The sequence below is a fragment of the Diceros bicornis genome, chromosome 2, assembly GCF_020826845.1.
Source record: "Diceros bicornis minor isolate mBicDic1 chromosome 2, mDicBic1.mat.cur, whole genome shotgun sequence".
Lineage (NCBI taxonomy): Eukaryota > Metazoa > Chordata > Mammalia > Perissodactyla > Rhinocerotidae > Diceros > Diceros bicornis.
Window position 1 is genome coordinate 36,634,367 of NC_080741.1, and position 117,239 is coordinate 36,751,605.

Consider the following 117,239-nt stretch of genomic DNA (forward strand, 5'->3'; position numbering starts at 1 on the left):
ATGGTCACAGGATATTCTAGTGTTACATCTGCACTGAAGGCAAGAAGAAGAGGGCAGAGGCAGTCGATCTAGATAGGAGACTCCCAGGAACAAAGCTTTCCCGGAAAACCCCAGCAGACCTCAGCTTGCATCTCCTTCTCAGATCAAGTCACCTAGCCGTCCTTAGCTGCGGAGAAGGCTAGAAAAGAAGTTACGTCACTAACAGTGTCTGCTGCAGTTGCAGGGATAGCCCTGCACATCTTAACGAGAGGCCAGTGAATTGTTTTCCCAACCTGAGACCTATATCTGATGCCTTGTTGTCAAATTAACATTCCAGCAGCTCGGCTTTGCCTTCCGCAGCCCACCCTTGGCAGACCCCAGCGTATTAACTGTAAGCTCTCCGCGACTCTATTCATACTGGTTGTATCAGCCAGGAAGGCTTCTTCCCACCTGTTTTTCCTACCCCAATTTGTTAACACCACCTCAACTAACTGAAATAATCCTAACTATGTGAAAAGATTTTAAATGCTACTTCTCTGAAGTTTTTCCTAGCTATCCCCAATTTCTTCCTCCTCTCTGTCTCTCCTGATATATACCTTTTCTTCTACGGTATGTGGTTTTCTGTAGTTTAACAGGTATGGGTGCTGTAGGCGTCAGCCTCAAAGGACGGCATCTTACTTGCTGGAGTTGTGAATTCTAAGAGCCCCATTAGCTCCTCTTGAAGCTCCGCCACCCATTCAGCTGCAACATCTGCAAAATGGAGCAAAATTGACCTCAGGGATTCCTTCATAGACCCAGTGAGAATGTGATTGCAAGTGTCCCCAAAACTGCAAGGCAGGAACCCTCAGAAGAGCTGGAGTAGTCTTCCATTTTGCCCTCTGGCCCTTACCCCATAGAATGGCCCCCTGCAGAGCTCTACTCCAGCCCTGTCCTGACAAGCATCTAGGCCCAGCAACCTTCAGTGACCTTTCCTGATCCACTTCCAGCCGCCTACTTGTGGATACTGCTCACCCTCCGCCACCTCTTTCATAACAGAGTGCCACCCTTTCATAACAACGTGCCCTGGCATTTCCGCCACTCATCGTGCCTTATCTGATGGTTAGCCAGGAGCTCTGCCCCTTACTCAACCCAAGTGACTGAGCAAATGACTTGCTCTCTCTTGAGGTCTTCTGACCCGTTTGCAAAATGAAGGTACCTTTCCTCAGGGCCCAGCGTGAGGATTAAAGTGAGATGGTGGATGCAAAGTGCACCTGGTAGACATTTAATACAAGTGAGTTCCCTTAGCCTTCCTGTTGCCAAAAGGACCCGCTCAGCCCGGTCACCCTCTACATTCGCTTCATCTCAGTGTTACCTCCCTCAGTCTCTCACATCCATTCCCCTTTTTGGAAGCCACCTGGAGAAAAGTGATGACATTGTGGACCCTGTCGCCAGACTTTGACATCAAATCTTGGTTCTCTCACAGGGACAAGCGTGATCTGCTTGTTTGCTTCTTTGTGCCTCACTTTCTTCATCTGTAAAAGGAGGATACTGAGAGTACCTACCTCATAGGGTGGGAATGAGGTGTAAGGGCCTGGTCATTGTTGCTATTGCTGGATGTGCCTTGAACTTCACATGTTCAAAAGGGAGCCCCATCATTTTCACTTGTAGTATAAAGGATATCAAAGCAGAGACTGTTTCCTGAACCACTGACATGTGGAGGGTAGCGCTGTGGGTGTGTGGTAGGAAGCAGGGGGACTTCTTGGGGGACTCCTTGAGGTAAACTGCTACCTCCACCACTTTGGATACGTCCTGTGTCTGGTGCATAGTAGTTGTTCAGTAAATACTGGGAGTTTTTTTGTTTGTTTGTTTTGTTTTTTTGTGAGGAGGACTAGCCCTGAGCTAACATCTGATGCAAATACTCCCCTTTTTTTTTTCTTGAGGAAGATTGGCCCTGGGCTAACATCCATGCCCATCTTTCTCTACTTTATATGGGACGCCGCCACAGCATGGCTTGACAAGTAGTGCGTCGGTGTGCACCCGGGATCCGACCCTGCGAACCCTGGACCGCTGCAGCGGAGCGCACGCACTTAACTGCTGCGCCACCGGGGCGGCCCCCAATACTGACATCTTATGTTGTCATCCCGTTCTTACCTGCCTTGCCCAGGCCCTTGTCCTGTGATGACAAGAGGTCCCAAGTCTCCCTGCCTCGGGTCCCTTCTCCCACCCTTTCCTCCTCCCTACCGCCTGTGACTGCCTGCAGCTCAGCTCAGACTCCTGCTTCCTTCAGGAAGACCGCCAAGGTCTCTTCACGGTAACTGCTGCCCTCTCCCTCCTCAGCTTCTATTGGTCCTTCCCTTAGGTCCCATGTGTTACCCAAACTGGATTCTCTGCCATCTCCCAAAAGGAGTCACCATTTCCCACCCCAGGGCTTTGCTTCAGTCTCCTCCACTCCCTAGAGTTTCCGCTCTCCCAGTTTCAGCGTGTCCACGTCCCGGCCATCTCACACTGCCTGTCTGTGCCCCTCACCTCCCGGGAGATTCCTCTCATGCCCCACTGCTCCTCCGTCCTGCGCGTGCTGCTGGAGGGCATGTGCTGGGCTGCTGAGCTTTCCTGTTGAGCCCAAGGGTAACTTGACAAATCTGCAGGCACAGTCTGTCTTCCGTGTCAACTGTTTTCCTCTCCTTCCTGGATTATGAGTATGCACTTTGAAGACAGGACTGTGCATTATACAGTGTGTGGATTGTTCTAGATGAATAATAAAGTGCTGAACAGAACTTTCGGTGATGTTTTCTTTCTAGGCTTGGCAATGTCAAAGGACCTTCTTTCAAGGTGGGGATGCCCTATTAACATAATCCCAAGGTTCACAGGGCCTCAGCGTCCTTGACCCTCTGAGCCTTATGGAGTGAGAGTTAAATAGTGGCCCAGGATGGGTGGGTTGCTGGTCAAACTCAGCTGGCCCAGCCTAAAGTAACCAAACCCATACATACACAAGCAATTTACACGTTCAGCTTCCCTTTCTCCCCGGGAAGAACAGGGCAGAAATGCCGGCCCTGGGGTAGGAGTGGGGGTGCCGCGGGAGGACGCAGCGAAGTTCATTAGCCCCCTCATTTGGGGCAAAGGGGATCCGTGTGGTGACAAACAATTGTCCTGGAGGATTTAGAAGGATTTGGCCAAGTGTCCCTGTGGGCCCCAAGCCTCCTCCTAATCCCGTCCACATTTCAGACTACTTAGGATCGCATTAAATGTCAAAGCCGACGTTTAGGGAAATATCTACATTTCGTATGCATCGCCCGGGTCAAAAGAAAAGCTGAAACGAACCTTCGAGCATTTGGCGCGAGAGGCGCTCTGTGTGGTCCGGAGTGTGAATGGGGAGAGGGGGGCGGCGCCCTCGCGGCCTCCCCGCCCAGGAATGCGAGCTTTTCACATGTAGAAAATGCTAATGCTTTGTTCCAGCCTCGGCCTCCCGGAGGCGCGGAGGCGCCCGGCCGGATTGTCACAGCTGCATTTGCATGTGAGCGGCCCCTTGTCCCCATCCCCACCCCCAAGCCTCCCCTCCCCCAGCACAGCTTTGCTGGGGACTTCTGGGACTGTTGGAAAGGCCGCCTGCAAATGTCCTCTGCCATCATTTAATCCCTACCAAAGCCACAGGTAGCTATTCTGGAATTTTCTGAATGTCCTTTCCCCTGAGGCACCAGGCAGATGACTTTTTTTTTACCCCAATTTACACTTTCAGTTATTTTATATGCAACAACTTATTCCTTCAGGGTAGATCAAGGAGTTGGATGGCCCATCCTCCGGTCCAGTTTCACATTTACGTTCTTGTGGCAAGAACCCTGCGCTTGATGTGACACTTTGAAGGGGCTCCAAACTAACCATTTACGTGGTTGATCCTCAGAGTGAGCAGCCTAGAGACCGCAGGTCGTGGGGGTGGGGGGTTTATGCACATTTTTACTAAACAGGGCACTCAGCCCAAAGGCTTAAGAGGCGGCCCGAGGTCCCACAGCAGAGGCGTACGGCGCGCAGACGCGCGGGCTGAAAGTGGCGGTCCTGGCAGCCCCGCCAGCGCCAGGCGGACCTGCCCCGCGGGCGCCGCGCGTGGGCCTCGGGACCCAGAGCGCCACCTACCGGCGGCCTGGTCGGCTCGGCGAGCGCGCCCCGGAAAAGCGGAGACACGCACAAGCCCCGAGGGCCCCGTCTCCCCAGCAAGGCTCCGCGTTCACCGGCTTGGAAACCCACCCCCTCCCCAAGAGGCGCAGCGCGTCGGGGACCCAGCATTTCCTGGAGCTGAGCTTCAGGTCCGGCGGACAGCCGGGGGCCCTCAGATGCAGGCGGCACAGCGGAGTCCTGCCCAGCAATACACTGTTTCCTTCGGTGATGACGGTGTTCATTTGATTCATTGCATTTCTTTTCTTTTACTTATTGGCTTATGTTTATTTAGTTAGTTTTATTTATTTTACTTTATATATTTTAGTTATTCCTTTTATTTAGTTTTTATTTCGTTTATTCCACTTCGTTATTTATTTGGTTTATTATTTCATTTCATATTATTTTACTAATTTTATTAACTTCGTTTATTTTTTGTTTTCACTTTATATTTAATTTAATTTTGTCTCATTTACTTTATTTATTTCATTTTATTTAATCTTGTTTTACTTTATTTGCAGGTGAAGGAAACAGGTGGATACCTTTTTCATCCTATTCTGAGGCTTATGTATTTTCCTGCCTCTGAGTTTTGAAAAATAGTGAAAACAAATACTTTCTTAGCTAATTATTTAGAGTGTTTGTCTCACCTCCACAACTAAATTGGAAGCACCTAAAAGTAAGAGACAAGTTTGAAGTCATAATTGGGCCAGGGGAATGTTAACTGACCGAAAGTCATTAACAAATGTGTCTCCTGTGGACACAGTGTAAAACACTCGTTGCATGTCCCGTTAATCGGATTTTGAAGCTCCAGCAGGGCACCTGCTTTGGGCCAGACACATGGCCAGGTGCGCAGGGCAGAAGTCCAGGGGGGACAGAGTCCTAGCCTCCCGAGCTCCAAGCCAAATTGAGGATGGAGACAAGGACCCAAGACCTGGAACAAGGCTCCTGGAGGAGGTGTCACTCCAGGGGGGCAGATAGAGAGGGGCGGGAGACTGCTGGCGGTGACTGGACCACAGGGGGCATGTTCCAGACAGAGAAAACTAGGAAAGAAGGTCCCTGTCACACTGCAGAGAGTCTTAGGTGCGGGAGGGCGAGTGGTCTGTAATTCGAGGTAGGCGAGGGGGTCGTCTGTCAGGGAAGTCTGTTCTCAGACCCCGTGGTTCTGTGGGTTCCACGGAGGGCCTTGGCGCTTGTGACTCCTCTGAGAGACCATGTCCAACGTGGTGTGTGTCCTGTGTTGTTCTGGGGAAGGGGACAATGAGTCTATTTATTTGCTACCAATCCTCTAGAAAGCACTACCAATTGCATTTCTGAACTTTAACCTTATCTTCTCCCAACCTTTTATTTTGAAAAATATTAAACATATAGAAAAAAGGAGGGGCCGGCCCAGTGGTGTAGCGGTTAAGTGCGCAAGCTCCACTTCGTTGGCCCGGGGTTCACAGGTTCGGATCCCGGGCGCGCACTGACGCGCCTCTTGTCAAGTCATGCTGTGGCGGCGTCCCATATAAAATGGAGGAAGATGGGCACAGATGTTAGCCCAGGGCCAGTCTTCCTCAGCAAAAAGAAGAGGATTGGCAACAGATTTTAGCTCGGGGCTAATGTTCCTCACACACACAAAAAAATTAAACATGTAGAAAAGATGAAAAAGTGATTTCATGAAAACTTTATGGCCTAGCTCCACCAATTAACACTTGGCCAACATTCACTTTAGCATGCTCCCTCTCTCTTACACACATATACACCTCTCTCTCCATATATATATATATATCTGCATTTCTTTTTTCCAATAAAGTTTTGAGAGTAGGATGCAGACACGATGATTCTTCACCACTGAATGCTTCAGCCCGTATCTCTAAGAACAGGGCCATTCTCTACATAACCATGACACAATTGTAACTCTCAAGAAATTTAACATTGATACAATAATTTTATTTAATAACACACAGTCTATATTGCCCCCAAATCCTGTTTATTGCTGTTTTTCCCCTTGGTCCGGAATCCTCTTCAAGATCCTGCATTGCATGTGGTTGTCATAAGTCTTCTTTAATTCAGAGCATCCCCCCAGGCTTTCTGGTCACTGGGACATTGATAGTTTTGAGGGCTCCATGCCGGTGGTCTTGGAGAAGCTTCCTCCGCCCGGATTTATCTGACTGTTTCTTGATACTGTCCATGCATGTTTATGGGGAGGAGACCCCTTGTTTTCATTCATGACACCCCTTCCCCCAAGCTGAAGGATCTCCTCAGAAGACAAGACTGCAGTTTCTTCATAAGTTTTCTGCTCTGGCTTTCCCGGCTGTTTAGATTCCCCCACCCGTCTCCATACCACTCTCAAAACAACCCAATAAGGAGAGCACCAAGACATCCCAATCTCCCTTTCTAAAAATGGCACGTTTTTCAGGTTGAGAAGCTCAACTTTCTGTTGCCATTTAATGACTGTGGCTTTCATTAGCACTGCACACTGGAAAGGGAGGAATCTGGGAGACAGGGGACGTGCAGACCCAGGCAACAGCCAAAGCTGGCTGGAGGACACTTGTTGGGATCAGGAGACGCACCCTGGTGGTGAGAAGCGGGGAGCCATCTGTTCATCCTCGGCGCACGTCTGGTGAATGCAGGGTGGACAGCGGTCCTGAGTTGGGATTAATCCCTCTGCACGTGGGGGCAGATCTCAGGGACCTGTAGCTCACGTGGGGCTTTATGAGTCCAGAGAGGGGCAGGATGGGAGGGGGTATAAAGAAAGAAGCCTCCTTCCAGTCCTTGGACCCGTGGCTCATGGTGCCACAGTCGGTAGTAAGGCCAAGGAGCCTGCTTGGACAAGATTCCTGCTGTCCCCGTGGGAAAGGGTTCCTTGGGAAGGGCAGGGTTGGCAATGGGTCCAGACACTGCCCAGGTACGACTCCCAGTGAGGCGCTCATCGCTCAAACTGGGCAAAAGATAGGTTTCCTTTCCACAAATTTTGGGAGGTATCCCACTTTGCTTTGTTTCTAAATTTGTGATGCATCTGCTTGCATGCCCTCTCCTCCCCCTGGATCTGGCTTCAGGGAAAATAGGAAACATACAGACTTTGGAACCCAATTGCCTGGGTCCAAATCCCAGTTCTACTACTTCCTGTGTGACCTTGGGCAAATTACTTCACCTCTCTGTGCTGCAGTTTCCTCATTTGTAAGATGCGATCATAATAATATGAACCTCATAGGCCTGTTATAAAGCTTAAACGAGGTCATATTTGTGAAGCTCTAGGAACAGTGCCTGGCACCTAGTAAATACCAGATCAGTGAAGGTTAAATAAATTAAGTAAATGCAGAGGTTACTATCAATGCCATGTGGAAACCCTGAATCCAGCCCTCTGCTACAGTCTGGGAAAGGAAGAAAGATGGGTTCATGGGAAAGTCTTGGGCATTGCAATTTGACACTCTTGGATTCAAATCCCAGCTCTGTTTCTGTGTGACTATGTGCAGGTGGCTCGCCCTCTCTGGACCTCAGCTTCCACATCTGTAAAAGGAGAGTAATGTTCACTTCACAGGGCGGTGTTACAGAGGAGTGCCTCCTTAGAGAACGCTGCTCAGTACTCTAGCCTCCAGCCGTTTTAGGAGTGGTTCCCTGAGTTTCTGATTTCTGCCTGTTCAAACCCAGTCTGCTCAGGTGTAAAGAATAAGTGGGAAGGGGCATCCCCTGACTTTTCTAGGCCTTCTCTCTCAGAGAAGGAAATAGGCTTTTTCTTCCTTTCTAGCCTTTCATAAGAACACTGTGAAAAACCCTGAAAAACCCAACAGTGGCTTCACGGATCAGGAATCTGAGGTCACTAGCAGCCCCTCATTTGGCCTCTGTTAGCCCCTCAGAGGCCACAGAAGTGGAGTGGCTGTTGGCTAGCCCGGTATTTCTGTGATAATTGTCTTCTCCACTTAAAGTCAGAATGTTTTGTAGAACTCTGAGTACGGGTTGTTCTATCGCTATCATCTATCCGTCTATCTATCTATCTGTCTATCATCTATCAACTTTAACTGAAGTCCAGACCAGGCTGACCATGAAAACAGAGAGCAGGATTCTGGGGGGAAATGACAAGCTTTGGTCCCTCATCCACTGATTCATTCAGTAAAATTCATACAACAAAAGGATTCAAGGCCCCTGGCAACCTGCCTGAGCCTCAGAAACAGCTAAGGATGGTGAGATTGAGGCCAGGATGCAGGGGAGAGAGACGATTTTTCAACTGTATTTAGCTGTTCAAAAGAAACTTTAGGGGCCGGCCTGGTGGCATAGTGGTTAAGTTCAGCATGCTCCTCTTTGGTGGCCCGGGGTTTGCATGTTCGGATCCCAGGTGCAGACCTACACCACTCTTGGGCAGCCATGCTGTGGCGGTGACCCACATACAAAATAGAGGAAGATTGGCATGGATGTTAGTGCAGGGCAAATCTTCCTCAGCGAATAAAAAAAAGAGAAAAAGTTTTTTTTTTCTTAAACAAGAGTGAAGTTCTGAAAGAGTCAGGACACACAGAAGACCATGGAGCTAATAGCAGGGTGACTGGGGCCACTGGAGAGTGGTATCAGGCCCACTGGCCAAATCAAAGGTGGGAGAATCCAATTTGGGAGGGTAAGTAGACAGAGCCTGAGAAAGCTGCAATAGTTGGTTTCCCTTCATAGGCCATCCGGGTTTTCCTTTGCGGAGAAGGAGAAGGGGATTTTTTCACTATGATCCAAAATAGAGGTGAGTTTGGATGTTGTACGCTTGGATTTTCCACCCTTCAAAATCCCACTCTGCTTGAAAAAGGCCTTAATTAGGTCTAGCGGCCCTAACTCAACCTGCATAGCCAATGTTCCTTTTTTTTAGAAGGTGATCCTCCTGAATTAAAATTCAATTAATCCGACTTTAAGGGCAAGAAAAACTATTTGTGAAAAATCATTAAACAGCACATAAAACCCTTTGAGGAACAGCGGATACCAGGAGAAGTACAGCCTGGCTTTTGTTAAGGTACTTTGGGCCCAACGAGTTAACTTTTTTAAGGAATTTTAACAAGATAGTGGTCAAAGTGGAATTTGTTCATGTAGTTTATTTAAGGTTTTACAAGGCTCTGCAAAGAGTCCCTCCCCTGAGTCTGGACGAGAAGAGGGTTTGGTAACAACATGGTGAGAGGTAAAATCTTAGGGGGCATTCTGAAACCTGCAAGGAAACAAAACAACTGCCTGGGCGCTTCAAAATGTCAGGGTCCTGACAGACAAAGGAGGCCTGGGAATCTGTCCCAGATTAAAGGGGGCTGGGGAGACAGGACTCCTGAAGGCAGCATGAGATCCCGGACCGGGTCCTGGGAGGGGAAAAACAAATGTGCCCAGAAAGGACATTATTGCGACAACTGGTGAAATGTGAATACAGTCTGTGGATTAGATAATGGTATTGTATCAATGCTAAATTTCCTGATTTAGATAACTGTACTTTGGTTATATAAGATACTGTTTGTATTCTTAGCAAATGCCCAAGGAAGTGATTAGGAACAGAAGGGCATCATATCCCCTCGCAAACGGTTCAGGAAAACAATTTTATATGTATATATACATGTGTACACACACACACATATATATACACACATATATGATACATACATATTATGTACAAGTAATATATACATATTTTATCTACATGTAATATACACATATCATATGTACATGTAATATATACATATTATATGTATATAATAATATATGCATATGTTTGGGGGAGGGTGGGGGAGTGATAATACAAATGGGGAAAAAATGTAAACATTTATGTACTCTGGGTGAAGGATATATGGGAGTTCTTTGTATTATTATTGTAATTTTTCTCTACACTTAAAATTATTTCAGGACCAGCCAAGAGGGTCTGGTGGTTGAGTTCGGCGCACTCTGCTTCGGCGGCCCAGGTTCGGTTCCCAGGTGCAGACCTACACCACTCACCTGTCAGTGGCTGTGCTGCAGTGGTGGTGGCTCACATAGAAAAAGAGCAAGATTGGCAACAGATGTTAGCTCAGCGTGAATCTTCCTCAGCAAAAAAAAAATTCAAAATGTGAAGTAAACAAAAATAAAAATAAGTAAAACTAAATAAACTTTTTTTTTTTAGAAAGATTGGCCCCTGCACTAACATCTGTTACCAATCTTCCTCTTTTTTCTTTTTTCTCCTCAAAGCCCCAGTACATAGTTGGGTATCATAGTTGTAGAGTTATAACTCTTCTATATGGGATACCACCTCAGCATGGCTTGATGAGCAGTGAGTAGGTCCGTGCCCAGGATCTGAACCTGCGAACCCGGGGCCGCTGAAGCAGAATGCACAAACCTAATGCCATGCCACCGGGCTGGCCCCTAAAGAAACTTAAGAAGAGATAAAAGCTAAAAAAAGAAACAAAAAAAGGTAGTATGTAGGGAAATAAACAAAATATTCGTGTCTGATGCCAACATTTGTTGGTTTCCTCCTGCCTGGTAATTCCTAAGATAGGTGCGAGCAGGCTGCACAAGAATTAGGAACCCCTCTCGGAGAAGCTTGTAACCATCCTGGGAAGACCTAATGCACTTGCTTGCAATCATTGACAACCCCTGGTCATCCATGCATCCAGCAGCAAGCATGCAATGAAGAGTCACTGAGGGCCACTAGTGCCCGGACCAGAGTTTGTGATCCAGCCCCCACCTCCAAGGAGCTGGCAGTTTTATATGGGAGACAGACGTGTCAAATTACTGTAGTGTGGTTTGACAGGAACCAAGATGGCAGTATGAATGTGGGAGTTTTTGTCTCAGTCTGGGGAGGGAACCTACCCAAAATGACTTACTCCCCAGATGGGACACTTGAAGTGGGTTTTGAAGGCTGAGTAGATGTTTTCCAGTAAAAGAGAGTTGTGAGCAGTGGTAAAGGAGACAGTCTGCCAAAGCACAGAGGGAGAAGGCAGTATGCAACTAATGGGCAATATTTCAGCAAGTGTGCATTGAGCAATGGCAATAGGCTGGAGGCTGGACACGTGAGTCATTGCTGAAAAGCTTAGAGGAGGCCAGGTTTTCAGAGCTGGGATTTGAAGAGGAGATTGCCACGGATGCGTTAAACCATGTACTACACACAGTCGGAGGGAACGGCTGGTACAAAAGCACAGAGGTCAAGAATGAGCAAATCCCAAGGTGAGGGGCTGGTAAACAGACTGGAGCCCGGGAGTCTGCACAAGGTGGGGTTGTGCAAGGTGTTTGCCTCTCACCTGAGCCTGTGTGCTTTCACGTCAGTCCTCAGCCTAGAGTCCCATGGTCAGGGCCAACTCAAGAAAACAGGAGTGACTTTACATATTTACAACAGAGGAATTTAATGGAGAGATTTGGTTGGACAGGTGATGGAATCCAGAGGTCAGCTAGAGCAGGAAGCTGCTGCCACTCCTCGGCTGGAGGGTCAAAGGAAGGGATGATGTTACCAGGACCCAGGGGTCACCTGCTGGAAGCTGAAGCCACAACAGGCCTGGAGCTGAAGCCGTGGAAGTGACGCAGCCACAGCTGGAGACTGGAGTTGCCACCCATGCCAGAGAGAGAAGGGGAGAAATATGCTGGCTTTTCCCTTCTTCCCACTCTGTAATCAACTGCCAGCCTCCGACTGGCCAAACCCAGGCAGGAGCCAACTGACTCGGGAACCTGAGAAGATCAGCTGTGAGGATCAGCCCCTCCGTTATACAGCACAGAGCAGGGGAGGGCAAGGAACAGATCTGAAGGCACACAGACCCAGAAGCAGCCCAGTCGGGACTTTTCCACGTAAACTGCACAGTCCTCCTGGTACCAGTATCAGCATAAACTCATTCAATTTCCCAGCATTCTGCAACTCAGAAAATGGTACCACTAGGGGGCCAGCCCGGTGGTCTAGTGGTTAAGCTTAGCCCACTCCACTTTGGCAGCCTGGGTTTGGATCCCAGGCACAGACCTATACCACTCGTTGGCGCCCATGCTGTGGAGGTGACCCACATGCAAAATAGAGGAAGATGGGCACAGATGTTAGCTCAGGGTAAATCTTCCTCAGCAAAAATAAAAAAAGAAAATGGTACCACCATTTTTCCAACCTCTCAGGCCAAAAACTTTGGAGTCACCCCCATGCCTACGTCTTGACTTTTATCTTTCTCTCATCCAATCCATCAGCAAATCTTACTGGCTCTACTTTCTTTTTTTTTTTTTTTTCTTCTATTTTCAAAATACAGTGTAGCCAAAGTAATCTTGAGAAAGAACAAAGCTGGACGCATCATGCTCCCTGATTCCAAACTATATTACAAAGCTATGGTAATCAAAACGGCATGGTATTGCCATAAAAACAGACACGTACATCAATGGAACAGAATAGAGAACCCAGAAATAAACCCACACATAAATGATCAGTTAATTTATGACAAGAGCCAGCCCTAGTGGTCTAGTGGTTAGGATTTGGCACTCTCACTGCTGCAGCCTGGGTTTGTTTTCAGGTCAGGGAACCACATCACCCATCTGTCAGTTGTCATACGGTGGTCGCTGCATGTTGCTGTGATGCTGAAAGCTATGCCACCAGTATTTCAAATATCAGCAGGGTCACCTATGGTGGACAGGTTTTAGCAAAGCTTCCAGATTAAGACAGACTAGGAAGAAGGACCTGGCACCCACTTCCAAAAAAATTGGCCATGAATAGTAGTAGAGCGTTGTCTGCTACAGCGCCGAAAGGTGAGAGGATGGCGCAAAAAGATTGGGCAGGGTTCCACTCTGCTGTACACAGGGTCGCTAGCAGTTGGAATTGACTCCATGGCACTAACAACAACAAAATTTGTGACAAATGAGCCAAGAATATACAATGAGAAAAGGACAGTCTCTTCAATAAATAAATGGTGTTGGGAAAACTGGACAGCCACAGGCAAAAGAATGAAAGTGGACCACCACCTTACACCATACATAAAAATTAACTCAAGGGGCCAGCCCAGTGGTGTAGTGGTTAAGTTCGCGCTCTCCGCTTCGGCAGCCCGGGGTTCGTGGGTTCGGATCCCTGCTGCAGACTGATGCACTGTTTGTCAAGCCATACTGTGGCAGCGTCCCATATAAAGTAGAGGAAGATGGGCACAGATGTTATCCCAGGGCCAATCTTCCTCAGCAAAAAGGGGAGGATTGGCATCGGATGTTAGCTCAGGGCTAGTCCTCCTCACAAAAACAAACAAACAAACAATAGCAAACAAAAAAAAATTCGATTAAAAAATGGGCAATCTGAATAGACATTTTTTCCATAGAAGACATACAGATGGCTAACAGGTACATGAAAAGATGCTCAACCTCACTAATCATCAAGGAAATGCAAATCAATACCACAATGAGACATCACCTCACATCTGTCAGAATGGCTATTATCAAAAAGACAAGAAATAACAAGTGTGGGCGAGGATGTGGAGAAAAGGGAACTGTTGTGCACTGCTGGTGGGAATGTAAATTGGTGCAGCCACTATGGAAAACAGTATAGAGGTTCTTCAAAAAATTAAAAATAGGACTATCATATGATCTAGCAATTCCACTTCTGGGTATTTATCTGAACGATATGAAAACATTAATTCAAAAAGATATCTGCACCACCATGTTCATTGCATCATTATTTACAATAGCCAAGATATGGAAACAACCTGGGGCTGGCCCTGTGGCGTAGTGGTTGAGTTCACTGCACTTCACTTTGGTGACCTGGGTTTGTGGGTTCAGATCCTGGGCACGGACCTACAGCACTTGTCAGCCATGCTGTGGCGGTGACCCACATATAGAGTGGAGGAAGAGTGGCACAGATGTTATCTCAAGGCTAATGATCCTTAAGCAAAAAAAGAGGAAAATTGGCAACAGATGTTAGCTCAGGGCTAATCTTCCTCAGCAAAAAAAAAAAAAAAAGATATGGAAACAACTTAAATGTCTACAGATGGATGAATAGATAAAGAAATTGTGGTATATTCTATGCAGAAATAGAAGTACAATGATGTACACCTGAAATTTTTACAATGTTATAAACCAGTTACTGAAATAAACAAAAAATTAAAAAAAAAAAAAAAGAAATTGTGGTATATACAATGGAGTATTATTCAGCCATAAACAAAGAATGAAGTCTTGCCATTTGCGACAACATGGATGGACCTTGAAAGCATCACGCTAAGTGAGACAAGACAGAGAGAGAAACACAAATACCATATGATCAATTTTACATGGATGGAATTTACAAAAAAAAATACAAGCTCATAGATACAGAGAATAGATTGATGGTTGCAAGAGGCAGGGGGTGGCGGCGGGTAGGAGAAATGAGTGAACTGTTTTGCTTGTTTAGTTTAAATAAGTGGAATAAAATTTTTTATAAAAAAACTTTTAAAAACCAGAGAACCCCCAAAATGTAGTGTGTTTCATCAATTTGAAGGGGCACATTTTGGGGCAAGCCCCAGTGGCCTAGCAGTTAGGTTTAGCACGCTCTGCTTCGGCGGCCCAGGTTTGGTTCCCAGGCACAGACCTACACTGCTCTGCTGGCAGCCATACTGTGCTGGCGGCCCACATACTAAAAAATAGAGGAAGACTGACACAGATGTTAGCTCAGGGTAAATCTTCCTTAGCAGGAAAAAAAAAACAAGAGGCACATTTTTTCATATGGTAATGTTTCTGAAACTGGGATTGATGGTACAGAATATTAAACTGGTAGTGGTTTTTTAGCGGTGGTGGGTAATAATAGTATATGCTCCAGTTATCTGTTGCTGCTTAACAAACCACTCCAAAATTTAGTTGCATAAAACAACCACCATTGTACTATGCTCATAGATTGTGTGAGTCTGGAATTCAGAAAAGGCACAGCAGAGGTGGCTTGTGTCAGCTTCAGGATGTGTGAAATCTCAGCTGGGAAGAGTTGAATGGTCAGGGTGACTCTAAGAATTTGAGGCTAGAATCATCTGGAGACAACTTCACTCACATTTCTGGTTCCTTGGTTGGGATGACATGAATAGTTGAAGCTCACTGGACATCTGTCTATCTACCTACCTACCTATCTATCATCTGTACATTCTTGGGACTTCATGTGGGTTTTCCACATGGCCTCCCTATTATGGCAGCTCAGCGTTCCCAGGGTGAGAGTCCCAGTGAACAAGGCAGAATTTGCATGGTCTTTTATGTCTTAGCCTCTGAAGTCACATAGCATCACTTCACTGTACTCTGTTGCTTGAAGCAGTCATGAGCCCACCCAGATTCTAGGGGAAGACACATAGACCAGCAACTTCTCCACAAGAGGAGTGTCAGGGTCTGGCCTGGTGGCGCAGCAATGGGGTGCGCATGCTCCGCTTCGGTGGCCCGAGGGTTCAAAGTTTCGGATCCCGGGCGTGCACCAACGCACGGCTTGTCAAGCCCTGCTGTGGCGGCATCCTATATAAAGTAGAGGAAGATGGGCACAGATGTTAGCCCAGGGCCAATCTTCCTTGGCAAAAAGAGGAGGATTGGCATAGGATGTTAGCTCAGGGCTGATCTACCTCACCAACAAAAAAAAAAAAGAGGAGTGTCAAAGAATTTGGGGCTCTGTTTTAGAACAGTCATAGTGTATCATACAATCAGTGGGGTCTTAGAGTCCATAGAATACAGTGTCTTGAACTCCACCACCCCTCATGACCTCCACTGCTACCACTCTGATCCAAGCCATAACCAGCATCTATCTGCCTCTGTGATTTCACTCTTTCCCTTCTAGCTACCCCCCACCATCTATTCTCTGCACAGTAGCCAAAATGATCTTTCTAAAACATAAATCAGATCATGTGACTCCTTTGACGGTAACCCTCTATTGGCTTCCCATCACCCAGAATGAAATCCAAAGTTCTAACTTTGACTTGTGAGGCCCTACATAATCAGGCCCCGGACTTCATTTCCGACCTTATTTTCCACCAGTTTCCTCCTTGTTCACTGCGTTTTACAGCAGTGGCAACGCAACACTGCTGTTTCTCAAACAAGTCTCTCATATTCCCACCCTGGGGTCTTTCATCTGCAGTTCCCACTGCCTGTTGCTCTCCTTCCCTAGATCTCTGCATGGCTATTTCACTCACCTCATTCTGGTCTCTGCTTAGATGTCACCTCCTCAGAGAGGCCTTCCTTGATCTCTCCATCTAAAACAGCACCCCACGCCCATCACTCTCTTCCCCTGGACCCAGCTTTGCTTTATAGCACTGATGATGAGAAGCCCATCCATACACTCCACATTCATTTGCCTGTGCTGTCTGTCTTCCCCTTCAAGGGAGGGACTGTTTGGTTCACTGCTCCATTCCCAAAGCCTGGTGCATAGAGGTGCTCAAAAAATATTCATTGAGTGAATTCACCTATTGCCTCCTTCCCTCACTGTATTGCCTTGGGGAAGTCACTCCTCTGGTCAGTTGGCAGGTAGGCTGGAGGTTGGCTGTTCCTGCATGGCCTCGCTCACATGTCCATTTGTTGGCGGGCTGTCAGTGGGGTGAAGGGGGTAGCTGGGCCACAAGTCTCTCATCCTCCATCAGGTTGGCCCAGGTGGTCACAGGGCTTCAAGAGCAGCAAGAGGACAAGCTCCATATGCTCAAATACATTCAGGTGTCTGCTTAGGTCACATTTGCTACTGTTCCACTGGCCAAGGCAAATCACATGGCCATCTCAGTCATTGTGAGAGGGCACTATCAAAAGACATGATACAGGGATGCATGAACAACGTGGGGACCACTACTACTACAATCTACCCCAACAGGTGAAAGTGTTCAATTTCAGGACAGAGTTAACAGCTAAAGTATAATGGGGGTGGGAGGTGGCAAGAAGGAGAAATGACTTCTGACCCAGGGTTCTGGAAAAGCAACAGACTTTGAGTCAGCCTTTAGAGGATAGGTGGATTTAGATGGATGGAGATGGAGGGTTAGGACTTTTCAGATGATACACAGTCCAAGCGTTTACAGGGAAAACATATTATTAGTAATAATAACATAGATCACTATCATTTCCTGAGCTTTACCATGTACCAAGCTCTGAGCTAAATGCTTTAAAAGCATTATCTCATTTAATCCTCATAATTATCCAGAAAGCTAGGATCTACTTTTATCCCAATTTTATAGAAAAGGAAAATAAGACCTAGAGAAAGATGTTTTTAGATACAACACCAAAAGCACAATCCATAAAAGAATAAATTGATAAACTGAACTTCATCAAAATTTAAAATTCATTCAAAAGAGAATGAAAACACAAGTTACTGGGAGAAAAATCTTTGCAAAGCATGTATCTGATAAAGCATTTATATCCAAAATATATAAAGGACTCTCAAATAATAAGAAAACACTCAATAATAAGAAAACAAACAACACATTAAAAAAAGGCAAAAGCTTTGACCAAACACTTCACCAAAGCAGATCTGTGATTTGCAAATAAACACATGAAAGAAGCTCAACATTATTAGACATTAGGGACAAGCAAATTAAAACCACAGTGAGATATTACCACACACCTATTAGAATGGCTAAAACTAAATAAAAAACAAAACTGACCATACAAAGTTTTGGTGAGCATGTGGACAAGACTGAATTCTCACACACTGCTGGTAGAAATGTAAAATGGTACAACCACTATTTAAAACCATTTTGTAGTTCCTTGCAAAGTTAACATACACCTACCATATGATCCAGCCATTCTACTCATAGGTATTTTCCCCAGAGAAAAGATATATTTGTCCATATAAAGACTTGTATATGAATGTTCATAGCACACTTATTTTTTTTAATTATATTTATTTATCTTTTTCCCCCCAATACGCCAGTAGATAGTTGTATGTCATAGCTGCACATCCTTCTAGTTGCTGTATGTGGGATGTGGCCTCAGCATGGCCAGAGAAGCGGTGCGTTGGTGCGCGCCCGGGATCCGAACCCGGGCTGCCAACAGCGGAGCGCGAGCACTTAACCGCTAAGCACTGGGCCGGCCCCTCAGCACCCTTATTTGTAATAGCCAAAATTTGAAAACGACCCAAACGACCATTAACAGGTGAATGGATCAACAGATTGTAGCGTATCTATACAATGAAAATACTACTCAGCAATAAGAAGAAATGAATTACTGGTACACACGGCAATATGGATTAATATCAAAGTGTCTAATTTGTCTAATTACGCTGAATGAAAGCCAGATCCCCACGCCCCAAAAAGTATGTTCTTATGTACAAAAGAATACATATTCTATGGTTCCATTTATATAAAACTCTAGAAAATGCAAACTGATCTATAGTGACAGAAAGTAGATGAGTGGTTGCCTAGGGAGGGGTTGAATGGAGGAATTCTCAAGGCGCCCAAGAAAACTTTTGGGGCTGATGGATATATTTATTCTCTTGGTTTTTGGTGATGGTTTTATAGGGGAATCCATATATCAAAACTTATCAAATTGTACCCTTTAAATGTGTGTAGTTTGTTTTTTGTATGTCAATGATACCTCAATAAAGATATTTTAAGAAAAGAAAGAGGAACCTTAGGGACATTCTGGCAAGAGAACATAGGGTAGGCTGGCGTGCAAGTGTCCCAATTATTTATTGCTGTGTAACAAAAGATCCCAAAATGTAGTGGCCTAAAACAACAACTATTTCATTATATTTCACAATTTTGTGGATTAGGAAATCAGGCTGGCTCAGCTATGTGATGCCCTATGGCACCAACTCGGTAGCATTCAGGCTGAGATAGTCTGGAGGTTCCGAGATGGCTTCACTCACATGCCCGGCACCTTAGTGGGGACGGCTGGGAGGCTGGGCTCAAATGGGTCCCTTTCCCTGTCCATGGAGACTCAGGGACTCTCCAAGTCTTACATGGTGGCTCAGTCTATCAGAGACCAAGGTGGAAGCCGCCAGTTCTCTTAAAGGCTGAGCCGAGAACTGGCGTAGCATCACTTCTGCCATATTCTATTGGTCAAAGTAGCCAGGAGCCAGCCCAGACTCTAGGGGAGGGGCAATAGACGCCCCTCTCTCAGTGAAAGCCCTGGGAGTGGGGGAGAGGCTGAGTTGAAACAGCCAGAGCAGGGCAGAAAGCATAACGGGTCATAAGCCGTTGAATCAGGTGGATGTGGGTGGTGGACAGGGCTTGTGTGGAAGCTAATGGAAAGGGAGATTTGGGACTGAGCAGAAAGGTCCTTGACGCTCTGGTTAAGCAGTCTGAGTGAACTTTTTTAGGTAAGAGGGAGCCCTTAAAGCTGGGAGCAGGTGGAATGAGTGAAGGTCAGGGTGAGGCTGACAGGGATAACTCAAATGGCATAGAGCCAGCTACAAAATCAGAGAGCATTTGGAATAAGAGGCCGGCCAGGCTTAACTATGCACTGATATATATATCTTTTGATTTTCTGCTATATTTAAAAACAACTTTTATAATTTTTTGCCCCTTTATTATGAAAGACACACGTTTCATTTTAGAAAACCCAGGCTGAGAGCTTAGCTTAAACATGGCGGCCACAGGCAGCCACCGTGGGGTCTTGAGCTGAGAGTGACAGGAGGGGAGACTGCCACTCTGTTCTGGAGCGGAAGTAGCATGTAACTGTTTGTGTGAGGAGCTGAGGTCCAGTGAAGGGTAGTGATTAGGCAACGACAAACTTAAGTGGGGAGGCAGGCAGTCTGCAAACCACTCTGCTGAATACTGATAATAGTGATAAAAAGCTAATATTTAAATGTGTGCTTGAGCACTTACATGTGATTGGTACTTAATTAAGTACTGTACATTTAGTAGCTCATTTAACCTTGATGGGCTAGGTACCTGAATCAGTCCCGTTAAATGCATGAGCAATCTGAGGCACAGAGAGGTCAAGTCACTTGCCCAAGGTCACACAGTTAAGTGTGGCGGAACTGGGATGCAAGCCTAGCTGAACTCTGAACTACATTTAACTACCAAAGCTGGATATTGACTTTTACCTTTCATATTTTCCCTACTGTAGTCTATAAAGTTCTAGATGACTAGAGCTTACATTATATCACCTGACTTGCTGCTATTCTGAACTCTGGGTTGTTGAAAGCAGCTGACACACTTCTGTTAATGATTCCAAGGCCAGAGTCAGGGTAGAGTCAAGAGATGGCCCAGTGTGTAGAACTCCACCCGCCTCGACTGGCAGGATGCAAGCAACGATTCAATGGTTGTCTGTTAGGCTGGTCCCCCTACCCCCATGGTTTAAAATAGTAATTGTGATGTAATGTCTGTTTAATGTTTAAAAAAAATACTCTGGTGATTTATGTATTTAAAAATTATGTGAATGCACGGTGGATGGTGAAAGGCGCTTTTTTTTTTTTTTTTTGTGAGGAGATCAGCCCTGTGCTAACATCTGCCAATCCTCCTCTTTTTTTTGGCTGAGGAAGTCTGGCTCTGGGCTAACATCCGTGCCCATATTCCTCCACTTTATATAGGACACAGCCACAGCATGGCTTGCCAAGCAGTGCGACCATGCACGCCAGGGATCCAAACCGGTGACCTCCGGGCCACCGCAGTGGAGCTCACGCACTTATCTGCTTGCGCCACCAGGTGGGCCCCAGAAAGGCGCAATTTTGACATCAAAACAAGTGGGTCCATCAGATATTTAATGAAAGGATCAGATGAAGAAAGCAGATGCAAAGTCACCCTGCGGAAACGTGGTCTAACCCCCAACCCCAGGTCTGAGAGGGTGGCAGGGGTTAGTGTCATCTTTGAAAACAAAATACGGCTACAGATGAATTCGAGAAAGACTGCAAATTTACTGCCTATGTAATTTCAAGGCTGGTTTCTTTAAACAAGTGGTTCCTTATTAAAGTACAAAATGATTTATTTTCAGGATTTGGGAAGGTTATATATACTCCCTTTCTAATGTTAACTAGTAGAGGGAAGACTGGAAGGCTGTGCCCTCCTCCGTTGCTAAGAAAGGGTGTTTATTAGCTAGGATGGCAATGAAAAATTTAATACTAGTTTACAGCAAGGGACTGTCTTTGGTCTTTCATTTGGATATGTGGCTCTTGTTCCTCTCATGGATAAGCTGTAGCCTTATTAGAACCTAATTCTAATTTGTTCTTTATCATTATACCATATTTTAACAAATCATAAGTGTATTTCTATACAATTAGGTTAAATTAATTGCTTTAAGGATTTCCCTCTTTCCTACCTATGGTAAATTAAGTCTTAATGGAAATTAGGAACGTGCTAATTTAACAATTTACACTGCAGCCCTGTTTCCTGGCAATGTCCTGTCAAGAAAGGAAAAAAAGGGAAGCTATCTCATGAAGAGAAATCAAAACCTTTCCCCCCACCCCCTTCTCTCTCTTTCTTTTTGGCTTATTCTGAGCAATTGTCCCCAGGAAACTAACCCACCAACCGCTGTCAAGTTTGATTCCTCTTTCTGGAGTTACAGTCTTCCTGCTCCTCCTTGAGGTCTCAGCTGACTTTTCATCTCTGCTATCCACTTTCAAGATATTTTAGAGTGAGAGGACCAGGAGGACTGTTGAGGTTTTTTTTCCCCTCATCATCCTTTTTTTTTTTTAAACCTTTTTAGATGCTAGTAGGTGGGGCCAAGCAAGAGGGAGACAGCAGGTCTGGCCCATCCCTTCTCTGACCCTCTGGGGCCATCTTCCTTCTGGCAATTCTCTTCCCCCATCTGTTTTCCTCTTGTTTTTGTTTAAAAAAAAAAAAGGAATTAAAACAATCAAAGAAAGGAAAAGACACAAAACCAAAAAACACATACACCACCTCTGGAGCAAGGCCAGTGTGACAGAAAATTCTATAGGAGTGTGCAGATTCACGTGTGAGCGTGCACATGTTTACAGGCAGGTCCAAACTACGGAAGAAACTCGGCATTGGCAAAGGATGGTAGTCTGAGAAGCTCCTCTTTAATCTTTAAAGTATAAAATGTTTCCTTCTCTTCCATGCGCAAAGGAGCTCTGTTTTGTTTTTTCCAGTTTTATTGAGATATAATTGACATGTTTTGGTTTTATTTGATAATAATTTTTGCACTCCTCACACGTTTCAGCGAATGCTCGTTGAGCTTGGATTCGCTCCAGCTGCTGAGGAGCGCGCTCCTGAGGGCAGCTGAGGACTTGGGCCTTCCTAGTGGGGCTGCCAGGCTCCTCCTCTGCCTGGACGCTTTTCCCATCTCAGGACAGCACTGGGGCCCCACAATGGCTTTGTCTCTTCAGAGAGCTGTTTCTGCAGCCTGGGGCCTTCAGCACCTTTGCCCAGCTGGATTGATTTAAGGGCTCTTTCCAGGTTGATCTTTTGCAGGAAAACTCCCTGAATTCTGGTGAGCAAATTCAGAGGAGGATTTGGGAATGTTTATATAGTTTTTTGGGGTTTTTCTCATCTGTATGGTCCAGGCATGGTTATTCAGGTTGGACACCAAATTATTTTTTTTCTTTCTTTTTCTTGAAGTATAATCTACACACAATGAAATTTTGCACAGATCTTATACAGATTTACAAGTTGTGACAAATGTACACACCAATATATTTCTATTTCATTACCCCAGAAGGTTCCCTCATCCTCCTTCCCAGTCAATACTCCCTCACCTCCAAGGATACTTTTCCTATCCCCATAGCTTAGTTTTGCCTTTTCTAGAATTTCCTGTAAATAGAATCACATAGTATGAATTCTTTTGTGTTTGGCTTCTTTCTCGTAACATGATGTTTCTGAGATTCATCCAGCTTGTTGCCTGTACAAGAAGAACCCATAATGTCACTAACAGCTTGATAGTGTTAACACGGGACAACTGTTCCACCCGTTGGCCTTCAGACCAGATACCCTCTAAATCCTGGCATGTGGCCCTCTCTGCTCTTCCAAGTCAGTCTCTTTCCAGGGCCAAGCAAGTTCCTCTCCCAGAACCACCCAGGCAGCCTCGGGCACCACCCAGATGGCCGCGGGGCCATCACCCGGGTAGCCTCCCATGAACAGCTGCCCTCGGCCCCGCACCCCCCATTAAAACTCAAAAGGAAACTGGTCCCTCCGGAGAGCAGAATTCAGATTCGTTTAATTCCACGCATCCAACTGCCTACAACTGCGTGACGTTTTGGCGTCGATCACAGATATGCAGAGTCCTTAAGAAAGCGTAAAAAGAAAAGGTGGGGGGAAACCCCAGATCTCACGGGCAGTGGATATCAGCCTCTGTTGAACCAGGATTCAGAATGAAATCTTTTCTTTTCTTTTTTAAATAAACGGAAGAGTCGCTCTTGGTTTCTCGCTCGCAAGGTTTCAAAGGTCGTCACACTGAAGCCCGGGGGCGTTCATCTCCCCAGCGTCCTGGAGAAGGGAGGAGGTTGGAGGGAGGAGGGAGGGAGCACACAAAAGCGAGCCGTGCTGAGAGGGCTAATGTTTCCTGTTTGCCTGGAACCCCCTCCCCTGTGTCCCCTCCCCCAGCCCCCTCCCTGCTCTCGGGCGGAAGTGAGTTTGCTCCTTTGGAGATTAAAAGGATTCCGAATTCCGATCAGTCCCAATAACCAGCGTACTGAGAAGAGGAGGAGGAGGAGAAAGAGGCGGCAAAGCAGAGAAAGAGGGGGCGCGCGCGCGCGTGCACGCAGGCAGCCCGAATTGGGGGAGTCGTGCAAAGCCCCAGGAGACAAGGGCGCACGGCGCGAGCAAAGGCCGACAGGCGCAGCGCGGCCGGGGCCACCCGAGTCTTGCACAGCGACTCCTTTTAAAAAGAAGATGACGAGGGCGCGGGCCGGCGGCGTTGGCCACGCGGCTCCCGAGCTCACCGCGCTGGGCCGTTGCCGGTTCCACTGATTCCAGCGCGCCCCGGAGGAGGCTCCGTCCCCGAGGCTCGGGATCGGAGGGGGGACCAAGGCGAGGGCGAAATGGCCCGATGACAAAGGAAATGTGATCCCCCTTCGCTGCCAAGGTTTCAGAGAGGACGGACGTGAGGAGGAGGAGGGGCGCGGGGCGCGCGCGGAGCTCGGATAGCATTGCACGACGGCTCGCGCGGAGCGGGCAGCGGGTACATCTAATATCTTCCTGCCGATGAATAATTCAGGACGGCCCGCAGGGACCTGCGGCCCCGCGCTGCAGAGCAGCTAAACCAGAGGGGAAGGAGCGCGCGGGAGGCGCCCAGGCCGTGCGAGGCGGGGACACGAGGGCCCTGAGCCGCGTGGGGCGCGCGTGCGTGTTAAGCGCCGGCAGCCGCGGCCGGGCTACGCGGGCGCGCGGGAGACTCGAGGCGCGTGGGACGCGCGTGCGTACTACCCGCGTGCGGCCGCGGCCAGGCCCCCACGAGCTGCAGCTGCGGCGGGGCTGACCGCCCTGCAGGAGAGGCCGCGCCCGGCCGTGCGCAAGCCCCGAGCACAGCACGCCGGGCCACCCAGGAGCCCCTGGCCACCGCGTCATGCGGTGGGGCGGCCGGCGTCGCGCGGGGGGACACAGGCTTGGCGTCGCGCCGCTCCCGCCTTTACTAGTTTGGGGAGCATTCCTCTCCCAAGAAGAGACTAAATTCATTTAAAGAAAAGCAACGCACCAAATACTCGTGGAACCAAATTCCGCTTCTCCTGCCGGGACTGGGATTGCACAGTGGACTCTACTTTTGGGGACTTTCCTCGGCTAGCGAGACGCTCAACTCCAGCTGCTCCAGGGAGTCCTCTGACCTCCCTGCCCCCGCTCGCCCCTCGCGAGTCGGGACTTGTTCCGGCGCTCCCGCTTCGGAAGGCACGCAGTCTTCACGTCCTCCGGGAGGAATCTGTGTCGCCTCTGGATAGTGGCATTTAATGCCCGCAGCGTCGGGGGTGGCAGCGCGCGGGCCGGGAGAGGCGAGGCCAAGCGGGCCGCGCCGCTCTGGTGCCGGCTCCTGGATTGCAGGCCTAATCGATGCATTTTTCTGAGTGAGTCGGCGTCTCCCCCACCCACCTCGTCCGCTCTCTCCTCTCCTCCTCCTCTTCCTCTCTGGTCTCCTCCCTCCTCCAGGCCTGGTTGCAAATGGCTTCGTTCCCTGAGACCGACTTCCAGATCTGCCTGCTGTGCAAGGAGATGTGCGGCTCGCCGGCGCCGCTCTCCTCCAACTCGTCTGCGTCGTCGTCGTCCTCGCAGACGTCCACGTCGTCGGGGGGCGGCGGCGGGGGCCCCGGGGCTGCAGCTCGGCGCCTGCACGTCCTGCCTTGCCTGCACGCCTTCTGCCGCCCGTGCCTCGAGGCGCACCGGCTGCCGGCGGCAGGCGGCAGCGCGCCAGGAGAGCCACTCAAGCTGCGCTGCCCCGTGTGCGACCAGAAAGTAGTGCTGGCCGAGGCGGCGGGCATGGACGCACTGCCCTCGTCCGCCTTCCTGCTCAGCAACCTGCTCGACGCCGTGGTGGCCACGGCCGACGAGCCGCCGCCGCCGCCCAAGAACGGGCGTGCAGGCGCCCCAGCGGGCGCGAGCGGCCACAGTAACCACCGGCACCACGCGCACCACGCGCACCCGCGTGCGTCCGCCTCGGCGCCGCAGCTCCCGCAGGCGCCGCCGCCGCCCGCGCCTTCCCGCTCCGCGCCGGGCGGCCCGGCTGCCTCCCCATCGGCGCTGCTGCTGCGCCGGCCTCACGGCTGCAGCTCCTGCGACGAGGGCAATGCGGCTTCGTCGCGCTGCCTCGACTGCCAGGAACACCTGTGCGACAACTGCGTCCGCGCGCACCAGCGCGTGCGCCTCACCAAGGACCACTACATCGAGCGCGGCCCTCCGGGGGCCGCCGCCACCGCCGCGGCGCAGCAACTCGGGCTCGGGCCGCCCTTCCCCGGCGCGCCCTTCTCCATCCTCTCGGTCTTCCCCGAGCGCCTCGGCTTCTGCCAGCACCACGACGACGAGGTGAGTGCATGGGCGGCCGCCCAGGGGTCTGCGCCCTGGCGGGGGCGTGTGTTTGTGTCCACCGGGTAACGCGTGCGTGCTCGCCAAGGACCTCCGGCCCGGTCCCCAAGGGATGGGAGTGGGTCCTCTCGTTTCTGGATCTCTTGTTTTTCCTTTGGCTGCTTGGCAGTCGTTGCCACCAAGTAGATCCCGACCTGAGAAATGTGTGTGTAGAAGACCTAGTTTCTGTGCTCGTGCTGCGAGGGGCCCCCAACGGGTCTCAAAACGTGGAGTCCCCCCTTTTTTGTATCTAATATTCCTTGTGGCAAAACGTGGCAGCCGTTATCTCCACTTAGGCATGAGCTGAGAAGGAGATGTGTTTGTGTAGACTTGGCCTCTGTGTGCGAGGGTTCCCCCTCCTCGACAGTTCCCGAGGTTTGAGGACACCCCCTCTTTATGAACTTTGATTCCCTCATTTCTGCTTGACAAAGCGTGCATACCGTTGTTTTAAGTAAGAGAGGAGATGGAAAAGTGTGTGTATCTGTATCTGTAGACGAGATTTCCTTGTGCGGGCACTCCAGAGGCCTCCTAACGTGCTGAACTTTATTTTTTCATTTTTGTTTGTGAGACTCGTATATTGTTTTTAAGTAGGGCATGAACCAGAAAGAGATGGTTGTGTGGGTGGGTGTGGAGTGCATGTGTCTGTGTAGATCTGGTTTCCACGTGTGCGCTTCTCAGGGATGACTGTAGTTTTTTGTTGTTGGGACACCGTGGCAGTCATTCCCTCCTTGTGTTGGGTAAGAGGGCTTCTGTGGATCTCTGAGGGCCAAGAGGCCCCCGTCTTCAGCCCTTCTCTGCTCTGCGGTTCGGTTTCCCGCACTGTGTAAAAAGCATGTTGTCTCCTGAACTTCCCTCATGTGGAATCGCTTTTCGGCCTCGTGGACCCTGAGGAGCGGAATCGGGGGACCTTGCCCATTGCCCTCTCCTTGCTGGGAGTCCTTTGGGCCGCTCCCGCCCACCCTAGCTTCGATCCCTACTGGAACCGGTTTCTCTGGTTGGGAAGTGTCTCCACCCCGCTCAGTCAGGGGTTCGACTTCCCTTGGAAAAAAACGGACCCAGTGGCACGCGGGTGGATCCCGGAGGTGCGCAGAGTCCGAGGGCTTCACTGCAGTCTTTGGGCTCGATTTCGCTCTTCTGGCTGTTGAATAAACCTTTCTTGCTTATTTTCACACCGTGTGATAGTTCCACTCACCCGAACCATTAGAGGAAGGGGCCAAAAATTTTGAGGAGCAGGCTCTGCTGAGAGGGTCGGTGACTTAGGCGATCTACCTGTACCCCCGTGAGGTTTGGTGTGTGTAATCGCTCTACAGGATTTGGAGGTGGAGCAGGAGATGGGATAAGCTTTAAAAATCCTAGTGGGAGTGGTGCTGCCCGCGAGTTGGAGTGGGCGTGCTTGTCCCGAGCACGGCGGAGGCTGCACAGCGCAGCCCTTTCCACTCCTAACCTGTTATTTGGGGAGGAGGCGGAGCTATTGCTGATGGCCTTAAGCCGGCTTCTCCTATTGGGAAAAAGTAGAAATTCTAATCTGCTTGTTGTGGGCGCCTCGTTTTAGAAGTTTTCTTCTAGATTTGAAGCTTAGGGGGCAGTTTTTCTTTTCCTTCGTTTTAAAGCTTTGAATGGACTCATCTTAAAAGTTTTTTGCACCTTCATGGGTGAGTGTTTCTAGTATGTTCTTTAGTGACTCATCGGAAAATGAATGAGCTAAATACCCATCCGAATCCCAGGAATGAAAAGATGGAGCCAATTCACTTGAAGATGAGGGTCCATTGGAGGGGGAGTGAAGGGGAGAGGGCGCCTTGAATCTGTCACAATTTCCCTCCTGGGAGGGGTGTTGATTGAACCCTCCCTCCCAGCAGTTGAGTTTAAATGTCAGGTTTTATTTATATTCCCAGTTAAAGATCCACATACGTTTTATTTGGGCTAAAACAGTAGATGCTCAGTGTTGCCAGACTTGTAAAAGGTTTATACACTTTTTAAATTATAAAACCATTCAAACAGTGTGGGAGAGTGTAAAGTGAGAAGTGAAGCTCGCCTTGCCCTGGGAGGTACCTGGATGCCCTGAAAACTCACTTTTTAACGTGGGCAATGCTAGGTTGAAGTTGTTTGGCAAAAGCATTAAGATACTACATTGTTAAACTAAATATCCTTTAAAAACAAAAAAATTGTTTCAGTTTTGAGCAAAATTCTACTTCCCCCTCCTTAGTTTTTTGTTTAAAGATGAAAACTTGGAAGTTAAGTTTTTAGATCTCTTTAATCATTCCCGGATTTAGAATGCTAGAAAATTTGAGTTTAAAGGTGACAAACTTTAGAAGACTAAAGTGTTAGGAAAGGAAGCACCAGGTTCTTATAGGGACCCCCACACTGCCTCAGTCCTTCCTTTCCTTCTAAGGGAGGGAGTGATCGATAACAGTTTTGGAACATTGTTCTTTTAAAAAACCATGCCTCTGACTGGGAAAAGAGCTTGAGGGCATTTTGGAGGGTGACTGTCCTCTCTTTGATTGTCATAGACTGAATGCCCCAATCCAAGTATTTTACCGTAGGTACAATTGACCTCAGTTTTTAAAATGCTACTTTACTGGGTTACCTCCCGTGTCAGCAGCCTCCATTAAGTAGTTCAGGGCGCCCTTGCCTTATGGTGACTGATGCCACCTGACCTTGGAGAGGAGGCCCCTTTAATTTTGGCGAGGATGCCTCCAAGAGTTGGCCACTTGGGGTGGGAGGCAGCGGGTAGGCTCTCTTCCCCAGGCTGCTTTCCTTAAGCACCCTCCTCCAAATGGCTCTTTGGGATTGGCCAAGGTAGTGTTTTGAGCGCTTGTTTTAAAACATAGTAATAACTTTAAAACCTAAAAGGAGGGAGTTGGGCTTTCCAACAAAATGATAAGAATTGCTTGCTTCCACTCACGTATTGGGCTCATTTAAAACATGTAGTTTGGATTTTTTTGCTAGTGTTGTGCCTTGATGGCCAGTTGGAAAGGCCTGCAGTCGTCGCGTCCTGTCGGACATCCAGGCTGGGAATTGGGGGCCCGCGTCCCCCGGCCGCGCGGTGAGTGCCGGCGGGTCCCCGGAGAGGGGGCGGAGGCAGCGCCGCTGTGGGCCTGCGCCACCGCCCGGCCAGCCCAGAGCCCGCCTCGGCTGTGGGGACGCGGCGGGACCCGTGGCTGCTCCTCCCCCCGCGGGCACCCGAGAAACGGTCTTGCACGGGTTTTGCGGGAACAGTTTAGGGAGTTAGCGTGACTTGAGCGCGCTGCTCCAGCCGCTTACGAGTTGCCCTTTAATGTTGTATTACTGGCACATAGGATGTGAGCCCTTTGCCGCCTTGGAGGCGACACTGGCGGCAGAAATCTCCGGGGCTGTCCAGGATGTGTGCTGTCTGTCAGAGGGCTGGGCTTCAGGATCCTGTAAAAGGCAGGAAGCTGAGTGGGGTGTTAGCGTGTTCTGGTCCCTAGGAAAGGCCCTGTCACTAGCGGAGGGGGGTTGGCAGGGGTGACACAGTTGCCATCTTGAGCTGAGGGAAACATTGTAGCCAGTCCCTCCCAAGGATGGCAATATTGTCTCCAGTCAGGCAGGCCAGGGGGCGGGATTTTCCTGAGTCTCCTGGATGGAAAATGGGGTGCAGGTGCTGATAACAATTTATATATTCTGTCCCTGCGTTGGGCTTAAAAAAAAAAAAATCTTCCTGGAAAGATAACTTCAAGAATTCCAACCCGATATGCCCCGAATATTGAGCCATCCTGGGCTTGGGGACTCACTCTCCCCGGGAAACTACTGTCCAAAAATCAGCCTCAAACCAATTTGAGGAAGGTGGGTTTGCTGCCTAAAATAACTGATTGTGGAATAAATTCTTGTCTTGTATCTTATTTTGAGTAAGTCACTGTGAATGGGGATTGTACCAGTGTTGGCACCGACATTTTTTATTCTACGTTTCCAGAGTCGAAGCTCTTTCAGCCATGCATACCCAGTGTGTGCATATTTGCTTCTAAATAATATGCATGTGCTAGGTGAATTGTAAGATCTATACCAAGACTTTTTTTTACAAGAACAAGAGGAAAAAAACGAATAGAAATGTGCATTCTAGTATTTCTGCACCCCATCTTTGATTTGCTTTGTAAAACTAGGTAGATAGTGTCTGCTTAATGCATACATCTCACCTATTCGCCAGAAAACCAAACTTTCCATAACTTGGAAATAATTGGAGGTTGCTGCTTTGAATCCAGTTCAGCAGGTAAATGTAAATTGAAGTCTGTTGAATTAAGAAAATGCTTGATGAAAATATATGGCAGATAAATGTTCATTATTGATATCATAATTCCTTACCCTTGAATATAATCTATTTGTGTTTAAATAAAGTCACGTTTGAGCTGAGGAATGTGTCTGGTCTTCCATTAAAGTGCATAGGGAAGGATTTTATCAACATGGATCCCGGGAAAGTGGGCTATTGCTAGTTTGGCAAGCCTGTGCTGATGAGGTGGCCTTACAGGCGTAACCCCGAGTCATAAAGTGCTAGTAATTGTGGTATCAGCACTGTCTGGGGAACCTTTTTTAACTAACTTTTTCTTCCTGAAAAGAGTAAACTATACACTGGTTTGGTTTTGGGGTTGCTTTTGGTCTACAAGATTTTTATTTCCAATGCTAGAAATATATATTTTGGAAATGGTGAAGATATTGTAGGAAGAAAACAGACACTTTCTCCCAGACTTCCGTTCTTCATTTGATATTATTACTATATGTTCTTTATGACTCAGATGTTTTCAAGTTAAATGGTTGTATATGGAGTAAAGAAATCTTGCAAGTGTTTGAAGGTTGAGTAAAATTTTCTTTTCCACCCCTGTTGTCCCTCCCATCTTAGCTACTTATAAATACTATTTTTAGAGAGTCCTTTTCAGATTTCGGGACACTAAAACCATTAACATGTATAGTTTCCTAAAGCACTACTTAAAATGGAAGCAACTTTCTCCTCACATGTAAAGTTTTGAGCATAGCTGTTTTATTTAACTTTTTATGTTTTCGTTTTAAAAATTCTTTGCATATATAGAAAGGGAGTTAGCTTTTGGGGAAGCTGTAAATGGAGAAGTGAAATGGTTAAAATGCTTTTGTTGTTGAAGTAGTTTGCCAGGAGAAAAAGGGGTTTATAAATTTTCCTGATTCAAGAGAAATTTTTACTTATTTGATAATTCTGTAGCTCTAAAATTTAACCCCCACCAACTTTTATTTCCTCTGGTACTAACTTAAAAGACACATGGTTTGCTTAATCTTGTCATTTCTCCATCCAGTTCCTTCCACAGGGCGAGGTTTATTTTAGAGGTATTCATTCTTAGCAAATAAAGGACCATTTTGGTGTCATTCTTCATGACACTTAAGCAAAAGGTTGAGAAGAATTCTACCATGCAGGCGGTTTCAAAGTAGTGTTCCCTCCCCCCTCCCCCCAACACTTTGTTAATAACAAAGAGTTAAAGGCTTGCCTCACTAAGGCTGTTTTTGCCATCTGTTATTTTGGAGGAGAGCAAGAGAAAGATATTGATAAGGAATTACAGTTGCCTAAAGGAGCAAGATGCCACCCATTGGAGCCCACTCTTCCCCCTTCTCTTGACCTTTCAAGCATTGTGACTTGCAAGAGGAAGCTTGATCCATCTTTCCTCTTCAGTTGATGTGACCTGGTGCTTGTTCAATACTAAATTATTCTTCTCCCTTTGAGGTTTTGTCTACATCCACAAACCGAGTTGACTGAAACCAGATTGACTGTTTTGATTGACAAGACTCTGACTTGTTAACAGAAAAATTGGGGGGTGGGGGGGCTGAGGGCTGACTGTTTACCTCTGAAACTATTTGAATTAAGTCTTATTCCACTGTAATTTTTTCCCTCTTCAGATGCCATCTCCAGCTTTCCTCATGTTTTAGATAGTTTGCTTACAATTGGTTTTTTGAAGGTAGGGTGGAATGAAACGCGGGTCGACCCCAACTTCCGGGTTTCATGTCCCACCCAAACCCAACTGAGATTTTGGGAGATCCATGTTTAATCTGAAGACATCAGGTCAGTCTTTTGTTTTGTCCTCCTTACTGGAGATTTTCTGCTAACCCCAGACCGTTCCTTAGCTGAGCATCAGTTCCTATCAAGTGAATTCTTTTTTAAATGAATCTGTATAATGATCCTAGTTTAATGATCTGTAGGCACAAAAAATGGGCAGCCAGTCGTAATGCATTTGAAAACAGTTTTCCACACAGATGCCCTAAGGAAGTGGTAATCTTGAGTGATAAAGTTATTGCTTTCAGTAAGATATTAGCAAATTGAAGTTGTAAATATTGGGAAGGGAGGCTTGGTCATGAATAAAGGGATGATTCTCGATTGTGATTATTTATCCTGACAGGCTTCTGCAGAATAGCACATTCTGTCAACATTAATGGAATTCGAATGAAGCAGAGCAGTGTACACAAGAGAATGAAGTGGGTCAAGGTCAGATGTGTAGACTGAGGGCATCACCTCAGGGCTCCAACACCCTGTGAATTTTGAGGCCCCCCTGAGTGGGCTTTGGAGCCTGAGCTGGCTAGCCCTGAGCTAGGAATGACAGAGGACCCCCTGTGCTTTCCCAAACGTCTGTCAGCAACTATATCCTTGAGTTGTTACTTCTGGAAAGGGTTGGCCAGCCATTTCCTTCTAGCTTTAACTATTTGCAGTTAAAAATATGTTTTTCTTGAAATGCCAGTGGATTTTGGGAGCTTCTTTGATAGTCTTCGACTAATTGGAATAATTATAAAAATGCTGTTGTATTGAAATCTGCACATTTATATTTTGCTGCTAAATATGGATCTGATATGACTCCTTCAGCACAGGTGTTTTAAAAATGAGAATTGTGAATAGGTGGCATCAGCAGTCATAATTGTGTTTAGACCACATCGGCAAATTTTAATCTGTCTTTGGGATCAATGTCAGAAGGAGATATTTCTCTCTTAGGGTCGTCTATTGGCTTGTACTGAAAATTCACACACAAATGTGTGGATAAGTGTTGAGCAGATAGGTGGATATGGTAAAGAAAATTCTAGTAGTAGTTGGGAAAATATTTTTGTGATGGTTCTTAATAAAGTTGTCTGTTTCGCTTTACTTCTACTTTACTTGAGCACTCTCAGTGTGGTTTTAGGTTGAGATTCTTGGTCTGCCTCAGTTTTCTCATCTGTAAAATGCAGTTACACTTTTTGATGTGTAAGGATTAGTGATAACCTATATAAAGGGTCATAGCACAGTGTCCCACAATAGAAGGCAATTGTAAACGTTCTCAATAGCTTTTATTAATAAACTATTAGAGTATTGAAGCAGACTCCTCACTCCCTTCCCCGCCTCCTCTTTCCCCCAAATGAGAGAGTATTGTAGAAGAAAACTAATTTTCAGTGTTAGAAATTGTGGCTGAGGAAAGATATGTAGTGATTCTTTCAGATGCTGCAAGGTGAACTGGAGAAAAATGCATAGACCATTTCAGGGTTATAAAGCTCCCCAGACCTAGCAGAGAAGATGGGTGTAAGTGTATTTAGGGGCTATACCAATACTTTCAGCTTTTTTTTTTTAACATGGAATACCAGTTTACATTTTATATAATGTATTTGAGAACCTCTAATCTTTGAAGCCATGATACTCTTTTTTTTGGAACATTTGGAACATTGTGGCATTTCAAGGAAACAGATCAACTTGCCTAAGGGAACCGTTTGATTTCAGGGACTAGAATACTGGATAAGCTTTAATTTCACGGTATTGTCAGGTATGTGTGCGTTGGGGGAGGCATCTGAAGAAGAAACTTAAATTATTACAAAAAAGGCCTTAAATCATCATAGAAAAAACTGCTCCTTTTATAAATGGGGAGACGGGCCTGGAATGGTGAAATGACTGTTGATCAGAAACTCGCCTAGTCTAACCCTCGTTTTGCATTGCTAGTTATATACAATTATGGCGAATTTATTTTTTTTGAAACTAGTCCTTAAAAATCTGATATTTAATATTAAATTTATTGCCTAACTATTTAGCTTCTTGTGTTTTATTTTCTTAATTTTGATCTTTTCTAAGTTGTTAGGGAGAAAATTAAATAGCATACACATACTTATAGATGGGCCATAGTCTCTTGGCAAAAATGAATATGACAATCACTACTGTGACTGCGTCTCATTCCAAAAATAACTTAATGTGAAGTATTACTAAGTCTCTGGCGAATTCTGCAGTATCCGAGTGAGAAGCAGAGGCTGCCCCCTGGCCCGCCTCGCCCCGCCTCCACACTTCAGAGGCAAGTACTTTGGCGTTAGTGGGTAGGGTGCTCTTACACTAGATCTGGCCTCTGTTGATGTTAGTGGAGTTAAGAACTAGTTCCAGAAAAGATTTTGCTGGATTGTCAGTTCTCAGCGGTGATGCAAGTGGGGTTTGACCCTCAGAAGCAGCTCATGCTCTGCCTTTTTATTCCTTTGCCAAGAAAAAAGGAAACTTACTAGTTTTCAAGCCACAAAATGCCCTTGAAATTTTTAGATTTTGATGGACCTTTCTCTCACATTATGTAGATGGAGGGGGAGATTTTGGGGCTGAATGGAGGGGTAACCATAAGTTGGAAAATGCTTGTAGCTTCTTGGTATAAAAACAAGGGCATGAAATTTAGAGTAAAAAGACCTGGATTTGAGGCCCAGTGTTGTTCTGAAGTGGCTGTGTGATTTTGGACAAGTCATTTAACCTCTCAATTTCTGACCTTTAAGATGGGAGTGATGGGAGTGGCTATGTTTGAGAGACCTATTTATGAGGCGGGGGGAGCTATAATTTACATGAAGGTGCTTTGAAGGAGCTAGAAAATTTGTTTTAATATACGTGCACATAACTATGTGTAACTATCCTGAAAAAAATTTGGCTTCAACTTCTGCAGGTTGCAGCCAAATGGGTAAAATTCCTTTTTCATGAAATTAAATATGCTGCTTATCTTTCTTAAAAAATGTTTCCTGGTTGGTGGCCAAGAGATATTTGATACCATGAAATAATCTGGGCACTTCCTCATTGCTGACAGGATTTGATGTGTTAAGATTTGTCCTCAAAATATTTGAAGTCTGTTTGCTGCTAAGAATTGTGCTCCTGCTAAAGATGTGTAAGAGCAGTCTGCGACCTGTTCCCTACCGGAGCCTTGTGGTTTGGGGAGACAACCGAAAGGGAGAAGGTGAATGGGGAGCGGGATTCTCGTCTTCTGTGTGGCTGCTTTATATGTGGTCTTATTTAAATTACTAGGTGAAATCTAAATGTTAAAGCTCATGGCCTCTAAAAAGACAGAGGTTCCACTGGGAAGATGAGCTTGGGCTGAGAGCAGAGGAACTGAGGATGAATCTTGGAAGAACGGTGGAGTTGAGGTGGAAGGTGGGCTCACAGATTGGTTTCTAGGAACCTGCAGTGGATTGATGGCAGGTGTGGTGTGTAAGGAAGGTGTGTAATCTAGATTTTTACCTAATTTTCCCTGATCGTTTCAACATCCCTAAGGAGACTGTTAGGGTCTCCTTCTCTTACCCCTGCTAGGGAGGGTGGGGTATTGATACGTATGTAGAGGAAATAACTGCTGTATCAGTCAGGAGCCAGAGCCACATTAGTTAAGTTACGCGAACAGGTGATTTAATGGAAAGAATTGTTGACTGCTACCAAGTTGTTAATTGGAGAGCTGAAAGGCAAGAAGAGAACAGTAGGGGATCTGGCAAGTGGTGAGAAGCAGCTACCATCCTAGGGCTGGGGGATCAAAAGGGAAGAGGTTGGAGTTACTAATACTTAAGAGGGTTCCTATGGGTCCAGCCCCTCCTGGGGAGACAGGCCGGGCCAGGACGATGAAGCTGGTTCCTCCAGTGTTAGAAAGCTGCCGACTGGAATCAGGTGCTGCCACTGGAACTACCCAATGTTGCTGGGGTAAAAAGTCTGTTGACAGTGTGACCCAGGAAGCAGGCAAGATTAGACCAAAATCCTTTCTCCCTGTAGCATCTCCTCTTGGCGGAGTCTAACAGTGACCCAGCTGGCAAGGCAGAGATGTGGTTTGCTCAGTCCCAGTCCTCCCTACCCCCTCCAAATCATGAAGGAGGATGGGTCAGTAAGCAGCCCATCTGGGAAGATGGCATTCCATTTGGGCCATTGCTCCTGGCAGCACCACCTGACTTGATTCCATTTGAAGCTTTTCGTGGAAATACGGGGGAGACCTCAGACTAATGAACATGTCCAGAGTTAGTAGTGCCCTTCCTGTCAGTGGTGAGACTCTCTACTGACCCAGCTGGCTGCTGACTCCTGCCAGCAGCTGTACTAGCCACATGCGGCCCCCCTTCCTGCGGCCCGGCCCCCCTCACCCGTTGGGTTGTGTGCTTACCAGGAGACTGCTGTTTTTGTTCCCAAACCTGTTTTTGTCTCTGGTACTTGCTGGTGTATTTACACAGTTTAAGTAAAGATGAAATGAGTGCCAACAATTGTAATTTCTATGAAGACTGATTTGGTAAAGGAAGAGGCCATGGAAATACAGCAGCAAGCAAAATAACCCCAAATCCCTTTCCTCATAGAGCTTACACAGCCAGTTTGGGATCGGTTGATTCCCTGCCTTCCCTAGTGGCCTTGATTTGGTTCTGACCTGTGAGTGGGGGCTGTGGCTGGTACACAGAGGGCGCATCTGTGGATGGCTGCCTTTGGAAGACCATGGGTATCTCTTTGGTGTGAACTAGACTGTTCCAGCCCCATTATGGTTATAATCTTGAGAGTGAGCTGGGAGGCTCAGCACAGGCTGCTGGAAGGAGCTCTCCCTTCCCCTGTTTCTCCTCCCTCTCCTCAGCCTTTAAGATGGCCAGCAATCCCCCTCCCCCTCCATGCTTTGTCTTGCAGGTTCTGCTGCATAACCTTAGGCTGAGAGGGAAGGCCTCACTTCTAGTCTGGTGATTTCCTATTTTGATTTTTTGGTATTTGTTTTTGTTTATCGCGTTTACAGATTTTGTTTATATAGTTTAAACATATTGTAAAAATTAAACATATTATAAAATTCGCTTTTTTTAGTGTATTGTTCTGCACATTTTAACAAGAGTATACAATGTGTAATCACTACCACAGTCAAAATACAGAAAGAACAGTTCCATCCCCCCAGCCTCAGGCAACCACGGATCTGTTCTCTATTCCCATGATTTTGTCTTTTCTAGAATGTCATACAATGGAATCATACAGTGTGGAAGCCTTTCGGTCTGGTTTTTTTCACTTGGCATAATGCATTCAACAGTCAGTTCTTCCCTTATTTATTGCTGAGTAGTCTTCCATTGTATGTCTGTACCAAAGTTAATACGTTCACCAGTTGAGGGGCACTTGTGTTTCCTGTTTCTGGCGATTGTGGGTATTTATTTTAATGCCTGGAATGTGTGCAGTGCTGTGTTGCATGTTAGTGGTTACTGTCTCATGGTGGAGTCCCCGTTTTGATCCAGCACATTTGTCAGTAAACTTGGGTGACTTGAGCCTCAGTTTCCTCATCCCTCTATAGGGGATGGTAACATTTGCATTAGTGTGCCTAGAGCTGACTTTTTTGTTTGAAAATCAAATGAACTATTTGCTGATGAAAAATTGTAATGTGCCCTTATGTATAAATATAAGCAAAGAAATTTAGAAGTTTAAAATGAAGGAATTGGTTTGGGGCCAGTGGAAGTACTTGCTAGCCACCTGGCAGTCCCGCTTTTTATTTGTAAATAATCTTTCAGGAAAATTCTTGGTTTTTTTTTGTCTCCTTTGTTTTTTGTTGTTAGCTTTACCAGAACTTTCAGGGATTTAGGGAAATATTCTAACAGGAAAATTAATTTTATCAATTTAATTGGATTTTTAAAACACCACGAGTACAAATTAAAAAAAGTATAGCTCTGGTCAGCTGTGGACCAACCCCAGTATCTGGATCTTTGAGGGAATCTTGGAAAGGATCCTCTCCCTGTAGTGTGGGTGAAGGAAGGTTCAAGAGTCTCCACTTTGAAACTGAAGGTTGGTAGGGGAGAGGGCTTTTTATGTTAGTGTTTATTTATGGTGATAAATGGACATCAATTTATGAAGGAGTAGTAAAATTCTCTCCTAGCAAGAGGTAATGGTTAATACTAAACAACATTTGGGATTTGCCACAACAGCTACTAATTTTGTAACCTTGTTATTCATCCTTAAGTCTATTGTGCAATAAATAGAGGTGCCTTGATCTCTGAGAACTGAAGTTGTTGCCTGTCTTCAGCTGCATCATCTTTGCTTTACTGTTGGTTATTTGCTAACTAACTAAACTGTGTGTTAATTGTTAATTAAAATGCAACTGCTAATAACATACAAATACAGGCAAAGAAAGGCACTAAATGTATTTGGGCATCTCAGACTGGAAGTTATGCTTCTAGTGCAGGGAGTTTTGAAGTTTGAAAACAAACATTTCCCTCTCTCATAAAAGGGGAGGGATGGTGTTCACATTTGGTGTTTTCAGCATTCACAGTCAGTGTTTTTTCCTCTGTTGGTTGTCTAGGATCTGCTGCATAACCGAGCACAGAATTTGTCTGGATTTAATGACAATCTGTCCAGTTCATCAGTGCCTATTTGTTCTAGCCCCATAGAACTTATTTTCTAGGTTTTTTCGTTTTCTTGCCTAGATATAAAACCAATTCTCTTCTCTATCAGAAAAAGACATATAAAGCAACAAATAAATAAAGGGAAATAAAGTTTAAAAGCTATGAACGGGATGGAATTATGAAGATGAGGAGGTGATGTTTGGTCCTGGTTTGGGAGAATGATGGAGTTTCAGGCTTGTTGGGTCGCTGGTGTTGGCTTGTAACTGTTTTCTCCTGTTGAACATGATGAGGGGCTGTGCATGGGCAAGCCCAGAATGTCCAAGGTGTAACATTCTGTGGATTCAGCAGATTAAGAAACAAGTCTGAAAAACTAACTTGGAGCTCCCTGTCCTGCCTGCCAGGCCCTTCTCATTTCAGTTCCTTGACTTGTAAGTGTTGTCACTGTGTGAGGGTTCTTACTCCCCCTTGGTATGAAAGACAGACAGGTGTGCCCACAGTAAACAAAAAAGAGGAACCAAATGAATGAGTGCTTACTAAAAACTATAGAACGTTTGCAAAAATGCTCATAGGGCTTAAAAAGCAGGATGGGGGGGTGTAACAATTTTGTTTTTAATTTGTGTCCTTTTAACAACATTAAAAGTTTGGTTTTTTTTTAACTGACATTTTGTGTAGACTTCACAGCACTTGTCCTTTTGGGTTGTAATTTTTCTGAATATGTATGTGCCTGTGACTGTTTTTATTTGACCTTTTCATTCCTTCCTCCTCCACGATCCTCACCTTGTAGTTGCTGGATGAATGGAAAATGGAGATTTTTCTCAGGGCTACCTTGTATTCCCAGGAAGTCACCTGGACCAATTAACTCTAATCCTGCTTTAATTATACAAGTAATACATACATATATCTTTGCTTCGATTATCTGTAAAATTTTTTAAAGTGTACGCCTAGTCCTGCTTCTTTCCAAAGTGTATGATCTGCCTTTAGTGCATTTTCTTCCAAAGTTTAATAGCCATTCACACACAAACACACAAGCATATAGAAATGTAGTCTTAAAAACATATGCAGACGTTTTCCTGTACCAACTTGCTGGTCATGACTGCTCTGAACTTGGTATTCATGGTGTGGAATTTAGCCTATTCCCTTATTTGGATTTTCTCCGCATTTGGCCATTGCCGTCAACGTGCACGCCCGTGTGTCCCTGTTACTTCTAGGGGAGACCCCCCCTCCACCCCCAGCCGGGGAATTGCTGGGACACTGGAGAGGTGCATTTGAAATGTTAATTTGCTTCAGAGAACTTGTGTCCCACCATTCACATTTCCTCCCCCAACTGGCCTTGTTGCCCTCAATCTGATGGGAGAAAAATGGCTCATCCTGTTGTTTTACTTTGCATTTCCGTGATCACTGTGAGGTGGGCGTCTTTTTATATGTTTATTGGCATTTGGGTTTCCTCCCCGAGTTGCTTTAATTCCTGGGCCGGTCTCTCCTGGATTTTTTAAAAATTAATTTGTAAGTGTTTTGGATAAAGACTCATTACTGGCTGTCTGCTGCAAAGGATTTCTCTGAGTCCATGGCTTGCCTCAATTTAGTTTTAACTAAATTAGTCAATGATAGTCTTTTACTTTCTCTACATTGTGTATCTTGAATCCCACTTTAGAATATATTCTTGGTGTATCAGATGAGGTGGGATCTAATTTTATTTAGAACAAATGATGAGCCTATTGTCCTGACTGTTAGTGAATGGTCTCATTTCCCCTTTTTCTCTGAACCTGATGTTTCTGGGAAACCATTCTGAATATGGCTGTTGGCTGGGGGTGAAACCTTTACCCTGTGAGTGCCAGCTGGTTTGCAGTGTAATGTAAATGAGTGTTCATGCTTTTTGGCCGTATACCGGTGATCTCTTAAAAATCTCTTGCATGTTTGGTAGCTATTAAGGAAATGGATTCTCTGCAGACGCTCAGTTATTCACAACAGATAAGTGGCAATGCTTATATTGGTCTAGGACCTGTTCACACATGTCGCCCTGTGGCCTACTGTGTATTAATTACTGGACAGGGCCATACAGACCTGCTCGCCTATAGCTACCTTTTCTCCCCTTAATTTTTATCTTCATTGCATTTTTAAATTGCAAGACAAGTGAGTAGTCATTGTAACACAGGCAAATGCTAAGTAGCTCAAAAAATATAACTTGCTAATTCCACTCCCCAGATGTAACTACTGTTAACAGTTTGGATGGTATCATTGGTCTTGTTTCCTATGTCTGTGCAACATTATCTTTATGGCTGACTGTATCTATCATTTAATCATACACACACTAATGATAATAAAGTTGTTCTGAAATATATATTTGTATGCTGTAGCTATAGTTCTACATTTTGTTTTTAAATCTAATGATGAATCTGGCACATCCTTGCATGACAGACAATACATAACTCATTTACTTATCATCTTTATTGAGGTATAGTTTAGGCATAATCAGATGCACTCATTTGAAGCATACGTTTTGATGAGTTCTGACAAATTTGTACATCTCTGCTACTACCACCACAATCAAGACAGAACATTTCCACCGTCCCGGCAGGTTCCCTTGCTGCAGTACCTTTTAGTGCTAATCTCTGGAGAATTTGGCCTGCTACTCTGGTCATGGGTCTTGGGAGGATTTATGGAAACTAGAGTGAGCCACGGTGCTTTGGATGTGAATGAGTCTCTAATGATGGAAAGTTGCAACATCTGATGTCCTGGTTTATTGCTGATGCAAAGATAACTATAAAACTCCCTAAAATCTTTACCTCAGAGGTATTTTAGCCCCTGTGAAGGCCCGGATTCTCTTAAACATTGCTGTTTCAGGGCCACAATGCACATGGCCAGGGCACATTGTTTTCCAGTGAGCAGATGCCTGCTGGGAGGCAAATTCCTGAAGGATTGCTTGGAAAATGTGGAAGTGAATACCGTTCAGTCAACACACTTCTCATTGAGCATCTGCCATGTGCCTGGCTCTCTCCGGGTATTTGAGGACACAAAGGACTAGAACAGAGGCTGCCTTCTGGGGACCCTTACATCACTGTAAAGGGAAATAGAATTACTAGGGGTTTTGGGTACCATGGTGAAAGATGTACATGTAAAGTATTAAATTATTTTCGATTAGGTATTGTGGTTATTATTATTTTTTTGTGTGTGAGGAAGATCAGCCCTGAGCTAACATCCATGCCAGTCCTCCTCTTTTTGTGAGGAAGATCAGCCCTGAGCTAACATCTATTGCCAATCCTCCTCCTTTTTTTCACTTTTTCTCCCCAAAGCCCCAGTAGATAGTTGTATGTCATAATTGCACATCCTTCTAGTTGCTGTATATGGGACGCTGCCTCAGCATGGCCGGACAAGTGGTGCATCGGTGCGCGCCCGGGATTTGAACCCGGGCCTCCAGTAGCAGGGGGCCGCACTTAACCGCTAAGTCACGGGGCCGGCCCCTAATTTTTTTTTTTTTTAATTCAAGGGCTCAAAAGGAGGAGGCAGTGCAGCAGTGAAGTCCTAATGAGAGAGTGCCAGCTTCCTGTGTTCTTCCAGAGGGGCTGGTTATAGGGGAGCTAAAGCTGTCTTGTCCTTGGAGTCTAGGCTTTTGGTGGTGAACATGTCTGAGAAAATCCATAGCTTTCCAGGCTTTCCGGATGAGTTGGAGGTGACAGGTTGGTGGCTTCCATTCCTGAAGACTCTTGAGAAAAATTTTGGTTTTTGAGCTTCTTAGAAAATTTAAATTTACAAGGGAAATTTCACTTTGGGGTGGGGGTAGTTCTTTGCCATGGGCCAGCTATTGTAAATGTCATTCAGAACGGCCTTTCGCTGGATGACACGTGACCCCCCAGCCTGAGAACTTAGAGTAAGTTTTAGGCTGTTTCCTGTGTGCAGAATTGTTGAGTCTTCAGTTTAGAAAGTTGATTATTGAGCTTTGTTGTGGGGGAGGGGTCTTAGTACCTGACACGCTCAGGATTCAGAGTTGGTTTCTCTGCTTTCCCTCATGTCTAACTGTATGCATGCATGGTCTCTGGCCCTCAGTGAGAACAAGGTCTGCTGAGGGAAATAGCAGGTCTGCTGAGCTGGAGCAGGAATGGAGTCAGGATTGGATAGTGATAGAAGTGGTTGCAAGGCATGAAAGCGAACTTTTTTTGCAGGGGTGGGGGAGTTGGGTTGGGCAGTAGAGGGGCGAGGACCCCTAGGTGCTCCAGGAAGAAAGACCTGTGAACCTTTGAGGAGCTGGGCGTTTGAAAAACTGGGAAGCACTTTGCTGAGGACTCCATTGGCAGATTAGAACTTTATCTGCAAAGCAAATGTTCAACCAATGTTTACGGAGTTAATTCAAACAGGCTCTAGGGAGCTGTTGGGCCCCATTTAAAACCTGTGGCTGGAGATGGTGAAAGGAGACTTTTCATGAGAATACAGTCACCCTTGGAACCACCTCTGCCCTCAAAGCAAGAGAACCTTACAGTTAAGTCCCAGAACTTCTTTACTTCCGCCTTTGAAAGCTCAAGTCTCTCATCTCCCCTTTAAGCTGTCTGAAGGTCCTACCCAGTGTATTGTCAACAGCAGTGGGTGCACCAGCGTGCAGGAGAGAGAAAAGGTTGCTTTCATCAGTTCCTATTCCCCACCCACTCTGCTCTTCCAAAGGTCCTTTCTACTGGGGATCTCTGATTGGAATCTGCCTGGAATCATCACTTAGGGTGATGCAGGAGCTGTAGTTTGAAAAACAAGCCAACCAAACCCGCCTTCTATGTTTTGAAAGACAGTAAAATATTTGCATTGGTTACAGTAAAAGCCAGTACATGGCATGAATACAAAGAAGACCCTCAAGATAAAGTTAATGATTAAATTCAGAGGTTTTGGCCTGTTTCCTTTAGAGATTTTTCTCTTGAACTTTACTCCATCGCAGTTAGAGACTCAGCCTCCAAATTGCATTCCGTGTTTATAAGGTCCAGTTTTAACGTCTGCACTGGAGTCTTTCCTTGGGCTGTCTCATTCCTCTGACAAGACCTGGAGGGATTGGGCTTCCTAGGGCCCCTTGCTGGGGGCGCTTTTTTCTGCCCAGTTGTGTTTGGATACCACCCCACCCCCCATGCTTGGGGCAGCAGGAATTCCTCCCCAGGCTCTTTGTTCCTCCTGAAGGGCGGGAATGGCTGCCTCCTGGAATGTTGATCGCCTTGGCTTGAGTGGCGAACGCCATTGGAGCCTTATGTCTCTGCTCCTAGGAAGTTCTTAGGGCTCAAATGGGGGTGGGTGGTGCGCCTCGCGGCTCAGTCACCCCTGGGCTGGATTAAGTGAGCCAGCTTTTGTCCTAACCACAATGAAACTAAAGACTCCTCCCCCAATTTTAAAAAAAACACGTTAATAAGCCAATGAAGTGTTCAAAGTTTGGGGTTTCCCTTCTCAAGAGGGTTGTGTCACCTAACTGGGCCCCCCAGAACTCATCAGGAAGCCTCCTGACCAGGGTTGCCAGCTTTAGCTCCCCCCCAGGATGCCCAGTTCATAAATAGTAAATAATTTTTTAGTATGAGTATGTCCCCTGCAATATTGGGACATACTTATACTGAAAATTGTCTGAGATTAAAATTTAACTGGGCGGTACTGTATTTTATATGGCAGTTCTACTTATGACACTCCTTTTAAGCTGTTGCGAGGGGCTGAAAGGCTTTTCAACTTTCCCAACCTGAAAGGCTCCCTGCCACAAGATCCCCCCCCCCCCCCAGCATTTGGGTCCTCCAGACCCTTGCAGGGTTCCTCATAGGTGACAGCAGTTTCTCACAGGGACTCAATACCTGGAACAGGACCCCTCTGACCTCCCCCAATCCCTGCAGGTCCTAGCAAAGAAGGGAGGGTCCTGGCTAAGAATGGGTGGGGAGATGGATGCTAAGGCTCACCTTGGAAACCAAATGCCAGCTCAGGAGAGGGAGACAGCTCTTTGCCCTACCCCTACTCCTGGCCCACTGCTGCCAAACACTCTGGGGTCTTAGTGCCCCCCGTTGGCCAGTGTGTTTATGGGGACGATATGTCGCATTGTTCACAATGATACCCGCCCCCCCCCCAACAAATTCCTGTCTTCAGGGGTTTGGGCAGTAGCATAGGGAGAGTAGTTACCAGGGTTTCTAGAAGAGGATTTTTAGGGTACGGTTTTGGGGCACTTGCCTCACACACCATAGGGACACCCCTCTTGGTTCTGGGCACCTGTATCTATCTACTTTTTTCCAGCACCTTTTCTCTAGCACGAGAAATAAAAGATTGTCCTTGTAATTTTCTGCAGGGATTTCCACAGTTTGGAGAAGAGGGGAGAAGGGAAGCTCAGAGCAGATTATATGTGCGTGTTTCTACCTGTGTGTTTGAGACTGCCCAGGAGGAGAATTTACAGGTTCCACTTCTGTGTCTGGATTTTTTGTCAGGAAAAGTGTTGGCTCTCTCAAACTGATGGTTTGACAATGGTAACTGTATAGTGTTGCATATTTTGCTTTGACTGCCCGGAAGCTCAGAGCCAAACTCATGAGTTCAGTCCAGGAGATTTCATTGACATGTTTTTCCTTTGTGGACTCAGCTTGTTTCTGTGTGTTACTGGCTTTCTTTGTAAACTGCTCTTCTTAGATTTGGGTAAGATTTGCTGAAATAAATGTCAATAAAAATTGAGTGAAAGACGAGGGTGTTGTAAACTGCCCCGGATGGAGACAGTTTTTGATCCAATAAATCTGGGCGATGAGTATGTAAAAGAATTAAGCCATTGTACCAGCGTAGTACTTGTCACAAACACATAGTCCTCATGTGTGCTCTGTCCCTCCCTGGACAGAGTCCAGACCCGAGCTGAGGGGCGGTGAGACTTGCTAGAATGTGCCTCATAGAGCCGCTGGGGCAGCAGGACTACAAAGCTCTCTCATCTATAAAAATCAAAGCAATTTGAGAAACCCCAGGGTTAGTCATGTCCCCTGGTAGAGGCCGTGGCCTGGTGTAGGATCTTCTGACCCACGTCTCCCCACCCCCTCCAGGGAACCCTCTATTCTGCAATTTGGTAGAGCTTGAAACCCCTTCTTGAGGGGTGGGAGGAAGTGGTTAATCCCCACTTCCTTCCCTGGGAGTTTTATGGGCCTCTGGGAGCCTGCCTTACTCTGGCCTTAATGGTCGTAAATGACCCTCTCCCAGGGCAGGGGCCAGGCTCCTATGAATCTTTGCCGGGACTCTAGGCAGTTAGGTGCTTAATAAATGCTTTTTGATGGTGATGCCCTTGGTCTTCTGTAATTGGGAGGTGAGGTGGGAAGCTCTGAGGATTACTGGAGTGGTGCTTTGAGTCCCTCTATCCAGGCACGGGCAGGAGACATTGTGACTGAACGAGGGCTCTCTGGGTGCTGAAGCTAGGTTGGACTAAATTTGAATGGCAGGCGAGTCCTGGAGGGGAGGGGAGGGTCAGGGCCTCACCCACCTGGGCTCTGCTTCATGCTGCTTTCATACCCCAGATCTGGCCTTGCCCGATAGGGTGGAGTGGGAAGAAATGTGACTGTAGCCATAATTGAGGGTTGAGTGATTATCGCACTTCAGAGGATCCCTCCCCACCCAGTTTCCTTTGTTTCATTTGCCAGAGTTTTAAGATACAGCAGTAACTCCTCAGGAAGCTTAATTTTTGATGAAAAAAGCATTTGGGATTGCCCAGCTCTTGGGACAGGCTTACAGAATGGCTTTTAAGTAAGGGATACTGGGCCCTGTCAAAATGGAATGGACGGCTGGGGTGCACAGCACATTTCACCTTGATTAGCGGCCAAAGAGCTCTGGGAAGGAAATCTTCGGGCAGGCATCACATCACCTCTCCTGCTAGCAGCTCCCTCCTTTTCCCCTGCCAGCTAATCCCCTGCCTCCCTTTCTGCAGGGTTTTAATTAACTGTGTTTAATCTTCCCCGGGAAGCGGGCTGCCCGCCTGCGTGCTTATCCTGTTACCCGCTGGGTTTTCTGTTCCAGCCCAGCCAAGGACAAGTAACATTTTGGGAAGGAGTCTTTGCCCAAGGGCCGTTAGAACCTCCCTGAAAACTCCTCCTCTCTCTCTGCTTTCTGGGAAGGTGCAGAGCCGACCCAGAAAGCAACCAGGGCGTGGACAAGGGTTAATCTGGGCCCTGCCCATGAAACACGCAACCCTGGCCCTGCTTTGTGGAGGAGCTCCATAAATCCTCTTGGATTTAGTGTTATGCAAATAACCCCAGATAGTGCACTTTTTCTATTAAGAACTCAAGATGCCTGGAGGTGAAATAAAGAAAAAAAACAAGTGTCCTGTACTATTAGAGCAGAAGTATTTTCTTGAAGTATTTTGTGCAAAAAGCGTTTTTAGTGACTGCCCACTACGAGTTTGCTAATGTTTTCTCATTTCATTCTTTGTTATTTCATGTTTAAATCAGCCTTTCCCTCTTTAACAAAGACAGGGGAGTTGATTAACTCTGGGACTCCCTACCCCACAGAGATTCCGATTCTTTAAAACTGGGGTGGGTCTCAAATTTGCATTTTTAACAGGCGCTTCGGGGTTCTAAGGCAGTTTGCCTCTTTGAGAAATAGATTTAAATTGTGCCCCAGGAGAGGGGGTCACAGCAGTCGAGCACACTGTTTTGTTTTTTGTATTGGCATTTTAACCCTCAGTTGTCAATCATAAATTATCTCTTTCGTTTGTCCCATCTAAGTGATTGCACCTGAGTTGTTACACCTGTTTATCATCAGATGCCCTGATTTCAGCAGCCCTGCATAATGATGACTTTAACTTAATTTGGTGTTTCAACTTAAAGCCAGAACCTGTAGCCAGCCCCCTCCTCTGAGCCATCTTTGAAAAGAAGATCGGGGGGACATTATGTTTATAAGAAATCATTTTATTTCCAAAGATCTCCAGTTTTAATGACATTGGGATGAAAATCCAATTTAGACAGGTTAATGAAGACAATGAGTGTTTTGGCCTGCATTGGAGTGGATCTCCCCACGTGTGTGCAGAACTCCGCTGTCGCTACAGACAAAAGCAACTGGAACTAGGTTAGCCACTGTGGGACTGGACGCTGGTGCCAGATTCCCTGTGTCCATAGCTGCCGAAGGCGAGGCTGCGTCCCTTGCCAGGTCTTCAGCTGCTGGTCTCACTGCCAGTTGGCATCTCCTCTATCTAAATGGAGTTGTTTGGGAGCCACCTGGAGGCCTTCCAGGTACCTGTCTGTAGGGCACCGAGCCTGCTCAGGCACTTTAGGGGGTTGCTGCAAGCTTGCAGGAGAATCTCGTGGCAGCTCCTGGGAGAGGAAGGGTGGTCATCCCTCTGCAGAGTCTCCCAGAGAAGCCCAGGCCTTCCTCTCCTTTGTGGCTAGTGTAGATGCGGTGCACACCCAACGTTCATTTTGGTTTAAGAAATAATCCTTTTAGAGCGACACTGTTTTATTCTGCCTTGGAAAATGTATCTGTTAATGTTGTGCTATATCCCAGTATTTTTTTTTATCATCTCCGTGTTTCCTTGAAAGACTGAGTCAGTAAATAAGCTTCTCTCTCTTTTTTCCCCTCCCTCGAGTCCTCTGTCTAATTGTTTCATATAAACTCTTTTCCAGTGGCAAAGGCCATCCTGAATTCATCCACTTCCCCTCCTCCCCAGCAGCCTTTGACAAGTGCCTGGAGGAATATTCAAAATGAGACACATCTTCCCCAAGTGTCCCTTTCATTTGAAGATTGTGTGAAAATAGCTGTGCTGTGCTATGGCGGGGAGTACAGTGAGTTCATGACAAAGCTGAAACGTTGAGCTTGTGGCTGTGTCCCCTAGATCAAGTCAGGGCTGCCATTCACTGCCCAGGGTGAATTCCACTACTTGGGTGGAAACGCAGGAGATATGTGGCTCATACCCTGCTCCTGATACAGGACTAGACCCATAAAAACCTTGTAAAGATGTAGGAGTTCCTAGGGGCAAAGAGGACGAAAGAAGAATGCTGCTGCTGACTGCTCTGCTCACAGCTAGTGTTCAGGATGTCCCCCGTCCTTCTGTCTGAGCAGCTCCTGCTACCATGCCAGGGGCTGCAGCCTGCCTTCCTCCTGCCTTCCTTCCACCTTCCTTCCTTCCTTCTTTTCAAGTCTTGCCTGTAAAGCAGTTAGCTCTTTTATGAATCACGGTTTGTGTCTTTGGCACACTCCAGCAGGTTTGTAGGGAGTTGTTTAGGGTTACTCACAGATACCAACCTTTCCTTAAAGCATTGGGCACTAGGTAACTGAACATTATATGAGATTATAAACCAGTTGTGTGTATTGTGGATTAATAATATTAACATCCTCAGCCCTGTAACAGAATAAAGTGCCTTCGGGTCTTTCATGAGGCTTCTGGATCAAATTGCATACCAGCTGCGGGCAAACTTCAGTTTCCACCATTTGTAAAATGGAGATGGGACTATGGCTCATTTAGGTTGTGCTTTTTAAATGTGATTATACAGGGAAGCATTCAGCCCAGTGCCTGACTTACTGTATCCATCCATTTAGCAAGGACACGTTGAGTATCTGTTGTGAGCTCAGTCTTGGGCTCAGTTAAATGTGCCCCTTCCTCATGTGATAAATGAAGGTGCTGACAACCAAATAGATTGGCCACCCCCTCCCACATTGGCCTCTGAGCCTTGGCTCAGGTCGCTCTCTGTATGGGGCTCTGTTCTTTTTAGTTGTGATAGGACACATTTGAGTAGTAATGTCTTTGGGTGTACTTTATACACAAGAGTGGCAAAAAGCAAAGTGCCACTTACTGCTGTGTGACCTTGTGCAAGTTAGCTAATCTCGCTTTGCCTTGGTTTTCTTTTTTGTTTAACTGGGATAACGATAGGTGCAATCCTATACGCACAGACTGAAATGTTTGCGTTTTGACAGTTGTGCACCTCGGGGTAGGGTGCGTTTCTCTCTGCCCTATTGGTTCCAAAGTACAGAGGAATCCTGCCAAGGGAGTTCCACAAGGTCTAGCCTATAAACTCTTATCATCGTTTCTCCAGAAGTCAGCTGGTCTCCTCACTTCTATCGCTGATACCACCCCTCTTCCCTGGAGGGGCGGGGGCCTGAGTCATGGGCTTGTTGGGAGGGTCCTGCCACAGAAACAAGGAAATGGTTTTTTGCTAATTCTTTGCCTCCCCTTCATCGTTTCATGTTTCTAAATATTACTTCTGTTCATACTCCTTTTGGGAAATGAAGCTCAAAAATACACCTCACTTCATGACCAAGAGTCTGAGGTTACTTTCCTCTTGCCAGACAGTTTTTTAATGCCTGCTTCCTCTTCATTTTTGCCCCTCAGCCACCAGTTGTGGCAGGCTGGATGAAACCTGGGGCAGTGGTGGGCCCAGGTGGGCGCAGTGGAGGGGCAGCTGGGACTCAAGGTGGCAGGAAAACCCAGAAAGCCAGGCAAGCCGCCTGTGGCTGCATCACGCAACAGTGCGTGGGTTGCTGCTCCTGCAGGTTACACCAAGCTCCACTGCCTAACAGGGGATCCACATTCCCAAACCCCAACCTGCACCCTCCCCCCGCCCGCCTCCCATCAGCGAGCTCCCTGCAGCCACAGTGTCTGGGGTTGGGGAAGGGTTAAGACGCTATTTAAAATTTTTCAAGGACTCTCCTGTTTTAGGAAATGGGATCCTAGGGATCCTGGCCCTGGGAGGTCAGGGGGGCCTTAAGCAGAGAGAGCTGGGGGGATGGGCATGAAATTTAAAAGCTGTGCCATGCGTTGGAAAATGGGCCTCAGTTTGGATGGATAAGGTCGGAAGGAACCAGATCTTGTGGGGCTGCCATTGAAGTCTGATGGTTAAACATCTTTTTATATGGAAGGCAGAGCTGAGTCCTCTTACCTGCCTTAGATTATAAAGCTGGCATTGTGATTGCCCCCTAGGACTAATTTGTAAACAGCGTGGTTACAGAAAGGAGCCTGGATAGGGCCTGGAGGACCAAGTTCGAATCCTTTATTCCTACGTTAACCTGTGCCTGAGCCTCCTTCTCCCCCACTTTTTTGTCTGGAAATGGCAGAGTTGAGTGCATTGCCTGTGGATTCTCTCCCCACACCCCCACCCCCTACCTTTTTCTAAATAGTCAGGGTCCTCTGAGAATCGGACACCTCTGCACCTTCTCCCCAGAAAGATGTGCACACTCACAGTTGTGCACACAAATTGAGGGTTGCTCCTATCTAGCTTGTAAGATTTTGGGGCTCAGAGCATTCTTGGGGGATGTCTTCAGTGCCTTTCAAAGCAAGATAGTCATCTGTTGTCATGAATTTTAAAAGATGCAACAAAACCCCAGCCAGCCTGGATGGTTTCAGAATTGAGCCCCTGTGGCCCTGAGGTGAAGACTTGCAGTCTCTGTCCATGCTTCTTTTGGGGATGAGGTCGGTAGTGGGGCAGAAAGTGTTGAGGCATTTCTGAGCTTGTTGAAGGGGTTTGTATAGGACAATGTGGTGATTAGAGGGGGAAATTTGCATCATTAATTAGGCATATGAATTTCTGCATCTGATTCCCTAAAAGCAAGCAAGCATTAGGGAGGGTGAAAAGCTAAGAGGAAGATTGTTTCCCAGAGGGTTTTAGTAAAGGCATTTCCCTTCCCCCTTCTCTTGTGTTTGACCTATTTATGTACGTTCAGAGTGTGATGTCATAGCATTTCAAAGGGATATTGTATGTCTTGACTGGTAACTTCTTTTAAGTAGGCCTAAAATATCCCCATCTCCATTAATGATCAGCGGGTTCCCTCTAGTAATGGAAATTGTCATAGAATGTCGTAGTCTTCCAGTGACTGGAGTCATTCTCCCTCCCGCTTAATTCTAGACCCCCTTTGGCAACAACTGGAATGTAATTGGCAAATAAAAATAACCTAAGGAAAACTAGCTTGTGTAGATTAATGTTCTTCGGATTTTAAAAAGATGCGTTCTAAGATGAAATGCTGAGTCTGGGTTGGGGAGAAAACCTTGCTAACAGAGTATCTTTTGACCTGTTTGTTTGGGAGGGTTTTGTAGGGAAGGCATTCCCTGCCCCATCCGCCTGTTTCTCTTGTGGGATTAATCATTTCCTTTTGACCTTGTGCTCTGCCCCTAACATGTTGCATTGATCAAATCCCGAAATCTCAAGTCATTTCTCCACCCCCACCACCCACCCCATTCAGATTAGAAAACCTGAGGTGCGAGTGGGGGAAGGGTTCAAATAGAAAAAGTTATTTATCAAAATACGCAAAATGAGAAACATTTATTGTTTTCTAAAACAATCCTCTCCACCTTCCTGTTTTTTACTTTTGTGAACAGGCCTTTAAAAAAGCTCCCTTTCCCCAAAATGTGACTGGAAATGTCACTGATTCAACTTATGCATTTTAAAACCTGCCAGACAATGTTTCTTGGGGAGAATGGAGAAAAAGTTTGTTCTTTTTGGTAAGTGTTAGGTTTCAATTCCCTCACCACCCTCACTCTTATTTTTAAAAAATTTGTCAGTAGATCCTGAAACTTAAATTTCTGTGTACAATTAGCAAAAAACCTGAATACAATTGGTAATAGAGATAAATACAGTTAGTAATAGAGCTGAGTACAATTAGGAGAGCTGAGTCAATAACAAGCATCTGCAGAATTGACTTTGGTATACCTTCCTCCTCCTTAACTGAATTCACTCAGCTAGATATAAAGTTGTTTGGAGATGGTCTTATCCTCACCCTTTCTTCTGATTTGCAATGATAATAGAGCTGGCAGCTTTGAGAGAGATGGGGCAATTCCGGTGTAAATTAATTACCTCTTGCATGACAATTGTAGAAAATTTATTTTTTGGATCTTAATGATTTCTGGGTGGCAAATGGGTCTGAAGAGTGTATGAAAGTTGCAAAAAAAAGAAAGAAAGGCAAGCTGATGTTACCGTCCAGGCATAACAACAGCTATCTCTTTTTGGGGGTTGGGAAAGGTTTTCTGTCCATTTCCTGCTGGCAAGAAACTATTCAGTGGGAGAGGGAATGTGCCTGCAACCCTCTTGCTGGAGCATGCCCGAGGGAACCTGTGGGAACAAAGGCTCTGTATTGGACCAGCTGCCATCTTGGACCCAGCTATTTTATAATTGGCCCTAAGCCTCGGACTAAATTGATCACAGATCCCCTGGGGGTAACCTTTTGGAGAGGGGCCATGAGTGAAATTAGGGACAGGGACAGTGTTGTGGCCTAAACTGGAGCCCCTGGGGGCACGTCCTGGAGAAGGACATTGAGGGCTGTGTTCCTTCCCTCTGACCAGAGGGAGGGTGGGGGTTGGGAGACCAGCTTTACCATGTGTCCGCTACTGGCTTATGCCTGAGGGAGTTGTATAGAAATTTGAGGTATTAGGAGCCAAGACGAGTGGTTGGAATAAATGCAGTGTAGAGGGTAAGAGGCTTCATAAGAGCTGGCAGGGGGAGGTGCGCACTTAGGAGCAGAGGCCCAAAGCAAGACAAGAACATTCACCCAGAGAGGTTTCATCATACTAAATTCGTTTTAGGGTGCCTTGGGAATGTGCTATTAAAGTCAGGCATGTTAAACTCGAGAGGAATTTATTCTTGACCTGTAGGCAATAGGGAGCCATTGAGGGTTGTTGAGTTTGGGGGTCATGAAAAAAATAAATTGGAGGAGTGATTTTTAGCAGTGGTTCTTGGCATACAGGTAACAATACCTGTGCCACAGGATTACAAAACCCTAGCTGGGTAGGTGGAAGTTTATAGAGGTGAGTTTTTCTAGGCAGTGGGGGAGGGAGTGTTGTTACTGTCTATAGAGGCAGGAAAGCTTAGTGGTTTCTACATTGACTCTGGAGCCAGGCTTTCCCACTTTCTACTTTGCATCCTTGGGCAAGTTACTATCTATGCCTCAGTTTTTTCATCTGTAAAGTAAGAATGATAATAGTAGCTACCCCGTAGGGCAATGATGAGGAGTAAATAAGTTAATATAGGTAAAGTGCCTACCATAGGGCCTGATCCTAGTCAACACTTACAGAAACGTTTGCCATTACTAAGTTCCTTCTGGGTCTGACAGAGCTTTGGGTAAATGAACCTCTAAGGAGAGCTCTACGCTTCATTTAAGCCACCTATGTATGCCCTGTGTGGAAACTTAGAAAATATGGTCATCCTAACCCAGAGATAACTCTTAAAAATTTGGTGTGTATTATTCTTGGTTTTATGGCTTAAAAAAAGGGGATGAGGGAATCCCTTCTTTCTCCTATCAAGATCATACTGTGAGGCCGGCCCTGTGGCTTAGCGGTTAAGTGCGCGTGCACCGCTGCTGGTGGCCCGGGTTCAGATCCCAGGCGCACACCGACGCACCGCTTCTCCGGCCATGCTGAGGCCACGTCCCACATACAGCAACTAGAAGGATGTGCAGCTATGACATACAACAATCTACTGGGGCTTTGGGGGGAAAAAAATAAATAAAATCTTAACAAGATCATACTGTGAATACTTGTTTGTGTTCTGTTTTCACTTCACGTTATGTCATGTTAATATCTGGTGTTAGGTATTATTTATTTAGTATAAATGGTAATTAAATGTGTAGCTTAGCAGATATTTTAGGAATGTGAAGGGAATAGCAAAAAGTATTTGCAATTTCATTAAGTTCTTTTTTGTGTGTGTGAAGATCAGCCCTGAGCTAACCTCCATGCCAATCTTCCTCTTTTTGCTGAGGAAGACTGGCCCTGGGCTAACATCCGTGTCCATCTTCCTCCACTTTATATGGGACGCTGCCACAGCATGGCCTGGCAAGCAGTGTGTCAGCGTGTACCCGGGATCCGAACCTGGGCCACCAGCAGCGGAGCGCACGCACTTAACCGCTACGCCACGGGGCTGGCCCCATCATTAAGTTCTTTTTTTTTTTTTTTTTTTTTTTTATAATTTTATTTATTTTTTTCCCCCCCAAAGCCCCAGTAGATAGTTGCAAGTCATAGCTGCACATCCTTCTAGTTGCTGTATGTGGGACGTGGCCTCAGCATGGCCGGAGAAGTGGTGCGTCAGTGCGCGCCTGGGATCCGAACTCAGGCTGCCAGCAGCAGAGTGCGCACACTTAACTGCTAAGCCATGGGGCCGGCCCATCCCATCGTTGAGTACTAAGTGACTACCTAAACACACCCCAGTTTGGTGTGGGGTGAGAAATACAATAGTATTCTGTGACATCCGGGCACATTCAAGTACCTCTCACTATAGATCTAGTTAGCAGGGAATACTTGTACCTATTTTTCTTCCTTTACACCAGTAGTACCATAATATGTACATTCCTTCTTCCTTATTTTTTTCATAGTAATGTATTTTGGAGATCATTCCATGGGTCTCATTCTTTTTCGTGGTTGCCCAGTAATCAATCTATTTAACAATTATTTAACCAGTCCCCTATTGATGGACATTTAGTTTGCTTCTGATCTCAAACATGGTGCTGTAAATCATCTGCCTTTTTAAGGAAGTGCCTCATTCCTAGCTGGATGGCTTGAACATAAAATGATATATCCTGTAGCTTGTAAAGGTTCTGGTTTACTGGAGAAAGGACACCCTTTCTTTTTCCTGAGAAGAAATGGAGGTTAAAGCTTTCCTGAGATCACGTTGGGCCAGTGGTGAGAAGTAAGATTATAGCTCTGGACCGCAGGCATGTCAGTCTGGAGTTCAGTTTTCTTGAAAGTGTGTGGGATAGTGGCTTAGGGAGACCCATGGAAAGACGTCTTGATGTTGGCTCCTTTGGAAGCTTTACTGGGGATTTACGTCCCCCCTTGTTTTAATGGTTTTGTTTTCCACCACATTCTCCTGGGTAGATATTTCTGGAGAACCATCTGGTGCATAGATATAGTCTTGGACATGGAAAGACACTTCTGGACATGCTTAGTAGGCTGTTCAGGCTCTGAGAGGTTGTGGCCAGGTCGTGGAGTTTTGGGAATCTGAATTTTCTTCTGCCTTTCTCTCTGTGACTGTGCCTGCCCCAGACTGTGAACTGGAATCGATGATTTTTGATGGAATTAGCTATTGGCAGAGCTAGGAAGGAACCTTGAATATCCTGCCCCATCCCTAGGCCTTACTCAAGGAGGAAAGAAGGCATTGTCTGGCTGAGGAAACCCTGCCAGCTCTCAGCTCCAACTCAGTAAAAAGCTCTGTTCTATCTTTTTTTAATAGATAAAATAAAAATGATGTTTTGATTATCGATCATTTCTTGTGATTCTGTAGGTAGACTGGCTTCCGTTGAGCAAGTCTTTTGTCGTCGGAGGTGGAAGGTCAGCTGGGCTGGAAGGTCCAAGGTGGCTTGCTCACCCGGCTGGCCGTCCAGCTGGGGCGGTCAACCAGAGCGCCTGGCTTCTCCTCCCTACAGTTTCCCATAGCGTGGCTGCTGGGCTGCAAGCACGTGAAAGCATCTGCTGCTCTGCTTGGGAGTTTCTCTCTCTCTTTTTTATTTATTTGGAGGGCAGTAATTCTCTGCCTGAGGCTGATTTTCAAACCATTTGCAAAGCACAGCTCCATTGTTCGGCTCCATTGTTCCCCTCTTTCAGGGCATTTTATAGGATGACTTCCACCACATTTGACTGGCCAAGGCAAGTTGGAAGACCAGCCCAGATTCAAGGAAAGGGGAAATAGACTCCACATTTTGATGAGAGAAATAGTTAAAAAAAAAAAAAACGTGCAGCTATCTTGAATTGATCACAAGTGGCTTTTCTAGAAAAAATTTGTATGTTCACCCAGATGCCACCTCCCACTGATGGGAACTGGATTTCCCTAACATAACTTAAATTTCTATTCACGATTTTGGAACCGCAAAGTGTGGAACATGTTTTTCTATCATATCTCCCATCCTCTCTTTCCCCTTCCACTTTCCCTCTTTTTCGTTTCATTTTGTTTGGGGGGGTGTTTTTGGTCAGCAGTTATTGCGATTGCTGTACAAGATCAAACAGGTGGCCACAACTTCTCAATTCATCACTCTGGAGATTTGCTCTAGAACTGCTGATGGAGCAATGAGATGTTCATTACCCCTTTTCTAGCCACAGTTTTTATTCTGGGGGGATACAATGCTAACCACCCATCTGTTCAGATACTTATGGGGCATCCCCATGTGCTAGGTACTTTTAGGTGCTGGAAAGAAGCAATGAACAAGACAGAAAATTCCCAGCCTTTGCAGTACTTAAATTCTAGTGAGAAGACTGACCATGGACAAGCGAATAGACACTTTCAGTAGTGAACAGTCCCATGAAGACAATTTAGCAGGGTGAGGGAATGGAGGTAGGTGGATCGGTGCCATGTTGGCAGTCAAGTGGTATTAAGACTTGAATGAAGTAATTGAAGGAGGCTTGTAGATCTGGGGGCTGCTGCAGGGGCAGGGGCGAGGGGGAAGGATGGACTCGGTTCTTAGGCAGAAGGTACAGCATGTGTAGCTTGTGTTAAAGGAACAATGAGGAGTCCAGGATGCCCAGCCAAACACTGAGCAGAGTGGCCTCCAAGAGTGCGGTGGGGAGCCAGTGGAGGGCTCTAAGGAGGGAGTGCTACCATCTGCCTCTGACTTTTTATTTTTTTCTAAAGATTTTATTTATTTATTTTTCCCCCCAAAGCCCCAGTAGATAGTTGTATGTCATAGCTGCACATCCTTCTAGTTGCTGTATGTGGGACGCCGGCCCACATACAGGCCTCAGCGTGGCCGGAGAAGCGGTGCGTCAGTGCGTGCCTGGGATCCGAACCCGGGCCGCCAGCAGCGGAGCGCGTGCGGTTAACCGCTAAGCCACGGGGCCGGCCCTGCCTCTGACTTTTTAAAAGATGCTCTCTGTGTGGGAAAGAGGAAAGTCCCAAGCCTGCTGGTAGGCTGGGGAGTGGTGGCATGCTCAGGCGTATCTAGGAGAAAGAAGATTCCCCAGAAGGACTTGCTTGTCCCAGAATGAAGGGACAGGGCTGGTGGTTTAAAGCATGGGGGCCCCGACTGTGAGGAAGAGAGGAGGAATGAGCTCAGAGGGACCCAGTATAAGCTGACACATGTTATAACAGGGCAGGGAAGGGGTGCTGAGAATCATGGGCTGTCTCATTTGGGGCATGGTGCTGATTAGCTGCCTCGGAATGAGACCAATCCGTAGTCCAGACAGGAAAGCACACAGCACAGAGGAGAGGACCCCAAAGGTTGGGGTAACTGGCATCTCCTGCAGGCCCCATCCTGAGCAGAGCCTGTAGTTTTCAACTCTGGTGCTGCCTTTGGCAGGTGGAGGGAGAAGGTATCTTGCTTTTCCCTAAAATTGTCTTCGTTGTCTGGAACTTGTGTCCAGCCCATTCCTATTTACACTTTTAGACTAAACTCAGGCTTTTCCAGGAAGTCTGCTGAGAATACATCCTAGGCCCAGTGTTTTCTGGTTTTCTTCCGCCAATCCTGTAATTGCTGGCCTTACTCATCTCTCCTACTGGACTGTAACCCCTTTGAGGGCAAGGGCATAGTGCCTAGTGTGCAGCAATAAGGAAATGTGCATGTATTGGGAATTTGTGCTAAAAATACCATGACATCTTCTGGTGGGGGCTGAAAGAGGCTGATCTGACTGGACATGAGCGGAGGAACAGAGTCCCTGGCTTCGTGGCCAGGCACAGTGGCTGCACAGCAAGGTGGAGACATGTACAGGTCAGAAGTCGTCATCTAGTACACTTTTTCTACTCGTATTTATGGAATCTCTCAGCATTCTTTTCAGTGGGCAAACAGAATAGCCCCGGAGTATGCTGACCCAAAAGGCCGTTTGAGCGGCTTTACAGCCGTTATCAGTCCTGCCTTGCGAACACATCCAGCCTTGCAAACACGTTCCTGGAGTTAAACTTGCTCTGCCACTTACCAAGCTGGAAACCCTTACAGGCAGGCCACCATGCCTCTCCTTTCTGCTAGAACTGTGGTCACCATTTGGGTTTCATGTGCTGTCTCTTATGAATTCTTCACCACCACCTGTGAGATTAAGTGCATTATCTCCATTTTCTGGGTAGAAACAGCTCAGAGAGCCAACTTGTCCAAGAGAGAGAAGAAAGGCTATTTTAACCCAGGTTTTTTGACTTCTCCCAAGGTGGCCCAGGTTGTGCCCATGTCTGGATGACTGAAACAATCACTGTAATCTCTGTCCCTTCAAGGTCACCCAGCTGCCATTTACACCCCTGCTCAGAAGCTTTCCCCTGGCTCCTCCGTGTCCTCCCCCTCTGGCCCATGAGCTTCCAGCTCACATTTCCCCCCAGTCTGCTCCAGATCCTTCCCCTACACTTGGGCTAAGAGCTGTGTGCTTCCCTGCTCGAGTTGTTCCTTTTGATTGGATTTGTAAAACTTCAACTTCGGTCCTCCCTTTATCCCATTCTTTCTAAGAAGCCATTTCTGATTTACCTGTCCCACCTGCAGACCCCACGACCACAGTAAATCCTAGGAAGGCAGTCATTTTGTACAACTTTTCTGGATGGCAATTTTTCCTGTCTGCCCTCATGTATTTTGGTTAATTCCCCATTTATCTTACTGCTCCTCTCTATTGGGTTTCCAAACTGGGCCATTTTTGAGAGTGGAGGGGAGTGCTGTTAATAATTATGCCTAGATAACGGGGGCAGGCTGGACCTCCCCAGACTGACCAACCAAGACTTACTTCTATGAGACTAGAAGCCGCTTGAGTTGTTTTTTGAATCTCCCAAGGCTCTTAGGTCAGAGCCTTAAATCCACTGTAAATATTAAAAAAAAAATTAGCAGTAAACACAGCACACTTGATAAGAATATTGCAGCCCCAGAGACTACAACCTGAGTGCTGGCTGAGTAGAATGGCTGTCTCTAAAACCGTGAAGTTGAACACCCATGAGGGAAATATTGGGAGACCCAGAGGCTCCACACAGCCAGCCAAAAGTAGACAGGCCAGCCTGAGAATCCCCGGCCAGTGCGTCTTGGGGAAGACCCTTTGAGTTTTAGGTGCAGTGGAGTTAACATAGAACTAAGGAAAAGCCACATGTGGCCAGAACTTCAAAACACACCAATTTGAGGATTCATTCCAGCCAAATATTTAGATTTCACCTGCCTCGTATCTCACCTTTTCCTGGCTTAGGTGCTATCCAAAATAAAGGTGACTTTTTTTTTTTTTTTTTTTTAAGATACAGGACCAGATGAAGCAAGCCACGAATTTCAGGACCTAAGTAGAGACCAATTTAAGGGCTATTCTTTTCCTTCTGAAACTTTAGATTACATAACTGATGCCATCTGATTGTTTTACCAGCTCAGAGCTCATGAATTGTTTTTCCGCTACCCTAGCAGGTCTAGCTTTTCCCATCTTTTTGAACTCAAGAGTTTATCCTTGGGGCCATCCCCGTGGCATATCGGTTAAGTGCTCACGCTCCGCTGCTGGTGGCCCGGTTCGGATCCCTGGCGCACACCGATGCACCGCTTGTCAGGCCATGCTGTGGCGGCGTCCCATATAAAGTGGGAGAAGATGGGCATAGATGTTAGCCCAGGGCCAGTCTTCTTTAGCATAAAAGAGGAGGATTGGCATGGATGTTAGCTCAGGGCTGATGTTACACACACACACACACACACACACCACACACACACACACACACACACACACACGAGTTTCTCCTTGAGTATCTGCTTGTGGGGTAAGGGGGAGGTTGCCCCTCACCACCTATGTAGGGCAGAAGACAAGGGAGTGCCTGATTGCATTACCTGCTGTGTTAGGGTCAGCAGGCTGCCCATTAAGGTTCTCTTGAACAGCACACGTACAGTTGGAAGAGAGGCTTCACTCACACAAGCTTCATTTGTTGGAATGAAGTAGGATTTTTTTGAGAGAGCTCCACATCTGTGGCTTGAAATTGTTTTTCATTACCTAGAGAAGAAGAAAAATGTATGAGAATGGTCTTGGGAATTCAGGCTTCTAAAGAGGAGTTGGACTCGATTGTTTTACGTACAGTGTCCCCAGACATTGATCTTTTTTCTGATTGTGTCTTATTACTAGTTAGTTGGCATTTCCCTGCCTGAAATCCTACTGGCCTGGGTGTTGGGGTTCCCTGACTCTGCAAATCCTGCTATAATTAGTGCTTTCAGACCGCAGCTGTTAAGAGCTGTGCACACTTGTGGGAAGAGGAGTGGGCGAACTCCGAGGGACTAGGGCTTCATTTCTGGCCTTGCTGGGCCCAGCAACAGTTCCTGAGACAGCTGAATTGGTCCTTTACGGTTGGTGGGTTTATCCCTATTTGTCCCTTGTGATTCCAGCACAGGTTGGGCCCTTCTTCCCCAGGTCACATCACTTAAGACTGGAATGCAGCTTTTCTGCCACCTAGTTCTCTTCCCTGTTGGACCAGTTTCTACTGGTTTGCCTAGGCTCCTGGTCCCACCCTTTGTTGAGCTTGATTTCTGCTCCCTACACCCTTTAAAGGCCTTTCAGTGTTAATGGTGCTTAACCTGAGATGTCTTGCCTTGTATTTGTGTGTCTCCTTTCAGTTGTCCTCCTACCCACCCTGCCTCTGCCCCCGTAGGGCCTCCTAAGTCATTGATAGGAGGGGGAGCTCCAGTGCTCTTCTATTGGATTTTTCCCCTTGGGAGGGAGAAGGGATAAGACCTGCCCTGGAAACTGCCTGGATCTCAGAACCAGCCCCAGGGTTCCCCGGCATTGGTGACAGGTGACTCTTTAAAGCTGGTCTCAGCCTGGCCTGGCCCTGTGGCCGGCCAGTGTCCCTTTGGCACCTGTGAGTATGTCCATGGATTAGGTTTCCTATTGTTGCAGTGGGAGGGGGTGTGATTTAAATTAATCGCCTAACTGTTGAAAAGAGTTTAGAAAGAAATCCATTTCTGGACAAGACCTAAGGCCTTTGGCGATAGAGATGCGGTTTGAGCCTCCTCTGCTCTTGCTCATTTTGCCTTTTACTCACAGGAAACTGCTGAGAAAAGGCCCTGGTGATTCCTGGGGTGTCGGGGGAAAGAGGAGGTGCCCTGTGAGAGTGTTTCTGGCCGTTCTCCACATTTAATGCTCTCCTTGAGAGGGGCAGTTTTGAGGAGTGCTGTGAAAGGAGCCTAGGCTGGGGCGTGGAGACAAATCCCTAGGCTTCACAGACATCCGGAGAACTTGCCCCGGCCCCCTGCCAAGAAGTGGGCTCTTACTGGCGTTAAGAGAATTCACAGGCCATCTACTGCTTCCTTGATTGGTCTCTTCCCAATTTAAATAATTCCTGCCTTTGAACAGCTCTGGAGTAAACCGAGATTCTGACAGCAGTAAATACTTGGTTAACCTCTTGATTTGTAGGCAGTGCTTGGTAAGGGAATCTGCTCTTAAAATTGTCACTGGATGTGACAGTGTAACCTTGGGCCATTGGGAAGGCCAGGGTTGGACCTTTCTTGCCCAAGGCAGAGGACAGCTAAATAACTTGGAGGAGTCCAGCTACTCAAGATGATAGAACTTGCTGGACTAGGAAGAGAGGAAAATTTTTATTGTTGTGTTGGAGGGAGAAAATATGGCTAGGAATGTTTAAAAACCCTTTTTGTTATTAATTTTATTCTTATGGAGTCTATTTCTGCTTCCCTTCTTGAGACAATTTTCCCCAGGTGATGAGTGCCTTCCCCCCCTTAAGATCCACCTGTGCACACGATCGCAGCCACACAGGCAATTGAAACCCCTTTTGCTACTTTAGGGAGTGAAAAGGTTTCAGGTGCACAATGTTGCTCACTGTTTAAGAATGAGGGCCGAGTTACATGGCCACCTACAGAGTCTGGCCTTTTTTTTAAGTCAGCCTCCGAGCACCACCGACTCTTGTCCAGAACACAACAGATTAAAACTGTGCCTTGCTTTTGCCACCTTGGAGGCAACAGGAAAACTGTGTATCTATGTCTAAATCTGTCTTTTTGTGTCTGGTTTAAAAATCTATAATTTACGTGGGCAGTGATCTCAGTGTTGGAACAAATCTCTTTTATTTGCTGCTGGAAGCTGCATGGGCCACTCATTAGTACATCAGAGGTCAGATGCATGCCGCGGCGGCAGCTGGGACACTAATGATTTCATACGGCTTTGTATGACCGAGGGCTGCCTGTGGTGCTGTAAATCGGACTTGGGGTTCTAATTTTTTCAAAACCTCTGGGGAGTTAGTCCATTGCTTGCCTCTTGTGAGATAGAACTTAAGATAATATTTATAGTGGAAGGCAAAGGAAAAATAATACCTAATGGGAACATTGTGGGAAGAAGGGTAGCAACCTATTAGAAGTAAATTATATGGGGCTGTTGGAGGAACTCATTTATGGGCTCAACGAGTATTTATTAAGTCCTTAGCTATGAAGAGAGCTGTGCTGAGGTTGGGCTCCAAGCTTCACCCCGTCAATGGTAGGTTGTTGATGGGGGGATGTCTCCCTCTTTTTTTTTTTTTAGGTATAATTTACATAAAACAAGTAATCTAAGTGTACATTCTGTTTTGATAATTATATACACCTGTGTACTCGCCCTTCATCAAGATAATAGAACGTTTCCATCCACCCAGAACAGTTCCCTTGAGTTCCTTCCAGTCACACCTGTTTTCACCTGCAACATCTCTAATGTTTTTTACCTTAGATTAGCTGTTGCCTTCATCTAAATGGCGTTAGGCAGTATATTCTTTTTTGTGTGTGTGTGAGGAAGACCAGCCCTGAGCTAACATCCATGCTAATCCTCCTCTTTTTGCTGAGGAAGACTGGCTCTGAGCTAACATCTATTGCCAATCCTCCTCCTTTTTTTCCCCCCAAAGCCCCAGTGGATAGTTGTATGTCATAGTTGCACATCCTTCTAGTTGCTGTATGTGGGACACGGCCTCAGCATGGCCGGACAAGCGGTGCGTGGGTGCGCGCCCGGGATCCAAACCCCGGGCCACCAGTAGCGGAGCACGCGCACTTAACCGCTAAGCCACTGGGCCGGCCCAGTATATTCTCTTTTTGATTCTGCCTTTTTCCAGCAAGCATATGCCTTTGAGGTTCATCTGTGTGATTGCACGAATCAGTAATTCATTTTCATTGCTAAAATTTTTCTGTTGTGGGGCCGGCCCGGTGGCGCAAGCGGTTAAGTGCGCGCGCTCCGCTGCGGCAGCCCGGGGTTCGCTGGCCCGGATCCCGGGCGCGCACCCACGCACTGCTTGGCAAGCCATGCTGTGGCGGCCTCCCATATAAAGTGGAGGAAGATGGGTACAGATGTTAGCCCAGGGCCGTCTTCCTCAGCAAAAAAAGAGGAGGATTGGCGGATGTTAGCACAGGGCTGATCTCCTCACAAAAAAAAAAAAAATTTTCTGTTGTGTGAATATACCACAGTCTGTTTCTCTGTTGATGTGGAGGTTTTGTTTTTGAACTGGAAGAATTTTTAAACACCCAAGTTTTATTTAAGTAAACAAGTTTATTTGTTAGAAACTATGTTTGATAGGCAGTAATCCAAAACACAATTCTTGGATATTCCAGTGTCACTCAATGTTGCATAAGTTGGATCTGTTAGAGGCAACCCCAAGCACAGGTGTGTCACTTGCCACCATTGAGAAGAAGCTCTTTTCCTGTGGGCCCGTGTTCAAGCCTTCAATAAGTGTGAGGGGGAGACCCCAGGCCGTGGGCAGTAAGCCCTGCTGGTTTTGGTGGGCATGGCCGGCCATTAATGTGCCTCAAGTTTTGTAGGTTGGGCCAAGATAACAAGGCTCCAGCCTGAAAACCAGAATCTGACCAGGAGAATAGTCCAGAGAGTGAAGGAGCTGTTGAAGGTTGGGTTCTGGGGCTGGCCCGGTGGCGCAAGCAGTTAAGTGTGCGCGCTCTGCTGCGGCGGCCCAGGGTTCACCGGTTCGGATCCCGGGCGTGCACCTACGCACTGCTTGGCAAGCCATGCTGTGGTGGCGTCCCATATAAAGTAGAGGAAGATGGGCACGGATGTTAGCCCAGGGCCAGTCTTCCTCAGCAAAAAAAGAGGAGGATTGGCAGATGTTAGCACAGGGCTGGTCTCCTCACTAAAAAAAAAAGAGAAAAAGAAAATGAAGGTTGGGTTCCCCAGAAGCAGACACTGTGAGTCTGGATGGAGAACATGTTGTTTATCGGCAGCTGGGAAAGGCGGGAGGAGGAAGCAGGATGGATGCAAGCCCAGGGAGGCTCTCACTCTCCACCCCAGCATTGCTGCAAGGGGCAGAGCCTGAGGTTATCTACCTGCCAGGCTGGTATAGGGAGGATACTCAGGTGACAGATGCAAGGAACTGGGGCATAGCTATACTCCCCCCTCACGCTTGTCTCTGGAGTTGCCGTGTATTGTCCCACGCTGAGTATTTCGTGACATCATGATTATACTTTTAAAAATTAAATGTATTTTTGTGACTTCACAAAGGCTCTGAGAAATGCTAACGGTGGCTCAGTGTGGGAAGTACTGTCTTCTGCCTGCCTTTTCCTACTCAAATCCCCATGCCTCCTCGAGACCCCGACCTCTGCCCTATAGCTCGCCTGGAGGGTTTCTCCTGTCAGGATCCCAGAAAAACATGCCTGGGTTATATACCATCCTTTCTCTCCTCCTAAAGGCCTTTTCTTGAATCAGATTGTCTGCTGTCCCCTGAGCTTTAGGAAGGGGCTATGGTGTGAAGCTATTTTGTCTGTGACTCTGGCAAAACTGGTGGAAGGTGTTGTGTGCTGGGCTGCCCAGGGTGTCATTGTTTTCTGGGGTTTCAGTGCCTGAGGGGTCATGGTTTTCTTCCAAGATGAATTCATTTTCATACTTTTTAATGGTTCTGACAGTTCTGTGAGCCAAAAACTGGGTTATTTCTCTTTTTACCAAATCAGCAAGTAAGCTGAGCCAAATTCAATCATTCAGCTGTGGAAACAGAACTTACTCATGTAATTACTTGTCTCTTTTTATTTGTTTCTAGCTTTCAAAAAGTAATGCTTCTGTTTTTGTGTATGTTAATAATAAAAGCCGTGGGCTCAGAGAGGGTCCTTCCAGGGGGAGGAACAGTGTATGCTAGGGCCCTGAGTCGTGGGGACGGGGCTGCATTGCTGGAATATAACGAGGGGACTCCTGGCTCTGGGGCGCTGAGATCTGATCCCAGAAGCAGGGGAGCAAGTGCTAGAGGGGAAAAGGAGCTTGCAGGGTTTGAGGCAACCTTGTAGGTTGGGGACCTTGTAGGTTTGAGGCCCTGGAGGAGCCTTGCTAGGTTGGCTGGTGTTGAGAAGGGAACAGCCGTGGTCATTGGGAGTGTGAAGATCTTCTCCTAAGAAATAGGGAAGGGTGCCTGATGTGGCTTTTGGGGTGGCACAAAAACCTCAAGTGAACAGCACAGGATGTTTCATGATCATCAAACTATGCTTCTCCCTTGGCACCAGCAGCCACACTGGGTGTACAGTTAGAGCTAATGGCATCCCTCGTTTTCAACCCTTCCTTTTCAGATTTGTCTTGCCCGTGGAGCCAAGAAACTTGGTCTAGAGCCAAGTGGGCTGCTCTGACCCCACTTTGGGCTGTGCGTGTACTCCACCACCAGGGAGTCTTGATTCTTTCAGTTGCATGTTTAGCCCAGGGATGAATCTTACTCAGCTAGCTGGCCAGACAGGTGGTGGTGGTGTCCAAGTCTTTACCCCAACCTTTGGGATTAGATGTGCCCTGACATTCAAAGTTTCTGGTTTTAGAAAGTTAATACTCTGCGTGTTCAAATATTAAGTAACAACACCACAAAATACATGAGTATTAGTGTTTCTTCGGTGAAATATATGAAAACTCACACTAAATGGTTTAGATAAAAATCATAAATCATTTTCATGCCAGCTCATATTTTGCTGCCAAATAGCTTATGTAAAAACTTCTTGTTTCCAGAGTCTGTTGGAATTTCAGATTTTGCAGAAAGGGAGTTGTGGGTTTGTATGGGGCCTCCCAGGTTTGTTTCACTGGGTGTTTGAATGGTGCCCTCTGGGACGCCACTGTTTTTATTCTTAACACCTCTCTACTTTACATTGCTCAAGACCCCTCCACTGTCCACCTCTAGAGACATCCCCACGAGCGGCCACACTCCCCCCACACCTGTGTGTTGGGACACTCTCCTTAACAGCTGCTACTGAGGATATGAAACACAGCAGGTCTGGCTTTTTTGCTGCTCCTCTTCTCTGGGCTTCTTTTCTTTCTTTTTTTTTTATAATTTTATTTATTTATTTTCCCTCAAAGCCCCAGTAGATAGTTGTATGTCATAGCTGCACATCCTTCTAGTTGCTGTATGTGGGACGCGGCCTCAGCATGGCAGGACAAGCAGTGCGTCGGTGCGCGCCCGGGATCCAAACCCTGGCCTCCAGCAGCGGAGTGCGCGCACTTAACCGCCAAGCCACGGGGCCGGCCCTCTTTTTTTTTTTTTTTAAATTGAAGTGTGGTTGGCATACAATTTGGGCTTCTTTTCAATCTCAGCACCCACTGAAGCCTTCCAGCCAAGCAGAAGTGGACCTTAACTCCCCATACCAACATTGACCTGCTCACCTAGTGTACCCCAACTGGATTTTGTGTGTGTTTGGTCTTGTTGGGAACAAAAATTGGCACTTATTTGACAACCTTTGTTCTTCACATGGATGGAGGTGGACCTGACTTAAAGTTAGTAAACTCAAGAATCCTTCTATCCACACTTGTAAGTAGCTTCCCCCCCACCCCAATACATCATGCGATGTAGCAATTAGATATATTATCAAACTGAAAAATTTGGGTTGTATAAAGAACAAGGATATTCACTGCAGCGTTGCTTATGATTTTTCAAAACTCAGAAACAGCATTATACTTCTATCAGCAGGTACTAATTAAATAAGTTGTATATATCCACAGGAGACATACCATGCAGCCATTTATTTATAAGATAGCTTGACCCAGAACGTACTCCAAGTTAATATGGTTAAGTGAAAAAAGTCTAGTATAATGTACTCCTATTTGTGTCTTTAAGAAATTCACATATGCATAGAACATAGTGTATTTTTGGATAGTTATGTAAAAAAGTAGAAACAATTGAGTGAGAAATTGGGGGATATTTTTTTAAAAACTGTTTATACTTGTATCTCTTTCTGCATTAAAAATGCAAGTATGTTCCTTATATAAATTTTTTAAAAAGTTTCAGACCCTATCTTTCTGCCCCCAAAAAGGCAACTTGTCCTCAGGTGGGCTGTGCTGTCTTGAGCTGGTGGTGACTGTGCAAGAACCAGGGTCCGGATTCCTTTCTTTCTCCTCCTCCCGGGCCCCCCAAAGCCACAGCTCTGTGACAGCACGTGGCCAGAGATGCCGGAGGGGCTTCTGCCTCAGGTTTGGACTGTGGTTTTGGAGCACTGGCATTCGGTGTGTTTTCCCTAAATCAAGTAGTTAGGTTTGGATGTTAGTGAATAGACTTAGTTTCACGGCTGGACTTTGCTCCTTGAACTTGGTTTACCTTTGTTTCATTAGGAGAGCCTGCAGAGTGGCTCACGCAGATAAGGCTTCTGGTTGTCGCCAGTCAGCCTCAGGTCCTTTCTATAGTGGGAAACTTAGAAACCCTCTTGAGTGGGTAGACCTTCTTCTGTGCAGGCCTGACTTTGTGGGAGCCAAATGTCCCCAGTCATTGTAAGAAATGTCAAAAAATAAGCTTACAATTGTTATTATATTTCAGTTTGGGCATTTTGACAATGAGAGGCCCCTCCATCCTTTCAGTTTACATTCCTCGCTGATGTGGGTAGTTGTATTTTAAACTTGCAGATGTGCCGAGTCCTGTGGCCTGTGAGTGTGTTCCTTGTTGGATCACAGGTAGTATAAAAAGTAGATTTCCAGAAGCGTGCGTGCACAGTCTTATTCATTAACAAAGCACTTTATTTAAGTGCTAGCTAAGGTAAACTTGCCTACTTGGTATTTTTATTTATTTATTTTTTCTTTTACCTCACCCCTTCGTCTCCTGCTGGGCCCACATTCCTAGGTCTTTGTCTCTGCCTGGTATTTTAGAAATTTTGGGAGAGGAAGGCAGTGGGTGGGGCGTTCTGGAAGCTGGGGGCAGGGAAGAGGGTGGTCGCTTGCAAGGTCAGAGGTCAAGCCTGCTCCATTCAGCTAGGGCAGCCAGATTGTCGCCATGTTGGGGGGAGGGGGGCGTGTCTGTGCATCTGCCGGGGAAGCCCCAAACAGGCAGCTTTAGGCCCTGGAATTCCTGCCACCAGAGGACCGCTCCTTCCCCGCTTCCCAGAGCCACAGTTCATGGCCTCTGCCACATTTCTGACCATGGACCCTCTGAACAGCCCTCAAGTTTATTCTTTTAAAATAATCTTCCAGCTGGTTCAGAGAGAATTGCACCCATGCACATCCTTACCTATTGACCGAGTTTCACAAGCTCTAAAATTGTGGGTTTTCAGTGTGAGAAATTGCAGGTAGATGAGATGTGGAGCTTCTGAATGGAGCATGAAGTCTTCCCAAAGTTCTTCTGCAACTTCTGCTTGCAAGTTTATGAAAATTGTTCACGTTTTCAGGTTTTGGACAATGTGTTCTTTTTTAAATCAATGGTTTATTAATTACAAGCAGCACTGAGGCTATGCTCTTACCCATAGCTTTTTATTATCAACTAGCTGGGTGCTCCCCTTCCATCCCCACCCCTAACCCTGGCCCCACCTCTGTGGTCCTTAACAGTCAGCCTGGAATTGCCGTAGCACTGGCACTTCTGAAATCACAGTGTGTTTTAGGGGCTTAGAGCTGCATCCATCCCCCATGAAATGACACCAGGCAGGAGTGCATCTGAGGGGCACCCCTTTCGCCCACCTTGGAGGTATCTGGGCTCTTAAAACTGGGCACACGAGGGGGCCTGGTGCTTTGGGCTTTAGGCACCCTCCTGCCACCTGTTCTGACCAGGAATTCTTTTCGGGCCACTTAATCTGCACATTCCTTTTTTTTTTTTGGATGTGTGGATGCCCCCACAGCATGGCCACCGACGAGTGGTGTAGGTCCGTGCCCAGGCTCTGAACCTGTGAACCCAGGCTGCTGAGGTGGGGCGCACTGAACTTAACCTCTATGCCACCAGGCTGGCCCTGCACATTACTTTAAAACCTACCATTTGTAGGGTATCTCCTATGCACAACATCATCCAGGCTCTGGGTTTTAACAAACCTAAGACCCAGAAAAATTACCTTAATTCCTTGCAGTTGCACGATGGGCACCTGGAACCTAGCTTTCTGGCTCAGCCCAGAGTTATTTCAAAGCCTTTTGGTTTCTGATGTTGAGTTCCCAGAGATAGGGTTCCTGGGATTTCAGGGGTGAGAGGGGTCTCCCTGAGGTACCTAGTCAGACCCTGCGTGTGTCACACGAGACTGAAGCCCAGACGGGACTGGATAGATGGTCCCACAGCCAGGTAGTGCCAGACTCGGCTAACAGCCTGAGGTTCTACAGCCTGAGGTTCTTTCTCACTCGTTCCCGTGCAGACGAGAGCTGTTACATAGGCACGGGCCTACAGACTGAAGAAAGCAGGGGGACACCAGTCAGTCCACACAGCTGTCCTGAGAAAAGGTAAATCCTGAGAAGAGCTCAAGAGAAGATTGCTTAGCTGTTTGGCAAGAGCTGGGCAGACAGAGGGTTCAGAAGCATGTTTCATTCTAATTTAAAAGGAGCCTTCTGATGGCAGGTTTTCACACTTCATATTAGCATAGAAGTGATCCCTTTATTCCCATGACAAATGGAGGGAGCAAAGGGAAGGAATGTGGTTGAGTTGTTGAAACTGGTGGGAGAATTGCTTTAGTACCACATCGTAAAAAGAAGGTGTCTAGGAATGTCCCTCAAATTTATCCATCTTAGCATCTTTTGGTTAGTATTTAAGGTTAGCTTGATAATTTTAGATGTATTAGAAAGATTAGATCATCTTTAAATGATGAGCCTGCTTTAAAAAGTGATTGGCCTTGAAGAAGGCAAATTGCCGTTACCTGGTTTCGGTCTACCACAGTCACTGGAAAGATAATGCATAGGACAAAATTGGTAGTAAAGTTACAAAGCTGAATACATTTCCCTCCTATAAAATATTTTGAGTCCATAAAACTTGCCGTGTCACAACCATTTCTTAAAAGTAGGAACATAATATCCTACATCTTTCCTTTTTCCTGTTTCTGAATCCAAAAGCAGCCTGACCTTGCTGGCCCACACACTCCCTATCCACTCTGTTAGTCCTAAGTGGAGCAGGGCTGTGGCTTGATTGAACCATTTGGGAGACCATTTCCCAGTGGACATGCTGCATGCCAAGACTTTGGTGCGTTAATAAAATAATCTGGAAAAGAAGAGCAGCAGCATTCTTCCTCTTCTTGCCCTGGGCCCTCTCTGCATTGGACTTTCAGCCTTATAGGAACTTTCTGGCCCTGAGGGCTGCCGCTAGCCCTCCCTCCCTGTCACTATCTGCTGCAACACTACCTTGCTTCTCAGGACAAGCTCCTGTTCTGTTCCACGCAGAATCGCCTTGTCTTGAGTCTCATCCTAGACCTCCACGATACCTAGCAAGGTGCTTAGTGCTCTGGATGAGGTAGCCAGTACCAGGCATGTGTTGGAACCAGCTCTTTTGAAGGCTCCTGTTGGCCTCCCTGCTCTGCCTTCACTAGCTGTGTGGCCTTAAGCACATCACGACCTCTCGTCTTCATCTGGGGATTAAGTGTGTTGTGTATGTGACACAACTTCCCTTGGACACCGCTTCCCTACGTGTTGCATGTTGGCTGGCTTTCCCTCATACCCAGGTGTACCTGAAGCAAATTTAAGCTCTGCTCTTGAAAGCCATCCAGCAAACATTTACAGACAGTGATGCTAAGTGCCCTGGTCTGTGGAGGGAACAACGAGACTGGCCCAGTTTCTGTGCCAAGGAGCTTTCGCTCTTGAGAGCTCCTCATTTATCAGCAGGTGGAGGCTGTGCCAACCCTTGTCTCTCCCTCCCAGCATGCTTGGGCCCCAGGGAAATACAGAACATCACATAAAGCAGTTCTGTCAGCACGGGCTGCCTCCCAGGGTCAACTCCTTGGAACAACTTGGCAGGAGGAAGAAAGACAAGAAGCTGGCTGACCTTACCACTAGCTTTTTGCCTTCGTTCCAGAAGCTTAAGCCGGTAGCTTGCTTGACTGCCTGGAAGAACCATGCTTTGCACTTTACACTAATCTCCTTGATGGGGAGGAGGGTGGCAACAAGCCGTGGTGTGAGAGTGATTAATACTGGCTCCTAACCTTGCCTCAGACACCCAGAGGCTGGGGTGGCAAGAGAAACTTTTCTGGTATATTCTTTCATTCAGGCCACCAATCTCAGACCAGGGAAATATGATCTTAGAACTTTTCTGGGTAATTAATCTAAGATGCAGAGAAATCTCTTATGTCAGGAGGATTGTCTTGTTTCATCTTTGCCTTTGAAGTGTCTCGGTTATGGTTCTGAATGAAACTGGAGTGGACTGAGGAGTTGGTTGTTTTTTCCTTGATTTGGGGCAGAGGGGATGGGAAAGAGCGAGTTGTGCTCACAGTTGACTGCACGGCTCCGTCGCCCTGTAGGGGTGTGCTTGCTTATTGGGAAGGGGGTGGCTGGGGGTGTGGGATCCAGAGCACCCCTGGTTGCTGTCCCGGCCCCCATCCTGCATCTCTCATTAATGTCTGTCCCCTCTCTGGTCCCCAGGTGCTACACCTGTACTGTGACACTTGCTCGGTGCCCATCTGTCGTGAGTGTACAATGGGCCGCCACGGGGGCCACAGCTTCATCTACCTCCAGGAGGCGCTGCAGGACTCACGGGCACTCACCATCCAGCTGCTGGCTGATGCCCAGCAGGGCCGCCAGGCAATCCAGGTCAGTCCTTGCCACCCTTCACCTATTTCCCTTGTTCTTTCTTGCACATAAAACCTTTCCCGCTCCCTTTCAGATGGCATGTGTAGATTATAGGGCAGACTCCAGTGTGCGGGGGCCATGGAACAGGACCCAAGTGAGCTCATGTGACACCCATGCAGCAACAATCCCTTGGGGGCTGGGGGAGCACTGAGGCCTCCTCGCAAGTCTTATAAAGATGAGAGGGATGTGGCTGAAGTTACTGGCCGGTCAGGGCTTATTCCAGATTCCCAGGCTGGGCCCCCACCGCATCATCTGCCTGTTTTCCATCCAGCCCAGCCCCCTCCCCAAATCCAAGTGCATATTAATAAGCATGCAGGACTGCAGAAAGACTGGGCACTTAATGCTTTTCAGACAGAGACCATTGCTGTTCAGATTTATTTATTTATAGGTGAGAAGTAAGTGAGCATGGGAAATTTTAGGTAAGGTTCAGAGTCTCAAACTCTTTCCTGGGTGATAAAGTCACGTCCTGATAATTTAGACCCTTGTTTCTGTTGAATCCCCATCCCTTTGGGGTTAGGAAGAGACATGTGTAACTTTGGGGCATAGCAAAGTTCTCTTACATAGTCAGGTAATAGTGTGCCTGAATTGAATTTGAATTTTCCTGCCTGGTCCCGGTGACAAGGTTTTAGGAAAACAAAAAATCATGAGATGTTTTCCTTGTCTTACAGGATAAGGTTGAAAGTCAAGAAACACTGCTAATCCTAGAGCAGAAATTGAATAGGAAACTGTTGGTATTTACGTTCTAGAGTATTTGAATAAGTGAATTGTTTAAAAAAATAAGATCTTTTTTGGAAGTGGTAAAGAACTGATCATGTGCTCTAAAGAAGGGGGGTGGTGGGTGGAAGGATGGTTTAGGATTTTAATAAGTTTCTCAGCAGCTCTCACATTCCTATGCATGATGTTGAAGTAACCTTTCTTTTTTTTTTTTTTTTGTGAGGAAGATCCGCCCTGAGCTAACATCCATGCTAATCCTCCTCTTTTTGCTGAGGAAGACCGGCCCTGAGCTAACATCTATTGCCAATCCTCCTCCTTTTTTTCCCTTTTTCTCCCCAAAGCCCCAGTAGATAGTTGTATGTCATCCTTCTAGTTGCTGTATGTGGGACGCTGCCTCAGCATGGCTGGACAAGCGGTGCGTTGGTGCGCGCCCAGGCTCCGAACCCCGGGCCGCCAGTAGTGGAGCGCTCTGACTTAACCGCTAAGCCGTGGGGCTGCCCCGAAGTAATCTTTCTGATGAGTCAGATTATCTGATATTCAAGTCATAAAATTGGAAGTTTGAGAGTCTATTTCTGGAATGACTCATTCTGTCGTATTCTTATGCCAGAGTGATGTGCTTTCTAGCATATGCCTTCAGGGTGTCTCTTGGTTGCTGTTAACTTCTTGTTTGCCAGCATCCCCACTAGTGTAGAGTTCTATCTTATTTCTGTTCTTTTTCAGTGAATCTGTCCCCGTGGATGAAGTGGTTGGAGGCTTCCATTTTTATGCCACTACAGTTAGGACCTTCTCAAATGCCTTACCCTGTTGGTGTCTCCTGGACACTGGCTGCTTATCAACATCACTGGGGAGCTTAAAGAACTGCTGATATCTGGGTCTTGCCCCCCTAGATTGTGGTATAATCTTATTAACCCCTTCCTGTCCTTGGAGATTGAGAACACTCGGGTTCTTGAAACATGATTGAGAGAATTGCTGGTGCTCTCTGCTTTCTTGGCATCAGCCACTCTCGACAAAAATGAGTTGTCATGATTTGCTAGAGGCTTAAGGAGAGATCTGTGGTTAAAATGATGAAATCTCAGGGAAGTGGAAATTCGAGCTTTTTGTGGAGAAAGAGAGAAGTGGAGGGACTTTCTCTGCCATGCTCAACTTTCTAAAGCAAATAAGGTCAGTGTTAGCTGCTGTCTGCTATGTGAGTAGTGACAAGAACCTAGGAGTGAAATTCAAATATTAGTTGATACTACTGTGCCTGACACTAATGTAAATACTGGATCATGGGGGATTTTGGGTGGAGGAGCCAGGTGGCAGGTGGGTACTTGGGGTGAGGTGGGGGGCTCAGTATGTTAATAATCTGTACAGCCACATTCAGGTACACCTGCTGAACATCAACTGCATAGATTATGAATTGACTTGCTAGAAAGTCCTTGTGTAACCATGGTGTGTGTGTGTGTGTGTGTGTGTGTGTGTGTGTGTGTGTGTGGCGGGGGGCCGTGTAGTGCCCTTGTGAGGCTCTTGGTTATAATTCTTTAAAACCTACATTCAGCCAGTAATCTGAAGATTGGAGTATTATTGGACACCCATTTCTGTCTGAAAGTTCTTATCAGATTCTCAATGCATTGACCATTCCTAGGAAAATAACTATCTGGAGGCCCTCTATGAAAATAGAGTGTTGGGTTCGTACCTGTTAAAAAAGAAGTCCCGGGGCTGGCCTGGTGGCCTAGCTGTTAAGTGCCCGTGCGCCGCTTCGGCGGCCCCGGGTTCGCAGGTTTGGATACCGGGCGCGCACCGACACACCGCTTGTCAAGCCACGCTGTGGTGGTGGTCCATATAAAGTAGAGGAAGATGGGCACAGATGTTAGCCCAGGGCCAATCTTCCTTGGCAAAAAAAAAAAAAGAGGATTGGCAACAGATGTTAGCTCAGGGCTGATCGTCCTCAAAAAAAAAAGTCCCCAGGTGTTGGTAGAAAACACAGCCCCTCTTTCCCTCTGAGTTAACTCTGTGATACCAGCACATGCTTTGGGGGCAGGGAGGGGAAGTTGAGGTAAAGATTGAAGACAAGTTAGCTTTGCTCAAAAACCATTTGCCAAAAAGCCAGTTGGTTCCCATGTACGCCACAGAAACAAGTTCTGTCCCCAAGGTCAGCAGACTGATGTGACCTAGTTTTCGTTGCAAGCAAGTGTTTTGCACATGGGTTCCTTGTAGGGGTCAGGACAGTCGAGTTATGTGTCATTGGCACTCACTGAGTGAGCATGGGGAGGAGTCTGCATGTGTACAGCAGGTATTTAACTGAGCCTCTGCTGTGTTAAAGGAGAGCACTGTTCTGAGAGCTTCAGGTGGAAGCTATCTTGGGGACTAATCCAAAAGTCGTTTAAAATTTTGTTTATTTATATAAAAGATATTTAGATTTCTGTGTGAATATACAGGAGTCTTCTCCTTTGTTGGTCACTAAGCAACAGAAAGGATGACAGCCACTGAAATTTTGAGATGGGCCCAGAGGATGATGATGTGACCTTGAAATGCCATAAAAGAACACACTGATTTGGGTGCGCATTGCTTTGGGTGCTTGATTTCTTCATGTAGTTGGTCAAAATATTAATGAAGTAAACAGCCCAACCACAGAATTTTTATGCTGTCATTTGATGGCATTTACATTGAAGAGTACACTAGAGGTGGTGTGAAGACTGTTTCCTGTTCTTAATGTGAATGTTGGAGAAGGAAGGAATACAGTCAGTTAACATATAATTCTGGGGGAGTGGTAAGTTTCTTGAAAATATACATATAATTTGCCCCCTCCCTCCTTTGCTAAAAGAAAATCACTTAATCCATATAAACCAAAATACAGAATGATGCTGGTCACAGAGTAAGAAGAGACTCTGATTTCTTTCCCAGGGAACATTTATTTTTATTGATTGATGGATTGTGAGGAGGATCAGCCCTGAGCTAACATCCATGCTAATCCTCCTCTTTTTGCTGAGGAAGACTGGCTCTGAGCTAACATCTATTGCCAATCCTCCTCCTTTTTATTCCTCAAAGCCCCAGTAGATAGTTGTATGTCATAGCTGCACATCCTTCTAGTTGCTGTATGTGGGACTTGGCCTCAGCATGGCCGGAGAAGCGGTGCGTCGGTGCACGCCCGGGATCCAAACCCGGGCCACCAGCAGCGGGGCGCACGCACTTAACCGCTAAGCCATGGGGCCGGCCCCTTTCACACGGAGCATTTAAATAACAGGTTTGATTTGGCAGTCATTGGTCTAAGAAACCATCCTAGATTTGTTCATTTGCTCTTAATAGTATTAATATATTAAGCGTGTCATTTGGGAGCTTTTAAAAGCTGCTTATTTATACCAGCAAATTGGCAGATCCAAGAAACAGTGGATATCCTAGAAATAGGCTTTATTTTGCTAATAACTTAAGAGAGTTAAGAAGACATCAAACCAAATAAGGGGTGATGAAGGAGGGAGAAGGAGTAGATTTAAATCCATCATAGCAAACACCAAAATAAAGACTTAGCGGGATTAGAGGGTTACATGGAGAGCAGGAGGGAAAGCATTAAATATAATAATAATAAAGATAGATATATGTTAAATCCCTAAAGGCACGAAAGCACTCTAAGATTAGAAGTGATACTAGAAACTTCTGCATATTAAAAGGAAAGCAACAAACTAGAAAATAAGGCAGACAAGTAGTTACTCATGAAAAGATCGTACAAGTAGGTACAATAGGAAGATGCTAATAGATAAAGGAATTGAAAGCACACCTTACAAAGAGAAAATCCAACTACTTAATATACCCATACGAAAACATATTCAGCCTGAGCAGTAATCTAATTAAAATGACATCAGAATACTATTTTGGATAAATATCTCAGTATGTGCACCATGCTTACTCTTTGTAGGTAGGAGAACGTGCTTTGAAAAATACCAGAGCTATAAAGGTGGAGGCAACTCGTTCCTCCTTTGGGAGGCAGTGTCCTGCATTCTGAAAGTATTTGTTGCACCATTATGAATTGTCAACAACAGGAGTAAGGATTTTTTAGCCACTTACGTTTTATGAAGAGTTTGTGATCACATTTAAAATACAGACACACACACGCAATGTTAAGTAAAATGAGCAAACCATGAAGTTGGTTCAAGAAAAATTATGCAAAACCAGAAAACAATGCAGAAAAATTAGGGGACCAAATATTAATAGACCAAAATATTAATAGTGTTTTCCTGATTATGGTGGGACTGAGGCAATTTTTTTTTTCAGTTTTATTAAGGAAAACTGATACACAGACTACACATATTTAAAGTGTACAACATGTTTGACGTGTATTTCACTGAAGAAAACATCACCACAGATAAGATTATGAACATGTCCATCACCTCCCCAAATTTCCTTGTATCCTTTTGGTAATCCCTCCCTCCTTGCTCCCATGTTCCCAAGCAACCACACTTCTGCTTTCTGTCATAGGTTAAGATTGTGTTGTGTTTTTAATCAGTTAGGAAATGAATTTAGCAATGAGTAACAGGCCTTCTCTCTGCTCCCAAAAAGTAGTGGTTTAAATACTCAAGATTTTAATCTCTTCTGTTAAAAAAAAAAACAAAACCCTGTATCTGAAGATACAGGTAGTCATTGGAGAATCCTTTAGCTCTACCCTACCTCCTAGGTGTTGACATTCATCCCTATGGCCCAGAATAGCTGCTGGAACTCAAGCCATCACGTCTGTGTTCTGAACAATTGAAAGGAAGTGGGCATGCCTCCCGCCTTTTATAGAGATTTCCCAGAAGCCTTGGCATAATACTTGTTACATCTCTTGGCCAACACACAATCTCATGACCACATCAGTTGCAAAGGCAGTTTCTATCTGAGCTCAGTATAGCCTGAAATAGATAGAGCTCTGTTACTTTTCATCTAATGTTAGTAGTAAGTTAATAGTAGTAATAAAGATGAAATGGATGTTGTAGACAACCAGCTATCTTTGCCCTACCCTCTTCCTGATTTCCTTTGTTGGACATAAGTTGTCTACCCAGTTCAAAAAGTGAACATTGGTATTCTTCATGTTAAAGCAAGAGTGATAGATATTGTACCATTTAGCACAAAAATGAGAACTGAGCTTAATGACTAAGCATAATTATTTTAAATTGTGCGAATGAAATTGTAAGTTAATCTAGACCTTCTGGACTTCTTTGTTCCCCAAACTTCTGTTTTTGTCTGGTTACTTTAATAGACCAAGTCACCTGCAGACACTCCTGCTTGCCATGATGGAAAGTTTCCCACAGTGAATGCTGAGAATGTCTACTATCTCATGGGAACTTACATCAACTATATTTAGACTATCCCAGAAAGTAGATCAAGGAAACTTTTTTTTTTTTTCTATTACAGATAAGGAAATGGGAGAACATAATTTAGTTGCTTTGCCGAAGATCCCAGATCTCATTGACCATAGGCCTTCCCTTTTCACAATAAGAATTAACAGACTTGTTGACTGAGCGTCTCTGTTCCAGGCACTGAAATAGCTACTTTATGTATACATAGTAGTGCCTGAGGTGTGGATTTCATTCTTTCCATTTTGTAGGGAGAAAACTTGGCTTCAAAGAGATTTACACACTGACAGTGAGTAGAGGAATTGCAGTTTGAATCCAAAACTGATGGTCACTTCTTCTCATTTTGGGAGGCAGGTGTGCGCGTGTGTGGTCTCTCTCTGTCTCTCTCTCTCATGCGTGTGCACTCCCCCTCCCCCCCTGAACCAATTATAATTTTTCCCATGCTGTCTTAATTGGGACTCTTGGTTGCAGTTGGCTATGAGAGAGTGAATAGTCTCAGGTGACCAGGTAGAAGAATATGGATGGATCAGGCTTCAGGTATCCAGGGACTCAGACCTTAGTGCCAGCACTCGGTCGCTTAGCTCTGCCCTTTTCTCCACCATAACCTCATTCTTGCTACTGAACATGGGCTTCACCCGTGCAGGGGAGAGAATGGTGGGCATGAATGGAGGTCTCTTCAGGCTTGCACGGTTCCATTCCAGCAAACTGTCCTCAGGGAAAGAGTGAGTTTCCCTTTTCCTCTCCTCTGCCCTTTTAGGGTGGAGGGAGAGGCTGGTACATCTATATGTAAACTCTCAGGGAAAGGCCCCTAATTGGCCTGGCGTCCTTCATTCCTCGTTGGGCACAGTGGCTGGAGGCACTGTGATTGGGAGCTCCCTTTGGAGCAAATGAATGAGCAAGAACACATCCCAGAAGTAAAGGACACTAGCCAGACCAAATCTGCGGTAGATTTAAGTCCTTACCAACCTAATACCACCTTTAAGTGAGTATCAGTGACATTTTACAATATATATGGACTCAGTACAGCTTTTGGATTGTGTATTTTAATTTCCATTTTCCAGCTTTTCTTTAGAAAAAACTTTTGCAGGAACTCCATTCGCTTTCTTCAACCAGGGACATTTGTCTATTAGTTTCCCCTCCAGAGCTGGAGGTAATATACACTCTCTAGAGGCTTAGCAGAAATGTTTTTGCCTTTCTTCAGTCCCTTTTGGACCCCGAGTTACACCACTGGTCCGTGTTTCTGTCTTTGTGTTGGTGCCAGAAGGGTGGAGATTTATCCTGGCTCCTCTCCTGTAACAAGTAAGCGGCCCTGTACTGCATGCAGTTGTGTGTTAACTTCCCCAGTGAGGGCATCTTGTCTTGGGCACCTCATTTTCCTCCAGTCTTGATGTCCTCATCCACTTATTTTCAAGATTAGTTTGTTTGTAAGCTTCCAATAAATAATTTCTGGATAGAGAAGAGTATACATATAAAAGGTACGTTTCCCCAATTGACTGTCTGGTTTTTTTATCCAGTATTAAATTACAAGTGTCGGGTGTAGTTGACTGTGAACCGAAGTTCCTAAGTTACGACTCTGAGAGACTCACAATTGTCTATATTTAGCTTGGGAGTCTTAGTTCTAGAAAAGAAACCCAGAAGTAAATCCTTCAATTAATTCTAGGTCCTGTAAAGACCCTCATGAGGGTCTGGAGTCACCCACAAAAAAGAAAGAATGGAAGATGTCCATAGTGTACATCATCGATGTTTTAAGGGTGGCTACTTATTTTTATTGCTTTTTAGAACATTGTGTTACTTTTGCTTTGACTCTTCTTCAAAGTACAACATTTTGCTCAGTTACATAATTAGAGGATTTCATAAGGTGCACTGATTCACTGGGGATATCCATAATCAGGGCAAGAATATAGTAATGCACATAAGAGAGCCTTCATTCCTTAATTACTGTATTTCTTTCATCACATTTAAGATGCTGTTGATTGTCAGATACACATTTATTTTATATACGACTAACAAAGGGGAAAATCTCATTGACAATTTTAAGATGAATCATAGTTTCCAAGATGTTAAATGTGATAAAAATTACATTTTAGAGTGAACTACAGTAGTTCCCGTATCTGGTATGGTGGCCTGTGAGTTTATAGGTGATATTTGAATTCTCTGTTATCTTCTGTCAGGACACTGTAAATACCAATCATCAGGCCACTGCTGTTCCCCATGGCAGACATCACTAATCACTGTCTGCACTCTCCCTGTAAAACTCCGATTTGGCCTCAGACTGCTTCTGTAGTAGGTGACAATCCCTCAACAGTGAGCTGGCGTGCACTGATTTGCCTGCCCAGATTGAGACCCTCAGCTTTCAAATGTTTGACTGGATCTGTTAACATCCACAAGAGAACATTTTTTCTCAAGCCCCATGCTTATTGAGTGATATTTTTTTTCTTTCTGCAAAGTATATACTTCTGTTTTCAAAGCTTACGCAGCCCTTTTACCCACTGTCACTTTCCCCAACCCGCCTGCCTCCCGTCTCCTTCAAACGCCCTGCTTCAGAACCTGGGAATGAGTTCAGTGGGTCCTGGTCTGCCATCTTGGAATGCAGTGCTTGACTAGATTGTGTACGATTTGGAGAGGAAAGATCCATTTTGTCTCTACACATAAGGCTTTTATGACTCTACCCTACCAATGATATTGTCCTCGCATGCTTGGGGGATGACTCAAATTACAGGAAGAGCTTTGCACCCTTTCTACCTGTTTGAAAAAAGGAAGAAACAGTTCTTGTTGTAGAATGCGAATTCCAAACCCAAGGGCCTTCAGGGACCTGGCAGGAAACATGAGGGAGCAAGCCTGGCGAGGAGACAGTACGGGGAGAGGTGAGTAGACACTCACTGTTAACCCCCAGCTGTGTTAAAGGGAGTGGTCATTGTTCTCTCCAGCCACTTCTTGCCTGCAGGAATGTGGGCCTGTTATTCTCGTAACTTCTGATTTTTATGGAAGATCAGTTTGGTAAGTAATATGACATTGGTATAGATAGAAAGCCGTTTGCTGCCCCTGTTTTCCGTTGAGGAAGCGTTAAGAAGTGTTGTGGACATAGGCTTGGTTGCCTCAGTCAGATATTGACTTGGACACCAGCTCTGTGCTAATTCATAACCAACACAGCTGAAAGCAGGGCGTGCCACTCTCTTGGCTCTAACCTACCCTTTCACACTCGGTGCTGTGTGATGCTGGGGCTGCAGCACTTCAAACCACGTTTCTGGAAGTAGGAGGAAGGGGCTTACTTCTTCCTTTTGACTTTCTGTTCTTATCGGCAGCATTTTTTCAACCTGGCATCTGAAGTTGGTTCCAATTTCCCGCTTTTGCCACTCCCAGAATGAGCTGGACATGGCCCCTCATCCATACTTCTGGGCTCTGTAACCCCAGCTTTCTTCTCTTTGTTCTCCCAGCCCAAGGGGAGGTAGTAGCTGCTTCCTGCAGTTACTGTCCATCTCTAATCCTTGTTGTACCCTCTGCCCTGGCCCACCTTCCCTACATTAAATTGTCTCTGTTTAAATGTCTAGTGAGGTTTCTCTTTTTTTGAATGAATCTTGACTGACAGCGTGAGACATTCAAAATCTACCACCCGGTCGTGGTATCTTCGTATATGCTCGCTTACTTGATTGGTCGTTCTAAGTTTTTATCTTTAGGGTAATTTGGATATATCCCTCTGCCTCAGTTTGTGGGCTACTCTATTAGTTTCCTAGGGCTACTACGACAAATTATCATAAACTGGATGACTGAAAACAATAGGAATTCTCTCACAGTTCTGGAGGCTAGAAGTCTGAAATCAAGGTGTCAGCAGGACTGTGCTCCCTCTGAAGGTTCTAGGAAAGAATCTTCCCTTGCCTTTTCCTAGTTTCTGGTGGTTGCCAGCAATCCTTGGTGTTCCTTGGCTTGTAGCTGTATCACTCCCAGTTTCTGCCTCTGGCTTCACACGGCCTTCCCTCTGTGTGTCTGTCTCTGTCTTCTCACCAGTCATTGGATTTAGGACTCATCCTAATCCAGTATGGCCTCATCTTAACTAATTACATGTGCAAAGAGCTTATTTCCAAATAAAGTCACATTCTGAGGTTTCCGGTGGGCCTGAATTTTGGGGGCCCAATACAGTTACCTAGTGCTTTGATACCACATGGTTGCGGCCATAGACATGAGCAAATATAAAATGTTTAGATTGTTCCTGTTAGAACCCAATGGCTAAGTGCCGTGGACTATGTACTTAGCCCCCACTTAGTTTGATATGCAGTGACCCTTGGGACAAGCGTGTAAAGGTAGAGCAGAAACATTGTGGGAAGGTGGTGTTCACTTCCAGTTTCAGGAAGGAAGTGGCATCTGAGCTGCATTTTGCAATTTAGGGTGAATTTGGAAGAGAGGGCATTCCAGACCATGAATAGCCTGTGAGGTGTCCGGATCAGCCCAAGTGTCAGCTCTGATCAGCTCAGTGGATCCTTAGGCCTCACAGGGATTGGGCCAAAGAATGCAGTGAACAGTTATGTCAGCCATGGATGGTTCGGGGACAGTTGCACTGTGTGGGTGTGGCTCCCATGCCATTAATGTGTCATCCAGACTGAGAGTATTAAAGGTGGTAAATAGGACCCCCAATTGTAAGTGATCAAAGGAGTCACAACTGTTTAGCTTAGTGGGAAGCATATTCATAAAAATAAGACAGGTCATGTATTGTTTGATTGCATTTATATGAAATATCCAAAGCAGACAGATCTATAGAGACAGTAGATTATGGTTGCCATGGAGGGGAGGGAGGAGAGATGGAAAATGACTGCTTGATGGGTATGGAGTTTCCTTTTGGGGTGATGAAAGTGTTTGGAGCTGGGTAGTGGTGGTGGTTGCCCAACAGTGAATGTGCTAAATGTCACGAATGGTAAATTTTATGTTACATGTATTGTACCACAATTTAAAAACAAAATAAGGCAGGGAGTGTGAGTAGGCCTAGGTATGTGATCCTACCTGAATGACAGGAGCTAGGCAGGCTGAGGAGAAAGAATGGTTGAGCTTTTGTTGCAGGTGTTTACCAGCCGAGCACTACTAAGAATAATAGTATTTTACCCTGTGCCAGGTGCTCTGCTCAGCCCTTCGCATGTATTGTCTTGCGTTTTCCTCACGTTCACCCTTCACCAGTGTTGGAGAAGGCCAGGGACTTGTCCAAGGCCTTACAAGTACTAGGAGGTGGAACTAGGATTTGAACTTGGGTTACCTGCCTCCTGGGATGCCCAGAACTGTCCAGTTTTAGGATGTATTCCACATCCCAGAAACTCCTCCAGGGCACATGCGTTATTGGTCGTCCTTAACCAATTAACCTGGATTCCTGAGCCCGGGTCAGGCTCCAACCCCTTTATGCTTCCTCAGGCCCCTCCTGATTTGGGACACCTGCTCTAAAACCATCAGCAGTCAGTTTGGAATCCCTGATTTAATACCTCAGTATCTCGAAGAAATCCTTGTGGCTTTTCAAGACATGTCATACAATATTAATGAAAACACCAGACCTTCTGTCTGGATTAATTTTTTATGAACAATTATACGTCTGATTAAACTGGCTGATTTACTAGGGCTGGTGGTACAGGGTGGGGTGTGTAGATGGTCTCTGGCAAGCCATCTCTGACCACAGAGCACGGTTTCTTAGGTAGATCAGATGATATTCCCAGTATGCACTTGGTGTTGGTTCTGGCTGGAATGAGCTGTGCTGCTAATGACTTGACAAGAAGGTGATGGATAACCACTGGCCTGCAGCCTCTTGTCCAACCTCACGTGAGGGTGTCCCCAGCCTTTGGGGTTTCCCCAGGTGGGGAGTAAGGCCAGGAAGTCTGTGGGAAATGGCTCATGTGCCCAGAGTAGTACATTTCACATCTGATCCTCATTCCCGGTGTTCAGCTGTGACCCAGCTGCACCGGTTTCACTGTGTCAAAGTATCCCTTAATAGTCCTGACAGTTGCTGTATAGGTGCCATTTCTCATACAAAGAAATCCAGCGCTTGCCAGCAACTCCTTCAGTTACGTGTCAAACAGATGCCACTCTCTCCCTAAGTGCCTGCTTTCTCTCCAAGGAAGTGGGTCGAGCAGTCTGGGGGCCCAGGGTGTTAGCTTTTCAGGTCTGAAAAAAGCAGACTTAAATGTTTTGTCTGGGGAGTGAAGGTCCTTCTAATGCCATGAGATTGTTTTTGGTTTTCCAGCTGAGCATTGAGCAGGCCCAGACGGTGGCAGAACAGGTGGAGATGAAAGCAAAGGTGGTCCAGTCGGAGGTCAAAGCCGTGACTGCGAGGCACAAGAAGGCCCTGGAGGAGCGGGAGTGCGAGCTGCTGTGGAAGGTACCGTGCCCAGCCCCACTCAGCGCCACCTCAGCTGGCCAGCACCTCCGTGAACCACAGCAGAGCTGCGAGGGTTCTAATGTCAGATCCTGGACCCCAGCTCTGAGTTTAGAACACTTGGTAGTTTCCCCACAAGTTTGTTGGCAGAAAGATGCAGGGGTCCCTGGAACTTCATGGGTGCTATTCGAGCAGTAAAACAACAAGAAGCCCTTTCAGAAGGAGTTGGAGTAGCCAGAAGTAGTGCCCAAGACAGGAAGGGGTCTCAAGTTTTACACTGCACACACTCAAAAGGAGGCAGAAAGGAGTACAATCGAGATGTTGTTATGAAAGCAGACTGCTGGGAAACATCCTTATTTTTGGTGTCCTGGCTGGTTGCACTTCCTGACCCCTTGTGGAAAACCAGTTTTCCACTTGTGAGGGCAGTGAGCGTGTGCCCCTTCCTCCTGCTGGAGCGAGAGAGAGTGCTGAGCACCCTGGTGTGCTGTGTAGATAAACATCAGCTGGAAAGATGACTCCTCCCCACCCAAGTCACCATCCCAACATTTTCTTCTCTGATCTTACATCCCCACTCTGGAAGAAGAGGGGGATATACCTGTGAATGGCCAGCACCTCAGTACCTACGTTGGATTTTGCATTTCATTTTCCATTGAGTTAGCTGATAACTGCTTTCTGTCTCTTCTGACTTCTCAAGGAATATGGTTCAGTTGCCTTTTGACAAGAAGAGTCAATTCCTTGGGTGGAAAAGAAGTCCAAGATTTAATTCAGCACATATTTTATTCAGGCACCTTCGTGGACCTGCCCCAGTTTTCAGACACTCAGATATGCCCATGGTCTGCCAGTCTCATGCCACCCACGAATGTTAATTATAACTGCAAGGGGCCCACTTCTTGCAACCTGAGAGCTCTGTGGTGAACTCGGCCACAAACTTGCTCTTCTGGATTTGCTGATGAAAAGGCCTTTGTGTGTAGGGGTTTCTGCAGATCTCACCTTAGTTACCCTCCCTCCTGTGAGGCTGACTCTCTAAAGGCAGTTCTCTTCCAGGAGGAATGGAAAGCAGGTTTTTACTCTAGGAGAAGCAAATTTGGAAGAAGAGTCAATCTCTTCTTTGTGTAATAAACTTCATTTCTACTTGCCTAAGAATTCATTCTCAGATACCTCCGAAGTAAGCTTCACGTTCTGGACACACCTCAGTCCAGTTTGTCTTTACTTCTTGCTGTGGTGCCTCACTCCAAATCCTGTGGGAGTCCGCCCTCCCTTATGTATCTGGATGCACCTCTTCATTCTTATGGCTTATAAATTTCCAGTGGACATGGCTTCTTCATGGGGTAGCTGCAGCCGCCTAGTTGAGGGATCAGAACCAAAGCCCAGAGGTTTGGCCCAGTGCAAGACCAAAGGACAATGCTTCTCTTTAATCTGTCCGCACGTGGGCCTCTCTGCACACACATGTCCTGCTTCTAGAGTGGACAGACGAAAAAGCATGAATGGGTCAAAAATCACGTCATCACTGCCCAAGGGGGAATTCGATTAAAATCCAGGCCTCCCAACAGTGGACCCTTATTCTGAAATAGACTTTCTATAGCTTTCAGATCAGTAGAGCACGCAGAAGTCATGGTCCTCTCTGCAAAACAGCACAGACTAGCTGGGTGACTTACTTCTTCTCTTCACAGGGAAAATCACTGAAAATTAGAGGACTTGTAGATATTTAATGCAAAAGAACAGAGAAATGACTCTTTTTCATTGGTCAGACAAAATCCTACATTCCTAAATAGCGTGCTTTGAGAACCTCAGAAGCAGAAATTATTTTGGCAGGTCCGAATCCATGTTTATATATTATAGCAATTTAGATTTAGAGGGCTCCTTGGAAATAATATAGGCCAATGGTTGCCAAAAACTTGCTATCTCCAAATTTGGGGTGTGGGGCATTTCAGGCTCCCTGTTGAAGGTTTCTAAAACCTGTGAAAAGAGAAAACAGTGAAGACAGAGGACAAGGAGAGGGAAGAGGGTTTGTAATCTTGAATTAAGTCCTCACCAAATCCCTTTACTCTCTCTACACACGGTCTTTCTCCCTCTCACCTTGTTTGTGTGTGTGTGTGTGTGTGTGTGTGTGTGTGTGTGTGTGCCCGGCAGGGGTGGGGGTTGCTGGGGGAATGTTTCAAGAGGTTTCAGGCTCTCTGTAGCTGCATTGAAAATTCAGTCTTCTGAGGTGCAAGGCTGGCCTTGTGCTCAGTGCATTGGGAAGTCCTGCCAGTTCTGCCTCTAGTATCCTTGCTGCCACTTTTCTCTCCACCCTCAAAGCCACCTGTCTGTGACAACCTTTACATAAATCAGGCTTCCCTAGTTACTGTCTTTCACACAGTTATTTCTGCTCTCTAACACCTAGCACTGTCTGAAATTATCTTACATAATTTCTTTATTTGCTTGCTTAATATCTCATTTTAAAATATAAGCTCTGAGGGCAAGGACCATATTTCTTATTGGTCACCGTGTACCTCTAGTGCCTGGCACAAAGGAGGTGCTCAGTAAATATTTATTAGATGGCTGTTATTAACTTTTATTTTCATTTAATTTCTAACTTACAGAAAAGTTAGAAACTCCATATATCCTTTACCGAGATTCACCAATTATTTACATTTTTCTCCTTTTTCCTCATTCTCTCTCTATATGTACATGTACATGTGTGATTTGAGAGTGAGTTGGAGTGTTGGAGACATGCTGCCCCTTTACCCCCTAAATCCTTCAATGTTTGTTTCCTGTGAGCAAGGACATTCTCTTATATGATCACAGTTAATCAAAGTCAGAAGTTCATTTATTTATTTTTCCCCCAAAGCCCCAGTAGATAGTTGTATGTCATAGTTGCACATCCTTCTAGTTGCTGTATGTGGGACGCGGCCTCAGCATGGCTGGAGAAGCAGTGCGTCGGTGTGCGCCTGGGATCCGAATCCGGGCCGCCAGTAGCGGAGCGTGCGCACTTAACCGCTAAGCCACGGGGCCGGCCCAGAAGTTCAATCTTAATATTAGTATCTAATCCTCACTCTGGAGTCAAATTTCACCAATAGTAGGTTTAATAGTACTACCCCCCCAATCCAGGATCACGCATGGCATTTAGTTGCCGTGTCTCTTTAGTCAGCTTCTGTAACCTGGAACAGTTCCTCAGCCTTCCTTTGTCTTTGGATTTTGCCATTTTTGAAGAGTGCAGACCAGTTGTTCTAGTAGGCTGTCCCTCAATATGGGTTTTGCTAGGCTTCCTCGTGATTAGTGTCAGGTTCTGTGTTGTTTTCTGTGCTTGGTTCTAAGCCTGTGTCCCCTCTCCCTGTCCTCACCTTTTCCTGCAGGTAGAGAAGATCCGCCAGGTGAAAGCCAAGTCTCTGTACCTGCAGGTGGAGAAGCTGCGGCAGAACCTCAACAAGCTCGAGAGCACCATCAGTGCCGTCCAGCAGGTCCTGGAGGAGGGGAGGGCGCTGGACATCCTGCTGGCCCGAGACCGCATGCTGGCCCAGGTGCAGGAGCTGAAGACTGTGCGCAGCCTCCTGCAGCCCCAGGAAGATGACCGGGTCATGTTCACACCACCCGACCAGGCACTCTACCTCGCCATCAAGTCCTTTGGTTTTGTCAGCAGCGGTGCCTTCGCCCCACTCACCAAGGCCACGGGCGATGGCCTGAAGCGGGCCCTTCAGGGTAAGGTGGCCTCTTTCACCGTTATTGGCTATGACCACGACGGGGAGCCTCGCCTCTCAGGAGGTGACCTAATGTCAGCCGTGGTCCTGGGCCCCGATGGCAACCTGTTTGGTGCAGAAGTGAGCGATCAGCAGAACGGGACTTACGTGGTGAGCTACCGGCCCCAGCTGGAGGGTGAGCACCTGGTGTCCGTCACCATGTGCAACCAGCACATCGAGAACAGCCCCTTCAAGGTGGTGGTCAAGTCGGGCCGCAGCTACGTGGGCATCGGGCTCCCGGGCCTGAGCTTCGGCAGCGAGGGCGATAGCGATGGCAAACTCTGCCGCCCTTGGGGCGTGAGTGTGGACAAGGAGGGCTACATCATTGTCGCCGACCGCAGCAACAACCGCATCCAGGTGTTCAAGCCTTGTGGCACCTTCCACCACAAATTTGGTACCCTGGGCTCCCGGCCCGGGCAGTTCGACCGACCAGCCGGGGTGGCCTGTGACGCCTCCCGCAGGATCGTTGTGGCTGACAAGGACAATCATCGCATCCAGATCTTCACCTTTGAGGGCCAGTTCCTCCTCAAATTTGGCGAGAAAGGAACCAAGAATGGGCAGTTCAACTACCCTTGGGATGTGGCGGTGAATTCTGAGGGCAAGATCCTGGTCTCTGACACTCGGAACCACCGGATCCAGCTGTTCGGGCCTGATGGAGTCTTCCTGAATAAGTATGGCTTCGAGGGGGCTCTCTGGAAGCACTTTGACTCCCCACGGGGTGTGGCCTTCAACCATGAGGGCCACTTGGTGGTCACAGACTTCAACAACCACCGGCTCCTGGTCATTCACCCTGATTGCCAATCAGCTCGCTTCCTGGGCTCGGAGGGCACTGGCAATGGGCAGTTCCTGCGCCCACAGGGCGTGGCTGTGGACCAGGAGGGGCGCATCATTGTGGCGGATTCCAGGAACCACCGGGTGCAGATGTTCGAGTCCAACGGCAGCTTCCTGTGCAAGTTTGGTGCTCAAGGCAGTGGATTTGGGCAGATGGACCGCCCTTCCGGCATCGCCGTCACCCCCGATGGAATGATCGTCGTGGTGGACTTTGGCAACAATCGAATCCTCATCTTCTAATCACATTTTCTGGGCTTCTGTGTTGGGGTGTGCTTGTGTACCTCTCTCTCTCTCCTTTTGAATTTCAGAGAAGAAACAGTCTCAGGGAAATTTTTTTCTTTTGTCTAAAGAGAACAAGAAGAGTACAACATTGCTTAAGTCCTACCTCATCTTTATTTTTTTACAGATGAATGTACTTGTCTTTTCTGCAGGGATTGAGCCTGTGAAGTGATTATTTCTATCTACCTCATAAATCTTTACATTTCCTTCTCCAACAGGCACTCTGCCCTCCTCCCACCCTCACTCAGTGGAGTTCACGTCTCCCTCTTCCCTTCCATGGGACGTGATATGCACAAGCCGAGCATCTCTGTGGCTGGGAGGGCGCTGGATATGTGTGGTGGGGTGTATTCTGTAGATTGAGCCAAGGAAACACGAAGAAACTACTAAGTAAAAAAACGAAAAACTATAAAACATGGAAAAATGGGATTTAAAATGCTTAATTATAGGGTATTTGTGTTCTTGAGAATACTGTGTTTATGGGGTTAGATTGTGTTGTGTGATCTTGATCTTTTTGGAAATTTTTTTAAATTTTTTTTTTTTTTATGCTGCAACAGAGAACTTTTCTGTGTTCTCCTTTCATACCTCAATGTGTTTATCATCCTGTTCAGCATCTTTACTTATTCCTAGAAGATGTGGCTGTGGCTTGCTAGCCAAGAAAAGCAGACCATTCATATTTTAGGGTATGTAATCTTTGTTTCTTTTAAAGGAGGGTGTGTGTGTGTGTGTGTGTGTGTGTGTGTGTGTGTCAAGGGGTGTGTGTGTTGAGCCCTCTTACACCAAAAGAGTAAAGCTGAAAATGATATGCCACCTCCCAAAGAACCTTTTCTTTTCACACTTTGGTTTCTAAAAAATAGATGTAGTTCAGGATTTTTGATTAAAAGTAGTCTCAAAAGTTAAGTATTCCTAGTTTGCTGTTGATTATAAAGAGTTAGGTGGAAGGAGGAAGAAAATTAACCTCATTCTCAGAAAGAGCGTTTTCAGACGTGGACTGGTATGTGGACAATGCATGTGCTGAGGTGGTCCATAGAGAGCATGAGAAAGAAGCAAGGCACCCCAAACTCTTCTGGACTCTGCAGGAGGACAGGGGTCAATCCCCGACCCTAGATTGAATGTTCAGGTGTTTCTTTTCCTGAGAAGAGTAGGCAAAGGCATGAACTTTTATTTTAAAAGCACAATTTTTTCCTGCTTTGGAAGTTCAGGGAAATAGATCGTTTGAAAGTCAAATTAATAGGAACAGCTCATCCCCACACCCTCTGCTCGGGTCACTTTTACCGAGTGGTCTGCTCCAGAGCCATACTGTAGGACCTCATGGTTAATGTGAATTTTCCCCCCAAAGGCCTTGAATGTAAAGGATTTGTAAACCAAATTGCCCCAACCTGAAATGGGGGATATAATATCTTTTGTTAAACCTGTATCTTGGTACCAAAGAATGAACGTTGAAGCCAGGCTCCCAATGCAGAACTGGGGGATGGCATCTGTCACTTTACAGGGTTGGTTTGTATTAAGCTGGACTTGGGTACAAAACCTGGTGCCTCTGGGCATTATCTGCCTTTCAAGTGGAAAGTAGGTGTAGCTGACACCCTGCTTGTCAGAACCCTTATGGGTCTCTGCATTCCCCCTAAATACTGAAATAACCAAATTCCAGGGTAGCACACCTCGGGAGAAAAAGAGATACTCTCAGACGGCAGTGGCTTGCGGGGGTCCTCTTGTTTAAACAGAAAGACTAACAGATCAGTTTCTGTTCCTTTATTTAAGAGACATTCATCTTCAGATATGGATATAGTTTTAAATGAACAGAATAAACTAACAAATGGAGCAATTTGTTTTTGTCATCCCAAAAGAAGAGGAGATGATGGGAACAGTGTAGCAAATCAATCAAATTGCTTTTCCCATCCAGCTTTTGTGGGCATTTTATTTGCCACTTCAGGGTACCCTGTCTCTTCCCATTGCTTTAGTTGTAGTCTAGGCTTTCTGAGTGACCAAAATGGGAAAAAACTCACTTCGTAATGGAGAACTGCATGCGATAAAGTATCCCAAAATTGGAAAGTAGCTTCAGATTGCTGCCTCCCAGCTGCTGTGTCGCAGGGTGGGAAGGTGTCATGAAATGTTGTTTTGTGAAAGCGCCTTTTCTTTTATTGAGGAATTTAATAGTGAATCCTTCCCCAATTCCTATTCAATTGCCTTTTATTTTGCCCCTCAGTTCTAAGTTCTTTGGTGAAGAGCTCATGTAATTAAGCGTTATTTTTTATTTCGGAATAACTGAGTGCTGATCTTCCTTCCCTCACCACCTTGCCCCCCGACCACCCAACAAATCACCCTTGAAACACCAAAGACAACTGGTTTTAAATGCTTAAAAAATATTTTTATTGAGGAAATGGATCTTGAAAGTTCTTAAAAATGTTCTCAGAAGCCTAGGTCATGATTTTGGCTGGGATAAGTTGTTTCAGGCAGTTACTAACTTGGATTGTCCCATCTTCATTTTCGTCATCATCTTCACTCTCATCTTTCCTTCCCAGTTTCCCCACATCTGGGGAAATCTTGGGACCTGAGTGAGAAATTTTCTTGGTGAATAGCAGTAACTAAAACTGCTTATTTAACATTTTTCTGTGGATTTGGTTGTAAAGCCAGGGTTTCCACGCATGGCTGAAATTATCAGGTTTTAATTAATAGACTAACTAATTTACAGGCTTAAAGCTAGTAGGCCCTCTCTTGAAATGAGTGTGTAGGTGGGTGATGCTGCCTTATGACCCTCAGTGGTGGTACATCTCCTTACCTTTCTGCACCCATAATTGTGCGTGGCTTCCATTTGAGAAACATGGTCACACTTGGGAAGCTTTTGTTTTTAAAACATTGGCCATCTGAAGCTGCCCCTGATTGACTCCTGACCCATGGAGATTGGTGCGAAGCACTGTGGAGTGTGTGAATTGTACAATGTGGAATCAAGGATGAGAAAAGCCAACCCTTGGAACTCCCTAGTGTGAGTGAGGCTGTTCAAGAGAGGTGTATTTAAATGCATATCTCCTGCCCATTATAAGGTGACACTAGGGTAGTAGGAATTGGGTCAAAGAGGGGAGTCTTTAACATGGTGAGAAGATAAGGTTCTGGGTGCTGCAAGGGAGGAGGATAAAATTTTTCTATTGAGTAAATGTGATAATTAGACAATAATCCCCATGTGTGTCTGATCTGGTCAGGTGGTGGTGGGGTGGGGTGTAAGGTCAGTGTATATTTGGAGATGCCAATTGGATTTCGATATATAGGTCTGGGTATGGAGATGGCTAAAGGAAATCTAACCCACAGATAAAAGCCACTTTTGGTTGACACCGACTTAACATTTCAAAAGTGTTAAAATCTTTTTTTTAAAAAAATCTTCTGTAAATTTGGTCATGAGAAGCAATGCTGTCTCAGAACCTGTGCTATATTGTGGCTGGCAGGCGGCACGCGAGTTGGCTGGAGCCCAGTGGCCTGGGCAGTACCCCAAGTACACTAACTCTTCGACTGATGGATGCCCTTTTAAGTCTAACTTATTTGGGGAAACACAAGGGTACCATAAACAGAATCTAAATTATGTGTTGGGCCAAAAAAGTTGCCAGATTGAAGGCACTTGGTGATGGAGTTGTAAGAGAATAGCTTGAGACCGGCTCAGTCTGTTTTATTCTAGTTAAGCCAAAGCTTAATGATTTGAGGAGGGAAGTCTTTTAGGCTTGAAGCAGCAGAATACTGTTTGTATATGTGTTGTCTTCCTCTTTGGAAGATTCTAAGATTGCTGTGTTCTGGTAGATAGTGAAAGATATGCCAAAGTTATAGGCTGTTTTTCTGTTAAAAAAAAAATCCAATGGTGCCAAAAAGTATTTAGGGTATTTATTTAAAACATCACTCATATGGAGTTTCCAACAGTCTGGGGCTGTATAAAAGTCAAACTCTCTTGTACTTGCGTGGGATATATAGAGCCAGGACCTCCCTAGGCTCTTGAGCTTTCTCTGGCTTCCTGCAGGCCAGGGGCACAGGACACACACATACCTCTCCACACCACATCGTCTGCTTTTGTTTGGTTTCTACCTCACTTCTGGTGAAAGTCATCTACCTCATGTTAGCATCTGACGGGTCTCTGAAAAGAATAGTATTAATCCCCTGGGGAGTGGGGTGGGAGTGGGAAGCTACCTCTAGAAGAAAATGTTTTCATAAATCCAGAACTGATTTCTCCCAGGAGAAACATTTGATTGACCTTGAAAAAGAAACTTTGAAACCAAATATTCCTCTACTCAGGCAAATGTAGTCATAAATCCCAGTATTTCTTACCAATCTGACTTTTTCTTCCCCACTAGGAATTATGCACATCATTGCCATGTTTTCAGTATTATGAAACTACTGGTTCATCTGACCTATTTGAGGACTTAACTGCAAATAAAGACCTTTAGGTCTCTCTTTCTCTTCAAGAGAAAAATATTTTATCTATATTCTGAATGTCTACAGATATACCCTTTTAGGAGCAATTCTAAGGGTCCTAGTTGTTGGAAACATCAAATATTTGAAGGGAATGAGAATCCTTTAGACTTCCTGATTGTAATTGTAGCTTTTCTGGACCCAGCAGTATGTTCATCACCATGACATTGCAACAGTCACTGTTTCACTGAGCACTGACTGGTGACGTGTGTGTTGCTCTTTTGTTTTGTGTTTAATTTTTTTTTCCTACCAAAGGTAACATGTTGACGGGTTGTTTTTTTCCTTTGCTTGTTTATTAAATACTTGATAAAGTTGAGAAGCACATTACCATGATATACTATATTGCCTCTCTACCTCTCTGTTCGTCCCCTAGTTTTTGTTTTGGTTGGAAGAGAGGGTCCTAAGACCACTGTAATTATTGTGAATTGGGTTTAAAATGTCATGGTGAAGAAATACCTCAATGATGTCTATTTTTAAAAACTGATCTTACGGGTTAACAAGCCAGCCTGGTGGGATGTTTTCCATCATCATTTAACCAGTAATGGTTCTAAAAGTTTTGTGTATCCACATGGTCTTAGACCTCCTTTTAATGATTGTATTAACTTACAAGCTCAGGTAGTATTTTTCTTAAGGCTCTATCTCAGAGCACACTGACTGAATGTTAACGTGTGTAGCAAAGTGTTTACTTTCTTTAAATAACCAGCTCTGTAATAGACCTTTCTGTTTCTAGCAGTCTGTGTAGTTGTCTTTCTTCAGAAGAAGATTTTTCACATTTCTGGGGTTTTCTTGTTTTTAGGGTGGTATGGTTTCTTTTTTTTTCCTTCTTTTCCCCTAAAATCAATGCAGGTGAGAAGGGTGGGTGGGTAAGGGTTGTTGGTTTTAACTAGCATGTTAGGTATACTCGGGTGGGTGGGAGGGTTGTTAGTATTTTTTTATGAATCTTACTTAATACTGTCCATTAGCTGTCATGCCTGGTCGGCAAAATGCTTTAATTTTTAAGTGTAGAACACATGACTTGGTTGAGTCTTTTTTCTTTTTGGTGAGGAAGGTAAAGGCAGAATTGGAGAAATTTAACATGGGCGTGTTGCCTGATGTTAGAATGACTAAGTTAAACCTTTTATTATTTTTTTTTTAAATTTGTCCAAGGCAGACATGATGTAAGGAATTTGCACCAGCAGAATAACTCCCTGGGCCACAGAAACCATGGTGCAGGCCCATCTGAGGTGCCGGCTACCTCTTGACACTTTTTAAATGGGCATTGCTGTGGTGGTGCGGATCCCATCAATTAAGTGGAGAATGGGGAAGCGAAGGTTTTTCCCCAAACCTTTAAAGTGGGTTTTTGTTTGGGGTGGGGTTTTTTTTTTTTCCCCCTCTGGATTTTTACTTTTAAATCTTAAATGATAAACTGCAGGCCGCAAGCATGACAGGCAATGAGCAGGTGAAGAACTGATGGAAAAGTGTTCAAAAACTCCTGTGTTAGCTAACAGGCTTCTGAATGTATCGCCGTGGTCCACAGAGAAGGCTGGAGAAGGTAGCAAGGAGATGCTGTATCAGCTACTGCAGCCTTAAAACAAAGTTGGTGTCTCTTTGGACTTTAAAATTGTTCCTATGCAGCTTATTTTATTTTTGTTTAATCAAATAAACAAGAGGGTTTTCCATGGAAACAATGTGTCTGTGTGATCCTTTAATCCAGAATAAACAAGCGGGTGTGCACCTTGCTTCATGAAAGGAAGTCTATGAGGTGATGGCCCAGAGGACGCCTGGCTGGTGGGCCAGATTGGGTCCGTGTGGTGGTTTCAAAACAGGTGGATACCAGCATTTTAAAATAGAGGAAATGTTAAAGCGCCTAAATGTTAACGAGCCTAAATGTTTTAAAGTGTAGACTTCTAGATTCTTGGGAAATTTCAGATCTGGCACCCCCAAGCCTGTCTTCTCCCAAATTACTGAGTAGCGGATGTCCCTCTAGAAGGCTAATAATGTAATTTCCCAATTACAGTCCTCTTCCCACCTCACCCCACCGCACCCCTTCCCACAGATGCTACTGCCCTGGTGGGCACTGGCCTTATATCCTCTGCCGTGGGTTAGGGGACCAACTTGGGTCTAAACTCTGGCCAGGAAAAGTGAGCAACTGTTCCAAGTGGCTCCTCTCTTTGGCAGGGTACCATAGATGCTGGCTGGTTAAGGAAGACTATTCTTTTGAGCTGTGTGTGTTCACAGTTTACTTGGAGACTTCATTTTTCATTGGAACTAAATTTTCCCCAACTTGGCTCACCTGATTTCTGTGTCTATCAGCCTTAGGTTTGACCTCTGAATGGAGAGCCTGGCAAACTAGAGATGACCAGCAGGCTGGATTTTACTTTTTTCCCTCAAGTTTTCTCCTGTTCTGTGTCCCTCCCCTGCTGTGATAAGAGTTTGCAGAAGTTATGGTGCTAGGTCTCACCTCTACAGGGCAGGGGCCACCTTTTTAAGGTGCCAAGCATCGGTACCTGGCACAGAGAACCTCTGCTCTTCACCTGAGCTCAGGTTGGCATTGAGCATTTAAAGTGGTTTTTGCCTCGTTGATACCTTCAGCTTCAAACTATGACACATCCTGAGTAACAGTTTCCTAAAAGACTCAAAACGGGAGTGTAACTTAATGGATTCTGAGCCCTAGCCCCCATTCTCCATTTCCTATTCCAGGCCCCTCACTTGTATTTTCCTTTTGTCCCTAGCTTGACACAATGGGAGACTTTGTTGAATGCAAAAAGTTGGATGGATGCACTTTTTTTTTTTTTTAAGGGAAGCAATCTTTTCTGCTTAATCCTCTGAAAGCCCCGGGAGAAGCTGCTAATAAAATGAGACAGGACCCATTTCTGAGGGAAGTGCAAAGAAGGAAAGCTCTAGAATCAACTCCTGATCCTCAGCCCCCTTGGATTCCTTCAGCCTCTTCCAACAGAGTCAGGTGAGCTTGACTCAAACCTTCTAGGGTTGACTGCACCCCTTTGCAGCCGGCCACTTGGAGCTGCCCTTCTTGTTAAAAGTTAACAGCCAGTAATCAAAAATACAATATGCAGAGTAATGGGAACCCTCATACATTGCCAGTGGGATTGTAAAATGGTACAAACACTTGAGAACAGAATCTGTTAGTTTCTCAAAGTGTTAAAACAAGACCCAGGAATGCCACTCCTAGATACAGATCCAAGAGAACTGAAGACACATCCACACAAAAACTAGTAAGTGAATGTTTGTAGTAACATCATTCATAATAGCCAAAAAGTGGTAACAGTCCAAATGCCCCTCAACTGATGATGGGATAAACAAAATGTGGTATATCCTTACAATGGACTATTATTCAGCCATAAAAAGTAATGCAGTACTGATTTGTGTTCACCCGAAAATGTAAGTGAGAGAAGCCAGCTTTGTACATGAGTTCATGTACAGGAAATATCCAGAAAAAAATGCATAGAGACAGAAAGTAGATTAGTGCTTGCCAGGTGCTGGGCGATTGGGTGAAATTGGCAGTGACTGCTTTGGGTTTGGGGGGGTTTTTTAAAGACTTTCTTCGACCAGTTTTAGGATCATAGCAAAATTGAGAGGAAGGTACAGAGATGTGTGTGTCCCCTGTCCACACACACATGCATTGCCTTCCCGCATTATCTACATCCTCCTGGGGTTTCTTTTTGGGATGATGGGAAAGTTATGGAATTAAATAGTGGTGATGGTTTTACAGGTACGTGGGTGAATTTCGTGGTATATGAATAATCTCGTTATGAAAAGGCGCAGGCAACAAATAAAATCAGTACATCTGACTACGTAAAAAACTTCTGTTTAAATGAGAAGGTCTGAATGCCTTTCCAGGCCTCCTTGTGTTGAGAGAGCTGGGTGACTGCTTCTGCTGGGCAGGCTGTGAACAGCAGTGATATGGTGCCACTTCCTAGCTGGAGAATTTCACTGGCAGGGTGAGCCCTTGCAGAGCTCTGGCCCTCTCCCATGGCCACAGGCACAGGCCATATTCTAATGGAAGACAGCCAGGATCTGGGAGTGAGGCAGACACAGGGCAACGCACCCAGCCAACCAGGGATGTGTATGTGATCAAAATATGTACAGTTGTCATTCCTTAAATGTTTTAAAAATCTGCCCAATGAAGAAAAACAAAAAGTGAAAACATAAGCGCCAGTCTGGGAGAAGATATCTATAAAGGTATACCTAACAAAGGATTAATATTCAGAATATTTGAAGAACTACAAATCAAAGAAAACATAAGCCAATTTTTTAAAAAAACAGGCAAAGGATGTTGTTAAGTAATTTACAGAGCTCAATTGCACTTGAACTCAGGGAAATACAAACTAAAGCAACAGTACGATACAATTTCCTACCCATCAGTTTGATAAAATTGTAAAAGTCTAATTATAGGGCCGGCCCCGTGGCTTAGCGGTTAAGTGCGCGCACTCCGCTGCTGGCGGCCTAGGTTCTGATCCCGGGCGCGCACAAACGCACTGCTTCTCCGGTCATGCTGAGACCGTGTCCCACATACAGCAACTAGAAGGATGTGCAGCTATGACATACAACTATCCACTGGGGCTTTGGGGGAAAAATAAATAAATAAAATTATTTTAAAAAATTTTGTAAAAGTCTGATTATAGCAACTGTTGGTGAGAATTAGGAACTGTCCTACACAGCTGGGGGAGTATAAAGGATTACAGCCCCTTAGTAGGGGGATTTCTCAATATCTAGTAAAACTGAAGATGTGGGAGTACACTTCGATCCAGTAATTTCACCTCCAAGAGTATGCTGTGGAGAAAGTCTAGCACAAGACATACAATGACACTGCCCTGTGGCCTGGAGTAGGTCACACACCAAGTATCTTGTCAGTGGAGGGATAGGAGAGTAAATTTGATATATTTATTCAATGGAGCTTAAAATGAATGACCAAGAGCTAACTGGATACGTCTAAAAATCGTAATGTTGAGTGAAAGAGCAAGTTCTAGAATGACTTCACAGTGTATCTTTTACATACTGTTTGAAAAAAGCACAAAACAATACTGCATATTTGTTTGAGATCTGGGTTTTGTTCAGTGAGCACTAAGTGGCTTGGTGGGCTGCAGCTTGGATTTCTTGCTAGATGAGGGAGTTGCAAAATTGAAAGCAACCAATCCCTTTATGGTTACTAAAAATGGAGGGTGACCAAGAAGATGAAGAGAACCTCAGAACTTCTCTTTTCCCTTTTCCTCCAGTAAAGATTCTGACTTGCTCGTAAAACATGACAATAGGAGACAAATATAAGAACAATGATGACAGAACTTTGCATTTCTGGAAAGAATTGAACGGGGTATAAAATGGAGTATATAGCCATAAGAAATTCCCTTTCCACGGAAGACATGTCTAAGTGACTCACCCAACCTCACCCCACCACCACTCCCTTTTCCTCAGACACCTTTAAAGTTTTGTTTTCTCCACCTTTTATACATCACTTCTTTCTCCCTAAGTGTATAGTGCTAGACTTAATCATGCTTAAAAATGAATTTTATGTCTCCTAGGCAACAATGCCAGTTATTAAAATTTAATAATGAGTACCAGAATAAGTCACTGTAAGCATATAATCTGGTGGGTTATTTAGATGGAATTCAGCTTTTAGAGACTAGCACATTTTTTAATTTAAAAAATTTACATATAATTGACATACAATTAGCTTCACTCTTTTGGGTGTACATTTCTGTGAGTTTTGACAAACATATACAATCATGTAACCAACACCACAATCAAATTAGAGACCAGTTCCGTCACCTCAAATTTCCTCCAGTGTCTCTTTGTAGCCAACCCCCACGCCACCCTCAGCCCAGCCAGTCACTGCCATTTTCTTCTCTGGCAGTTTTGTGGGTTTTTTTTTTTTGCCTCTTTCAGAATGTCACCTAAATAGAATCATTTGATTCAGGACTAGCACTTTTGAATTAACTGTAGGTCCACAAGAGAAATAATAGTTTAGGTGATGGTGACCTTTTTGTTTTTATATTCTTTCAGGATGAACCTGACAAAGTATAAATTTCAAAAAGTGAAATGACTCACAATATAGAGTGTCAAAGTTCTGCTCAGCTCATGAATGAGGGAATGGCAGTGTTGAAGCTGGTTCCAAAGAGGACAAGCAAAAGGGGTGAGCATGTGCCAGCAGGAAAAGGAATGCTGGCCTGCGATTGCAGAGTTAATTACGAATCTACTTAATGTCCTTCAGGGCAGTAAAATCTTTGGGGTCATCTTTTCTACTGGACAGAAATCATTTGCAGTCTGCCTCAAGGTAACATCTAACTTTACAGAGAGAGCTTGGGCTGACTCAATAGTAAATAGTAAGTCACTTAAGCTACAGTTTTCTAGAGCATCACATGACACTTAGGGGTCATTGTTAGACACGACTCTAGTATGACCTTGAAAGGGCCCTCAGTGATTTTTTTTTTAACCTTATTTTCAAATTCTAGATAATTTTTATTAACAAACCAGATGTCCAATATTCTATCCCAGTGCATTAGCTGTGGTTAGTTTGTTGCCAATTGGCAAGATCATACTTTTAAGTGGGTGCTAGAAATACATATTAAAACTTGGAGTAATTTCCTTTAGAAGACGAAATAGTAAAACCAGTATCACTGGGAACCCTGAAAGGCAGGGAGCCCTCTTAGGCCCAAGGACCATGAGCTGGCCTAAAAATTAAAGAAGATACAATTCAAATCCTTTTAAATACTAAATTCACTTATTCTCTTATAAAGTGCTTCTGCCCTGAATCCCACACTTTAGAGGTCTCCACTCTGGCTCTCCTACAGCAGCATCCCACACCAGTGGGCAAGGAGTCCCGGTGGCCAAGGGCTGTCCCCTCTAGATGGTGCTGCAGGTACCTGGAACCCCAAAATTCTCTGCTCAAATTACCTTAGGCTTGGGGCTGGCCCGGTGGCGCAAGCGGTTAAGTGCGCGCGCTCCGCTGCGGCGGCCCGGGGTTCGCTGGTTCGGATCCCGGGCGCGCACCGACGCACTGCTTGGTAAGCCATGCTGTGGCAGCGTCCCATATAAAGTGGAGGAAGATAGGCACAGATGTTAGCCCAGGGCCGTCTTCCTCAGCAAAAAAAGAGGAGGATTGGCGGATGTTAGCTCAGGGCTGATCTCCTCACCAAAAAAAAAAAAAAAAAAAAAAAAAAAAAAAATTACCTTAGGCTTGCTTCCTTTTTTTTTTTTTTTTTTTTGTGAGGAAGATCAGCCCTGAGCTAACATCCATGCCAATCCTCCTCTTTTTGCTGAGGAAGACCAGCTCTGAGCTAACATCTATTGCCAATCCTCCTCCTTTTTTTTTCCCCCCAAAGCCCCATTAGATAGTTGTATGTCATAGTTGCACATCCTTCTAGTTGCTGTATGTGGGACACGGCCTCAGCATGGCCGGAAAAGCGGTGTGTCTATGCGTGCCCGGGATACAAACCCGGGCTGCCAGTAGCGGGGCGCCTGCACTTAACCGCTAAGCCACAGGGCCGGCCCAACCTTAGGCTTGCTTCTAAGGCCAGCACAGGCCCCTTCCCTGGAACTGCCTTCCTGGGCAATTGGAGCTGCAGGGTGGTTGTTTGCAGAGGTGAGGGGTAGGGAGCCAGGATGTGGACCGAAGCATCCATGTATTGTGAGAATATGGCCCATTACAGTGGAGGTCAGCCATTTCCCCAAGGAGCCCTGGTTCCTTGTATTGCAAACTGGTGTTTAGAAACAAAATCTGGGTGCTGAGTATAGTCATTTCTGCTGGAGTGTATTGCTTTTACGTCCAGTGAGCAGACAGAGCTAGGAAATACATGTATGTCTAGATATTTGCACATACACACATCTATATCTATTTCCATTTCTATCTGTAATATACTAAAAATCATGCGTTCATATTGATACTTCTGATTCTAATCCAACACCATAGGCTTCATTCTAGCCTTCTTCCTTTCATTATTTGTAACTCAATTTCTTCACAGAGAGAAAGCTGGGACTCGTTATCCAAAATACGTTTACTTATTTGTCCAGTCCTAGAATACCCATACAGTAGTTTCAGAAACGCTAACCAATACTCTTAAGAAAAGCAAATTCACTAAGTAAAATACCATATTTGTGTACAGTTCTTTTTATGTTTAGCCTTACAACTAGCCTTAAAAAATACTCTTTCAAAGTTTCTTAGGTTCTTTTCTTCCCCAAGCCCTCAGTGTATTTAGATTATTTATAATAGTTAGATTAATTTGCTGTTTTTTCTGCTCTGAGTTCTCTCCCACATCCTGGTTGTGTCATTTATTTGTTTTTTGGTTATGTAAAACATGACCAGGTTCTAAGAGTCAAAACTATACAAAAAGGTATACTGAGAAACGCTTTACTTTTCCCTCATCCCCACTCTCCTATTACCAATCTCCCATTCTTTCCACCCTGCCCCACCCGCTGTGGGTAATCACTCATTGGTTTCTGGTTTATTCTTCCTGAATTTCTTTTTTTTTCCACAAATGACCAAATACATAAATAGTCTTAGATTCACTTCTTTTTTATGCAAAAGGTAGCATATTATAGATACTCTTTTGCACTTTGCATTTGTCATTTAACAAATATCCCAGAAGTTGCTGCAGGTCAGTTCACAGGGCTCTTCCTCATTCTTTTCTACAGCTACATAGTACTCCAGTGTGGTCGGCCATAGTTCATTCAACCACTCCTGTGCGTATGGCATTTAGATTGTTTCCAACATTTTGCAATTACTAACAATGCTGCAATGAATAACCTTGTGCATATGTATTTCTTATATTGGAGATATATCTTCAGAGTTGATTTCTAGAAGTGGGATGGCTGAGTCAAAAGGTAAATGCATATGTAGTTTTTTTTAGGTATTGCCAAATTCACTTCCAGAAGGGTTGTACTAATTTGCATTCCCATCAGTAATGTAAGAGAGTCCTTGTTTCCCCACAGCCTTGCCAACAGAATACGCTTTTTAATATTTGCCCATCTGATAAGTGAGAAATGATATATTAATGTTGTTTTAATTTGCATTTCTCTAATTATAACCTTGACTCATAACTTTTTAATATTTAGACATATGATGTGGGAGCCTCTCTCCTCTTCTTTCTCTCCTTCCCTCTCAAGTATATTAATGTACTAGATATATGGTTTTAAATAATGTATAATGGGGTTATAATTTTTTATTCCAGTCTGAAAACATTTTTCTTTTAATTGAAGTATTTGGTCTTTTTACATTTAGTTTAATTACTGATATATTTGAGTTTCAACCTACCAGCTTACCATGTGCTTTTCTACTGTTCCAGCTGTTCTGTATTTCTTTTTCTTTCCTTTCTTTCATTCTTCCTTTGGCTTAAGGATTTTAAAAATTATTTTCTTTTGTTCTTTCTACTAGCTTTGAGACTATACGTTCCTTTACTTATTCTTGTAGTGGTTACTAATGACAAATCTAGAACTTGTGCAGCCTGAAGCCTATACAACTTTCGAGGCTCTCTTTATAAACATATAAATACAAAATTATGAATACAAAAATAGGTATTAAAGTGAATATGTAGAACAAGAAAAGTAGTCACAACTAATTATAACTCCTAAAATGCTGATGAATACCACAAATATCACAAAATTAAAAGAAACCTGTATTATTAACTGCTAACACATCTCTGTAATACTTTTTTCCTCTATATTTTTGGATGCAAACCCTTTAATTGCCTCTTCATAGGGCAACAATTTTTATAATCTCATTTTATTTAGAGAGAAGAAATAATTCAGTCTTTCCTCTGGCAGGCTTGATTTAAAGTCGTTTGTTGTTATTGATGGTTCAGGAACATTTTTTTCAGCTTCACAACTCATTCTTGTGACTGCCACATCTAACTCTTTCAGTGTGTTTAAGGTGGGGAGGGGAGGAGAGACAAGCCCTGAAGGAACACCAGCCCTTTGGTCCTGCTGGGCATGGCACACTGCTCCCTGTCCTCCACCACACAGTGACCTAGCAGGTAGTCCAAGTCCTCCCTGCTCCTGGGATTCCCCTCGCGGCTGCATCCCATCTCCTCAGGTCCTGGACGGAGGGCAGTAACTATGAAGGTGGCCTTTGAGGAGGAAGCAAGGAAGCATCTAGTATAAATCCTTCTCCTTGGGGTTAAATACATGATGTGGCTGCTCACCAAGGCCCCCGTGGGTTGTTTGTTGCTAAGTAGAAACAGAGTTAGTGCTGGCTGACCACCGGCTCTGCCTTACAGCTTCAGGACCACCACCAGGGCGAGTCTGACTCCCTTCCTGAAGGAGATGGAGGTTAGAGCCTTGTTAGCTCTGCCTCTGGTCATTATCCATGAGATTACAACATGCCTCCTTAATCTGTCCAAATCAAATGTTACATTCTATAAAATAATTGGTCTTTATTGTTCCAAATATCATGTCATGAAAGACAAAGACTGTTCCAGATTAAAAGGGCCTAAAGAGACATGGAAACTAATGCAATACACATGATCCTGAATTGGATCCTGTATGAGAAAGAAAAAAATGCTTTAAAGAACATTATAGGGACAATTGACAAGATTGGAACACGGTCTGTAGATTAGATACAAGTATTGTGTCAATGTTCAATTTCCTAAATTTGATAGGTGTATATTGATTATGTAAGATAATATGTTTTTATTATGATTTAAAGGACTGTGATAAATACATCCTACTCTCAAATAATTCAGAAAAAAGAATATATATGTAGATATATAGAAAAGGAGGATGGAAGGGAGAGAAAGAATAGAGGAAAGAGAATGATAAAGCAAAAGCAAATATGGCAAACTGTTAACTGGCAAATCTGGATAAATGGAATACTGGAATTCTTTGTACTATTCCTGCAACTTTTCTATAAATTATAAATTATTTCAAATAAAAAGTTTTTTTAAAACAGTCTGATGTTAATCGATACTTTTGCACTTTTGTTGCCAATGCAAGGACCTTAGAACACTAACCCCATTAATCAGCCTTCTATTTTGACTTATATGTCTTTGTTGAAGTATATTTTAATACTGTGTATTTTTAGAAACTACGGATATTATTATTATTGTTTTATGCAGTTATTATCTATTTAGATCAATCTGCATACTTATCGTCATTCCTTCTTGGCAACTTTAAGCTGCCATTTGGGATCATTTCCCTTATGCCTGAAGAGTATCCTTTGTTATTGTTTTCTTTAGCACAGGTTCATTGATGATAAAGTCTTACTTCTGTGTTTCTGAAAATGCCTGTATTTCATCTTTAATCTTGTAAGATATTTTTCCTTGAAATATAATTCTAGGTTGGAAGTTATTTTACTTCAGCCTTTTTTAAATTAATTTTTTATTGTGGTATAATATATATCACATAAAATTTACCATTTTAACTATTTTAAGTGTAATATTCAGTGACATTAAATACATTCACAATGTTGTGCAACCATCACCACAATCTTTCAGCATTTTGAAAACATATATTCTTCAGGCTTCCATTGTTTCTGTTGAGAAGTCAGTTGTCAATTTCAGCATGGCTCCTTTGAGAGTAATCTGTGTGTTTTTAATGCCCTCTGTCCCTTGTATAGTTTTCTTTTTTTGTGTGTGAGGAAGATCAGCCCTGAGCTAACATCCAATGCCAATCCTCCTCTTTTTGCCAAGGAAGATTGGCCCTTGGCTAACATCTCTGCCCATCTTCCTCTACTTTATATGGGACGCCGCCACAGCATCGCTTGGCAAGTGGTGCGTCGGTGCACACCCAGGATCTGAACCTGCAAACTCTTGGGCCACTGAAGTGGAGCGTGCATACTTAACTGCTACGCCACCAGGCCAGCCCCTATAGTTTTCTTTTTGTCTTTTGTTTTTGGCAGTTTTAGTATGATGGGCTTACATATGGATTTCTTTTTATTTATGCTGCCTGGTATTCATAGTATTCTTGAATTTATAGCTTGACATATTTCATCAAATTTGGAAAATTTTCAATCAGTATCTTTTCAAATATTGCTTCTGCCTTATTCTCTCTTCTGTCTCTGGGACTCTTATTAAATGTATAGTAGACCTTCTCATGTATCCCCTATATCTCTTATCTTCACTTCTGTATTTCCATCCTTTTCTTTCTGATCTTCATTCTTGGATTTTTTTTAAACCTATCTTCCAGTTCACAAAATCTGTCTTCAGTTGTGTCTACTCTGCTTTTAAACTCATCTACTGGGTTCTTAATTTTGATTTTGTACTTTTCAATTTCTGAAATTTTAATCTGCTATATCTTTCTTTATTGTAGTAAAAAACAAATAACATTAAATTTACTGTCTTAACCATTTTTAAGTGTACAGTTCAGTACACTTAAAGTACAGTACACTGTTAAATATGTTCACATTATTGTGAAACCGATCTCAAGAACTTTTTCATCTTGCAAAACTGAAACTCTATATCCATTAAACACTAATTCCTCCTCTCCCATCCCCCAGTCCTTGGTGACCACCTTTCTACTTTCTGTTTCTATGATTTTGACTACATAATATACTTCATATGAGTGGAATCATACAGTATTTGTCCTTTTCTGACTGGCTTATTTCACTTAGCATAATGTCCTTGGGTTCATCCTTGTTGTAGCATGTGTCAGGATTTCTTTCCTTTTTGTGGCTGTGTAATATTCCATACACCACATTTTCTTTATCCATTCATCCATTGGTGGACATTTGGATTGCTTCTACCTCTTGGATATTGTGGATAATGCTGCAATGAACATGGGTGTGCAAATATCTCTTTGAGACCCTGCTTTGAATTCTTTGGATGAATACCCAGAAATAGGATTGTTGGATCGTATGGTAATCCTATTTTTGATTTTTTGAGGAACTGCTATACTGTTTTCCTGTTGCACCATTTTACAATCCTACCAATAGTTTTTTTTCCTCCTCTTTGCTTTTCTTCTCCTTGTTTTGTTCCTTCCTCTATTTTTTTTAATTTTTAACTTTGAAATAATTTTAGATTTACAGAAAAATTGCAAAGATTGTACAGAGAGTTCCTGTATACCCTTCACCCAGCTTCTGCTGATATTAACATATTTATCACAACTAAGAAATTAACACTGGTACAATAGTATTAACTAAACTATAGACTCTTTTTGGATTTCACCAGTTTACCCACTAGTGTACTTTTTCTGTCCTGAGATTAGTTTTATTATTAGTCATCATGTCTCCTTAATCTGCTCCAATCTGTGGCAGTTGATCAGTTTTTCCTTGTTTTTCCTGACCTTGACACTTTTGAGGGGTACTGGTCAGATATTTCCTCAATTTGGATTTATCTGATGTTTTCTCATGATTAGACTGGTGTTTTGGAGTTTTGGGGGAGAATATCCCAGAGGTGATGTGCTCTTCTCATTGCCATTGCTATTGTTGCTCCTCATTGCTAATAGAAGGCACATGTTATCGACATGACTTATCACTAACCTCGATCACTTGATCAAGATGGTGTCTATAAAGTTACTATTTTTCTTTTTCATAATCTCTTTGTTAGAATATTCTTTCTATTTTAAGTAGAATGTTTTCCTAAATAAAGCTCTTATTTGGTCTTCCTTTGCCCATAAGAATCGTGAACCCATGACATTCTCTTTGATAGTGGATGGTCCTGTTTTCCCTATTAACTTTTTTTTTTTTTTTTTGGTGAGGAAGATTAGCCCTGAGCTAACATCTGTTGCCAATCCTCCTCTTTTTGCTGAGGAAGATTGGATAACACCTGTGCCCATCTTCTTCTACTTTATATGGGATGCTGCCACAGCATGGCTTGACAAGCAGTGCATTGGTCCACACCGGGATCCGAACCTGTACCCCAGGCCACCAAAGCAGAGTGCACAAACTTAACCTCTATGCCACCAGGCTGGCCCCCTATTAACTTTATTATTGGCTATGTCATTAAATCCTGAAATTCTCCATAAAAGACCCAAAAACTTCACAATATTTTAATGTACTGGGACTTGAAATCTTAATTTCATCTGAAATTTGAAATCTTCATTTCATGGGAAAATTGCCTCTAAATTTTAATTGGGAAGGCGGTTAAAATAACTCTTTGGAGGGGCTGGCCCCGTGGCTTAGCAGTTGAGTGTGTGCGCTCCGCTGCTGGCGGAAGTTAGTAAAGTAATTTTTAAAAATATTTTCTTTTCTTTTCTTTCTTTCTTTTTTTTTTTTGCTGAGAAAGATTGGCCCTGAGCTAACATCTGTTGCCAATCTTCCTCTTTTTGCTTGAGGAAGATTGTTGCTGAGCTAACATCTGTGCCAGTCTTCCTCTATTTTGTATGTGGGACGCTGCCACAGCGTGGCTCGGTGAGCAGTGTGAAGGTCCGTTACTAGGATCCAAACTTGTGAACCCTGGGCTGCCAAACTGGAGTGTGCAAACTTAACCACTACGCCACTGGGCTGGCCCCTTATTTTCTTGATTTAAAAGAACCATCAAATAAAATTATCTTTCTTCAAGCTTAATTTTGTGTGTTCATTGAATTACTGTTTCCCGGTGGCTGTCTCTGTGCCACTTCCAGAGGGACCTCCTCCATAGTTCTGCCTCACATAGAAAAGTACAGTTGTCCTTTTATATATAAATATATGGGCTTTATTTTCTCATTATAGACTTTCTATATTCTTTCATAGTGCCCTCTCTTCAACACAAACACTTCATGCATTCAGAGTGAAGAGTGAATATTAGATGGTGTGGGAAGTGAACTATGTTCACGGACATAAGCAAAGTCCATTTGAGGACTAAATCTGTGGCTAACCTCCAGCTGGGACCACGTTTCCATCTGCGAAAGGATTTGGGGTGTGTTGTCTCATCCCTTCTAATTCTTCATATTCCGGGATTGATAGTTTAGTTTAGGCATTATCTAGGATGATTTAAAAGCAATTATAGTCTTCTCAGTTAACTCACCATTTCCAGTGTTGATCTTTTTGTTTCCCAAAAAGACTGTAGATTTTTTTTTTTTAAGGCAGGGTTATGACTTACACTTACTCTTGATCCTCCGTGCCTAGCCTCGTGCCAGAATAAAGGCACTCCTGGAAGACATGAGGAGGTTGGGAAGGTAGCCCTTCAGTGGGGAGGAAGTAGATGTATGGAGTTTGGAGCTAGCTTTGGGAGCAAATTCTTCCTGCAACAGTGACAAATGTGAACATAACCTTTTTAGTCCAAAGCCATACAGACACATGGTTTTGGCTGGGTATTCACACACTTTTGCCTGGTTGGTTCTGTGATGTTAATGTACTTTCTGCTCAACCAAGCCCTTTTGGGGCCTGCTAGGACAGGTGGCCTGACAACTTTGTTTTCTTGGGTGGGGTAATTTCCTGGTGTTTTACTCAAAAGATGTCAACTTTGATTTTAGTGATTGAGGCTTGTCTTGGCAAGATGTACAGTCAAGCATTCCCAACATGTATTAAAATGGCTATCACATATAACATCCAGAGTTCTATGTCTAGTAATATGTGCTATCTTTGCTACAAAATGCTAAAGACAGAGTATTTTCTCTGGACTGAGTTAAATTGAATCTGAAATTTTTAATTTTTTACACTGTGTTCTGGGCAAGGAGAAACCGTACTGCACACGATTTCAACAAATCTATGTAAGCAGCCTGGACCACCTTCTGCCAGATGAATCCCTGGTTATCTGTGAGGGGCTGGCACTGGGACGAGCGCTTAGTAAGAATGGGGTAGGATGGGGTAGTGACTGGAAGACACCCTCTAATCTGGACTGAGAGATCTCATCAGGTTTGGGAACTAAGTTTAGGAATATGCCCACAACCTTAAAGTCTGTGATGGGAATGAGCAGAGAAAAGGTGAGGGATCCACCCAGAACACACTGTCCCATGCCTCTCATGCAAGGAGGGCTGGGCAGGTGCCAGCATGTTGAGGTTCCCAGCCAATTCCAGCAGAATCCCTGAGAAACAGGCTCTGTTGTGATTCCAGCACCACTTGTTATTTCTACACCTTCCACATAACAACAACATAACCTCTCCTGAAAAGATCTCCCTCCAGGACATTTTCCTAAAGCAAGGCAGACCAAGATGCAGGCAGAAGCCCACCTTGGAAGCGTAAGAAATAGTGTTGGGGACAGAGAAATGGCCCAGTGTGGCCTTTTGTGGGTGGGGCGGTTTGCCCATTTGGGACACAGGCCAAGTAGCATCCTCCCATTTTGAAGAGCCACTCCTTACTCATTTGGGTTCTTTTTTCTTCTGCTTTAAATATTTTTATTCTTGATCACGCCAGATATGCATGTGTATTTGTATGTATGACTACGAACCTAAAAGTTCATTTTAATATTTGTCAATTTTCTGGGAATCTCTGCCACCACCAAACTTAACATGCTGTAAAACTGAACCCATCTTCTCTTCTCTGCCAACTGGCTTCCCTTAGCAACCTCCTCATGCCTGCCAAGGGTACCTCCAGTGTTAACGCTCTCAGACCAGAGGCTTAGCAATGCCATTTTATTTATTCATTCAACAGTGAAATATTCAAATATTTGTTGAATATTTCCCTTTGTTTTCTTTCTCATTTTTTACTAGCATTTATCACTAGCTTAAATTATCTTGTTTATTGATTTGTCATTTTTTATCCCCTCCCCCTCTGTTGAGCTCATTCACTGCTGTATTCCCAGGGCCTAAACAGTGTCCAGTCCAGCATGGAATAAACACTCAATACATATTTGAAAAATGAATGAACAAATCTATGTACGGTATTTAGAAGTTTGTAAGCAATATAAATGTCAACTAATTATGTTTTTGTTTTATCTGCCATCACTCCAACTCTATGCATCATCTGCTCTAGAACAAATATTTCTTGAGTGCCTCTACGAGCCAGGCACTGTTCAAGGTGCTTGGGATACTTTAGTGAACAACACGGACAGGACTCCCTGCCCTCATGGGGCTCATGTACTGCGTGCCCTGCTTCCAAGCTCTCACTAGATCACGTCATTTCTCCTCCTGGAATGATCCCGTTCCTCTTTATTTCCACTCTCACCATGCTTCTCCCTTTATGTGTAGATTACAACTTCTTTGCTCTCTGCTGTCCCTAGGCTCCTGGCCTCACCTCCCAGTGCCCATTTCCCCCTATGTTCTATCACCACACTGCAGACCTGGGCTTGAGTCCCAGTCCCACTCACCAGCTGAGGGCACTTGGGCAAATGACACAGAGCCCGAGTCTGTTTCTTCATCTGTGTAATCAGGATGTGTAGCATACGCTACTGTTCTTCTTCCGTGTCCTCTGAGATCCCCTTCCCATTTCCTGGCTTAGCTAGTGTGTCCCCTCCCACCAGCTGGCACCACCGTCTCTTTGTTGGTGCTTCCTGAGCTCAGCCATGTTGTTGATCACCTACTGTGCACCAGGCTCGCTGCTGTCTTATGTATGCTCTTACCCTCAGCAGCCTGAGGTAGATATTATGAGCCTTTCTTAGGTTTGAGCTGGGTTCCCCAGAAGCAGACCGTGACATGAGGATTTTTGTTGTATCAGGAAAGTGTTTTATCAGAAAGTGTTCCCAGGGAAAAACAGTAGGGGATTAGAGATATATGAAGGGAAGGAGGCCAAGCAAGAGTGTACCACAGCAGGTAACTTTGACTTAATCCCACAAAAGGAGAACACTGAAGATAGTGTAGCACACACTGAGACGTGTCCTAAATAGGAGTGAGGAAGCTGGAGTATTTATACCCTGGGGTGAGGAAGCTGGGGTATTTATACCCTGTACCAGTCAGTCACTAGTTAAGAAGGTCATCGGGCTGGCCCCGTGGCTTAGCGGTTAAGTGCGCACGCTCCACTGCTGGCAGCCCGGGTTCGGATCCTGGGCGCGCACCGATGCACTGCCTCTCTGGCCATGCTGAGGCCGCGTCCCACATACAGCAACTAGCAGGATGTGCAGCTATGACATACAACTATCTACTGGGGCTTTGGGGGGAAAATAAATAAATAAAAATTATATATATATAAAAAAAGAAGGTCATAAACTTCCAGGTACTCTGGTTCTCTGTGCTTAGTGACCAGATGGCTTCTGTCACCACCAGTGAAGACCTGGTCATCAAGAGACTTAAGGAGAGGCTGGCCCCGTGGCATAGCAGTTAAGTGCACATGCCCTGCTGCTGCGGCCTGGGTTTGGATCCCGAGCGCACACCGACGCACCACTTGTCAGGCCATGCTGTGGTGGTGTCCCATATGAAAAAAAGTGGAAGAAGATAGGCACAGATGTTAGCCCAGGGCCAGTCTTCCTCAGCAAAAAGAGGAGGATTGGCATGGATGTTAGCTCAGGGCTGATCTTCCTCACAAAAAAAAAAAAAAGAGAGAGAGAGACTTAAGGAAGAAAACTTCTATCTATTGTTAAGCAGCTTACAAGTATTTTCTTGTTTAAGTATCGCAGCAACCAAATAAAGTAATAATGTGATTATTTTAAGGTAAGGAATGAGAGCAGTAAAGGAATCTGCTAGAGGATATGGAGTTAATAAGTGGCAGATGGAATTCTACCTTAGCTCCAGCTGACTCCAAACATTCTGAGATTTCCATGCCACCAAACAAAACAAATTTCTGCTTGGGGAACTGTGGATGGCAAGCAGGCCAGAAGTGCAAGAGAGAGGTGGGGTTATCAGGAAGCCATCCCTGAGGAGGGGAAGTTTGTTGTTATGTGAGTTTCTGGAAGGAGTTTATATAGGAGTAAATGTTAATATAACACCTTACATTTGTATCATACCATTTTAAAGGTAACTTTCACATAATTTTCTCATTTTTCTCTTCACATCCATCTTTCAAGATAAGTTGCCACAGCCAGCCAAAGGCAGAGAGAATCCAAGCCCAGGACTGTGACTCTCTGTGGCTGGGGTTGTGAAAGAGAGATGGGTTTGGATCGGGAGAGATTCTGGAAGAGGTGGAGCAGTTTATGCAAAGATAGTGGTGGGATGAGCTCATTTCTCGGGGGAGGTGTAGGTGAGGAGGAATCATCTTGTTGTGGGCCAGATTCCTGTGGGACAAATGGGTTCTGAGAGAGGGGAGAGGGGCATTGGAGCGCAGCTCAGTGGTTTGGCTTTGGTGGATGGGATGATAAGAGAGCAAGGATGGCCGAGAGTTGGGAGACTGGTTCCATGGCAGGTGCAGGAGGCTGGGGTGAGGGATGAGAAGCTTGAGATAGGCCCAGAGGAGAGACTGGGAATAGATGGGAAGAGCTCAAGCTAAGAAAACCTGAGGGAAACATGTTAGTGGGGATCTGGAAGGCTTATTGACAGGTGGAATTAGAGGTGGCAGAGGGATTGGAAGATCTGCCTCTCATTCAGAGGTTCAGTAACTTTTCCTAGGTCGGAGAGGAACCCAACCCAGGGGGGTCTGATTCCAACCTGTGCTTCACACCTCTCTATATTTTGGTTCTGGTGAATCAAGGGAGAGCTTCTCTCTTCTCTCTCCCAGATTTTGTTATCCAGCCCTCAGGAAAGACCTCCGTGGGCACCGGCCCAGAAATTCCAGCTTTCAGAGGCCCCTAATGCAGACCCTGCCGCCTCCTCACCAGGTGAATCTGTCTTTACTTTGGGCTCACATTTCTCATCTACTCCACGCTAGGACACTGGACCTTCTGACTTCCCTGAAAATCATCTCCCCTCCCCGTTCCCACTTTCTCCTGGATTTGCCACTTCTGAGCAAACCAAGAGACTTTGGGCAAGTCACCGGACCCTGCCCTGCCTTACCTCACAGGACTGTGGTGGGGCTCAAACAATGCAGAGTGTGGGAAATGCCCTAAAAATGGCCACATGCTGGGAGTCAAGTGTTGCTGTTAGTTCCGCAGCACAGCAAATTTCATCAGTAAGAAAGGGAAGGAGAGGGCCTGTCCAGCACTTGGTTTCAAAATCCTGGTGTCACCACTTACTAGCAGTGTGATCTTGGGCAGGCTGTCTCACCTCTCTCAATCTCACTCTCCTCGCCTATAAAATGAGAATTATAACAGCTGCTATGTAGGATCATGGTGAGAAATAAGTAAAATAATGGATGGAAAGGACCTTACTGAGTGTCTAAACCCTTGGTGGATGGAAGTCAGTGTCAGGACGGCAGCTCCCTGTGTTAGGAAAAGGTATTGTCCCCTTCTCGGTGTTGGTAATGGGACAACTACTTCGCCAGTAGTTTGTAATGCGCTCACATACAAGAGGCATCTTTTAAGGAGGGTGTTGGTTTGATAGACTGGGGACCCATTTCACCACTGACCCCTGGTGGCTGCATCGCAGTTCACAAGAGCCCACTCACCAGTCACTTGAGGGGTGAAAATAATCAGACTCCTAGAGTCCTGGAGTTGACAGTCAGAACATTGTGGTCATCCAGTCACCAAAGAAGATATACAGATGGCAAATAAGCATATGAAAATATGCTCAACATCATGTCATTAGGGAAATGCAAATTAAAACAACAATGAGATACCACTACACACCTATTAGAATGACTAAAATCCAAAACACTGACAATGTCAAATGCTGGCAAGGATGTAAAGGAATGGGAACTCTCATTCATTGCTGGTGGGATTACAAAATGGTACAGTCCCTTTGAAGACAGTTTGGCAGTTTCTTACAAAATTAAACATGCTCTTACTATATGATCCAGCAATCGTGCTCCTTAGTATTTACCCAAAGGAGTTGAAAACTTATGCCCATACAAAAATCTGCATGCAAATGTTTACAGCAGCCTTTTTCATGACTGCCAAAACTTGGAAGTAACCAAGATGTCCTTCCATAGGTGAATTGATACATAAATTGTGGTACATCTAGACAATGGATTATTACTCGGCAATAAAAAGAAATGAGCTATTAAGCCACAAAATGACATGGAGAAGCCTTAAGTGCATATGTTAAGTGAAAGAGCCAGACTGAAAAACCTACATACTGTATGATTCCAATTGGAAATCAGGGTTGGATCTAGGTTTGTGGGTCTGAAGCTTATTCAAATTGGGGCCCTCTTTAAGAGAAAAAGTGCAAAATTACAAATGCAAAATGAAGTTAAAAAGAAATATTTCTTTAGCATGATCAAGGAAATCATAATTATAAATTTGAAAAAGCTGAAAAATACCACAAACATCACAAAATCCTCAAAAATAATACATAATATGTATCGTCTGCAACATCTTTATAAAAAGGTTCTCCCCTACATTTTCTGCTGCTGCATATACTCTGATTCCTTGTTTTTTTTTTTTTTTATAATTTTATTTATTTATTTTTTCCCCCAAAGCCCCAGTAGATAGTTGTAGGTCATAGCTGCACATCCTTCTAGTTGCTGTATGTGGGACGCAGCCTCAGCATGGCTGGAGAAGCAGTGCATCGGTGGGCGCCCGGGATCGAACCTGGGCCGCCAGCAGCAGAGCGCGTGCACTTAACTGCTAAGCCACGGATCTGATTCCTTCTTCATATGACAATTTTTAAAATGTTTTCTATAGAGAGAATAAACAGGTAATTCAGTCTTCCTTCTAGCGTGGTTGACCAAAACTTTTTCTTTATTATCGATAGTTTAGAAGATTTCTTTCAGCACCACAGCTCATTATAAGGAGTGTCTTGCAAGTTTTTAAGAGTGTTGTCAAATATGAGAAAACCTGTATCACACTTCTTTCATTTGAGGGGTAAGATCTGAGGATTCAGTAATCAATCTGAAATATTATTTAAGTTGGTGACACTCAAGGCGTAATTGATTGTTAATGTTGCCGTGGATTATTCTGAATTTTGGATTGGACCCTGTACCTTTGCTTCATGTTAGGTACGTAGACACAGCAGGCAGTAGGACAATTGCTGGAAGCCATTCCTGCTAGCAGTGACTTAATCATACTTAGAAGCGATTAGGGACCACATAAATATATGCTGCTAAACCCAATCTAAGTGCATTCCCAGTTCAATGTCCCCTTAGCCGGGTCCCCCAAAACGTCAATGGCCACCCTTGAGCCTCTGACATGAGAAGTATGTGCAGACTCCAAGTGGGAAGAGAACAGCCTTAACCAATTACAGTTAAGCTATCTTACTTTTGTCTGTCTTATTAAACATAAGACTGTGTTATGTGTAGGCACATTGCTGTACTATAGAGAAAAATCTGTGCTTCAGGGAAAACTACTCATTATCTACAACACATCTTCTGCATTATCTGATTCTAATTCTATGGGAGCTTTTTAACAACTCAAAGTTGTAAATAACTGATAGCAATGCAAAATAATTCCTGTATGTAGAAACTCAGATGAATCCTGCCCAGAGGAAGGACATCCCTCTTCTCCTTGGGAAAAACCAGTTTTGTCTCCATTTGCAAATTCATGTCAATATTCCTGATCTATAAATGTGTCAGTTTGGTTTTTCCTTTGAACTGGTTATACCATCTGCCTGGTTCCCTCACTATGCTTAAAATAAAATCTTTAACACATGTTTATTTTATATCTGCATGAGAGTCATAATTTTACCTTTCAAAAAAATTGTCTTGTAACACTAGGGTCCCTCCCAGAGCCTTCAAAGGAGCCCATGCAAGTGAGAGGCCATAAAGGATGAATTTTATGAGCTTCATGGTAAATCTTCCATTGGAATTAAACATTCAGGTAATGTGTGCAACATGAGAAGAAAATTCCAGATATCTAAAAACATCTAAAAAAGAAGTTTATAAAGAAGAAAAAACAGCTATAATTCACAAGATTACCATCCTTGTTCCCACATAAAATAAGTAAATGTATATAATATATAAAATAATAAATAATGAGCTCAAGTTTGTATATAGATAAATATGATACAAAATTAGAATCACACAATATATATGTATATTGTATGTGGCTGTTCTATAATTACTTGATTCATTCTCATATTATTTATCCTGGCTTTTAGATTATTTAACAATTTTTCAGGGGCTGGCCCCGTGGCTTAGCAGTTAACTGCGTGCGCTCTGCTACTGGTGGCCCGGGTTCGGATCCCAGGCGCGCACTGACGCACCACTTGTCCGGCCATGCTGAGGCGGCATCCCACATACAGCAACTAGAAGGATGTGCAACTGTGACATACAACTGTCTACTGGGGCCTTGGGGGAGGGGGGAGAAAAAGGGAAAAAATGGAGGAGGATTGGCAATAGATGTTAGCTCAGGGCCGGTCTTCCTTAGCAAAAAGAGGAGGATTGGCATGGATGTTAGCTCAGGGCTGATCTTCCTCACAAAAAAAAACAACAAACAATTTTTCACTGTTTCAATAATGCTGCCATGGCTTTCCTTTACATTAATCTTAATGATTAGCTCTGATTCATACCAAAAGAAAAATTACTTTGAAGTAGAATTTTGGGTCAAATGGTACATGTTTCTCACTTTTAATACATATTCTCAAATTTCCCAATAAACAGGCTGAACTAGGTCTCTCACAAGTGCATCAGTGCCTGTTTGCCTATACCTTCTTCATCAATGCAAATTTTCGTATTTTAAGAGTATTTGCCAGTTTGTTAGGCAGATATTAATGTTGCACAACTTTAGTGTGTTTGATGGAATATTTACCATAAATTTTTCTTTTGCTCTTTCCATAAGTTAAGATTTCATTGTATTTTCCAATTTGGCTAACCATGTTCTTACTTATTTGAAAATTGATTTTGTATTGGGAAAAATGGTGGTCGTTGGTGATTTATAC

General features: G+C 45.1%; 1 protein-coding gene across 2 annotated transcripts; it reads left to right on the forward strand.

Annotated features, from left to right (window-relative positions):
• Positions 1 to 23,476: 23,476 nt before the first annotated feature.
• Positions 23,477 to 89,971, forward strand: TRIM71 (tripartite motif containing 71). Of its 2 annotated transcripts, XM_058554512.1 has the most exons (4): positions 23,478 to 25,811; positions 71,854 to 72,021; positions 84,286 to 84,420; positions 87,753 to 89,971. In XM_058554512.1, exons 1-4 carry the CDS (start codon positions 24,954 to 24,956, stop codon positions 89,202 to 89,204), a joined length of 2,613 nt encoding a protein of 870 aa, XP_058410495.1. In that variant the 5' UTR covers positions 23,478 to 24,953; the 3' UTR covers positions 89,205 to 89,971. The 2 variants fall into 2 exon arrangements, with proteins under 2 accessions (XP_058410505.1, XP_058410495.1); XM_058554522.1 differs by lacking the exon at positions 84,286 to 84,420 and having other exon boundaries at positions 23,477 to 25,811.
• The last annotated feature ends 27,268 nt before the right edge of the window (positions 89,972 to 117,239 follow it).

Coding starts and splice junctions, on each gene's coding strand:
- TRIM71 (XM_058554512.1), top strand. CDS start 24,954: ATGGCTTCGTTCCCTGAGACCGACTTCCAGATCTGCCTGCTGTGCAAG. Junction 72,022..84,285: donor AGGGCCGCCAGGCAATCCAG/GTCAGTCCTTGC, acceptor TTGGTTTTCCAG/CTGAGCATTGAGCAGGCCCA. Junction 84,421..87,752: donor AGTGCGAGCTGCTGTGGAAG/GTACCGTGCCCA, acceptor CTTTTCCTGCAG/GTAGAGAAGATCCGCCAGGT.